Source organism: Drosophila subpulchrella, chromosome 3L (assembly GCF_014743375.2).
Source record: "Drosophila subpulchrella strain 33 F10 #4 breed RU33 chromosome 3L, RU_Dsub_v1.1 Primary Assembly, whole genome shotgun sequence".
NCBI classification, from domain to species: domain Eukaryota; kingdom Metazoa; phylum Arthropoda; class Insecta; order Diptera; family Drosophilidae; genus Drosophila; species Drosophila subpulchrella.
This window is the reverse complement of record NC_050612.1, coordinates 20,138,645-20,259,367: the sequence shown is the minus strand read 5'-3', so window position 1 is coordinate 20,259,367 and position 120,723 is coordinate 20,138,645. Positions and strand designations below refer to the sequence as shown.

Here is a 120,723-nt window from a genome sequence, read left to right as displayed (position 1 = left end):
TCGGAATTAAAAACGCTGAAAAGGCAAACACAAAAGGCAAATATAAACTCGACGGGGCTGAAAGCTAAAATTGTATAAACAACATAAAGAATAAGGAAACAAAATCCGACGGTAAATATCCCAGTTGATGGTAGCAACGTGCTGACCCACGTTGCCGAATTTGCTTTAATACGGCTGAGGATTTAAATTTATTAGATGAGCGTAGGAAACTAATTTATGCGCGAGACCGCAAGTTGATGGCAGCGGAAACGGAAGTGGCACCTACGGGGGGGGCGGATTCAGGGGGCGTGCTCATGCCGCTGGGCGGGAGTCCTCCGTTTTAGTGGCCGGGTTGTGTCAACAAATTGTGCGGAGTCCGTGGCCACTAAGGCAGAAACTTTAAGAGGAGAAGAAACAGAACGAAATGAGTCTTAGTTAATACACTTAGCAGGGTTGCTCATCTGGCTATTCTATAGCTATATGTATAAGAAAAATTATGAAAGTGTATTTTAGAAATACAAATATATAAATTGTTGTTTTACCATTTCAGTCGGTTTACATTATAATATAAATACATATTATATTATTTTCGGTCTACAACAAAATTATTCAATTTTTTTCGAAATATATAGAAAGGTCGATGTAAAATACCTAATATATGGCTATCCTAAATCCACTATTTAAGTAAAGAACTATTTATAACAACAAACAAACATGCTATATTTATAAAATTTAAATTGGAACAAAGTGAAATAAATTGGTTTTTCAATGATTGAATATGATCATAAAATGTGTAAAATGTGTGTAAAATGTATAAAGTATGGGTATACAACAATATCTTTACAATTTATGCTGGCTATGTTTGGCTCTTAAATTTATTTATTTTAAAGAAATTTAGTTGATCTATAAGTTCTTAATGGAATTTAATGCTTTGGGGAGTTATTACCCATTTATAGACATTTTTTCTAATTTGTAGATACTTTTTTAGATACTTTTCGCACTTTATCTTTGCCAGCACTGACTCTGAAATAGGTTTTTCCGTCCTTGAACAAATTTTCCGCCTTGAGTGTATCTCTTGGCTTTAAAAATCCCAAATGCAGTGCCTGAGGCTGCTGTTCACTTGGTGTAACCAACTCGGGTGCCTTTCCTGCTCCGCAATGCCCTCAAACAAAAGCTCATTAAAGGACCTCATCCTCATTTGCGTTTCTCGGCAGCTGCTTCGTTTGTCATGTTCCGCTCCTAAGTGAAATGTTGTGTCATTTGCAAGTTGAGTAAGTTAGTTTTTCCCTTCAGGCTCGAGTTTGTTTTAGAGAAAAAAAAGGTCTCTGCACGACTTGTGGCGGATGCGTAAATCGGGTCACGGACATAATAACAATAAACCCGAATTGTTCAGTTGATTAATTCAAACTGGAGCTGGTCCAAATTTGCGGTCAATTCGGTGGGAGTTCCTTCAACTCGGCTTTTGTGCGTGTCAATGACTGTGGGTCGTCGTCTGTGGAAATCAATCTGGATGGCATGCGTTCATTGAAAATGAAAGGCGTCACGTAGGCGTCAAGTAAACAACATACATTTGAAAATGTCAGCAGTTTGAGAGTGTATAAATTCCTAGTTTTACAAGTTCTGAAAAGGGTTTACTGGTGACAAATGTTAACAGCAACTGCAGGGAACCGACTACACTCCTCAGATAATTGGCAAACTGGTCAGGTGCGACTGCACCTGGAGAAAAAATGTTAAGGGATGCTATAACAATCTCAAAAAATATATTCTTTATTCATACAATATTCATACAAAATAAATATAAGCAATGTTAACATATTGGTTTCCAAATCACTTACAAATATGTAGTAAAATATGCAATACTATATTTTATTACCCGAAGTCCCAGACAAAAATGGTATTAAAATTTTGTATAGCATACTTTTAGACACATTTATAGGTGTTTTCTTCGTTTTTAATAGTTCAAGTTTTTTACTACAATTCTATAGAAGCATGCAATAATTTATGTTTATTCTAGAAGCTCCGAAAGAAAATATAAGCTGCATACTTTAAGATACCTTTATTAAATGAAAATTAAGTTACCAGTAAAGTTGATCTACCTAAATTTGACTACGATTTTTATTTCTTGATCAACCAGTATATTTTTTCAGTGCTTTTTAGCGTACATCCGCAGCAATTTGGATGCGGTCAGTTTTCGTTTCATTTTCCTGGCCTTTTCTTGATGCAGATTCCTCTGCCTGGTACCTTGGAAAAATCTGCGTAAGGGCGACGTGACGGAAAAGCCCGATCCCATTTTTCAAAAGCTTTCACTTCTGGCCAGTCCAAGTGTTTTCGTTTAATTTTCCACCCGCTGCGTGGCCGGTAATTTTTCTTAGCCTAAGTCTTGACGTCTAGGCGCGTATTAATTAAAAGCAACAGCTGCATAATTTAAGAACCCGCCCTCGAATAATTTAATCAGGGTCCTTCAGCCCTGCAGCTGGTTGTAAGCGGCGTATGAGTAATTCAGTAATTCATTTGCTAAATCAAATGATAAAAGTGTTGGATAAAAGTTACAAATTAGTCCCAAATGCAAGTTTGCTGGTTGCTCATGCAAAATTAATTACACAGCCAGCTGATTTCGTTTCGGCGAAAGTTTTTCGCTGAGAGGGAGAAGGGCCTTCTAGATTCATTAGTTTGTTAACTGCTTGTAAATTATTAAGGCAAGAGTTTTGAGCTCATAACTTAATTAAAAGAAAAATATATATTCTGAAAATTGTAAGTCCATTTTTGCCGCTCACATTCCCTAATCGGAATTAATGTAATTTCTGACACTTGAGGCAGCTGATTCATGGCTTACTTGCATTTTAAATAAGCCACGAGTATTTCGACTCGTGTGACAACAGCACGGAACCCATTCTGTGCACTGAATTATAAATAAACCGTATAAATAAGCCCTGAAGTCAGCGACAGTAACACCCACCAGAGCCACATACAAATGCCAGGCTAAAAAACAAAGAACAACATTCATTTCAATTTCAGCTAACTGCGACACTCATAAAAATTCTAAACATAAATCGAATTAGCACCTAAAAGTGTGGGTAGCTACACTTACCATTTAAAATGTGCTCTGGGGAGGTGTCACTGGGAAAACAATCGGAAATTGCTTAATAAATAATACATTTCTCGGAAGTTCAAAATAAAAGGTTATGTAAATAGGTTGGCTATAAATAATAACATACAGGTATTCTTTGAGGAGTTTATTCAAAGTTGTTTCTTAGAAATTGCTTCAGAAGTTAGAGACAAGACTAAAAGATATTTTTGTATTTTTCTCAGGAAACTATTAAATAAAACACGTTTTGTTTAGACATTATTTGGAAACTATGTCCATAAATACACAAAATAATTTCTGTTAAATAATATTTGCTTTGCATTTAGTCTCTTTTAGATTAAAGCCAAAAGTTGAGACAACTATTATGTTCAACTTAACTGAATAACTATTTTGAGTTAAATTTCGAAAGTGTTAGCCTGGCCGCTTTTAAACTTTTCCTCTTTGTGTTAGTTATGAAAAGTTTGCTTGATAGTCACGACACAAAAAGGCTGGCACGTGCCTGGGATGTGAGGGTGCATAGAAATTTGGGGCATTTAATTTGTAGCACAACTTGAATTTAGTTTACTCCAGCTAGCAGCTTCCTGCTTGCCATTCTGGCGGTCGCCCCCTTGGGTCAACAATCGAAATTACATTTTCGAAAAGCTCTCAACATCTTGGCAAGCTGTAAACAATGAGCAATCTTGCAACTGGGACAGGCAATATCTTTTGATGAAAGCGCCCGGGGATCTCGGAAGTTGTGTCAAGTGTGAAAAGCTCGGGAAATTCAGGGGGCGGGGGGTAAAAGTTGTCTAGCAGCATCCGGCACACATAAAATGCCATAAATGGAAATTAATTTCCAGTCCTTTTTATCGATCTTAGGTTCTTAGACTCACAACGTTTTCAACTGGCTGAGTCCTTTGTCCTTTGCGTTTTCCTGGGCGTTTTCGTGGCTTTCGCACCTGCGGTTAATTACCATTATCATTTTCGCCATGTCACCTGGTGAAACTTCCGGCGTGGGAGTCCACACCTGTCCTGGCCTCCTTCTTCTTTGACTGTCTGCGGTGGCTGCAAAAAGTTAATTATTCACTTAGCCGCAGAACTCAGGGGGAGCTAATTGGCCTGCTGTTGCCTTTGAGTCTTGTGTATTTGTATCTAAGACTAAAGCATACTTCCGGGATATTTTCTGGGAAAGTTTCACCGCCTTTTATTGCACATTTTTGGGTAATACCCAAAAAGAAAGTTTTTTCTGTTTATTTTCATAATTTGCCTGGCCAAGGGGCATTCTTCGCTGGATGAGCTTTTTATTATTTCTTCGTTTCCTTTTCCATTATAATAATACAAGCAAATAACAAATTCAGCGAAAGTAAAGTGAGCAAATGAAATGTTCAACTTCCGGTAACTCAATATGCATGAAAAGAAAGTCTTTTTTTGGACGAAATGAGAAAGGAAATTTTCTGAAGGTCCCTAGAAATGGAAATGAAATAAAGGAAAAATCCAATTATTTAGCCAATTGCGGCATACAATACAATATTATAAACATGCGCTGTGGAAATGTTTTCGAATGTTCGACAAAGAAAAACGTAATAAGTGGGTAGTAAGTTCTCCAATTTATATGAAATATTTCAACAAGAAAAAAAATAGTATAAATCCATAATACTTATTCAAATAGAAATGTAAATTTGTGATATTCTTTCACACTCTATATGGCCTACTATGTAAATAAAATAAATTACCAACAGAAAATAATAATAAAATTGTGCAGAGCAGATGTGACCTTAAATTTATTTGGTTTCGATATTACATTCTGCTGATTATGTCATAAAATGCGTATTAAGAGCCTCGAGCCACGACCCTGAGCCTGGGCCCCAAGTGTTCATTTTGGCAGCGGAACAATGATTCCCCTGGACCCATTTTAAAGTCAAAAGTTAGGGTGGGATCCATACTGTGGTCCCTCGTCAGTCACTGGTCGAGAGGTGGGTCGAGAAGTAAATCGAGGAGTAGGCCAGAACCGCAGAACCGAGCCCAATGAGCTGCTTTTGGCTTAATGGGCGGCATAAATCATAAGCCAATTGACTTGGCCGACTGCCCAGAGAGCCATGAATGACTCTAGTGCTGATCCCTTTTTATGGCGTGCGCAACATTTCAACATCATTTTGAGGCACCAGCCCCACAAAACATATTATATTAGTACTTTTTCTGCCTTATTTTTGCCGTAGTAGCTGCCTTTAAATATTTTATAGGATCGAATGCTCTAGGCAAGGCACGTTGTTTATTGGGGAAAAGGAAAGGCTTATGTTGACAGAATTTCTGAGTCTTTTTGGCGGGGTTTTTGTTAGCCTCAAAATTAATGAGCTTACCGCGCCTGGGGAATACTCCTGCAAAAACATCTTCGACTAATGTTTATTAATGAGTAAATCTGGCTTTGATTCCATGTTCTCTCGGGAGAGAGAGTACCGATTCTACGGAGTTGTTTGATGTATTCCTAAATACCGTGGGAGCTTTCCTCAACCAGAAATTTGGCAGAACTGAATTAACTTACCTTTTGTTATTCCCTGTCAGCGCCACACACGGCGTATGATTAATGTTTGCCGAAGACACACGCAACATCGCTCGAGATTTTAATTAACTCAAACGATTTTCTGCGGCTTAGGAAACTGCATATATGTATGTAATTATGGCCAAATACGCAAAGTACACTCAATCGAACATGCAAATATCAAGCTTAATGGATGTTTATGAAATTCCATGTGCAGTTGGTCCATTAACTCGATTAAGCTGTGCAACTGATGTGGTTCGGTTCGCTTTGGTTTTGCTTTTGGTTTGTGGTTCACGCACTCCAATTGCAGAAATCAATAACCAAATTTAATGTCAGACAACCGATTGATGACTAATTTATTCATCTTTTATTACCACTCATTCATTCAAATGGCAGCTGCAAGCCATTCCAGCGATGTAATTAACTCAACAAGTCAAGTCGAGTGGCAAGTCCCGAGCAAATAAACACAGGCCCACAAAACTGAACCTTCAGCAAATGTCGGTGGAATACGAAAAATGAAGAAAATGGGGCTACTTTAGGCATTGGATGGCCTGCAGGGAAAACAGCAAATATGTAATGAAGTCACGTAAACATTTTAATTTGGCATTAAGGCCCCTTACTCTCACGTTTCATATACAATTTCTGCCGAATGGCGAGATTCCATTGCGTAACGAAATGCGTTAACGCATTCACTTATTAATGTGCGAGGTAATTGGGGCTCATAACATTTGTCACTGGCCAGACGAATTCCAAGTGGATTTTTCTGACCGAGTTTAGTGTTGGCCTTATGGCTTTCCCACTCCATTTCATCTCTAAATATTTAATGCTCTTTTAATAAATGCGGAAGCGGATGCGCAAAGCCCTTCGATGAGCTTTATGTATTTTGGTTCGATTATATTTATACCATCTTTTCTTTTTACCGCAACAGAAAAAATCAATAGCTAGTTCGAGGTTTGATTTTCTCTGCTTCCCAAGAAGTTTGTCAAGGCAATCATAAAGCACATCCTTTGAAGTTCCTCCTGGAAAGCTTAGGAAAAGGTCAACGATTTGCTGATTGGGGCTTACGTGGAACTTGCTTTCTTTTATATTTTCCTTCCTGAAATTCAATTTAAAGACAGTATATTTTATTTTGTTGTGTAACATTGGAACCTAAATTTATTCATAATCTCATAAAACAAATACTTATACTTATAAAGCAATGTAAGCTGATATATCTGTTTTTGAAATACGTATATTTTAACAGAAAAATGTAGGAAAGCTTTAGTCTGAATTTTTGCTAATCACTATACATTTTACATTATACAATACTCAAATTCGAACACTAAAGTCAAAGCAATAAACTAATGAGGCCTCCTAACAATGAGTTTTAATTTAATTCTATATAAAATATTATACAAGGCATGTAAATATCACTTGCCTTGATCAAAAGCATTTCCAATAATTGATAAACCTTTATGAGCTGCTTTCATCTTGCTCAAAACAACATCCCGTGACATTTCCATAATTAAAAGTAATCATACGCAGTGTTGCCCTGGGATTTTCCCACCTCCTTTGTTTCATATTTCATGTGAATCAGAGGAGCTAAATCGCATCTTGACAAATGCCTCCGACGTGTTATATTTGTGGAAACAGCAGAGGATCCGGATTTCATCGAGTTGTGCTCTTTGCCTGGCTTAGATGGAATCGGAGTGGCAATTTATTCATGGTCATGCAGCACGGGGAAAATATCCCCCTCCATATACAACGAAAACAGCTTTAATGTGCATTCAATGGGTCATCAGAAATTAAAGCCCCATAAAGAGGACTTCAAACTAATTACAGAAACCCAACAATGGGCTGCTCACAATAACATTGACAAAAAGGGGAAACTTTTCGTTGGGCGAACCCTAATAAAATCAAAGGCTAAATACGCCTGTGGCCACAAATGGTGGATTCCTGTGCGTGGGTAAACTTTTGCACGACCATTAAGTGATTTAAAAGTTTGCAAAACAGTTTCGCCTGAGGGCCAAACATAAAACATCTTGGAGCTATCTGAATTTACCTTAATTGAGCGAGGGAGTTATGAAGAAAATTTTCCACAGCCAAAGGAAATTGATCGAGTTTAACATTTCCCTCTGCGATTTCCCGTGGAAAGATGACAGCTGACATCAGAAATCAGCATCAATCCTAAAAGCATCGAAGCATCAAGGGTCAATCCGGTTCTACACTCCTAGAGGCATTAGCATGTTATGCTCAATCTTCCGCAACGCAAAAACCAATACACCATAAGGTTGAAAGACGTATACACAGAGAGAAATATATAGTATACATATTAGTGAAAATACACAATATATATGAGTATAAGATAAATATGTTTTCATTAGTTCCTTAGACTGATTAAAGAGCTCGCAAAGATGCGGTACGTCTACATAAAGAAATGTCTGCAGTACTGTGTGAGTCCATCTTCATAATTTCTCATTTTATCGTTCCAAATATTGTTGCATATGCCACAAACTGATGATATTTTTTTCAGTGCGAGAATGGCACTCACCTTATATTCCTTGACGCCTTCAAAGGAGCCACCGCAGAGCTGTTAGAGCAGGAAACCGGGCTTTACCCACTGCCAGAGATTTAGATGCAGATACTGTGATGGGTGCTGGATGGTTGCCTCTGCCGCCGGCTTTGCCTGCATACTGAAAGCTCTCCGGATTCGCATTTAAATTGAAATGCAATCAAATCGAACTTGGATGAATGAAAGGGTGGTGAAAAATACAAGCGGGCTTAACAAACTACTCTCTAGAGGAGTTCAAAGACTTGGCCAGCAAGGCAGAGCAAATATATGCAAATGCCAACAGATTCCATATTCGAGAGCCCAGAACTCCAGGTTATCAACGTGGCATCCGTCGTAATGGTAAGGTCCATGGCTAAAGGATAATCAAGCACTCCATTGAACAGAACGGCGAATGTCCTTGTAACTTATGCACAGGACTTTCTGCTTTCGCCCGATTTAAATCCCTCCGCTAAGCCTCCTGTATTTGCATTAAAATATCATTTTATATGTTTTTTGTTCGGCCTTAATATAAATCGTTATATTTGACAAGGCGAAGCGATGATATGCAGCTTTGCGAGGGCTCATTAAAAGCGAAAAGGTAATCACAGAGGACAAAATTAATGAGCATCCAACTGTCAACTTTATGAATCTGTCTGTCATGGGTGGACTAAATTCTTTTGTGGCCATATATTTTTTGTCTCCTGGCGGCCAGGTTTAGGTAGCCTAAAAAAAGGAAAATCATCAAAGCAGCAACCTCTCGGCATTCAACGAATTCCATGAATTAAGATACACATTTAAGTTTCTTTTTCAGAGATAATAAAAACAAAGGCTAGCCCTTTTAGGCTAAAGTTTCATTTCAGAAATTTTAAAGGCCCTTTTGGAAGAACCTTAATGATTTGGCACTATCAAAGCAAGAAATGTTTGTACTGAAAATATTTTTACCCATTAATATATGTGGCAAGGGTACACAGAAATTTGACTAATTACTATTTCCTGGCCTAGACAAACACACCAACTGGCAGAAAAGGAAACCCAATGCGAGATATTCTCTTGCACGAGCCCAGCTGTGCTAATTATGCTAATTCCTGACATTTCCAGGACGGCCAGAATCACATTATACCGAAAAGAGGGGGCTGCAATGGAACAACATTCCATGCAATTTACTATAAATAACATTATACCTAATCAGGCTGGGATTCAGAGAGCTTCAACCCATATTAGTTGCATTCATTGACTGCAATTTGCATAATGATGCTGGCTTTTGGGCACAGACATCAAGCCAAGCTCAAGTCCCAATTATGTCTGCCACATTTTGTTTAATGCCCTCAATTTTCCAGCTTACATTTATCTCTATAAAATGGAAAACCCCCAGGCAATCTGGAGTGGATTGCAATCCGACGGTTGCCCAGGATATTTGGCCAATTAGTGTCCTTGTGTGGGCTGCCTTAGCTGTCGACTCTCCGCCCCGCCAGTCGTCACACATCACGTATGCGTAATGTAAAACAATTTACGCTCAACTGGTTGCGTTAACACCATGCAACAAGGTACTACAAAATTGGGGTTTCATTTTGGGTAATATTCATAAAATTTAAAACTTATTTAATCATTTAAAATTAAAGACTTTAATTTGAAAACAGAGATAACATATATTTTAAATGCAAGTTAATAAGTAAATTCAATAAATAGCAAATTGTATTGTTTCCAATGAAAACATATTCATGTTGCATTGTGTTAAATGACCCTTGACCGGCAAAAACCGTTGTCTGAGGTTCAAGCTTAATGGGATTTTAATGGCAAAAAAACTGCGTAAGCGAGGGATCCACAAACTGACAAATGAAGAGCATATAAAAATACTTGATTTGCAGGATAATTAAACGGATAAATTAAAATCTTGGCCTGAAGTCACAGACGTGTTTATAAAATATTTACCGGCTAATTACGAGGGTGGATACAAAATTCTTATAAAAACATGTCTCTCTTATTGGAGATACTTAGAATGCTTAGGTTTATTTAATAGGTTTAATATAAGTTGAATTTAAGCCATTGTGTTATTAACCACTTGAAACCCGTATCTGTCAGCCTTCAGCACTTTGCGAGATTGCAGATACTTCTACCTTACCCTCACTTCACAAAAACTTGTATTGTTTTCGTTTCATCTGAATTCCAAATTTCGAAAATTTATGGTCATAAAGTCGTCGTAGTGAAAGTTATGATTAATAAACTTCCAAATGCGCAATGGAAAACCAAACAAACAAAGCCTGCCATAAAACGCACATAATAAACAATAAAGTTTAGCCTTCTGCGTAGTTTCATTTAGGGAAGATACTATGAGACCTTGAACGGCCCACAAAATACGTAGTTAAGTGACGAACCAGGAAATCCATTAACGAACGAAGGGCACTTTTGCTGACAAGGATATTTCGAAGCACCTTTTTGTAAGCTGATTGAAAAGTGTGCTCATGTAAATATTTTGGCAGCCTTTTACTCGCTGATTGCTTACGTTGTTACAAGCTCATTAAGATTTAATTCGATCCCCGGATTCCAACGTAAATATGCTGAATTTTAAATCACATGCATAATGCGTGTGTCCCGAAAATCATTTTGTTTATCTGGCCCCCTTTAAAGTCTTGGCTTTTTATAATCGTTTTGTTTACAGGTTTCGGCCGAGGCAGTATCTTCTTTTAGGGTCATATCCCCAAAGTACTTGTGTATAACAAGATCGTTGCCGAAAATGCAAATTGCCTTGCATACTTTGTGGCCTGCGTAAAATTGAAATGGTTCAACAAGTGAGCTTTAAGAATATGGCTTAAAAATCGGCTTATCTGCCCCAATTCATCATATTCATATTGCCGCTTCCCTTTTTACACCCCTTATTTTTAAAACCCATGAACCTTCGTCAGGACTTTTGCTCTAGCCTTGGGGTGCGTAGCCCCAGGGTCACGCAGCCATTCAGATTCGATTGCGGCACATTCGTGTCCTACCGGATTTTGGTTTCCGATAGCGTCGATTTGTTCGCCCAGAAGTTTGCGGCCCCGCTGACCTTTTCCCCGCCGTATTTGTCGTACCTGACCGCAGGAGCGAAAACTTTCATTTCCGCCCGGAGGCGGCCATGCATGGATGTGTGTACACTAATAAAAAAAAATGTACTTAAATAATACTATTAGTTGAATGAAATCTAATTAAAAGGTATAACAGTTAAAAGTGCTTGTAAAGGTGCGTAAATATGACAGCACACACGAGGGAGGTGAAAAGAACTCAACATCCAAGCATGTTTAACCTGGTAGCCAAACAAAGAATCATCACAATAGAACAACAATTTCTTTCAGCCACAAAGTAATTTATTTATTTTTTATTTCGTCAACATTTTTTTAATTGGCTACTTGACTTGGTCTTAACTAATTTCTAACTTTTTGTGAATAGTTTGTAATTACTTTTTAAAAACAAGAAAGGAAGTTAGATTCGGCAAGCCGAAGCTTATATACCCTTGCAGCTATAATTATTAAATTTAAAAACACAAAAAATGATATTCCCAATAGTATAAGATAATATGTCAAAAAACACCGAAGCTATAATTTGTTTCATATTATTTTCCTACCATTTTTCCGATCGTTCCTATGGCAGCTATATGACATAGTCGTCCGATTTTGATAAAATTTAATTCGAAATTCAGAACTAAATAAAAAATGTTATTTCCATGCGTTAGAGGTTATATGTTGAAAAACACCGAAGCTATAATTTTTATACCCTTGCAGAGGGTATATTGATTTCAGTCAGAAGTTTGCAACGCAGTGAAGGAGACGTTTCCGACCCCATAAAGTATATATATTCTTGATCAGCATGACTAGACGAGTCGATCTAGCCATGTCCGTCTGTCCGTCTGTCCGTCTGTCCGTCTGTCCGTCTGTCCGTCTGTCCGTCTGTCCGTCCGTTTCTACGCAAACTAGTCTCTCAGTTTTAAAGCTATCGGGCTGAAACTTTCCCAAAAGTCTTATATCTTTTGCAGGTAGTATATAAGTCGGAACCAGCCGGATCGGACAACTATATCTTATAGCTCCCATAGGAATAATCGGACAAAAAAATGAAAAAAAATTATATCTTTGGTGTTTTTTAGCATAAAAACTCCTAAGCTTGGAAATAACAATTTTTAAATAATTTTGAATTTTGAATTAAATATTATCGAAATCGGACGACTATATCATATAGCTGCCATAGGAACGATCGGAAAATTTGTGGAAAAATAATATGAAAAAAATTATAGCTTCGGTGTTTTTCAACATATAACCTCCAACGCTTGGAAATAACATTTTTTAATTAGTTCTGAATTTCGAATTAAATTTTATCAAAATCGGACGACTATGTCATATAGCTGCCATAGGAACGATCGCAAAATTGGTAGAAAAATAATATGAAACAAATTATAGCTACGGTGTTTTTTAACATATAACCTCCTACGCTTGGAAATAACATTTTTTAATTAGTTCTGAATTTCGAATTTAATTTTATCAAAATCGGACGACTATATCATATAGCTGCCATAGGAACGATCGGAAAATTGCTACGAAAATAATATGAACCAAATTATAGCTTCGGTGTTTTTTGACATATTATCTTATACTATTGGGAATATCATTTTTTGTGTTTTTAAATTTAATAATTATAGCTGCAAGGGTATATAAGCTTCGGCTTGCCGAAGCTAACTTCCTTTCTTGTTTTCATATTATTTTTCCACAAATTTTCCGATCGTTCCTATGGCAGCTATCTGATATAGTCGTCCGATTTCGATAAAATTTAATTCAAAATTCAAAATTATTTAAAAATTGTTATTTCCAAGCTTAGGAGGTTATATGCTAAAAAACACCAAAGATATAATTTTTTTTCATTTATTTGTCCGATTATTCCTATGGGAGCTATAAGATATAGTTGTCCGATCCGGCTGGTTCCGACTTATATACTACCTGCAAAAGATATAAGACTTTTGGGAAAGTTTCAGCCCGATAGCTTTAAAACTGAGAGACTAGTTTGCGTAGAAACGGACGGACAGACGGACAGACGGACAGACGGACAGACGGACAGACGGACAGACGGACAGACGGACAGACGGACATGGCTAGATCGACTCGTCTAGTCATGCTGATCAAGAATATATATACTTTATGGGGTCGGAAACGTCTCCTTCACTGCGTTGCAAACTTCTGACTGAAATCAATATACCCTCTGCAAGGGTATAATAAAGGTAGTTATTGTAAAAATTTTAAATAAATATTAAAAGGATAGAAAGAAAAATCTAAAGCTTAAGTTTTGTAAACTAATCTATCATAAAAAATAAAAAATATAAGAAGAATGAGAAAAGTAACGCTTTGTTCTTTTCCAAACTATCAATTAGATTAAACTCAATTTCTCAAACATAAAAGATTTATTTTTTATATAATACACAAATTTTAGATGCTACTCTACAATTTATATGTAAGGGTACTTAATCATTTTTATAGCTACGGGAATTATCTCAGACACTACATTGTAAATAGGACTAAAAAATGTATATTATGTTATTATATTATATATATTATATATATATATATATTATATTATTATTATTATATGTTTTTTTTTATTTATATTCTATTTTATAACCATACTGTTTCTCACGGTGCATATACATTTGTGGTTCGCCCCTTTGGCATATGTCTGTCTGTGGTTGTGGGTGGTGCGACGACCAATTCGCAACTATTTCCACCATGCAATCCCCGCTGATGAGTGTGTGCGTGAGTCCGTGCATTATTTTAGAAATTTTCACTCACCCGCACACGAAGAACTGCTGGGCATTCGCAACTTTCCCCATAGATCTCTGCGATGGTATGGCGTGCCCAGGGCTTATATGTATACTAGCCAAACACCCCGACCTCGGAAAATACAAAAGTTTTTGGTATACCACCTTTATTTTCCGCCGGCACCAGCACCATGGGAATTATGAAGAAACGCAGATGGAACTGGGAGCTTCGTGATTGCTATGCAATGGCCGGCAATTTAAAATGCAAACATCTCGCGTAAATCCTTTTGGAATTGTTAGCCTCGAATGGCGATAAAGGTTGCGGGTGCAACTTTCGAATCAATTTGTAGCCGGCACTCTGTAATTAAAGTTGGGTTACTTATTTTTATACAGGGAGGGAATGGCCGAAAGGCCACAAATTTACATAAGCCACGTAGTTGATCGGATTATGATGTGGCGAAATGAGGTGGGGGACTTGCAAATGTTTCCATGTGCCAAGAGGCTCAATTAATTTAAATTAAATTACGATTAAGTTCCCTGTTTGCAATGTGGAAAGGTCAGTGAAGAGAAATGAACTTCGCCCCAAAATGTTTAATGAACTGAACCAGTAAGAAGAATTCAAATGTAAGAACAAATAGAGATGACCAGCGATATCGATTTATCAGAATATTTATTTGACTTTAAATAGATTGGTGTACTTATTTGATTAAAGAAAACTAATCATGATATTCATTCAATATTTTCTTTAACCATAGCTGCATATCTCTACTTCTAATTGCTTTTACTTTAATACAACCAAAAACTTGTACCTTTTTTGGGGAAAACAGTAAAGAGAAAAGTTACCAGATAAAAATTGTAATTTTCTGCTTGGATACGATGGGAGAATGTGGATGGGAATACATGGGTTCTTATATAAATGTATAATATACATTGTATATGGTATATATGCAGGCATGAATATTAATGCCGTATGAATAAAAGTTGCCTTTTGTGTGCTCGCATTCATTACGCAATTCTGTCTGCTCGGCAAAGAAATTCCGTGAGTTTTCCTTTTTGTCGAGCATTGTTTCCTATTAACTGCTGTTGTTTGTCTTTCGTATTAAATATTTTCCCGACTGAAGGCCATTAACTCTGATTAATCTGCACTTAAGCAAGAGAACCTACACTCAGTAGCTCTGCGACCAGAAAGCGACTTAAGAATTAAGCTGCTTAAAGATTCAGCAGGTAGAATAGATTACCGCATATGATTCATGGACCAATTTGATTTTAGCTAATTGCCCAATCAATTGCTGTAATCAAAGCTTAAGTCTTGAGTCCAAAAGGGTGTCCAAAGGTTCGTTGGTCCGAGGGTTCAATGATTTTGTCATGATAATTAAACGCAAACCCTCTATTTCGCACTTAGTACCATTGAGCATAGCAACTAATAACCTGACAACTGCCCACGCCTCAGACGGATTGAGTTTTTAATTTAATTAAATCCCGAGTCAAATGAAAAGGGCCTGAGAAAAGCCAAAACGAAACTTTCGCACCATTTGTCACAAAAGCAACGGACCATTAAAACTGAGGCACAAGTGTCAAGGGCGAGCGCTGAAAAAAACCGAGAAAGAAATAATGTATATATAAATTCGCATTTTCAAGGGCCAACAGAACTAATTCGCATCAATTTCAGGGCCATCAAGTACGCGATTGGGCACAAAGAAAATGAAAGAAAAGTCAGCTAAGATATCCGGCTTAAGCTTTGTCATCTGACAATTAGATTCGTGAACCCTTTATGACAGTTCACGAAAAGAGCTGTTGTCCAGACAATTTGAATTACTTAATTAGAATTATTACAAGAAATGCTTAAATAGTATTTTCATTATTTGAATTCTCGGGAAGCTTTAATCTGTTTTACATGTTTCTTAAGCTTTTCTTTTCTGTTTCTCGGTATCCGATTGAAAAACAAAGCCCTTATCAATGAGCATCTTTGCCCTTATCAACATTTACTCCCTATTACGTTATTGCTCATTCAATTGCTATCAATTTAAATATATTATTTACACACTCGTATTTTACGTTTCCATTTTTTAGGAGGGTATAGGGCGATTTTAGCGCAATCCAAAGAGGAATTCTATAGGGGTAAACCGAAAAGCACGAGGCGCATATAAACACCCGCATTTTGCAGCTCATATGACTTGGATGGTAGATGATGATGTGGATATGGATATGAATGGTGGGTGGTTTCCAGTGGGTCGGTGGTTTGTGGCGAAGCATTTCGCCTGCTCACGACATGAGAGCTCGAATATTTCCCAAGTGTTTTTTGGTGTTGGCGCTGCGGTTATGAGCTGTTTATGCAACATTGCGCGATTCTATATTAACAATATTAAATATGGAGGCCCTTGGATTTGACGTAGAAAGTAGGGCGTGCTTTAAAGAAAATGGGCAGATTCCGAACCCAAATTGTAAATCTAAATGTTTTTGAGGTATGATTAAAAATCGTTACATTTAAAAAAAAATGTAAAACATTTATTGTTAAGTTTTTGTACGTAAATAAAATTTTTTTTTTTAAATAAGTATGAATGTAAAACAATAACTAAAAATAATATATAATATAGTTTTATATCTGTGCTGCTTTATAAGGTCTACACAAGTTTATTTTGTAAAGAAGCTTTTTAAAATTTAATTTAACCCACGATTTCCTAGAGTAGCTAAGATTCGTAAAGGTATAGCTAATTTTCTCAATAGCTTGTTTTACCCCTCTAATTTCGACTAAGCAATGCATGTAATTCTCAGTATGCGCATAATATAAACATGTGCTCGATTTGAATTGCCTTGCTGGGATCTTGGAATAATTTATTTGCTGTGGCATGTTGCAAATATTCGCCACAACAATGTTAGATTAAATTTATATGGCTTGTAAAATTTCCATAAAAATGAGGTGTGAAACACAAATTAATATCTTTACAGCCATATTTTAAAAGACCTTTCGTTATCCTACCTGTCAGCAGTCCATTACAGTGCGTTCAAAAAGTTTGCGCCCTCTAATGTGTTAGCTGTCAGCGTGTCAACTGCGCTGGGATGTCATAACAGATATCCTTACCTTTGTTCGGCATTCTTTGCTGGCTTACAACCTGGACATCTGGATGCCACGCCCCCAAAATTTCCGGGTGCAGTTCGGGGCTGTCGTCACATAAATAAAATTAAATGCCCGGCATAAATAGAATGTCAGTTTGCTGAATTTTACTGGTGAAATATTATGGCAGCTGACCATGTTGTGGGTCTTTTTTTCTGGTAGCTGTATCTCCTGGTTTGGCGGCAAGCCTTTAAGCCTCAAAATCCTGGACGTGTCAGGCTCCAGTTTTGTACAGCATTCAGTTGAGCCATCAAATCTAATGACAGTCATCTAAAACAATAAGGCGCTCCGGCTCTCGTTCACCGAACAGTTAATTCTATTAAAATGTCAGTCGACGACAGTCGAAGAGGATCTCGTTGCCAGCTGCTTACTTTTGGCCTACTGTCGTCTTCATTTGCATGTAAATACTCGGCCATGGTACACAGAGAAAAATAGTACGTATAATAAAATCAGCAAAAATACATATAAAATAAAAACCTTTTAATACTGCCTGTTTACATTAAAATTTCTTTAATTTTATGATATTTACTCTGAAAATTAGATGTAAATACTTTAATAGAGTAAATAAAAAATAAAAAGAACCTAATAGATAAAATCTAAAAGTATTACCTTTTATTTTCGCCCAAGTTTTACATATTAAAAATTTACATATATTTACATATTAACTACTTAATTAATTTATTAATCCAACAAAAATATAACATTTTTATTATAGAGAAAAAAATCTGCTGGCCATCAAAACAAAGCATTTCAGCTGTTCATTTTATTTTCTTAAATATATAACATGACTTTTTGATTTTTTTCTTAATATACTGCATTATATAATATTCAATTATTTTTCAGTGTATGAGTTAAAGGTTCTAAGAGGTGGTGACTTGGGAGGGGAGGCCTGTCAGTATAGTAAAAGTGTTTCTCGATCTGTTCGCCACTCGAAATTCAAACATTGTGGGGGCGGACATAAAATGTTCATTGCCTAAATTATACAAAATAGTTTAAAGATGTAAATTTATTTGGCAAGCAAAGTATCTGTTATTTGGCGTGGATGTTTTCCAGAGCGGCACGTGGACAAGTTATTCTCGCCTTCCCTTTGCCAGAAAATAAACTTTAGGCCAGGCAGGCAGTTATTTTCGGGGGCTTTTCTTGGGGCTTTCCCACATGACTTTAAATTGCGTGCTGTGTGTGCTGGCGGAGGAGCGTCAAAAACTGTTTGACACAACTGGGTCGCTCCTCAGCTTTTATTTTCTGTTGTTCCGATGGCAAACTGGTTCAAGGAGACAAACAATTGCAGCGCCGCCGTCGTCACCGCAAAAATGTCGTACAAAACGGAGCAACAACTCAGTTAACGGTGCACCCACTCACAGATACACACACACACGACTTCGAGAGCCACACACAGATACACACCAATACGGCCGCAGACGACACGGCTGTAGAAATATTTTCAGAGCACACGGGACGTATGAGTGACAACATTCAGTGCAACGATTTTTTAATGAGTTTGGCAAATTGCAAAACAAAAGAGGAAACACAAGGGGAAAATAAGGAGAATATTTGATATCTTGGGTGGTAAAATATGGATAATACAAATGGTAGCTTAAACAACTTTTACAAAAATTTTTTCAGTTTAATTAAATAGGGTCTTTGACTAAGGTCTAAAAATATATTATAACTTTTTCTTATACTTAACAAGTAATAAAATAAAAAAAAATATAATATGTTTATATGGAATTTAATTTTTTATGGTTTGGGTTAATATAAGAGAGTATTAACAATATTTATAATTTAATTATAGATGCCTTCAAAAAATTTATAAAATAAAATCTTTGCGCTGTTTTTTTTTAAATTTAACAAATTTTAAAGATAACTTAATAAAATATTAGTAATAGTCTAATTAATTTATGTATTTTTGTTTACTTCAATAAATAGTAACAGCTTTATTGGACGTCTAAGGTTCCAAAACACCTGCAAAAAATGTCCTAAAAATCACCCCGCTGACAGGTACTTTCCGAGCTTACCCCCACCAAGTTTTTCCCCGCTTTCTTTGTCGCTTTTCTTACCTGTAGACACCTTCAGCCAATTGGTGGGACAACAACAACTGCACAAAAAAACAGGCCAAAAATGTATTCAACCATAAACAAGGAAAGTTTTTCCCATTTTCGCATACTCCGGAACAATTGTTGTCGAACGGTCGGTGGTCACGCCCCCTTGCCGCCCCCTTAACTGGGCCAGTGGCATCCGTTCGCAATCCAAAATGACAAATAACACGCAACAATCCATTTGTTGCAGTGTACCGTACGGTATCCTTGCTTCCGTTTGCCGGCTGTGTGTTTAATGAGATTTGGGCCCGCACCAGTTGTTTGCATTTTTTACGACGCTTTGGCTCGACATTGCGTGTTTTCAACGGATCGTCAGTACAGTCCTTTGTTTTGTTATTGAAAAGCAATTAAATCGGCTTTACTTTGTGAACCCTAAGCGGAACAATCTTGGGGTGAAACTATGTCCTTCTTTTTTTTTGGGGTCAATAACTCTTTAAAGTCTAGCTTGGTTTTCCAGTCAGTGTTTCCAAGAAATTATACTTCTAATTTATTATGCTTGCGAGATATTTAGAAAATTGTAAACCAATTTGTTTGGGGATTTTCTAGCTTGACATGGCTTGAAGAAATGGTTGAACCTTTAAAGCGCCCAGACGTACAACTTAAATTGCGTAGAAAAAACGGGCGAGAGATAAATTTGAAAATGTTACAATTCTCGGATTATGTGAGCTGACTGCTGTTTGCTTATCTTGTCAGCTGTTGCCTTGTGTTTGCTTACAATCAATCAATTACCAATGGCACGTGCACTCGTCTGGCTCCGCTGGCTCTGATTTGCCAAATAAATACCAGTATTTTGCCATTTCCATAGGCCAAAAATGCAAATGTCTAACCATACGAAAATATCAGCATAAATCAGTGCTGCTGTTGCTGTAGTCTGTAGCTGCCGGCTTATCCAACTTTTGCTGAATAATTTAGACTGTGTTCCACGTGGCAGTTGGACATTTAGACACACCAAAAGAACACAATGATATTAGACCGGGTGATAACAACAGACTCATTTAACTAATGAACCACTTCAAAGGGTTGAGTGGATTGGTACTCTCTTTTTTATTTCTAATCTCTTTAGAAAGGCATTTTAATTAAAGCCCTGGCCGTTGCTCATCCAAAGTAGCGGGAAATTCCACAAACCTTTCACCACCTGGACAGCGAAAACTTGCGCAATTGAATATTCCGTTTTTGGCCCCCAACTGAGGCGTTGGCCATAATTAAAACATTTGTCAACTTTGTTGACAAATGACTTGAGTTTGTTTGTTCTACGCGGCACACGAACTAGGAAAAAATCTATTGCGATCTGGGCTTTTTTGCGCATTTATGAAGGAACATTAGATACAGGTTGCGTGGGAGATTTAAATAAAAACATCTAAAAAAATTCCCTAAGAATTTGATTAATGGTTTAGTTTTGTAATATTATTGCGAGCTTATATTTGGCTTCTTAGCCCAATCAATCATGGTAAAGTGGCGAGAAGTTTTTTTGAATTTTAACAATTTCCCTATCCTGGATAATCGAAAATACTTCCCTGACACTCTGGCATTTGACAAGAAACCTTGTAAACCATAAGTACATGTTGCGAGGGCGTCAAATGCCGCAGCTGTCAAAGGCTCTCGGCTAACGACTTGGCATAAATATCCGCCGGCAACACTGCGTATAAGTAATATGTAATAATGGCTCTGCAGCACGAAAAAATGGGAAAAGCGTGGCCCACAAATTTCGCGGAAGCGTGTCAAGTTTTTACATAATATGAATTCCTTTCATGGAGCGTAAATTATAGAAAATTGTTCATAGTAATACTACAAATCTGGTTATTGGAAATGATGATAGATTTCAGGAAAGCCTTTCAACACCCACATTTCATACATGGTTGGCCAGAAAACAGGCCCTTGTTCAGATTTTCCAGCTGGAATCCATCAAGTTTTGACATGCAATTATTTGGCCAACACGTTCACACATTGGGAGAGCATAAATTAGCCTGTAATTAGAGTGGGGTCATAGCAAGAGTCCGTACCTTTTCGTTTTTAATTTTCTTTCGCAACCCTCCCGGGTATTATGATAATTTTTTCTGGCCTTTCTGCTTGCCCACCAACTGGCGCACACATTTTGACCATTGTTAAACAGCCGAAAATTTTCACAGCCAAGGACTTATGGGCCCTGAATTTTTTGGCCTTGATGTGCTCTTAATACAATGAAATTTGTAGCAATTGCATTTGAAATTCGCCAGGGGGATGATATTATAATTAAAGCTACTGACGATGATTTAGCGAAAATTGGTGCGGAAAATTTACATATTTTGTTGGAGGGATATTTAATTTGATTTTTCGGCCATAGAGCCCACTAGCGGTTTTATAATTAGCTTTTCCGTAGTTTTATGGCTAGTCAGGGCTTGCTCATTCACTTAAAAAGTTTTTCTTGGTTGAGTGTAAAATAAGTGGAATAGTTTTCCTATTGGTTGATTAATTGTTTTACTGGTATTTATTCAAGGGATATCTATTCTTTAACTTATTGTAAAACATTCATGGAATTTGGAAGTTGAGTTGCTTAGTTATAATATATATTCAAATGCCACACAACTTCTATATTCCGTATGTTAAACTATTCAACAAGTTACCAACACCAAAATGACCCCAAAATGACCTAAATTCATGGAAAAGTTTCTCTGTTGCCCAACCACAAACTTTCCATCGGTCAATGTGTGATGAAAAGAGGGAGTCAGGGGATTTAAGGGGCTAGTTTCATTCTCCACGTTTGTCCTTTGACCCTTGGTTACTCGTGTTCCCAAACCCTTTGATTACATTTTCGTTTATATAGCTTATCCCATCCTTTCCACACTTCCGTTCTCTTGGCGTTCTAAAAAGAGCTGCAAATTTAGTTTGCTTGTATTTTTTGTACACAGCAAAAAATAAATTGGTAATATATATTGCGAAAAACTTAATATTTATAAAATATTAAGGAAATATTTATTTATTTTGATAGCAATGAACTATTGTGAATAAATTAAACAATGGGTTTTAAATAACTGTTCATTAAACAAGTCAGAAGATAGCAGTATACTTCAATGCCAAAAATAAAGAAAATCCATATCTCTTTACTTTAAAAAAATTGTAAAGAAACTTTACATCAAATTTAAAAGGATCTGCATTTATTTTTCTAGTGCCCTCACAAATAAAGTGGGAATTGGCCCATAGCTAGTGTGGGTATGAGTAGACAACCGTATCAAATATCCATTCATACATTTTCAATGGCATTTAGCTGGCCATACCATGTAAAAGATGGACTCTATTGATTCACAGCTAGTGCTTTTATTTCATTTCATCGACTTGTGTCCGCAAATTGTAAATACAATTTGGGATTTACAGATGGCCCCCAAACTGTAATTTAAGGCAAATACCAAAGCTTCGGTGTATTGAATTGCAACCATAAATTGGTTTGTAATTGCATTTTGGGCAGACAAAATATTATTGCAAGGCCAAATCTTGCAAAATTCCATAAGCCCTCAATCGAATGCAGAAGCCCTGTTAGTTGAAGCCTTTAATCTAGTTCGATTGACTTTGCACCTTTACAAATTGTAACCTGAAAATTCTTTTATTCCTCTCCAACATGTCCAGCCTAATGTCTGAAAAATTAACTTATATATTTTAAATAATAAACAATTTCGTCATCGCCAACGTTTTTTATTATTTGCATAATTGAGTTCATAAAATATATAATCATATAATCAGCTCAATTATATGTAGATTTTTTGTAATTTTCATTGAACAGGAAAAAAGATTCAATAAAATCAAATTAAATGGACGTCAATTACGAAATTACGCATTTGTGGAGATCTTAAATTAATGCAATTTTAGGACCCCATTTCAGTACAATTAATACAAAGAAATTATGCAAGCCAATGGCTGGCTGGGAGTTTAATGCCTCGCCCACTCAGAATTCGGTGGTCCTTTATCAAAATTTATGGCAGGACCCTGGGGACAGTTGCATGAATGATGAACACTTAGCGTTTTGTAATTTTGAATTTCGCTCTGAGATCGCAATCGATTTCGCGTACTTCCGGGGTTTTAAGAACCCTCTCCCCCTTCAATCCGTGTCATATATCATATCTATAGCTCGATCTTTGTCCTTAAACTTTTGGCCATTAGCAGCTACGAATTGGGTCATCAGCTCTCGTCCTTTTTATTTGTTTCTGTGCGTGTTCCACTCCCTCTCGAACGCTGTTGACAAATTCGCTTCGCCCGTTGATTAAAATTACAATTAATCAACGCCCTTGGTGCTCTCAGCGTTGCCATTTGCTTTTTAGTCACTTTTTACTGTCATTTGTGCGTTTATTTTATTCGTCCTTATGCCAACTCGGTTGACAGAAGGACCCAGGGAAATCGAGTGCTTGATGTTTAAGTGCCAATCACTGGGTTTTTGCCAACAGTAAATGTCCCGAAAATTAAATTCAACGACGTAATGTAATAGCGATTCGAGACAGTCAAGTGCAACCGAATGCATACTTAAAGTCATCTAGAAAAGGTCTTTGATGTAAATGAATTTAAATGAAAAATCCAACGATCTCCCTAAAAGCATTTAATTTTGTATACCACAGAATTCATGTAAATGTTGAATTCCTAAAACAAATGTTTTGACAATACAATTTCAAAAATACTTTAGTTTATTTAGTTGCATATGCAAATCATTAAATATAAATTAAATTAAAGTTCCAACTAAACACATTTATGTATTTTTCAGAGTTCCCTCAGATATTTATGGGCAATGAGATTCCCCTTTCAAGAATACTTACATTAATACATTTTATAAAATTCATAAAACTCTGTTACCATCGAATAAACCATTTATTTCCATAGAAAAAGGAATCCAATCTCTTAACATCCGAAACGTTTTATAAATATTTCTTAAACAATAGTTAGACTATAGATAATTCGTTTTCTGTGTGGTATCTAAAGATGCTTAGCACTTACATAACTATTTAAGGGTCGAAACTTAGTCATGTATATCACTTATCAAGTGTGGTCACAAAATGTGGCAGGCTGCTTCCAGGGCGTCCCTATAGGGAGTACCCCTTAATTTTCCAGCAGAGCGAAGTCTCGGCAGAGGGGCTCTCGATCCACAAAGACAACGCTGGCGGGAAAATTGGGGAAACAGCGCTGGACAATTTGTTGCATTAATTGGTCTGTACATGGTTGTTAAATATTAGTGGGTAGTAGGATAATTTACAGGGTATAAAAAAGGGGTGGTTGTGAGGACCTCTCACAGCCAGAGGGCATCGATGGCGTCTTCCACATCCTCATCCGCCGGACTGGGCGGCTGTTCACTGACCAAAACAGCCTTGGCCTTAACCTCATCGGAGCTGCTAAGTAATACCATTAACAGGACACTACTGCGTCTTTTGGCCAGCTCTATATCCTGGTGATCAGAGGCGGGTTCAGTGTCCCCCCTGGTCTTTTGGTTACGCAGCTTTCGCAGCCAATCGGTGGTGGGCCAGATGCACTTGGTGCCACTGCCACTGCGACGCCTTCGATGGTGGTTAGTGGGCATGGTGGCTCCCTTTTGAACGGGCTGGTGGTGCAGCTTCTCCACCAGACTGATGTCGTTAGTGGAAACAGCAACATCGGGACATCCATCAACTTCAGGCACTGATGGTGCCAGTGGCAGTACCACCGATGCAGCTACTCCTCCTCCTACTGCTCCTCCAAAACCTCCTCCTCCGCCGGCTGCGGTTGACATGCCCGCCCGGCCGCTGCTTTCCTGCTACACATTTGTCACTTGGGTCGTCAGCCCGAGATCGATGGCCATGCTCTTGCTAACGGCATCCGTGTGCAACAGCCGCTGGCGTCCATATCCGCCCAGGCCGCCGCTTCCGCCCAGCCTCCGCCCATCGGCGTCGTGCTGCGACAGCGGCAGCCATTTGTCCAGCCAGCGCGGCCGGAAGAGCAGCGCGAACGTGCTCCGGAACTGGCGGCTCATCGAGCAGTACAGGATGAAGTTGATGCTCGAATTAATAAGCGCCAAGATGTCCATGAGGTCACCTGAAACGGGGGAAACAGAAATCGAAATGCCATAAGTGCCCGGACATCATCAACACGCCATCTGTGGGCGGGGTTGCACTGAGGGTCGGTCGAGGTTCAAGGCCAACTAGTTGTTATAGTCCCTTACACTTGGGAAAAGATTTTAATATTACCAGGTTATTTAGATTTTTTGTAAAAATAAAATTAGCAACAAGAACGTATAGACAAAATATATTGAATTTATTGTTCACGAAAGAAATTAATTGCCTTTTTCTAGAGATAACTTGTTAATATTGTCAACAATTTTACCAGACTAGATAAAATGTTTTATAAAAAAAAGGCTTACTAGAACACTTTGTAAAAAATACTATTCAAAATTGAAATATGTGTATAGGTACTACTAAATTTTTAGTATACAAATAAAATGTTTTATTTATAAAAATGTTATATTTTAGGTGTACTGGCTAAACAAAATATTCTTTACTCCTTGAACATGTCAGGGCCAGCCGAACATTGAAGCCTCAAATTTGCGGTGCAATTATGGTAGTCAGCGGTGCGTATGATTGATGGCTGTGCCAAGCGGGCCCACGAAAACACCAGCCATAAATTCAGTCAATTATCATAGCCAATAAAGCAATTACGGTTTACAGACAACCAGGAGGAGAAGGGGTCCTAATCTTGGGCTACTCACTCAGCTTTAGGTAGCACTGGATGAAGAAGGCATCGCCAAGGAGGACATTCAGCAGACCCATGATGCCCTGCGGAAATTCGGTGACCAGGAAGAGTAGCAGGACAGCCAGGAGCATCCTCGTGGTGCGATCCGTCTGCTTCTCCTTCTCCAGCAACTTGCAGCTCTTGGGTTGAGTGGGGGTCACCACCTTTCCATTGACAATTGGCTGCATATCGTTGGCCGCATGGCAGGCCAGGATTTTCCTCCGTCTCTTCGCCTCCAATAGGGCACCAATCAACCTCACAGACAGGACGGTCAGTGCAAAGCAGGGTATCAGCTTGATCAGCACACTATATATCAGGAAGGTGGCATTCCGGAACTGGCGATCATGTAGCGCCAAAGCACTGTGATACAGCTTATAGACGGTGACATTTCGCTCACCCAACGCCGCCGAGGAAGTGGTTATACCCGAACTGATGGTCGTCAGAGGTATCACTGTGGTCAGGCTGAGCAAACTAACTGCTGTGCCATTAGCCGATCCACTTGGTATCGCCCAGGAAACATCTGGCGTCGTACTGGACATAACCTGCATGGTCACCTCCTCCTCATGATTGTAGTCCAGGATGTACTGACTCAACGGAACCGAAGCAATGGTCTTGCCATCAGCATCCAAGGTTTCCAGGAACTTGGCAATGGCCGAGACCAAGTAGAGCCACGGGGATACCACCAGGACACACACCACATAGGCTGTGGCTATGGTGATCAGAGTAGTCCGCATTCCACACCAGATCCGATTCCTTTGCGGATAACTCACCGCTATATAGCGCCAAACAGCCAGGGTGACTGTCAGCCAAATGGAGATGGTGTGCAGAACTTGGGGAAACACCGAGTGGAACTTGATGAAGCAGGCCCAACTGTAGCTCAGCTGCTCCTCCCTCGGCATCCGGGCACTGAGGATATAGTCGTGCACCGTATAGGGTATGTACTCCAGCATCACGGCCAGATCGGCCACCGCCAGACCCGTGAGTATGGCATTCGTGGGGGAGCGCATCTCGCGGCGGGTTAGCACAATGATGTTCAAGGTATTCGCAATGGTGCCCAGGATGCACACAATCAGGGAGAAGTAACCATGGAAGTATTTGTAGCTGTCCGGGAGAAAGGTGAAAAAAGCAAGGCCTTAAGTCACTGGAGAAAAATAAACCATATGGTATTGTGTCAAAATAAAAAGCTTGTATTATTCCTTTTCTTGTGTTTCTTTTAAAATAAATATAAATTTCATGTGAAATTAAACTGACAAAACGTGGAGCAATAAAAATAAAATACTTTTCCTCAGACCAGTCTCACGCATATTTATAACTTGAGTTATTGAATCCCAGTTTAGACGTGGGATACCTTTTTGAGTTTGTGGTTGAATTCTCTACTATTCTACAATAAAATGTATGTATAAAATGAGGGTCCAAATTTTGACCCATTTTCATGTCTGATTTTTCCGTATTTCCAATGGGTTCCAGAATGGGAACCCAAAACTGCACTTCTAGGCTTCAAACCTCGAGTTTTTTGAGCCCGATTTAAACGTGGGATACCTCTATGAGTTTGTGGTTGAATTCTCTAAAACTCTACACTAAAATTTATGTACAGAACGAAGGTCCAAGTTTTGACCCATTTTCATGTCTGATTTTTCCGTATTTCCAATGGGTTCCAAAATAGGAACCCAAAACTGCACTTCTAGACTTCATAACTCGAGTTTTACGAGCCCGATTTAGACGTGGGATACCTCTGTGAGTTTGTGGTTAAATTCTCAAAAACTCTACACTAAAATTTATGTACAGAACGAAGGTCCAAATTTTGACCCATTTTCATGTCTGATTTTTCCGTATTTCCAATGGGTTCCAAAATGGGAACCCAAAACTGCACTTCTAGACTTCATAACTCGAGTTTTTCGAGCCCGATTTAGACGTGGGATACCTCTGTGAGTTTGTGGTTGAATTTTCTAATATTCTACATTAAAATTTATGTCTAAAACGAGGGTCCAAGTTTTGACCCATTTTCATGTCTGATTTTTCCGAATTTCCAATGGGTTCCAAAATGGGAACCCAAAACTGCACTTCTAGACTTCATAACTCGAGTTTTTCGAGCCCGATTTAGACGTGGGATACCTCTGTGAGTTTGTGGTTGAATTTTCTAATATTCTACATTAAAATTTATGTCTAAAACGAGGGTCCAAATTTTGACCCATTTTCATGTCTGATTTTTTTCGTATTTCCAATGGGTTCCAGAATGGGAACCCAAAACTGCACTTCTAGACTTCATAACTCGAGTTTTTCGAGCCCGATTTAGACGTGGGATACCTCTATGAGTTTGTGGTTGAATTCTCTAAAACTCTACACTAAAATTTATGTACAGAACGAAGGTCCAAATTTAGACCCATTTTCATGTCTGATTTTTCCGTATTTCCAATGGGTTCCAAAATGGGAACCCAAAACTGCACTTCTAGACTTCATAACTCGAGTTTTTCGAGCCCGATTTAGACGTGGGATACCTCTGTGAGTTTGTGGTTGAATTTTCTAATATTCTACATTAAAATTTATGTCTAAAACGAGGGTCCAAATTTTGACCCATTTTCATGTCTGATTTTTCCGTATTTCCAATGGGTTCCAATATAGGAACCCAAAACTGCACTTCTAGACTTCATAACTCGAGTTTTACGAGCCCGATTTAGACGTGGGATACCTCTGTGAGTTTGTGGTTGAATTCTCTAAAACTCTACACTAAAATTTATGTACAGAACGAAGGTCCAAATTTTGACCCATTTTCATGTCTGATTTTTCCGTATTTCCAATGGGTTCCAAAATAGGAACCCAAAACTGCACTTCTAGACTTCATAACTCGAGTTTTTCGAGCCCGATTTAGACGTGGGATACCTCTGTGAGTTTGTGGTTGAATTTTCTAATATTCTACATTAAAATTTATGTCTAAAACGAGGGTCCAAATTTGACCCATTTTCATGTCTGATTTTTTTCGTATTTCCAATGGGTTCCATAATGAGAACCCAAAACTGCACTTCTAGACTTCATAACTCGAGTTTTTCGAGCCCGATTTAGACGTGGGATACCTCTATGAGTTTGTGGTTGAATTCTCTAAAACTCTACACTAGAATTTATGTACAGAACGAAGGTCCAAATTTTGACCCATTTTCATGTCTGATTTTTCCGTATTTCCAATGGGTTCCAAAATGGGAACCCAAAACTGCACTTCTTGACTTCATAACTCGAGTTTTTCGAGCCCGATTTAGACGTGGGATACCTCTATGAGTTTGTGGTTGAATTCTCTAAAACTCTACACTAAAACTTATGTACAGAACGAAGGTCCAAATTTAGACCCATTTTCATGTCTGATTTTTCCGTATTTCCAATGGGTTCCAAAATGGGAACCCAAAACTGCACTTCTAGACTTCATAACTCGAGTTTTTCGAGCCCGATTTAGACGTGGGATATCTCTGTGAGTTTATGGTTGAATTTTCTAATATTCTACATTAAAATTTATGTCTAAAACGAGGGTCCAAGTTTTGAACCATTTTCATGTCTGATTTTTCCGTATTTCCAATGGGTTCCAAAATGGGAACCCAAAACTGCACTTCTAGACTTTATAACTCGAGTTTTTCGAGCCCGATTTAGACGTGGGATACCTCTGTGAGTTTGTGGTTGAATTTTCTAATATTCTACATTAAAATTTATGTCTAAAACGAGGGTCCAAATTTTGACCCATTTTCATGTCTGATTTTTTTCGTATTTCCAATGGGTTCCAGAATGGGAACCCAAAACTGCACTTCTAGACTTCATAACTCGAGTTTTTCAAGCCCGATTTAGACGTGGGATACCTCTATGAGTTTGTGGTTGAATTCTCTAAAACTCTACACTAAAATGTATGTACAGAACGAAGGTCCAAATTTTGACCCATTTTCATGTCTGATTTTTCCGTATTTCCAATGGGTTCCAAAATAGGAACCCAAAACTGCACTTCTAGACTTCATAACTCGAGTTTTTCGAGCCCGATTTAGACGTGGGATACCTCTGTGAGTTTGTGGTTGAATTTTCTAATATTCTACATTAAAATTTATGTCTAAAACGAGGGTCTAAATTTTGACCCATTTTCATATCTGATTTTTCCGTATTTCCAATGGGTTCCAAAATGGGAACCTAAAACTGCACTTCTAGACTTTATAACTCGAGTTTTTCGAGCCCGATTTAGACGTGGGATACCTCTATGAGTTTGTGGTTGAATTCTCTAAAACTCTACACTAAAATTTATGTACAGAACGAAGGTCCAAATTTTGACCCATTTTCATGTCTGATTTTTCCGTATTTCCAATGGCTTCCAGAATGGAAACCCAAAACTGCACTTCTAGACTGCAAAACTCGAGTTTTTCGAGCCCGAGCTGAGTATGAAATTAATGTGTAAGCTTTAAAACATGCAAATTAAAGAAATTCGTATGAGGAACAGCAAAAGCCTTCAAATGAAGTCATCCGTGCAAATTGCTTACTCAGATAGAAAAGACAAATTAAAGATAAATAAAGCTGGCCTCAGACAAAGTATTCCTTCCACAATTTATCTGAGATCCACGACTTGTGCAACACAAAAATATATTAATGTCTTTATTTTGCTAAATCCAAGAAAAATTATGTCAGCTTTCCACCCCCAAATACCAATATTGTGTGGATTTTTTGCCAGTACTTGGTTAAGCAAAGGTTAGGCCCTGCCTTCCCGCATTAGATGCACTTGGTTAGTCTTTTGCCACCTTGGCCGTAGGCAATTACACACATGATTTCATTATGTGCGCCCCGGATGGCTGGCAAATCATTATGCAAATTACATTTAAAAAAGTAATTAACATGCAGACATCCCCGGGGCGTAGAGCCCATGTCCTCGCTGTACTCACTTTGTGTGGAAGTCATCGATGCCTGTGCCGCAATAATGCGGCTGCGACATGTTCGTGACCATGGTGTCAATGATGAGCTGGTTCTGGTCCGGTGGTCAGATGGTCGTCGACTGGCGGGATGTTCTGGCTCCTGGACTCCGTTTGATTGACCGCCGTGTCCTCTCCGTCTGCCCAACTCACTGCCCCCCGTGGCGCCTCTGTCGTTTCATTAAAATTCCCTTTTTTCGGAAATTTCAACTCTTAAATATGCAAGCTGCGTGGCGAAAATGCTACCTGCAAATATACAAAAGGCGTTAGTTGAATAAGAAATGAATTCTCTCTCGTTTGTCGATTTGGTTTAATTTTAGCAGAATTTAAGCTTTGGAATTCCCAAAATACCAGGCATTGCATGCCACATGCAAGTGCTGAAGTTCAGGGCAGGTCAAAAGTATCATTCCAAATGAATCAACAAAGAAATGTCATTACCATTCAGGCGAAGTGGTCAGAAAACAAGGCCAGGGCTCGTAATCAATATTACGCATACGACCAGTGGCCCAGCTGAAGCAGATGATTTCAGCAATTTGTAAGCAAAACGATATGGCAGGAGCAGGCAAGAGACTAGCTTACAAGGTACACTTGTACCAAATGTAGCCATACATGTAAACATTTCAGAGCTTTTATTTTTAATTTTGTAACTTTGACCTAAACTTAGTGGTTCCAACTGTTTATTTTTTGTACCAACTTTATACAAATACATTTTATATTTCTATATATTTATATTTCCCATAAGATTTTTCGCTGAGTGTAACACTCTGGGTCCCACACGCATTCCTCGTCGACGTAATTCCATTAGACAAATGAGGAAATATGGAGAATGCCCAGCGCTTCAAAGGAAAATATCTTCATTTTTGCTCTTTGCTCGACCGCAGTTGCAGCTGCATTGTGCCTGTAACATTTAATTAAAAGTAACTTTCTCTCTGTCAGCCAACTGACAGTTTTCCGGAGCGTTCTGCTTTTATCCGGCAATAAATCTGTACAATGAAAATTGGCCCAAATGTTTTGGCAGCCTTGAGGTGATAATAAAATCTTTTCATTTCCATTCATATCTGCCCTGTTTTCGTTTTTTTTGTTTGTGTTTTCAAGCACAAATTCTGGTTCTTGGTTTTGTAAGCCGACCTAACTTCCATTACAGTGATTAAGTCTTTCGGCTGGGGATTTTGGCCTAGATTGGACTTATGCCATGTGACTTGGCAGGGCATCCCACGATGCTGACTGGCAAAAATCGGGCAGGATAAGCATTTTTGTCTGAGCCCAAGTAATTATAAATGGTATATTTGACCCTGAAATTGATAATTAATCCTTGTCATGCATATTGAATTAGCAATAAAGAAACACAATTTCGGTGTTTCGAAGAAACTACTGCCTTTAAGGCAGGTCCCCAAATGTTTGGCTTAATCCAACATGCGGTCAGGGCTTATAATTGAATTGGATTTTGTAGCAGGGTACAATGCAAACACGCAGTGGTAAAGCAATAAACAAAGGTCCCACTGTCTCATTTGGTCGCCACTAATGTAACTAATACGCACCGTATGCCGCCCATTACGGAAGTTTTTGGGAATTTCGGTGGGTTGGGTCCTATGTATCATATATGTATAGGGTGGGCTACCAGGCTACAGTGTCAAGTGCCTGCTGACCAAAGGACTAAAGGCCGTTAAAGTTGCGGCCAGTCACGTAAATGCGAGGACTTGTTGACTATGACAGAAACAGCGGCATATCTTAGGGGGTATTCGGGGTAGAGGTTGGAGGTTTGAGGACCCGTCTTAAGTGCCTGGCAATGGCAGCTGACAACAGGCGAAAAAGAGGCAGGGAGGGGTCTGTAGATGTCTTCTGACAAGGAACAACACTTGCCGCTTAATAGACAACACCACACAACAAAACATCCATTTAAACGATCTAATGATGCCATCGCCAGCTGCATTATTAATACCACCTCTCTGTTCAACGTAATGGAATCACATAATCATCCCCACTCTGCGATTCACTCTCTCCACCGCCTCATTTTAATTACAGAACCACGCCCCCTTTGACAGTTGGCCAACTGCAAATGTCCATACAAAGTGAGGTTTGATTGTGGTTTGCCCATTAACCAAACACGGTGTTATAACGACCACATCCGATTATCTGCCAATGGTATCGGTAATAATGTGTTTAAAGTGGAAACGGTTTATGAATAGGTTCAAGAGTTGTAGAAAAAGTTGTGCCAATAAAAGAAGTAGAGCCGGAAAGTTAGTGTTTTAATGGTTTTAACATTTTTTGTAACAATAGAGTTGCTGTACTGTAGAAAAAGTCAGACATAAACAGGTAAATTACAGTAAAAGGTTTTTATATAGACCATAAAAAAACCTATAAGAGTTCTATAATAATGTGCTATTTAAAGAATTAGTTTTTACATTTTTTGTAAGATCCTAAGGTATGATATAGCTTCTTATGTGTAATAATAATAGCACTAGAATTTAATGGGACATCATTATGATGTTAAGTATATAAATTCTTTGAACATATTCATATGAAATAAGCTTCACTGGTTTTAAATGTACTGATTTTTCTCTTTCCCCGATAAAACCACACTACACCCAAGTCCATTGTATTTTTTTATGTACCCAACGAGCTGGGTTCAACCATTTTCCGGCCAAGTACAATTACATCTTTGGCCTGTCCTCAAGGCAGGAGCTCACAAGCCAACAGAGCACTGAATATCCCTGTTTTCATTTTGGCTTTCGGCCATATAATGAGCATGAGAATCTAGTACTGTGGGGGTGTATGTGGTCTCTGACCCCCTCGGTGGAGGGGATTGCCATCATGTGAGCTGGCTCATTTCGCTGGCCGGAAATACTTTGCCAGGATGGAGAGACCAGAAGTGCCCGGGAAAGTCCTTCATGTGCGGTTAGAAACGCTGTGAATTTATGAAACGAAAAGCTCTGGCACACATTTCCAGCATTCCGGGCAATCACTGGGGAGGGCTGTGGAAAATTATGCCAAAAGGTAACAACGGCCACGTGCAGCTGCCCGGGCTCACTTAAAGTTTAGATTTTTTGTTTTTTTTCGGCTGCCGGAAATCCGGTTTTGTAGCTCACACGCACACATTTTAAGCATTTGATATTCCACTTTCATTTTCCCTCTGGAAAAAGGGAGAAAAAAAATGGAGGAAGCCGCAATAACGAGACCGGAAGCCAGCATCAAGGACGCTGAAGGGGCGATGGCAGCCTTAACTAACCGCGTTTAATTGAACACTTGTCATGGGCGCAGGCGGCGTATGCGCAATATACCGAAACAGGCAATCGAAATCCGGTACACCTAAACAAAACTGGTCGGTAGTCAAGAAGGGACCACAAAAATCAATTCATTTTGGAAATTACTTAAGAAAGTGTCTAAAAGTATTCAGCAAATTATTTAGTTTCCAAAAGTATTACTGCATACTTTTCGACACCTATACAATTGATCGGATTTCCTTTTAACTGAACGACTTATTATTATAGCATGAGTAGCCTTTTTTGACTGTGTAACTCCACTACAAACTACATACGTTTGAAATGGAATATTTCCACCTATCGAAACACAATCAGAAATAAAATCAAATATGACTTGCGGTTTATGCACGAACTGCAGAAAATTTGAAAAATCATTTCACTGGCAACTTTTCTTCTTGTTTAGGATGTAGCCAAGGGGCGACATTCTAATTCTCAATTTTCCATTTGCCATTTTCCCATTCCATTTTCTCCATCCGCTTGGCAATTTCATTTTGACCTCTGCATGTGGAAATTGCTTGGCTTCTCTGGCTGCCTAATTGCTGTGGCTTGTTGCAAAAACTTTTCACTTCGGCATTATTTTTGTACGATTTTTCTGTTAACTTCCTTGGCGTTTGGTGTTTGTTGCTTGTTTTCGGCACTTCTTCGATTGACCCCTCCAAAAAAGTGCTCACCACAGTTCTCCTCGGTTAAACTGTGTACTGATGAAGGTCCCCAGTAATTTGGGTAATACTTGCTGCCAAAAGTTTCCGCTCTTTAAGTTGGAGTTTTTTTCGGGGAATTAATATCTCCATTATTGAGTGGGCCCGCTTCAATTAGCCGGGTAATTCTTTCAAAGTTTGATTGACGGCTGCCGCTTATTGATTTGGGTCCCTAAGCGACTGAAGATAAGATTGAAGGGCATTAGGAAACGTCTTTGCTCTGACACATATGCTTATCTGTTGCCCGAGGTACTACTTTCCCATCCTGAGGGCTCTTAAAAGCTTTCTGTATTGCTACAATTTTGTTTGTTCTTTCATAATTTCATCCTCCTTTTTTTGATGGAACGGTTTGATTCCTACGCTTTTTTCAACGTTATTTGCTGTGCCTCTTAATGCAATGAATGTATGGTGCAGAGAAAGAAAAATCTTTATGATTCTACAGAAAAATGTTTAAAGTGGACAAGGATTTTTAAGTTGAAACAGATGTGTCTTAAGAAAGAATAGCATAATAATAAATTAAAAATTCAGTATTATAGATAAGAAAAGTTATAGTTATTTATAAAGTATAAAATATAATGAAATATAAGTAAGTTCTTGTGGAGCTGGAATATTTTATAAAAAATACAAAAAATTAAATAAGCGCCTAAAATATATTTTATTTTCCATAAACTTCTTTATTTTTGCCCGAGTGATTGTAACAATTACATGTACTCGCCTGACTTGCCATTGTGTTTGTGGCTATTTGCCCATTGATTTCACGCTGGCTTTATCGAAACCGAAACCCCGCGCTGACTCGGTCTATAAATGTGGGTTTTTGTGGGCGGAAAGTGTCAACATGACGAGTGTCAACGATTTCGCCGGCGCCTTACTCAAATATTTGCCGAGTTAAGGCGCCCCAAAAGTCTGCGACCAAACATGAGCGCATTTTGTAATTAAGCATTCACAAAACGCTTTGGCTCAGCGGGTGCAAATATAGGGGCATTTTTTGGGTTGGTAGGGACAGTAATTGTGGAGGAGGAGGTGGCCCAGGGATCATCAACAAACATGTCAACGGTTGTCCGTCACTTGACAATCAGGCAGACGCAGCGGAAAACAGAGGATACTGCTGCATATTTTAGGGCCAAGTACGGAAAATACCTTTTGTGTCAGCAGTCACGTGTAGTGCTGAAAGCACAGGTAATTTCTTCTTATATATGGTTTGTTTTAAAGGTAGAACATTTTGAACATTTTAACATTTAAATGATTTTAAAGAAGATGGAAAATAAATTATTAAATAACCTAATACATCTTGTCGGTTACAATATATTAAAAATAATAAAAAACAAATATTTAATGACAAACAAAAGCTAATCAAAATATTTCAAATATGTAGCAGAAAGTGTATAAAAAACAAAATTAACTAGAGTATAAGAATTGGTCACTTTGTTTCGAAAACCTTGAATAAGTGCAGTATTTTTTCATTATCCCGTCAGCCTTTCACTCGGGTCAAGGTAATTGCTGTTTAGGCCACAACTCGAGTTAGCAGCCAACTTTCCCGGCCATTGTTTTGTGTTATTTTGCACTGATTAGTTTCCTGCGCATTTTCCCTCGCCACCTTTTCAGGTATTTTAGATTAATTAAAACTGTTGACAATGGCGGGCCACATTACATAATTGCCTTTGGTTGGATCTCAATTATTTAGTTTCATTGACGTGAGCTTTTTAAATGGATATTATATACGTCAAATAAAATTATTATGGCCTATTTCGAGGGTCGTAAATGTCATTTATCGCTAGGAAGTGCCTAATAAAACCTAAATTGAATGCGATTGTATGATTGATAAACTATCGTGGTGCACTTAGAGAGAAACCACCGAATTGATATTCCAATCTGCGTTAATTGAAACTGCAGTGGTTATGAATACGCTGCCAAGTGTCACGCCATTTACTTCGATTATATCACCATTATCCCCGCCTCATCGGCAAGCTCCCAAACGGTGGCATATGGCATAATGCCGGCTCAGCAATTCATTTCAATTTGGCAGCCTTCTGCTACACACATAACATATTTGTGTGGGCTGGCACTTTTCCATTTTAATTTGTTTGCTCATGGCCCACGGAATATCGGAATATGATATTAATCTGGCCGGCTTATCGGACTTGTTTATTGTTGTTGCTCAGGGTGTAGGCCATCCTATCGGCGGTTTATTGCTTATCGACATGTTTATTACAGTGAAATTCTACCTGCCATTGGCAATCGGCAGTTGATTAGCAGCATAAGCCCCGGCTATCCAGCGATTATTCTCTTTGTCTGTCGCTCTATAAAATATCAATAAATTATGACACTTATTTGGGGCCAGCGAGAGAGAGAAAGTTGGACAGCGATAAATAGAATTTTTCACACCTCATTGTTATGAATGAACTGCTGACAATGGGTTTATTTCTAGAAAATATTTGGGTGGCTGGCGAATGTAGCATTTTTATTGATTGAGTGCACATGGCGATGGGGAACAAAGTGTATTGTCAGATTCTGAAACAGAATCATCTAAATTTTGGAAGTGCAAAAAAATTATTAATTAACATCATTTTAAGGTCATTTGCAATATTATTCGATTTCTGATCTTTTCAGTTTTGATTTAGCTTATAAAGTCGTCACATCATTTTCTACTGTGTATAAATTTTACTACTTTAAAGTCTGAACATTTATAGGGAATCCAAATGTATTATGTGCTTGCAATTAAAATCTGGTTTAATTACCAAGGTTATGGACAATTAATTTTTAGGGTAAATTAACTGTATAGAATGTAAATCAATTTTTTTTAATATTTTGTACCCACACAAGCAACTAAAACTAATTAAAATATTAATAAAATCCATACAAAAAGTATTAATTGGATATAGTGGCTTAGCTCGTAAGTTTAAAACATTTTTAATTATCCTAATGTTATTACGGAATAACCATAAAAGCTGAAACTAATTTTGCAGCTTATTGGCTATTAATTGTAACACTTCATTTGCGGCCATTAAAATTCTGTCGGCTAATCCAATAGCAAATATGTGGCTTGCAGTAAAAAAAAAGCAATCAACTTCCGCTTTGCCACAGCAGCTGTTTTGCCCATAAATTGGATTTAGCTTTGGCTTGAAGATAAAACCGCGTCGAACCAAAAATTTATGGGTTCTTGGGGGTGGTGGATAGTAGTCCTATTCCTTAGCATTTACCCAGCTTATCGACAGCGGAAACTCTTCTGTTCAGTCTATATTTTCCGCTTTCCAATGCTGGCTGTCAAGCGAGGAAATAATATCCGTTGCTGCCATATAAACCTAACAAGCAAACCAAATTTAGCAAAGAAAAAGTTTAAGAAAAGGGGGAAATTCGAGTGCAAGGACACCTACCCTTTAGACAGAATCTTATTTTACAAACAACATCTCCTGTTGCATCCTTACACAGAACTTTACACTTTAAAAAATCTTTATTCTAAAAGAAAAAAATGTGGAATATACTTTGGTCTTAATAATATTGTTCACATAGAGTGGACAGTTAAGAAAAATGTTGTAAGTAACGATTTGTTTTCTATAAGAAGGGGGTGGTATAATTCTTATCACATTCATGAAACAGCTTAAATTTATATTTCTCCAAAAGTGTTTTTAAATTTTCTATTTTATAGATTCATCTTTTAGGTCTTCAATATTATATTTAATGTATTTCAAAATTACTATTTTGCAATACTCTATTTTTATGAATTAAAAGAGTGTATAATTTCTTCTTTAATGTTCATTTCTTATGTAAACATTTTTTCCAGTGCTTATACTCAAGCATTCTAGCATTGATACAAATCCCTGGCACTTGTGGTGAGCACGTCCTCATGTCGCCATGGCCACGAATGCGAATTTCGATGGCGAGGACATGACAGGCAATCCCCCCAAAAGGACCAAAAGAAATCGAGAGGAGAAAAACTCGGGCAAAGTCTGCTCAATATTATTTTTCAATTTATTATCAAGTACCTGCTGCTGCCGTTGGTGGTTCGCGGTTCGACGGTTTTTATTTCCCCAAATTTTCTTTCTATTAAAGCGCCATCAATTTGGCGGACAAGCCGTCAGCTAACAACATTTAGTGTGCGTCGAAGGGCAAAAAACATAATGGCGTTAACTGAATTTCCAGACGCCTTTCGGGCGGCGACTAGACGACAGAAAAAAAAAGTTGTACCAAGCCCGAAAAAAGTACCATCAATTTTTCATAGTCAAACATTTTAACTGCTATGTCATAATAAAATTAAATGACTTGCCCGCAACCAGCAGCTGGCCATGGCCAATTGTTTGCCTTTGGCTTGGGGGGAAATGGTTGCTGAGACTGCTGCCGCATAAATTAATGCATAAATTTGGCAACATTAAAGCTGAAGTTGCTAAAAATCTAAGCGTAATTTATAATGTTGGGAGAGCCATTCAAATTTAAAGAATTTAAAGCCCAGCTGTCTGCTCAGAATGGAATGTTTCCCAGGCATTTTTCATTAATTTGCCTAAAAAGTTTCCCAGCAGAAATGTAGAACTCGCAATTAAAAAGTCCTGTGCCAAACTTTTGAGCCCTACCTTTCGGTTGGAGAAAAGAATCCCCAGGCCTCGGGCTGTTCAATACTTTTCGGAATAATATTTCCTTTCCCCATGAGCTCTGTCTGCCTGGATAACTTTTCATTCTGGCATCAGGCCCCGGGGGGGTAAGTCATAATGCCCCAGTTTACGTTCACCTTCACCTGATCCTGATCCTGATCCCCTCATCACAGTTAGGGCATGGGCATTAAAACCCGCACCACGCTCCATTTAACTCCGAGCCACTGCCGTGCCGTACATACTAATACACACTAATCAATGGCGGCATTCTCGTACTTGCATTCGCCCGCGGTATAATGTTAATTTTGTGCTGCATACCTGGGGGCTGATAGCCATCTCCATCGCGTCCCAGCGCGTGTGTGCGAATAATATTCATTAGAAAATTACACAAATTTTTAACGGTAACGCCATTTATATTTGGGACACACCAGGCGCACTGACAAAATATCTTTCAGATCTTTCATGTAAGTCAAGACAGCCGAGACAAAAAATCATTAGGATTTTTAGATCATTAGGAAATGTTTCCGAAACTATGCAGTACTATTTTTCCAAAATGTCAAAATGGCCTCAAAAGTCGCTACCATTTAAAAACCACTAAGAAAGGTGTCTAAAAATATGCAACAATTTTTATTTGAACCAAAAAGTAAAAAGCGGTTTTTCACAGCATACTTTTAGGTACTTTTTAAAAAGGTTATTTCAAATCTCTAGTGTGGGCCTATTTACAGGGCACCCCCTAAAATCTTCAAACAAATGTTATATAATAAAAAATATTATTTACAAAAAAATTAAATTATCTTATATTTTTTTGAAATTAAGGTATTTTCTCTCAATGCACCCACCACCTGACCTTGAGCCTTATTTATGTTTATTTTCATTTTCCGCCAGCCTCCAGCAACTTTTTGCCTATTTAAAACACATTTTAAATGGTATTCTCACATGATGCGTGTGATGGCAACATGTTTGGCGTATTTTATGGCCAGTTTTTATGTTCCCAGTGACTTGGGTTCGCGTCACGGCCAGAGGACGCAGCATAAATTGCATTTTTGTTAGTTTTTTCCCACGGAGACACGCACACACATAAAGCGAACGCGTGGTAGGTAGGACGACGTCGACGGTATTGGTATTAACCGGGGCTTTTATTCTGGGGAGAAGTCTGCCACCCATTCCCGGGTCCTTCCATAGGAACCCCCTGAATTCACCTCCGACTTTTTGGCTTTATATTGCTCATACGCACTGTTACCCAGGCTCAACATGCTGCAATTAAGTTTTCTCCCCAGGGCCGCTGTAGGTGTTGGTCCGCTCTTGAGGTTTTTCGCATTTTATGGCACAGGCTTTTGTAATTTCTATGGCTCCTTTTATGTGCAGCAGAACTACGAAGCATTTACATTTACCAAGAGCTGATTGGAGCTTGATTAAAGCCAGGTAGTCGAATTGAAAGTGCTCCATCAGTGATGGGAAATTTATTATTTTGGCTTATACGAGTTACGAAAAAGAGTGAATTTAACCATGGAGATAAAAATGCACCAATATTTATTGCAGATTTAACAGCAATGGAGAAAGGTGTCTAAAAGTATGCTATGATTATACGGAAGTAGCATGAAACGAAGTGCGATTTTTATTGCATACTTTTAGACACGATTAGTTTTAATAAATTGATAATGATAAATGAGATCTTTAATGGCCTTAAATTTTATTATTCCTTAAGCGTATACATACTGCATTTAGCCCATCACTAGCTCTATTGCCACTCTTATCATTCCTCTGGAAATGCATATTCAGAAGGGGAATTCAAAAGCGAGTCCCGAAATTTACACAGCTCTTGTCCTCTTCGGCCAAAAGGTAACAAATTTCGGTGCGACGACAAAGGCGAGGCAAACAAAAGACGGCTACAAAACGCTCGGTTACCTTGGAGTGACAATCCACCTGAACTGCCCAAAAGAACTCAACGCAACTACAACTAAACCGAACCGAACTGAATGCCCAGTGGCTCGAAATTTTTCCACTGCCGTTCTATTTGCTTTCCCATTTTGTCCATTTCCACTTTTCCGGTCGGACACTTGAATTGTTTCGGGGGCTTTTATGCCTTAGCCACCTACCTACCAACCAACTAAGCTAAGTCAGAATCAAAGCAAGTGTTTTAATTAAATTAAAGCGGCTCAAAGACCAAACAAAAATGAACTTAAAGACTCGACACAAATTCTTTTGAGGAAGCTCAAAAAAAAAAAAAATTGGGTCAAGTATCTTTAGGCAACTCGAGAAAATTACACTGAACCGAGTAGTTTTCTTGAATAAGAATGAATGTGGAATACTGAATAAAAGTGGCGTTGGCTGCATTGTGAGAGATTTGCTGTAAGACAAGGCCAAGTGGCCTGTAACGCACTTGAGGGTCCTCGAGACTTGAACACACAGCAGCACCACCTCCTTTCAGCACCCCATGAGTTTTCCATTGCGACTTTTCCGGTGGGGGAAAATCTCAGACTGAGTGGCTGCCCGGAGAAGTCGAATGGCAAAGTGTTTTTCGGACATGTTACTTTTTAAGGGAAAAGCCAATGCTTAAGAAAACCTGAACAGGAAAACTCTTGGCAACATCTGAGAGCCCGGGGAAAGTACTCGGCACTAAGTGAATGCCAGGGACTGTCATCTCACGCTGCCACGCCCACCGCCCACCTACCACTTGGGCCATTGACATGCATTTTCGGGGTGCACAGGCTGTAGGTAGCCAATCCGGCCATTATTCTCCGACCCAGCTACCTGTTTTTCACGTGCCAGCATCGAACTTCGGAAGAGGGATTGGGTTTTAATAAATTGCCAGGCCTCCAGCAAGAGCAACAAAGAGGTTTTACACCAAGAGTAAGGACAGACGGCTTAAATCTTTTGAGTTTTATAAGTAAAAGATTAAAAGAAATCGAAAAATGTCACGAACATAAATATAAAATAACTATTAAAGACATAGTTATATTTTAAAAAAATGTTAGGGTACCTCAGCAGTGTTTTTTCAAGCCTAATTACTATTTGAACTTATATCCAATTTATTTGGAATTCCAAAAATATTGGTTTATGACAGCCCAAATACCACTTCTTATGATTAGTTCTGATACCTATACAATATTTAGATATTTTGACTAGTTGTGGCAATATTTTCCCATAACAAAGATATAATAGAATTTATTTCGGTGACTTGCAAGTACCAAATTCCTTTGCTTTTTGCACAATGACTCACTGAATGATTTGTTGGCCCCGGTGAATTGCTGGCCAACAGAAGTTGGTCTAATGCCATTACCTTAGTGCAATTGAATCGTTTGAAGCGATCGATTACGATGCCACAGCAAAGGTGCGGGCAACCGATGAATAAATGAATGAATTAGGCGTGTTGCTGTACAATGTGGCATGTAGCTTCTAGGGTAGATTGTAGGGAGGTGGCCAAGAACCCCTGATGACTGACAATGACATGCGGGTTTGGGCCATCGAAAGGTGCTCCGTAAATGGCCAACTGAAGTGCAAGTCACTCCTCGTTAGAGCACACACAAGTGGCCTGAAACAGATGTAGCAAAGTGGGGAGATTTCCCGGGAAAGTCCTGGATCAAATCTCAGTTGAGATTTTCAAGAAACTTATAATAAGGCACAGATAAAGAAAAATATGTATACAAATTGTAAAGTTGTATGACTTATGTTTTTTTTTATAGTTTATTTTTTGGAAAACAAAGCTTTTCAGAAATGGCAACAGCTTGGGGTATTTCGCTTCGTGCATCCTTAATTAAGCCAGATATATTTTAAGTCCTCGGAGGACCAGCATGCTGCAAAAATAGCGTCAAGCAAGTGCTCAGTGGGCGAAAGGGAAGACCTTAGATCTTCTGTGAACCGAAGACCTCACGTTCCATGCCTGGCTGCTTGCGAAATGTCAACAGCAGGTAATGCGTCCTCAGTGCTTCCTGCTTATGCCGCAAAAGTATTTCGTTCCCGGGAACCCCTTCTGTCCTTTTTACCTCCTGTTTTACCTCTTGGCCCCGGCTTTTTAGCCGAAGTTTCGCCTTGCCATCTGTCTCTGCCTGGGAAGCTTGTTGATGCCCTGTCTCGATGCAATTTCCATTTCTTTTGTTGCAAAAAAGATTTCTCGAGCTGGGAAATTGGACAGTGGGAATGATATGTGGTTGGCGGGCGCCTGATAAGCATATGTAAATTAGAGACCTGACTGAAAAATCCCATTTGTCTTGTGGCAGGAGCTTAGAGCTGGGAGCTCTTTCATTTTTGTTGGGGGAAGACAGCGAGAGAACGTGTTTATGTGACAGGACAAGAAACTCATAACTCTGAAAGAGTGCTCATAAAGAGCTATCCACAAAACTGGACATAAACATAAAGGAATAATGCTGAATCGTAACTTTTTCGCTGCCTGTTAACTGTTTCTGATTCTGTATTGACAGCTATCAGGCAAACACAAAAAACCAAGAATGCTGGAAACAGAAAAAAAGCGAAATAATGAAAGCCATCCACGATACGACTTCCACTTATGCTCGATGCCATGTTTCATGGGGCATGAGCAACAGTTTGTCTGGCCATCAGACATCCACCCACGAAGCTAGCACCATGCTCCCTTTATAATCTTTTAAGGGCCGCTGTCTGTCGCGTCTTTTGTCTATTTGCCGTTGCCATTGGCTTTGTTTATTTTCACAAGCGTGTCGGTCGAAGAACAAGTCCACGTTCGAGTCCAAGTCCAAGTGAAAGTCCCTTGCCCCCAAAACAAAGCACTTGAGCTTAAAGAGCGTGGCCAAGAAATAGTTATTTTTGTGCCGGGCGCCATCAGAATAATTGCATTCGATCTATCTTGGCGTCGACTTTAAGCTTCGATTCCTGCAATCATTTGCTTGTGTTCAGATGGCAATGTTTCTCTGCCAATTGTTTAGCTATTCATCCTTGGAATCGGGAGATATACTACAAAGATATTTAAGGATGTTCAAGGATGTTCGGAAAAAACCTTCAGTGACTTTTAATCCCTAGAGTGATTATGCTGTAATGTTTTAGTATAACATTTTGCGCCACTTTCAATAGTTATCCGGTTTTCATATGTTAGGAAAAAGGGATGTTTTCATTTAATTTATAAAATAAATAAGAAGGGTCTTAAATTCATTAATAAAAGTACCCAAAAGTATGCAATAAAAAACCGAATGAATATTTTCATCTTTAAAATATATTATTGCATACTATTTGACACTTTTGTAAGCAATTCAAAGCCAAAGTGATAGTTCTTGGATAGTTCAAGATTTTTTTCATATGTATAAGTAATAAATCTCGCACTTGCAATTTATAAAAATTGTAGAGCTGTAAGTAATGCAGCTGAGCAGCACATCACGCATTTGAATTCTCGGAAATGGTTTGAGCAACTAAATAAAATGTAAGAGCTTATCCACTAATGGTTCTTCTCTGTACGACATTTTACTGCCGTCTCAAGAACTCATGCGATGCGACATCCTTGCATTTCCAGATGCATTTCATTTAATTAAACAATCTCCCCGAGGACTGCATAATTCACACTGACTTTTTGGTAGAACACATCGGCATAAATAACATTTAAATGCAATCATCATTTATGGCTGAGATTTGCAGAGCGCGCTGCACTGACAGATGGCAAGATGATATGGCGCTTGATATGGCTTTTCCGCACGATGCTGCTGCGTATGCGTAATATTTGCCCAGATTTATGCAATGCTATTTTCCTACTGAGCAAGGGGAAGACCAAGAGATGGATGGGGAAGGAAGTGATATAAATACAAGATATGGTTATGGACCGCTCATGCATGGCATATGTGGAAACTTTTGCGATTATGACGGGGCCTCCGGTTTTGACCTTGCAACGCTATGTTGCATGAAAATATTACGCCGTATCCAACCTTTCAAGTGCTCGTATATACGTATCTACGATATATGTGCCCTGTTCAACCCCCGATTCTCGAGGCTCAGCACTTGGAATGTGAATTATTGATCCCTTTAAGGGGTTTACCCATTTTCCCTTTTAGTACGCCATCACGTGCCCAGATAGCTGATGAATGGCCCGCCCGCCGGTCGTCTTATTTTTATCGGACCTTGGGCAGACTCCTAGACTCCCCAAAGAAATGAGCATAAATCTTTTGAGCCGTTCTCATTTGAATTTATTCATTCTTTCCACAAATGAACTAAATGGGCGAGCAAAACTTTTGCAGGGCTCAAAGCTTTGTAACAGGCTGTAAAATGTCCCCACTTCCTTTATCAAAAAAAAGTTGACAATTTCTGCCAGCCACACATGTGGCTTAACTGCTCAACTTTGCAACCTTCACGTCGCTTATTTGGGTTAAACAAAGGAATTATTGTTATTATTATAAGGAATTATGATTTTACGCTCTGACGCCTGGGATTTAAAGGCCCACGGCCCATATGGCATATGCGTTATGCATTCAAGTTAAATGTTATGACCTGAGGGAAAATAAATAACGAGGAAAGTTTAAGAAGCAGGCATGTTCGGAACTAATTAGATGCATGCTTTGCAGTTGTAATATTTCCCTGCAACATTAACTGAAATTAAGCAGCAGTTAAATTAAATATACAATAAAAATTTATGTACAGAAGGGAGATTTTGAGGAATGAATTTTTTTGAGGAGGAATCTCTTCTTTATAATTCTTTGATTAGTTTCCAAACTAACGTCGCTTTTAAATCTACACCAGTTTCATTTTTTATGGTAGTATTTTGAATACATTGTAGTTTGACAGATGATGGTATTAACCCATGGACAACCTGAAGTCACTTAGACTTCTCGTTTAAACTTGAGAAACAAAGGAATTTAGTATTAATTAATTGAATGCCCGACGCATTAAATGTTTCTGCATTCTTTTGCGAGCTAAACTCCGGCAATTAATTTAAATGATACTCAAAACCAAGAGCCCACCAACTATGTAACCGAAGTTTGTCTTGGCCAAAAGCCGCAGGCCATTGGTATTGGTTTGGGCCCCTGGCACGTGCCCCGTCTTGGGCCAAAACCGAACGAACCACAATGGACAATTACTGTCTCATCTGGGGGCCTGGACTCTTGGATGCTGACTTGGAATCTGGCGATGGCAGCTGGCACAAAAATTAATTAGCTGCCCAACTTAACCGAAACCGAAAAGTTCAGGTTCTGCTGTACGCACAATGGACTTGGCATTGGGATTGAGGGTTCGAGATCAGGATTGAAGTACTCGGCCACGACTCTTGACACTGACATTCCTTCGAGGGGCATGTCTGCTTACTATTTGGGGCCCCAATTGATGGGTCGGCCTTCTGTTTTGGCTAAATGTGTCAACAATTCGACTGGCAATTAAAGCCAGCGGGCAAGTGCATAAATTGAGTCGCATTACGGCCTCGGCAGCTGCGAGAATTTCGCACATGCGGCTAATTGCTGCAAGCTGTTAACCCTCCGGGCATTCATAAATTGAAATTTTTATGCATTGTGTCTCTTTTTGTGTGTATTGACATGAAAGGCTTGTATTTTTGGCATTTCCTTGAGGGAAATTAGAAAACTTTGCTCTATCTGGTGCTTTTTGTTTGCCACTCTTGCCACTGTGCAAATATTTTCGCAAGCCAACCTTTTGTTTGCCTCTGGTGGCCTTTCTTCTCTAGTTGACTTTTATTTATTGTGGGCCATAAAAAAAATACAGCAAGCCAAGTTGAAAGAAACCCAGAAAGGAAATCTAGCACAGAATGCAAAATATTTTTGTATACATTTGTTTGAGGTTTACTTTATGTTTTTTGTTTCCCTTCATGGATGCCTGTCTTCCCGTACATTTGTGCAAAATTCAAATTTTATGCTCACAACACTTTTTACGACTTTGCCGCATTTGTACAAACAATGTTTGTTGTCTCATTCCCAGTTTTATTGTTTATTTGTCCATTGACGACATGCGAGCGTACGCACATATATTTTGTATTTTGGCAAAACCTTCTCAGGTTTTCCTTGGTATCGTGGAAAGTGCTCCCCAGTCGCCAGTTGAGTCTGGCCCTTGGATTGCACTTTTGCGGCGGCATTGATCATAAAAAATGTTTAGTTAATTTATTGCCGCGTGCAGAAAAGTTTGCCGCAAAATGCAGATAAGTGGAAAAGTCTAGGAAACTTGTAAGTCACTTTTGATGGGGATTACAAAGGCCGCATAACTTCCATTAATTGCTAAAGTTTGCTAACCATTAATGTAGGGGCAAGGTTAATTTTGGAAATATTTTATAAGACCACATATGACTACATAAAAAGTAAAGTTTTGTGGAAGTTTTTTCTTCTTAAAAATAATAAGATTGAAATCAATTTTTACAAATAGTTAATTTTTTAGCACTTTTTTAACTTATTTAATGCGAATATATCATAACAATATATTTTATAGAAGTAAAGTAGTTTGAATATCGTTTGTTTTTATAATTATTGTTTAAAAATGTAGTTTTAAACGAAGCTAGTATTTTTCCGAGTACACTTAATCCCTTCTTTGTGGCACATAGATACGTATAATTACAGCTCATGTAAAGTTTCTGCAAAGATTTATATTTCTTTTTGAGGAAAGTCATTTAAAACGTATTTAAATTCCCATTGAGCATCCTTTCTTAATCTTTTGGGCAGCGTTTCTTTGTTCTTTATCCACTTATTACTGGGCTCTACCCACATCAATCAAATGGTACACACCCAGAAGATTACAGAAAATACAATTTGCAGGACATTAGGCACAGTGTCCCCATGGATGTGGCGGCCATTATGCTAATCAGATAAACCTTTTTCGGCCATAAATGAAATATAAGTTGGAAACGAGCACAGATGCCAGATACCAAATGCGAATAAAATCACCAAAAGTTCACTGACCAGCCGAAATAAAAATCCGGCAGGGGTAACTTACACAAATTGGAAAAACTGATATTACGAAAAATCCACTGCAACCGCATTTGACCGAAAATAATAATGATTTTTCATCTTAGCGGCACATTTTCCGGCGATTCGATGACAAGTTCTTTATTTGTTAACCGGGAAAAACTCCGAGACACGTGCGTGCGGCGCCGCTATGGAAAACCAACTGAAAAACTGCGAAAAACTCGGGCGGCAGCTGCTCGCGATTTTCCCCGAGCTCTCGGGAAATCGACGGTCGGCTTTTCCTGCGCGCCTGTCGAAAGTGTTGCCAGCTTTCTGGCGTCGACGCCGGCAGCGACAGCTGTTCGGAAAACTCGGGGAAACCCAGGGGAAAACGCGTTCCACCAGAAGCAACTGGTGCAGCTGGGCGTAAAACAGCTTCCACTTAGGGTCCACAGGCAACAGCTGGCTGACTTGTTGAAGTTGCAGTCTCTGTGGAAAACAGAGAGCCGGAAAAACCATTTTTTCAAAACAGAGAGAGCAAAACTCACAATTTCCCACTCTCCTTTGCAGAAGTTTTTGCCTTTGCCTTTTACTTTTCCTGCTTTTGCAGTGGATCCCATTCGATTTGTTCTTATGAATGAAAAGGTTTTTATTCGACTTTTCAGCGCGCCAAAATGTATTTATACCAAAACTTTTTGCTGGTCAAATTTATGGAACATCAGCCCGTCCATATGGCAGTTAACCCTTTTTTTCGGGCCCCCCGGCGTATGGGTAATAAATCATCGAATGAAATGATAAACAGCCATGCCTCCTGCCCCGCCCCACGAATTTTCCCACTTTTCGCAACTACAACGGGCTTTTAATAGACCGGGCTGCGAATGTGTTTAAAATCCCCTTCGAGTGCTCGTAAAACGTTCGTTTATCTTATTTGGACTGGTATTTATTTACATTTTTATTCTATCTTGCGCTTTTCCCCAACTGCTTCATTTTAGATTTATGTGCGGATCTATTTGCGAAATTTATGTTTGCATTTCAATTTATTTCCTCCAAGTGACTCACTGTCTTTTTTAGGCATATGTTGATTAACGTCAGCTATTTATGATGCCTGGATTTTGTGCGATTTTCCAAATGAAATTGGTTGTAAAAAAAATATACATATGTGAGAAGAGTTAAATAAAACGACAGATTTTCAGTAGAAATAAACCGATTTATTATATTTTCTGCATTGGAATTTAAGGAATTTTTAAAGCCCGGATTATAGAAAACATAGGAGGCGTTCAGGCGATATTTTAAATCCCACTTTTGTTATGGAAAAGCAAATTAATAACTGAGATTTGAAATTCAGGAAATGTCCCCAATATATTCCTGCCATGTTGGGCTTCATTTTGAAAAGATTTCTGATTGACAGGCCCCCGAGGGAGGCATTAACTTCCCAACCAAAAAAAAAGAAAACACAGATTTCCCTTTTCCGAATCATCCTTCAATTTATGTCACATTTCGAACAGGACTCAGGTCTCACACCTACTTGCCTTTAGGGCCAGAAGAACGGGCCAAAGGCGAGGATCTCAATTATGAGGGCCTAAGTGCCGTTAAAACCAAATCAATAATTTTTCTTTTTTCGCAGCGTGCATGTCATTTGGAATGCCGAACGTTGACAATGTCGACTGAATGCCAGCGTGGGGCGGAGATCCATTAGATATGCGAGGTCTGATTCTGGCCCGGAACCTACTCCCCCACCTACTCATCCTGTCATGGTACTCACATATCCGCATAGCCATGAATTTCCAAATGACATTCAATAAGCATTCGAGATGTTCAATTATTTTTCAATTGCATCGACTTGCCGGCAAGCCACAAAAGAAATTTGATTATACTTAAGACCTGCACAGATAAAGGTAAACAGAAAGAAATGTCTTTAAAATGTCTTAAAATGTAATAATAAATAGGTTGAAACCTATAAAATGACAATATCCAAAGGAAAAACAAATACAATATGTTGGTAATAGGGTTTTAAAAATATCCCAAAACTTTAAGTGGACAATCTCCATGGGAAAACAAAGAAAATATTTTAAGAGCTGGTCGGAATATAAGAGTTTAATATATTTTGAATTTATTATAGCCTTCCATTATAAAACACCCAATTTGAAGCAGTAACCAAATATGCAAATATGCTTTTAATAACATTTAAATTTATTTTACATTTTCCCCTGTGCATAATTTTTCCTTTCTTGTTGATTTTCCTGCCAGCACGTGACCCATTCAAAATAAGCCTGGTCGGAAGTCGTTTGGCACCCATTTTTGGCCTGTGTTTTGGCCTTTTTCCGTAACCGTCCCGCCCCCAACCACACATGCCGGGGGCGTGTCTCTAAACCAGTTAGCTACTTTGCATTAAAGCTCGCCCCAGGAGGAGCGTTGAGTGGCCCCACTATATCCGATAGCACTCAGACGTCGCCTGTCCGGTCCACTTTCTCCCAAAGGAGATGGAGATGCGTCGCCGTGCTGGTGGAAAATGGATGGGAGGCTCTGGGAAATTCGGGTAAAAATGGTAATGGATAGAAAAGGAGGTGGGCTCCAGGAAGTGCTGACTTGACAGGGACGGAACCCGAAATGCTTCCGCTGTCATGGCAGCCAAACCACAGACAGGGATTTCGTTGCGGGCAGCTCTTGGAGACCTCGTAGCGATAATCCTCTCAATCCACATGGAAATGTGGAAAGACGTGAGCACATCAGACAATGTGAGGAAACTTACACTGGAAGAAAAGCAAAACTATGAGAAACATATAAATAAATATATTATAATTACTTCATAAATTATATATATCTTTATTCTCATTCAAACTATATGTTGTATATATTTGCAAGGTTATAGAATTATATTCGTTTAAGGATATATTTTACTGAATTATAATATTAAATATCTTAATATTTATTTATATCAAATATTAATCTCACAGGTGTACCTTATTTATTTTAGTATTTATTTATTTTTAATATTACATGCGTACCTCTGATATCTTAGGCGTACCAAAACATATTGTTAATATGCTTTTAATATTTTAAGATATTACCGTTTCTAATAGAATCTTTCTACATAATAAAATTAATATTAAAATTAAAAATTATGTTTATTGAAAAGTATTTTTTTCCGTGAACATTTAAAGAAGATACAACATCACCTTGGGCAACATGAACTATCTGCTGAAAACTCTTTAAATTCTCCTTGCGATGGCTCAGCTGCCGGCGGATGTTGTTGATATTTTGTTAACAGATTTATTTGCGCTTCGTGTTCACGCTTTCATTTGCAATTTTCCACTAGAGCTCGATTTTCTGTCGATTTTCTCGCTTTTCGATTAACCGGAGAAGTGGTGCCTCGGTTGCCTGGGATGTTTTGTCCAATTCAGGGATGGGTATACAAAGGAAATCAAAGCATTTGAGGGAAGCTGCCATTTTCCCTGTCAAACCCATTTCAAGTGGGCGCCAAACAGTAGTGTCCTCCGGCTCCTCTTGCTCCTTTTGCTCCTTTGGGGGAAAGGAAGAGTAGGTCCTTTTGTGCTCGAGGTGATGGTGGTGGCATTTTGACAGTCCTGTTCCCCTAGTCACTCAGTTAGTTTTGGTTGGCGCCGAAAAGGAACTCGGCTCTGTCAATCTCAAGCGGATTGAAGTGGATTTATCCTGGAGGCGGAGGATTTAAGGTGGCTTTAGACATCGCTGAAGTGTCCGCAAAGCCCAATGAAAATTTTATTTCGGCCAGCTTAGCTTGTGATTTGCTGATACCGAAATAATTGTTGTGTGCAAACTTAATGGGCGCCCTTTAAAAGTTACGCAACTTCTGGGGCTTTCCACTTGGTTGCGCATCTCGGAAGTGCAGTTAAAATTAAAATTTTCATACGGCTTTCCAGGACATAATTAAATTATACCACAGGATTATTTTGGTGCATCTTGTGCTGTGGAAAAAGGAAAGGATGAGGAAACCTGTGCAGCGGAAAATCGTTTGTCCCTTTTGCCGGGGCTGATGCTTTCGTTCCTGACGTTCCTTTGACTTTCTGCCTCTTTGGCAACCTTCGGTTTTTGTTTTTGACACACAAGGCATCAAAAAACTGTCTGCGGGCTTCGGTTATCTTCTCTCTTTTTTTGCAAATATATTTATTACGTTTTTTGTCACTTCAAAGGGCATAATTTGAGTTGGCTCTTGGTAAGGACTTTCAATTCGTGGAACTTTGGGGTTTTCGGAGTTCTTTAAATTCAAGTTTTAACTGTCATTTCCACATCGCACATTTATTTTTCAGACCTTTGGGGGAGTATGAACTCAAATATAATCTTCCACTTCAGACCCAATTAGGACAATTTATTTTTCCTTTTATAACCGAAACCTTTGACTTATTGTTTTCCATTTCAGCTTTTAATAAATTCATGCTTTTGGGGGAGCAATTAAAAGTATAATGTTGTTTGCCAAACAAAATTAATTTTTAAATTGTATGTGAATTATTATAGCGCGGGTAAGCAACGGATGTTTTTAGCCACTGGAGCCAAGTTTCACATTTGTTTTTCTGACAGCATTTTAAATGTATAGCATTATCAAGCTAAATTCAGACGGGTAATAAATTTATGTTTCTCCTGACCTACATTTTTTTTGGCAATTATTTATATACATAATATGTTTTTCTACAGCCCCAACCGATTTTCCTTTTTTGAGGGCAATATTCCCCACTCTTTTTTTTCGAACTGCCAAGATTATTTTATCTTTTGACCAGCGCTTGCTTTTTGTTTTGTTTGGGTTATGATATAAACTTTTTGCCGGCTCTTTTGTGGGCTGACCGCCCACGTTTTAGCATTTGTAAATCAAGCGAGAGGAGACAAGTTTATCGTGGCCTTTTTCGGTGGCAGCTGCTCCCACTCCCAGGGATTCCCATCCGGAGTCCGCAAGGGATTGAAGTTTATTCGAGTGCCTTTCATTCCGTTTGGTATTTGGTGTATGGTATTTTTGCAGCACAGCTGTGTATGTGGCATTGGCACATTTATTGGGGTTCCATTTCCATACAGTGCAGCGTGATCCACAACAGACTGCGGGTGGGCGTAATTAACACGAAGCCACGAAGCCATAACGCAGACCCCGGGGCAAAGGTCACAGTCGAAGCCCATAGACAAGAGCTGCTGATTAATTGATTTTATATCGAGAACAATTTCCCGCGGCGCCTTTCGTCTGCTTTTCCTCGGATCGACTCGAATCGCGAATTGGGAATCGGAAGCCACTGCAAAGGATGCCGCGTGCAATTTATCAGCCAACTTCCAATTAACACTTCTCCTGGCCTTTTCCACACCCAACTTCTCCAGGTTGCAAAGTCGGTTGCCACTTCGCCGGGGAAAAAGGCGTTGGGATATGGAGATGGCAATGCAATCAGGACGAGTGAGTACTTTAACATGAGGACATCCAATTAGCTTAATTAAGTCTCTGTTTTTCTCAACGAACCCAAAATTGGAGGAGAAAATACATAATTTACAAAGAAGGGACCGAGTGAAGTATCAAAAGAAGAGAGTAAAAATAAACAAAATTGTAATTTCCCAGAAATCTTATTACAATATCATTGATATTTTCAATTAAAAGGGGATTTATCAATATTTATTGGTAACTTAGCAATGGATTTTTATACAATAAAACATATTTACTTTAGTTTTTTTGAAGGTAATCCTAAAGTATCAAAAAAGCCTTTGAAGTGGTAACCCTACTCTATGTCTGTAAAAAACCAACTATCCCAAACAAACTTTATCCAATATACCCATCGACAGACCCCAAATATTTACTCCTCTCGTTCGTACAAAAATGAAACGTTTATTTGCTTAGCTTAGATAACAACAAGTGCGACCAAAGTCGTTAGTTTATGTACAAAATACCAATACCAAACACGAACTGCACTCGAGGGCCCGAAAAACTAAAAAAAAAACCAACTCATTCTTGGTTATTGCCAATCTAACTGCCTGGCACTTTAGTTTTCAGTTCGGAATCTATTCCATTGGATTGTATGGGATGGGTTTTCAGGGGAGGGGTGCCAAAAAGCGGGTATTAACCTGGTTACCAACAGCCCTGCATCAGACCCAACTGCTGGATGGCCCCGCAGCCAACGCGATTCTGCATGTAATCGGGGAAATTGCTCTGCAGGACCCGCATCGTATTCCGCTTGTAATCGGGCACCGCATGGGTCACCAGCTGGCAGGTCTGGCTGCGGTAAACTGGCTTGAAGTTTGTCTCCACAAACGTGGAGTTCGTGTCCCAGCGGTAGACCTCCGCGTCGCCCTCGTTCCGGAAGAAAATCGCCGAGCCATTGTCCGTGCCAATGATGACCATGCGACTGGGCTTCTTGCCGAGATCTATAAAAAAATATGAAATTTATATACACATTAGTTGCAAATCAGTTGTATAAGAAAAAAGAAAATAACATAAAAAAATATAGGAAAAAGAACGATTTGTTTGAAATACAATATAGCATAAATTTTAAATCTGACATATTTTTAAAAATCAATTAATTAAATAGAACAATTTTTTCTATCTTACAAAAAGGTTTTATTTAGAACTAACTTCATATCTTCCGGGCTTTGGACTCTGACTCTTTTAAAATAATATTTTTATGAGACTATTTTAGGCAGCCCATATTTGGAGGGCCATTTATCATTGATATATTATGTTATCTATTAATCAGAAAGCAAACAAATCAAACTCACCCAAAATGCGTCCATCGGCCACTCCACTGCGCAGATATTCAGATTTCAGGGAGAACAGCTTGCTGGTGCTCAAATAGGTGAAGTAGAGCTCCGTGGATCCACAGTCCCGGCGGATGAGGGCTATGTAGAGGACATCCCTGGACCGACATCCTGCGGTAACTGCCTTGGGCAGCACCACCCTGAATCCCCGATCCGCCTGGAGGTTATAGACGATAATGGCCCGATTGGCGGCATCACTGACATAGACAAAACAACCGCCATCGGGGGCATAGTCCACCACCAGATATTGGAGCCTGGAACTGCTAGAGGTTAAACCCTCCAGGGAGACGGTTTTCAGCACCTTGCCCGTTTTCACCGACATGGCCACCACTTTGGGGGGACACTTGCGCACCGGGGTCTCCAGGGTGTTAACAATACCAGTGTCCAAAACCCAGAGCACCTCGTTTTGGTCCACCACCAGATCCACCACCGATTGCAGGGCCTTGCAGTTGCCCTCCTCCTGGAGATCCCAGCAGGGATAGGGCTTAAAGGTCGTAGAGCAGGTGCCCGGTTTCACATTTGTCTTCACCAGAGTGGCAGGAACTCCCTTCCTATAGCGCGGCAGGGCCAAATAGATGGTATCCCCAATGAGCTGGGCCCGTGTGGCAATCACATTCTTGGGTATAAACTTTCCGGAACTCTTGAATAGCGACTTGGTGCTGGCGCAGGGAAACTCAAACTGACCACCCGTCCACTGAATGGGCTGGGAATCCGAGTGGGCTCGATCCGGAGTCCAAAGTCCATATTTAGTGCCCTGTGAGTGGGCCAACTCCAGGCCAGCCAGCAAAAATCCCAGGATTAGGGTCAAATGCAGTCTCATCGTGGAAGCAATTGTTAATGGTCTAGTCTAGCGACGACGTGCGCGTTGTGCTCCCCAAATTGGCCAAGTGGCGTGCTTATATAACCCAAAAGCCCATCGAATCGAATGACCACAAGCCGACAACGTGCCTCGCGACCAATTCTCAATTTTCAAACTGATTTTTTGCCACTAAAATAACCTTGACCACAGCTTGCCCACAAAAAGGGGGTTAAAAGCAATTAAAGTTCAGAAATTCATTTATACAAAAGAAGTCTTTTGTAATATAGAATCAATTAATATTTTAGTAAAATATATATTTTAGGACAACAAAAAAATATTAAAACGTTATTTATGGCACAGGAGAAAAGTCGACAAGCTTTTTTGTGTTCCAAATTTGGGAAGAATAATTAAATATTTTTATTTTAATATATAATATTAATAAACTTACTTATAATAAATTTCCCAAAAAATATTATAGCGTTATTTATGTATAGCAATTAAGTGCACTATATATCTTTATAATTTATTATACAATCATTTATATATATATATATATATCTTTATAATTTATTATACAATCATTTAGGTAAAAGTAAACTCATTTCCCGGACAGAAATCCCTGAAATGTGCCATGAAAGCCAAAAGGCCAAGGAAAAGGGATACTTTCCTCTCTTCCTCCTCAATTAACCAATTGACTTACGAAATGGCATTGCAATTACTGCAATTAATTGAAAACGGAACTCCTACAAAAGTCACCAGATTGCCAAAGATATTTTTAGCAAACTAATTGCCAGTAATTAAATGACCTCAGGCAGTGATTTCGCCAGCCATAACTTGGTTGAAGGAGTGAGTGCGAGAAATGTCCCCACATCCTTGGGATTTCCCAGCAGAATTCCTTTGCCACGGCCATCAACGTAATTGCCCCTAAATAGGTTAAAGCCCTCTCGATATGGCCAGACAACCCGGAATCACCCCAAACCAAAGACCAACGTGTTTGGCATGCCAAATTGTCAGCCGAAACCCGCATTCCGGGTGGCTTTTCCCCCGCCGAATGATTTATACGATACATACCCACCCATAGAGAGCAGAAAAAATTGATGACAAGCATTTCCGGGCTACTCATCTGACATAATTTATGTAAACACTTACCTCCAACCAAAAGGGAGAAAAATGGTTGGGGTAGATAAGAGACAGCCAGGCGACTACCGACTGGCCCCCATTAACTGGGAAAACCTCACAATCCTCGGGAAACCAGTACCCTTCTTTTTCCGCAGGCCATTTTCCACACATTACATTGACAGTTTTTTTCGTTTTATGGCCCGTTTAACGAGGCGTATGCGTCATGTGGGGCAAATCTGAGCTACATGTGTGACTTCTTTAAAACGCGTTGAAAAGTTTACCTTTTTATATATGCCAATAAAAATCCAATTGAAAACGCAAATAAGCCAATAATTTGTCGGGCTTTATTTTGTCCCGCAGCGGCAGAGGCAAAAAAAAAATGTGCAGAAAGAATTGTCTGTGGTCACGTTTGATTTGGTTTGGTAAATGGGCCGACTTTTTGCCGAGAAAGCGATTTTCTTTTACCGGGAATTTCACATAAATTAAAAATAAAACTTTTCAAAATGCAATGGATATGCTGAGCAACAGGGGTTGTTAAAACATAATAAATACTCTCTAGCTTGGGACTTTAAATTTATATGCTAACATGATATGCCAACAGAATAGGTACTCTACCAACAACAAAATTAACACAGCCTACCATTTTTTAATACATGTTAAGCATTTTTAACAGGTACTTTACTATCTATATTGGTACAATTTACCCATAAAATTTCATTGTCCTCATTAAACACAATTTCCTAAATTTCCATAGTCAAAGTGTACAGACCATTTAAATCACATCACTCAAATTATAGGATTATAGTGGTTCTGCAGGGTATTAAAAAGTCATCAGCCAGCGATTAAAGCTAATCTTCCCATTTCGCCTAATTTATGTGCTTTGCTTTCACTTTGCTGGCTTTCTTTCGTCGGCCAACTTTTGTTTACGTCTGCTTAAAGTTGTCCACTGTGGTTCTTAACCTTTTGCACAGCGCAAATGGTTCGATGAAATGCCATAAATTAGTGCCTTTATCCGTTGGCTCATCTTTGTTTAATTGTTTTGCCATAATTGAATTCATTTGGCTGGTTTGGTTGGTTTCATTTCTGACTCGCCGACAAATTGCTCTTTGCCTGCTCATCGAGTGTGCATATTGAATATTCACTTTTTCACGCAAACTGCAATCAATGAACATTTTTAAATTCCGCATTTATACGCATCTGTCAAGCACAGGGCAAGAATATTTTCAAATGAGTGGAGATTGGGTCAAACATGGATATAAATACACTTTTGCCAGTTGAAATTCGTTTAAAGGTTTTCTTATGATAATAATACTATTTTGCATGCTAAGATTCTTAATTATCTTAAAAAATATTTCGTCAAATACGAATACAAATAACCTCTCTATACTTAAAATCTTTTTTATAATAATATTATTATATATGCTATGATTCCAATACTAATTGACTTTGCATAATATGGATCATTTCGCATAACAAAAAATATCAATTAAGTTATAAGCTCATTCTGTAGAGTATAAAATTCTTAGTCGTGTGCCTCGTTAAATTTCCATTTTGATATTTTTGCTTTTATTTATGTTCAAGCACATAAATATTTATCTACAGATTCAACGGAGATGTTCCCCTGACTGACAATCCCGCCCACATAATATATCATATATGCACGCATATCAGCCTTCTTTTGGGCATGTGTGTGCTATAAATTCGGGGATTACGATCGGGGGAGGGCAACTTATGGCAGTTTATTGAAACGGATTTCACAAAAATTCAATCTGCATGTAATTTGGCATTATAGACAGTCTGTTCGGGATTCATCCCAGTCCCGCCATGCGGAAGCCGAAAAGTCTGACCCCCCGAGAAAAGGGTTATCAAAATATGTATGTTGACCAGCCGCTGGTCATTTTTTGTGCAGCTCTTAGGAGATTAAACATTTTGCCATTCAATGGAAGCCAAGTGGTGGCCATATCTCGATGCACGTGCTGCTCCAGCTCCACAAAGACCAAGGGCAGACAAAGGAGCTGCTGGACACCGAATCCGTATCCGAATCCTCCCACTGCGCCCACTCAAAATATGTCAACGCATTTTTTATTTGTTATTATTCGATGCGTGGGTTCTTTACGAGGTCATTGTCCATGTCTGGCGGACGCACCTTTAATGTAATCCCCCTAAAAATCTCCTAAATCCACAAAGGGCTACAGGATGGTAATAAAAAAAAATATGGAAAAAAATTTAGTTTCAGGGGGCACCCGGATTTGAACCGGGGACCTCTCGATCTGCAGTCGAATGCTCTACCCCTGAGCTATACCCCCGACTTGATATCCCCGAACTCAGAGTGCCTTTTAAAGTTCGATGACTGAGATAAAATTTCGCATTCGCAATCATACCAAAATAGAAATGAAATAAAAATCAATTTAAGACAGAGTGTTTATGAATTGTTTAGCCAAACTCTTTGTGTCACTCACACGGGGGGTGGTTCCATCAACTCTCTGGTATATTGCAATCTTATCAGCGAATAATATACCCCCCCCCAACTTTCTCCTTTTCCACAAAACTCTTTCCCAACTGATAGCTGCCGGCGGGTTGACAGATGTTTTTGTCAGCCCCGAAATAGCTGGTAACACAAGCCAAGTAACTGAAACTTTCCCAGTCGCATTCGCAGAAAAAGAAACAGAAACAGTAACAGATTCAGATACAGGTCACAGACGTCAGCATTGATATTGAACTTTTGGGCCACTTTGGCAACTGTTTCGTATTGACCCCTGAACTTTGACTGCCAAAGGGTGAAAACTTGGGCTCCCATCGAATGCACAAGCGATCGATTGGTGACAGAAACAATTTTAACCCATTTTATTGAACGGGGTATCAGCTTACCACAGAACTTTGAATTATTTTATCTTACTAGAAGAACTATTAAAAAAATATTGACTGTAACTAAGAGAACCTATAAGTTATAAAAACATTTATTTAATTAAGATAACTTTATCCAATAGCTGTAAATATTATCGTTATAATCTTTATTTTGTTTTTAATAGAGAAATAAACATTTTCAATAGGTATTCTATTTGTATTTTTGTAAAGAATTAAATCTTAATACAATAATGCAGATATTTTATAGACTTTTTGTCCTTCCGAAATGGTCAAATCGGAAACTCTTTTCGGGATTATACAAAAAGTTTATTTTTACTATTCAGTCTTGATGGCTCTATTTATAAACCTATTTATAGCAGGTACTTCATCTTAAATTTTCTATTAACATCGTTCTGAAACGAATTAAATACCAGTAATATAATCTTTTATAATCCCAAATGGAGTGGGTTAAATTGGAAACTCTTTTCCGAACGGGCTTCCGCATTGCTTAGAAACCGAAAGCAGAAGCGGGCTTAGAGGTCTGTCCGATTTCCGGCGTAAGCCAGACGTGCTGGCTGGGTGGTAACCATTCCAATTCCATTTCCAGACAGCCGCTTGTTTCCCCCCCGTGTTAGCCATCTAACGACCTTGCTGCAACACGCTCTAAGAGCTTGCTGCACAAATCGGCGGGTTTTATATATAAATGCAAGTCTGGCTGCCGTTCAGACAGTTTTATGTTCTGGCCAAACGTGGTTAATCGAGTGTTGGATCTGTGTTTCAGGGAATCCTCGTAAGAAATCGCACCAAAAATGTCGCAGCTGCCATTGCTGCTCCTTGTAGTTTTTGCCTCCGTGGCCCTGGGAGCATATAGTTCCTCCACCGATGAGGCGGGATCCACAGATGCCTCCAATTCCATTGGGGGCACCAAGTGCGACAAGAATCCGCTGGGTGAACTGACCTTCCAGCTGAGTGGCAGTAGCCTCCACTGGCCCTGTGAATCCACCAAGAACATCTATGTCCAATCCGGAAGATATGTGCCCCGGAATGTGATTGTGACCCGGGCCCAGCTGCAGCGGGATTCGGCCTTTGTGGCCCTGCCCAGGTACAAACAGGGCGTGCCCTTCACCCTGGGGAAGGTCAACCTGAAGAAGGGCGAGTGCCTCACCAAGATCGCCCCCTATCCGTGCTGGGCCATCCAGGAGGAGGGCAACTGCCAGGCCCTCCAATCAGTCGTGGACATAGCCGTCGATCAGAATGTGAGTGCAATTAACGCTTATATTGTTTCGGGTTTTTATTCGGTGTCTCATCCGAACTGCAATTTCTGCCTTCAATTACGAGTTGTTTTTTTTGGGGGTGCAACCTCTTCTTCATGACACTTTTGACCCGCAACCTATTTGATGGCTTTTAAATGCTTTTTTCATCTTTTATAGTGGGCGGATGAAGGGATTCCAGGGGTGGTTAGGACTTTTAGATTGATAGTATTGTTATATATTAAGAAACAATATGGTTTCCCCTTTTTTTAGGTGTTTGGATAGTCTTTTATAATTTTTTTTTATTATTATTAGTTATATTCATACATTGCGGACTTACTTTAAATATACAAATATTTAATTTGAAATTTATAATTAATTTAAAGATTGTTAAATTTGAATCAAACATGAAATTATTGTTTTTAATGACGTAAAATATTTAAAGTAAACATGACTAATATCAAAACTAATATTTTATACCTTAGTTTAAATAGTTTCAAATTAAGCCGCGCAATTTATTATATTTTGTATTGAACATACTGTTTTCGTACTTAATCCAATTATTTAATACAACATTTTGAACTCAATTTATTTAGTTTTACTAATTCATTTTGTTACCAGTTTATTTAAACAGAAATATAAATACACACATATTTACAGGAAAATTTTTATAAACAAAATCTTAGACACTTGTAAGATTATATTCTCCAAAATTCTTTAAAATATAGTAGATTGAATTTCCAGGGTATCTCTTGCCCATTAACCCCTCCGCAACTACCCTTTTTAAATACCCATCCTGGCTGACGACCAAAAATTGCTTTTTTAATCAAATAAAAGGGGCGCCAAAAACGAAGAGCTTCAAATGAAATTCATGTCTGGCAATTGGCGACGGCAACTGAAGAGAAAGAATAAACGGATAATCGGGTGAAAAAGTGGTTATGTAAATGGAATATTATAAAAGGGCAAGGGCTGCAGCTGAAAAGTGCCATGAAAATGCAGTGAAAAGTTATCAGAAATAATTTGAGAGTCATACAAAATGACAGGCGGTTCCACAGTGTTCTGTGCATTTGGATTGAAATTTTAACATTTGAGGTTGTCAGCTTAAATTTAAGCGATAGATATTCTGAAATGTCAAATGATATTATAAAATATTTACACGATTATAGATGGGAAACCACACAAATGACCTAATTACGATTCCCAGCATAGCTGCAACTTAATAATTTCCTTCAATTATTGATGCCGTCAATTCGTGCTCATTTAAATGCCATTCTCGTTTAGCTGCATTTATGCAAATCATTTCTTTATTTTATTTACACAAAAGTCGACATAACAATAACAATAACAAACAGCAAACAGAAAGCGCAACTGTATTCATTTATTTGCGCAATTTTCCATTCAGTGCTTTTTGCTGATACTCATTTTATTGTCATGTATCTACGAGTGTGGAATTTTTAACGCCAACAACATTTCAATTAACAGCCAGCAAATGAAAACATTAAGAACAATGGTTATAAGCCGCAATTGATGGCAATTATTAATTGTTTTGTATCTTTTTTTTATTTTGAAGGGACTTCTATGGGCTTTGGACGTCGGCATTGTCAACACTTTGGAGCAGGTGAGTTTTTTTCGTTTGATTGTAGTAAATTAAATATTAATATATATTTGTTTAATTGAAAGCCCATCCGGAGGTGCAGCCCCAAGATCGTGGCCATAAACACCGCCAACAACAAGGTGGTCAAGAGCATCGACCTGAGTGACCTGGTCACCTCCGAGAGCCGCCTGCAGTTCATCGTGGTCGACTACTCCAAGGATAACAAGCCCTTCGTGTGAGTTTTACCACCTATTCAATTTGGTCTTTATTCTTTAGATGGTTGAAAAAGTGTCGCAGACTTTTATTCAGGGAAAAACTCATTTACTACATTTTTAATCATATAAATTTAAGCTCCATTTGACAGGCATATTATCTGTGAAATGCGTCTGAATAAATTATTTGTATAGGCTTTTGCGAGTACCTCAACTATGAAGGATTAATTACGCTTAACTTCCAGCATCAAATTAATTTCCAACAACTTATCAAAATATTAAATATTAAAATATTTCAAATATCAATTTGAAAACCAATAAGAAACTGAATTAATCAATGAAAACTTTAAATGTTACAAAGGTATTTAAAAATTTTACGTGGTGAAATTACTTTCATGATTCTTGATTAATAAAATCATATTTAGTATAGGGTTAAAAGTAATGATGATTTTATGAAAAAAGTGCAACGAATCAAGTATTACTAGAAATATGAGTTTATCTTATATAATTATAATAATCAGAGCTTAATAAGTAATTGTTAAAATTTAATTTAAATTAATTGAATTTTAAAAACAATCTTGAATTGATTTAAAAAGCAATTTAAAAGGAGTTAACCACAAAGAAACGTGTCATATCTTATCTGCATAACATGGTTGTCAGAAGTGTGCCTCACTACATACCCTTTTCCAACCAATTAAAAATGAATTAGCGGCATGATATCTTATCTGACTTGTTATTAATATTGTTTCCGATCCCATGCAGCTATGTGGCCGATGCCGGGGCACGCAGCATCCTGGTGTACGACATCACCGGCAAAAAGTCCTACCGCATTGTCCTGCCCAAGGCCACCGCCCCCAGCAGCGATGTGCTCTACGTGGCGCTCACCTCCAAGCCGGATGGCACCTCCACCCTGTTCTTCAGCTACTTGAGCTCCTCGCGTCTGTACTCCATTAAGGGAGAGTACCTCAGGGTTGGCCAGGGAGCGGGCTCCATCATCGATGTGGGTCCCAAGCCCTACGGTAAACAGGCGGTTCTCCTGGGCGCCGATGGGGGCACCTCCCTGTTCTTCCGCTACAAGGGCGAGAACGACATTTACCTATGGGACTCGGAGACCTGCTTCAAGGCCGCCAATCTGCAGGAGGTGCAGCGGGGTGGCGACTGCCGCCTGTCCACCCAGGTCCTTCCGGGTCACAAGCGCTTCATGTGGGCCCTGGAGAGCAACTTCCACGACTTCATCTCGGATCGAACCGGCTGCAACGGAGCCTCCATCGTCCTGCATCCCGTGGTGAGGGAGTGCGACGACTGATCTATGATCATTCGAATTTATTAGGTTTAAGATTCCATTGAATTGTTGTCGTTACTGGGTCTCATTAAAATTTGGTGAATGTTTAAAAATATTAACTGACTGGGGATTTATTTAACAACAAGGAATAATACCTTAGGACAGCGATAAATTCATTTATTTACGATTTCCAAGAATTTATTTGTTAGTTTATTTTATCATATAATGAGATCAATTATAACACCCCTAAATACCAAAAGTTCACTATGGGAATTTTTTTCACTTGTTTATCAATTTCAATATCTCATAATACCACAGGAACTATCTCAATGGCGTCGTATTTTATTCGATTCCTTTGCATTTAAATTATTTTTTTTTTAGAATGGAGTTATATCTATATTTAAGCACCACCCCATATTGAAATGAGCTCCAATATCCCACAATATAATGTTATTTATTACAATGTATTGTATAATGCACATTTATTTTTAATTGACTTTTCCATTCAAAACTCCTTGACACTTCGATATCTCAGCATTATAATAATGTCCCACTGGACAGTTATAGATCTGCAATTGGTTTTTGATGCACAGGCAGTACTCATCATTAGAGGTGGTATTGGGACAGCTGAGAACTTCAAAATCCTTGCACTGATGGACCCTTTCTGTCACGCAGGTCAAGATTCTGGCATCGAAATGGAAACCAGATGGGCAGGTAATGACCTCTAGTTCTCCAGCGACGCATTTGCAGTACTCAATCTCGGATGTTCGGAAGGGACATTCGTATCGTGTGTTATCCACACATTTCTTGGTCTCCCTGACTTGTAGTCCCTTACCCAAAGACCGAGAGTCAGGAACGCAACTGTAACTGTTGAAAACGAAACCCTCGCGGCACTTCATCATCAAAGGATATAGGGAATTAGGGGTATCATTTGCGCAGACATAGAAGTACCTATTGTCAGCCGGCCAGGCACCCACTTGTCCAGATCGATCGCAGGTATACTGCTGCCCAGTGCATTGTGCACTTTCCCGGGGAACGGCACAGGATTCCGCGAGAGTGGAGTAACCAGTTCCATCCGAGCACAATCGAGGGGTGTCCACACTCTGATCGCTGCACTCGTGATACTTCCTACAGTCGTAGGGATCGGGGAAAACTCCCGCCTGCTGGCAGTTGAAAGGACCTCTCTTAGGCACCCGGCACTGGGATTGCCAGGTGCATCCGAAGGTTCCCTCGTCGCTGCAGAAGAAATTGTGGTTCGACTCGCAGCCCAGCATCGATATGGTTTCCCAGCTCCCGGTGGCATCGCGAAGACAATATCCCAAAGTGGTGCAGTTCAGACAAACGAAGCCGGACAGACGCACATCCTGGCAGGGATTATCATCAGCCTTAGCTGATCCAACCACCAGAACACTTAGGAGTAGAAAAACCAGATGCAAAGACCTCATTGCGAAGACTGTTGGTCGGGTCAACTGGCTGTCTATCTTTTATAGCACCTTCTACTCAGAAAGACATATGTCTTTGACTTAATTAAATCGATAAGCACTTCAAATGTCTGTTTAATATTATCAAGTTGGTGAAGTACCGCATATTCGACGTTTGTATTATTTCAGGAAGATTGCTTATTATTACCAAGATCTGAGAAAATGTTTACAATAAGAGGGAATGAAGTAATCGATTTTATTTAAAGTTATGCCAGCTATTTACTTTTATAGAACCTTCCTATCAGACAGAATAATGTCCCTATCAAGTGAATTACTAGTTATTACATATAATAGAGAGCAATAGAATGGATCCCCGAATAAACCATATCTCGGACATTTTTCAGAAGAGGGTTCCATTTCCCTGTTTCGCTATATTATAAATATAAGGAAGTTCCAATAAAAATATCATTTTAATAAAAATATTTAATTGGTTTTATCAATGCGATATCGTTTTTCCGTTGTATCATAAATATCAAACTTAGGTCGATCATCAATCATTTTTTAGCGCATACTGGTGCGCTTCGTTACTTCTTGCACTATCGACCACATTGGTTTATATAATAATCCCTAACTTGTTCATTATATAACATAAACAACATATTTTTCTTTGTCCTTCTATCGATTTTTTTTTAAATTTATTTATAAGTTATAGGGTTTCTGTTTCGAAGAGCAAATAAAATAAAAGGTGGCATCCACTTTAGCAAGTACCCAGGACGCAGGAGGACAACTCGGGGCGGTAGTAGGTGCCCGCGGGACAGTCCATGTGCCGCAGGGTTCCATTCAGGGCCGAGCAGTAGTAGTACTTCCGGCAATCGCTTCCGTCGGCTATCAAACCCACGTGCTGGCATGTGTTGGGCAGCACGTAGAAGTCATCGTCATTGGGATCCTCGATGATCACCGAGGGATCATCCGTATTCGGTGGAAGGACATTCGATCCGCTGCGGCAGACATAGTCCACGAAGGTCTCTCCATCATTACACCGGTGCAGCGATGGGTAAATAACAATTGTGTCGTTTAAGTTCTGGTTAACCGTCGACTTGCACACGTAGAAGATATTGGGGTTAGTGGGCCAGGGGGCCACGTGGCCGGCATTGGGGCAGTAGTACTGTCGCTGCAGGCAGACGGTGTCGCTCAGGGTCAGGGTGCACTGACCCGTCCTCGCATCGAATGCCCTGTCATTCCCACAATCCACAGCAGCGGCCACCAGAGTGGCGCCCACGAAGTAGCACATGTGGTACTTCTGGCAATCGTAGGGATCGGGAAAGATGCCCTGCGAGGTGCACTGAAAGTTGCCCTCTATCCCGAACGGATGACATGGTCCTGTTTCGTTGGTGCAGCTCCCCAGTCGGGCATTGCAGTAGTAGCCATTGGCCACGTCGCAGGACTCCACCGGGATGTTCACCCATCCATTCGAGTGACGCACACAGGTGGCCAGCAGCTCGCAGGATTCGCAGATGGGTCCAGGACTCTGGCGGCCCTCGCAGGAGTTCGTCTCCCGCGGTTGAATCCGTCGAGTGGTCACAGTGGTTCCCATTAAAAGAGCCACCAAGTTGAGCAGTAGCTAAGGGGAAGGTATGAATTTAAAAGTCATCCCATAAGAACATATCAATAAAATCAATTACTATTTCTATTACTTAGTCAATATTATCTTAATTTTCTATGATCTATATTTGAGGAATATGTATACCCATAACGTTGTTAAATAATGATGGCTTAATTGATTATTGCCAAAAATCATTGTAGAATTTCAAAAAACTATCTTTCAAGATTGTGTATACCTACAGAAATCATTAAATAAATATTCCATTAATGTTTGAGTATCAAAAGGAGACTTCTTTATATAACACATGTCTCGTGGACTTATTAATCATCAATGAAGTTCCAATTAAAATTTGAAGTCCGGTTGACTTATCCTATTCGAAAATCCAGCAATACATACCAAGCTCACTAATAGTTTCTTTAAAACCATGATGACGTATTCCCTTTTCTTTATTTTCTTGTATATTTAGGTGCAGCTCCCACGAGAATCTTCGATTGTCTGGTTCCAAGTTCCTCTGGTGACAGCAATAAAAGCCCCAAAATAGCAGACTTTAGATAGCGTTTTATATCTTTCGTGTGTTTTTGTTTGCCTATCAACTTTCAAAAGTCAATGGGAGTTGGGCAAAGTGACAATCGCTGCGACGATTCTAATTACAACAACTAGGTTGGAATGCCGCAATGATGAGTGAGTAAACCATATTTACTAGAAAATGGCACATCTAGATTTGAGTGGAGTGGGTGTTTAATGAGTCAACACAGCGGGATTTGGTTTGGTCGAGATATTTAGAGCCCTTTTAAGTGATTTCGGATAAATATTTGTCTTTAATTTCTTTCAATAAAGCTGGTAAATAAACTTTAAGCGGTAAATAAACTGGCTAAATATTTAAGGTATCTTGCTTAAGTGCCAATTACATTTTCTAATACAAGTAATGAATTTGATTTGAGAACACCTTAATTTAGTGAATTTCTCTTTAATATACATTTATGAGAAACAGAAGGAATTGATAAATCCAAAACCTTTTTATATATATTCTTTCTTTATTCACAACTAAACGTTAAACAAAATTGTCTACCAAAAATAAACAAATATTAATTATTATTAATTATATTATTATTATATTCTCATTCCAATTATACTACAATTTAAATAAATGAATTTACTTCTTTAAGGTGTTTCAAAATATAACGCGATTTTGAATTACGCGGGAAAAACAAATTTTGCAGTGTAAATTCAGGGCTGGTGGAAGGCATTTTGGTGTTACACCCTTTTCGCCACCTGGTCACACTTAACACCCCCGCAAATAAAAAGGAGGAGCAGGAGCAAAAGGACAAAGGATGACCAAGATTCCAGGCAGCAATCTGGAGTTCGTCCGCGAGGAGGACTTCGTGGAGTACTACATATTCCCCAAGATTCCGGACAACCTGCAAGATGAGGGCATTCTGCGCAAACTGATGCTCCAGGTCCGCAATGAGATCTCTGCCATCGTGAAGGAAAAGTCCATGGAGCGCAGCTATCTATGGCACAAGGACGAGTTCCAGCTGCAGATCCGGATGGGCGGTGCCGAGGAGCGCATGCTGAACGAAGAGACCAACCCGGAAGAGGAGGCGGAACTGGGTATGCACGCTTTTCTATAAATAGCATTGAATTCTGCATACCAAACTATGTGCATTCCATGTCCCCGCCCAGGTGACCTCCCGCCCCATTTCCACGGCGTAACCCACTACGGCGACAACATCAGCGACGAGTGGTTCATCGTGTATCTGCTTACCGAGATCACACGTGCTCGCGGGGATTGCATTGCCCGGGTCAGCGATTCGGATGGCGAGTTTCTGCTTATCGAGGCGGCGGATGCCCTGCCCGACTGGGCTTCGCCGGAGACCTGCGAGCAGCGTGTCTACCTGGTCGGTGGCTGCCTACAGCTGCTCCAGAACTCGGCCGCCAGCAGCCAGGACAAGCCTTTGACCATGGCCACTGCTGTACAACGTATACGATTGAATCCCACCCTGTATCGCTGCTCGCGGGAGATCCAGTCCTGCATTGATTCCAGACTCAAGGAGTACCAGATCGCCCAACCGCACTTCTCCATCCACCGGCAGGTGCTGGAACTCCCGCGCAGTGCTGCACAGCTTCTGAAGCAGCAGCCCAGACTCCTCTCCTCGGCCGTGCGGGCTTTATGCGATCGGGACTCCCTGGACGTCAAGGCACTGCGCACCATGCGCTATTTCCCACCGGAGGCCGCACGCCTGCGCACCAACGTGCGCTTCACCCGCTGTCTGTACGCCATGTTGTCGCACCAGCAGTATCTCCCTGAAAAGCGTCTCGGTTGGAATCTCACAGATCCTGTGGCCCATCCGGAGCGTTACAAAGAACAACTGCTGGGCGTGAAGTTGTCCAGCGGACTGGAGATCTTGGCCACCCAGGCCAAGCGGTTGGAGGGCCAACAGTTGGAGGACATGCCTGCCTGGCGATCGTATCTGCGCAGCCTGCAGGGCAAAGGCTACTTCCGCAACAACATCGAGGGCAGTGCCGAGTACCAGGAGCTGTTGAACAAGGCCAAGGACTATTTCCGCGGCAACCAGGCGCGATTCCGTACTGCTTCGCGGGCGGGAGCAGAGATCTTGGACCTGTTGCTCCACCCAACTGAGGCCGCTTCCGAGGAACTGCGCGATGAAGAGCACAACCTTCAGCCCAGCGACTCGGATGAGTGGCTAAACATCAGCGCCGAGGACTTGGACTCCATGCTGCAGGATCGCTACGGACCCAAGAAGCTCTACAAGCCGAATGGCCAAATGAATGCCGAGGAGTTCACCAAGCAGTTGGCCGAGTTCCTTGATCGACAGTCCAACTATGAGGGCATTGAGCACCGCGGTCTCGAGGAGCCGGAGCTGGATTCCGACGATGACGAGCCTCCGCCGCAGGCCAAGACTTCCACGGGTTTGGGGGCAAAGGTGAAGAAGAATCCCTCCATGCGGAAGGCCTGCCAGCGCAACTCGCTCATCCAGCCGGAGGAGCCGGACAGCACACATGTGCGGAACTTCTTGGACTTTGTCATCCCCGAGGACAACTGGGATTCCACATCGGAGATGAGCGACTATGCGGATGAGGACGACATGGAAAAGAATCTGAATGCCCTCTCTGGTGGCGGCAGTGTTTTCCCCCTTGACCGACAGATCCAGTCGTACATGGAGCAAATGGACCGGGAGCTGGCCCAGACCAGCGTGGGCAAGTCCTTCCACGGCAAGCAGAAGAAGGCTCCTCCCCAGGCGGATGAGGACGATTTCGACGACATTGAGGACTTTGAGCCCATCAATATCAATGTGAACACGCTGCGCAACATGATGGACAGCTATCAGTCGCAGGTGGGCGGCGCCGGGCCCGTCTCCAATCTGTTTAGCGCCATGGGCGTGGGCATGTCCGCTGGCGAGGATCAGGAGCCCAAAGATATCTCCGAGTCGGCCGTGTAAACTGTTTTACAGGGATTAGTCTAGTCTTAAGTCCATCAAATAAACGTAAATGTGAATAATTGAGTGTAATGTGAAGTGTGTATTCTTAATTGCTACTTTCGATAACTAATCCTTGGAAGCAGGCACAAAGTTTCCATAGTCGCGTCTGACCTTCATGGGTGGCTCGTTGCTGGGGGGATCACTGCGCTGGCTGTGGTCATGGGAGCGCTTGTAGCCACCAGATCCGGATCCTCCGTCATAGCGATCCCGATCCCGGCGATCTCTGGGATCGTATCTGTTGTTGCGCCGGTTGTCTGCGTGGACAAGTGGGTTAGTTAGCTATAAATAGGCACCGAGCTGGTCGGAGACCTACCCCTGAAACCTCTGTCCTGGTTGTTGTGGTATCCAGCTCCTCCCCGCCGCTGCCAGCCCCTGTCGCCACCGCCTCTGCGATGTCCGTTGTAGCGATTGTTTTGGTGATGTCCATGTCCATGTCCACCTCCTCCTCCACCTCCGCCGCCCTGGAAACCTCCTCCTCCTCCACCCATCCAGTTCTCCACAATTGGCGGTTCCGGCAGAGGTTTGCTGCAGTGGGCCATAAACTCCGGATCCTCATCTGTGAAGCGGCCTGCGAACTCCAACTCACAGGATTCCAGAAAGTTGACATCCCTCTCCACCAGGCGGTTTATCTTTCGGTTTGGATCGACCATTATTCTGAGATATTTCCAAATAAAGTCCCCACGATTGTGATTTTCATATGTTTCAATGGCCACCAAACACAGCTGTTTGTGCGTTCACCAACGTTATTTCAGTCACTGTGATTGTCGTTAAGTCACGACATCGGTGTGAGAAGCAGTTATCGGTTAGGAATCACTTTTTTATTGAAATTTCAATAACATTTTTATTTTATATGGCTAAGATGTATTAGATTGTATATTACAAGTAAGTCTTTATACTACAAAATATATATAATTTAGAACATTGATATTAAAATTAAAATTCAAAATAATTCACTTAATCGAAAGCACCTGCTGAACGCGCCCACTTCAGCAATGTGTGTGCAGTATTTTCCACCCCACCACAGTGCGGTCACACTGCTCGAAACACTATTTTGAGGGGGCGAGTTTTCCGCGGAAAAATGTTATTAATTAAGCAGTCGAACAAGTCCCGATGCTTCTCCCGCCAGCAGTAGACAGCAGAACATGTCCCCGCCTCGTCGCCACAGCGAATCACGGATCACAGCCCACACACACGCCCAGAATCCGGAGGAGCAACAGGGAAGGAAGGGCAGGAGCCCCCGGAGATTCGGATTCCACCACTAGCCATGGAGCAATCGGTGTCCGCCCGCTGGCTGCGACGCTATCGCGCCTTCTTCCTCATCCTGCTGCTCATCGTGGCCATCCAGCTGTTCCTGGCCTACAAATCCCTGGACATAGTGGGCGGCGGTTCGGGCTCCGGATTCGATGCGGCTGAGACGCCAGCCAGTCCGCCCACGCCGCTGTCCCAGGAGCGAGTCCAACCACCACCCAGGACCAAACTAACTGCCCAGCAACTGGGCTTCCAGCCAGAGTGCGACATACTCGCCAGGGAAGCCATCTCCGCCCTGCAGCGCGCCAAAACGAAAGACTGTCGTGAACATATCGCGCACATTGCCTGCGCCATCCAAGCCGGGCGCTTCTATGCCCCGCAACTCCGGAGCAGCTGTCCGGCGGGCAATCACACGGCCAACGTTTCCCTGGGCTGCTACAAGGACGAGAAAGATCGTCGCCTGCTGGCCGGCTACTACAGCAGCTCAAAGACCTCCAATTCCCCCGCCAAATGCGTGGAACTGTGCCTGCAGAGCGGCTACCCATATGCAGGTGTCCAGTATGGACGCGAGTGCTTCTGCGGCTTCGATACGCCGCCGAGGGCAGCCAAAATACCCGACTCCAGCTGCAACACAAAGTGCCTGGGCAACGCCAAGGAGATCTGTGGAGGATTCTACGCCATGAACATCTACGAGACCGGTATAGCCAGTGAGTACTGTGGAGGAGTTGGTTGAATGTATTTTGAGCTGATATAATTGTGTAGTATTCTACGTGTTTTTGAAAAGAGTAATGCTCCCCCTTATCGCTAGTCAACTACAGTTGTGTACCCAACTAGAATTTATAAATCACGTTTACCGACCCATTAATATTATTTATATTCTGTTAGATTGTAATTTTTCAATGCCCAAAATACTTTCCCTTAATTGAATAGTTATGAACGCTGTTCTGTTTGCTTATCTAGTCGAAAAAAGGTAAATCTAGATATGCCTTTTATCGTTTTCTTCCCATTAAAGTTATTTGTTCTCACGCTATATGGTATAATCTTTAACCAATACCACAAAACTATAGTTATCTTTTAGATGTTTGGCTAACCTGCTTAGATAGGTGATCTTTAGATAAGAAGTTCTATAGATTTAACAAAGAAAAGCCGTAAAATAATATATTTTCCTTATAGAAACCTCTTAACCTATGCCTTCTCTTGCAGAGTTCACCGCCCAGCTGGCGGCCACCACTCCTCCGCCGGGAACGAAGCGCGTGCGGATCGCATTTCTGCTGACGCTCAATGGAAGAGCGCTGCGTCAGGTGCATCGCCTTCTGAAGGCGCTCTATGCTCCGGAGCACGTCTACTACATTCATGTGGACGAGGTAGGTCAACGGCCGGAACTCGGCAATTAAAGCGCGCTCAATTAATTGCGCTAATTTGCACAATATAACACACTGGCAGCCAAAATAGTTGATTTATTTATGGTGTGGTTTCCAGCTAACCAAGCGACTATTTATATCAGAAATGCCTTGATCTACATAGTTACTGGTTATGTAAACTGTCTTGTTTAATGCGGAAAAGTGCACAATCAGCACTGCATTTAATTCACATTGTATACTAATTGCCTGGCCCACAAACAGAATATTACGATTCAGTAGTGCCCGGTTTATTAAAGTGTCTACGTAGCTTTGATACTATATACGTATATTATTTAAGTATTCTAATTGAATGTACCTTGTTTATCCCCTTAGCGCCAGGATTACCTGTACCGGAAGCTGCTGGAGCTGGAGTCAAAGTTTCCCAACATCCGTTTGGCGCGAAAGCGTTTCTCCACCATTTGGGGAGGAGCCTCTCTGCTGACCATGTTGCTCCAGTGCATGGAGGATCTCCTGCAGTCCAACTGGCACTGGGACTTTGTGATCAACCTGAGCGAAAGTGATTTCCCCGTTAAGACGCTCGATAAGTTGGTGGATTTCCTAAGTGCCAATCCGGGGAGGAACTTTGTCAAGGGCCACGGGCGGGAGACGCAGAAGTTCATCCAGAAGCAGGGTCTGGACAAGACCTTCGTGGAGTGTGACACGCACATGTGGAGGATAGGAGATCGCAAGCTGCCAGCGGGCATCCAAGTGGACGGAGGCAGTGACTGGGTGGCGTTGTCGCGACCTTTCGTGGCCTATGTCACCCACCCCAAGGAGGAGGATGAGCTGTTGCAGGCCCTTCTCAAGCTCTTTCGGCACACCCTGCTGCCAGCGGAGTCCTTTTTCCACACGGTTCTCAGGAACACGCATCACTGCACCAGCTATGTGGACAACAACTTGCATGTGACGAACTGGAAACGAAAGCAGGGATGCAAGTGCCAGTACAAACATGTGGTGGATTGGTGCGGATGCAGCCCGAATGATTTTAAGCCGGAAGATTGGCCCAGGCTGCAGTCCACAGAGCAGAAATCCCTCTTCTTCGCTCGAAAGTTTGAGCCTGTGATTAATCAGGCTGTGCTGCTGCAGCTGGAGGAGTGGCTCTACGGGCCGTACACCAGCGAGTACGCCAATCTGCACGGCTACTGGCAGTCACTGTATCACCACGAGGATGTCCACGGATCAGGGGATGATTTGGCCAGGAGCATAGGTGACAGTGTAATGCGTCTATCTGCTCGTCAGGCCAAATTGGATCCCCTGGAGTTGATCGAACTCACTCACTACCTCCACCGGGATCAGTACAAGGGTTTCCTGGTGCGCTACAGAGCAAGAGGATCATCGGGGAAACCACTCCATTTGGAGACGCGAGTGCGTCCGATGCAGCAAGGTAAGCTGGCGAGGAATGCCCGCTTTAGCAAGAGATTACGCAATTTTGAGGTCTCCACGGACTTTGATCAAAAGGAGCAGGTGGCCCGCAACTTCGGGAAGCTCTTAGGTCCCCAAAGTGATCTGCTACTGAGCTACACACTGCAGGCCACCGCGGATTCGGGAGCAGCGTCCCACTCATACAACCTCACCCTGCTGTGGATAGATCCGCTGGGTCGCTTGCAGGATTTCAATGAACTGCATGTCGAAGACTCCACCAGCGATGTGATAAATCACTCGAAAACCCTGCTCAAACATCCAATCACGCCCGGGATCTGGACCGCCAAGTTGATAGGACGCAACTCCATCTATGCGCAGCTCAAGTTCCTAATAGCCCCAATGGCCTACTACAGAGGATATCCCTTGGAAAAATCCTCAGAGGCAGAGAAGCTAAACGCCGGCTTGTCTATGGCGCTGCCCGAGGATTTCGAGATGCCCGTCGAGTGGCAGCAGCATCTCCAAACCGACGATGAGCAGTTTACCATGCGCGAGGAGTCCCTGGCCAAGGGGCGGATGCTGGGTCAGGAGCTGCACAGCTGGATTGACGGCTTGGTCGGGCAGTTCTTTCAGCTCCGCGAGAGCTGCGTGGTGGAGACGGACACCGAGGTATCCCTGCCGCTCTGCAGCGATGTCGCCTGGAGCTCACTGGCTCCCGATCCCAAGAGCGATGTGGATGCCCTGCTCAAATGAGCCGTTGCCATTTATCAGTTTTGTTATTAATTCTCTAGTGTAAATACTCGCCAAGATTTAGAAACCGATATGCAATTAACCATTTTTTGATAGCTCCTTTTTCTCCTTAATGTTTTCGTATAGATTGTTGTGATAATTGTGAACTTTTAAGCGCCATCTTGACCGGATGCGGAACTCCGCCGCACCATTTGTAATTTGATTTTATCAATAGTAGAGCATAGAGCATTTTGAAGTAGTTAAGTTAGTTAGATTTGAACGAACGCCTTGTAAATACGCAACGCACTGGACACCAAAAGATCGCATTGCAGCCAAATATCGTGGAGGCAATCCAGAGTTAACTGTACATAAGGTTAGCTAGACGCAATTCCTTAACTAAGTCATAAGCTAGGCAGCGGCAGCACCACCAGATAGCGATTGAATCAGTTGTATTCACAATGTTTCTTCGATTTTTTGATTCACATATCAAGTTATCCAAAATAAATGAGCAATTCTACATGTACTAAAGTGGTCGTTCAAAGATTCATTCTGCTCCTCATCCGAGGTTGAACACACCCCTTGGCGGAACGCGGAACTTTGGGGCCGGAATTCCAGGTATTTGATGTATTTAGTAGGTTAGACTTAAGTAGACTTAAAGCCAAGGCTATTTGTACTGCCGTTCGCTGCTGGCGGGCAGCCTAGATGCACAGATCCTCGTCCGGATCCTCCTCATCGAAGTCGTCGTCGGCATCGGGTGTGTATATTATGTTGCCCTCGGTCGGCTCACTGGTGCTAAAATAAAGAAGATCATATCGTCATATAAGCCTCTCTTATTTTCAGATATCCACTAACCGTTCATATGGCAGGGTGAGGGCATTGCGGGCCACCATCTCATCCTCGTCAAGCTCGATTTTGAACGTGCTGCTGGCCGGCTCTGGGGTTTGCTCCGCCTCCGGGGTAGGCTGTTTGGGTGAGACACCTGCGGGCAGTCCTTCGTCCAGCGGCGTCACCTGGAACTGGGTCTTGCTGACCTGGCAGGCGAACCGCCTGTTGGTCACCCCGCCACCGGGTTTGCGCGATATCAGTGAGAGTAGCTTGTCCGTCTCCAGGCGAAGCACCAATTCCGCCAGGTACTCGCAGCCAGCCAGAATGTAGTCGGCATGGGGATGCTGCAGGTGCTGCGGGGAGGCCCAGAGGAACACACGACGCACGTGCTCCGAGCGACGCAGGCGGTTGAGGAAGCCAAAGATAAAGGCGGGCGACTGGTAGCACAGCAGGTCGGCCAGTGTGGGCAGGATGACGTTGAAGCCGGTGGGTTTCCCTGATCCTGAGCCCGGAGTGCCCGCATCCAGGTCGCCGGTCTCTCCCGCCGGCGTGTTGTTGTTGTTTTGGTTGGCGCACTCGGCGATCAGCGCCTCGAAGGTGGCCACGTGCTTCAGGCTGATGCCGGTGGGCAGGGTCTTGATGGTCTCCGCCCCCTGGCCCTGTTCGTGCAGCAGGCTGCCGATGAACTTGGGGGCAATGCGCTCCCGATTTAGCTCATCTGTGTGGCGAGGGGAAAGCAAAGGTGAGGAGGAGCACATAAGTTGGCAGGCGTTACTGGGGGCTTCCCCACCTTGGACTCACCTATTACGAGGACCACTTTTTGTTTGGTCACCAGCAGGTTGGAGAGCATTTTGCCAGCATTTATTGGGTGATTGTTTTATTACTTTAAATTGTTTTAAATTGTGCTTTTTGCTGAAGCTGTCAGTGCCATAAGGCGTTAGGGTATTTTTGAACCTATTGAGAGGGTCACATTGGAGCTGAAAGTTACGCCAGGGCTGGGTAGTATATGTTTGCCTGCTTAAATTTGCTTAAATTAAATTAAATATAATTTATGATTTTAAAATTTAATTTCAACCTTATCTGTAAGCCCTAATTATCTTTATACAAAATTATCTAATCTTTTATTTTGTTTTATCTTGAATACATATTTATTAACCTCCTTCCCTGGTTATCCCGCTTTTTCCAAATGAGTAAACAGACAAAAACAAAGCGAGTAAGCGGTTAAACAGATCGAGTTACAGTTTAAAACCCTTTGATAGTGAAAGTCTGACCTTGTCCTTGTCATGTTACCAATAAATTAAAGATCAATGAATCTGCCGCTTATAAGTTAGACTAGTTAACAAAATGCTGACGTAGTGGAATTTGTCCAGCATTCGGTTCTTTTTCTTGCTGTTGCCAAAATATCTCTTTGTGTTTGTGCCTCTTTTGTTCTTGTCTCTCCCACTGAAGACTATTTGGAATAACATATTCCAAATTAAATAAACTGGACTACTGACCAAAATAAAAACTGTAAGTTTACCTCTTTATTTAAGCCACGTCTTTAGAACTCTTCAAAACAAATAGAACTTGGTGGCGGCTTTTCATTAATATCCAACAAGTGGTTAACCAGTAGTGGTGTGTGTTTGAAAGTTTGTTGCATGTGTTATTGTTTTTACCGTTCTGAGCTTCCAATGGAAAAGCTCGTGGAAATGGATATGGAAATGCCACTTGGAAAGCCCGAAAAGTGAGGGAGTGGGCGGGGCTTTAGGGCTTTCGACGCCCACGCAGCCTTTGCAGAATTTCCACGGCTTTTCCTCCATATGGAAGGCACAGCTTCCTGCATTTAAAGCAGTTAGTTCAACAAGTAAAGTAAAGTGCGTGGCAGTTACCAGAAAATATAGAAAAATCGTGAAAATACCCAGCGTCATCGCTTTAAAGTCAGTAATTGAGTGCTGAAGATAAGAGTATTAAGACAAGCCTTATCTGAGCGGGGTGAAGCATCAATCAAGTATACGCCATGCTGTTCTCGCTGGGTGAGTCGAAATGCACATACAGTCAAACTCCCCATGAAGAGAACTTTAGCTCTTAAAGGTTCTTAAAGTCGAAAGCTGTTCTTAAAGCTATGAAGATTTCTTACTTATCCATTCATATCATACCATATAATTAAAGTTTTCTAATATAAGTACGTATTACTAATACGTAGTTGTTTGTTGATGTGAATATATCTAAAAGTTAATATGTTATAACTAAACTAAGTAAATGTATCTTTTAGATAATAATAATGTGAACTAACTAAATATGAAACCAACAAAAGAGTAGGCTTTAAAAAAACTGTTCAAAAGATTAGATCAAGTTTACCACTAAAACACACTATTAATGTTAAATCTTTATATGTAAATTGAAAAATATCACTATTAGCTCATAATAGCACCTCCCCTCTGGTAAATAAAAGTTCTTCCCTAAGAAGTCCGCCTGCACCATCCCATTATTATGCACAGAACATTAAAGTCAAAGTCGCAATTGAAATGCCGCTCAGTGACAATAGTTTGAATAGACCAGAGGAATGCAAAATGCACCCCCTTCTCGGCCAGAAGCGAGCCACCTGGTGCGGCATACTAACCAGCATTCGCTGGGACCCAACCCCACTGGAACTGAAATCCAATCCGCATCAGAAAACCAAACAAATTACCCACAGCGAACTGAGCAATATGTGGGGGGGAAAAAGCTCTATTTTTCAACCATCGCCGGGCGGCGGCTGGAAAACTTTAAATTCAGTTGCGCATTGCACGCCAAAGTGTTCGGTTGTCTTAGCCCTAGAGTGTTTCGTGTCGTGCTGACTAGTGTAGTTAGTAACTAAGTGTTTCTAGTGTGTGTTGTGTTTTGGGGCAATTAACACTGGCCATTGTTGCATGTGAACCATTGGTGAACTATTGATTAATCAGTGCCTAGAACACCATGTCGAAGGATACGGACGTGGAGCAGGCCGTAAAGCCGGAGACGGGAGTTGTCCAGGTGCAGCCAGCGATTCCGGAGGAGGAGCCACAGGTGACCACCCCCACGACGGTGTCCACAACAACGACGGTGATCGCAGTGACGAATGGCGAAAAGCCCCTGGAAGTGACACCTCCATCTGGAGCACCTGCAACACCTGCAACAGCAGAACAACCTGCAACAACCATTGCTGGCATTGAATTGGCCACTCCAACGGCAGCAATCCCATCACCATCATCAACAGGTAGCAGACAATGAATGCCAATGTGAATGGCATTGGATTTTGGCTACCAGTTTGATGAGTGCCAAGTAAAACCCACAAGTCGAGTGTTTAATACTAGTAAAAGTTAAAACTTATAGCAAAACGCATCGAAAGAGAGACTGCACTCCCCATCCATTTCCATTCACCTACCCGCCGCCCGCTTTTCACCCATACCCATCACGAACTGGCTGAATTTCACTTTGCTTTTCCAGACTTTGTTTATTTCACTTTTGCTGTCTTCGAGTCGAATTTTTACGCTTTTCCAAAGTCGTCATCTTTCTGGCCGGGTTTTACTTTCGGTGCCCATGTAGATTGTTCAAATTTCAAATTTTGCGCACGATCTGCTGCAACGCTTTGATGATTTTAGCGTCTTTGGCACGCCCACTTAACCCTAATAATTAACAATCATAATCGCAATTAATGTGCCAATTAATTTCACTACACCAAAATGGAGCACTTCGAACAGAACCCATTGAATGGGGGGACGCGTGGCTGACTTACCAGTCTTTATAATTACGATTGCCAGCTACAAATGTCTCCGGCCCACTTATCAGCCTATTTACAAGCTCACACTTGGCTGTCTGGCTTATTTGCAGTTCGCCCGAGCCTCCGGTTGAAATAAAAACATCATTTGCATACCAAACTTCAATTAGAGAAACACATAGGGGCCTTATCGAGGGCATCTGCACCGAAGGGTTTAATGCCAAAAGTGCATTGGCATAAGTTGGTCGTTATAAATATTCAAATATTAGTCATGTTTTTCGTACCTGAACATTTTGAAGTAAAAACCTATTTCATTTAGTTAAACATGAGGTATTAAGGAATTAATAATCACAATATTTTATCTAGGGCTTATTTCGGAAATAAAAAATGGTAGCAAATGGACCAGATTTAAGAAAATCACCTTTTCCTTTAAAAAAGTATACATACAAGTATAATCCATATGCCATTATTGACCATATGGAACTGCAAATCTACCCTTATTCGGTTAAAAATAAAATCAACTTTAGGATCTTCTTTTAATAACACTTGAGATAAGATACATCCACAACTATTACCCATTAAATAAATCAAATATTTGGCTACTTTCACTTCCTGAACTTTTAGTAGAATAGAAAGAATTTTTAATTTATTTAATGTGTCATGCTGCAACATCAAACGAGAGGGGGAAAGATACGATGCTATTTAAAGCGATTTAATATCAGCTGGCTAGACTATCTCGCGAACAAAGTGATAACATATTTGCGCCTGTCATAGAGATAAAGTAAGGAAATTCTATTCCCAAATGTTGGGTAAACACAGGCAAATATTTACCCATAAATTAGGAATATTAGGCAAATTAGGCCTAATGAGTGGCCGATGAAAGGGTGTGTGGGTGTGTCCGAATGCCTGGGAACAGACCTTTTCCATAAATTTCAACCCAACCGATATGATGAGATCTTGTTTATGCTATGGTATCGGATTCAGTAGGCTGGCGACAGAGGAACTGTTTGTTTTCATTACGGGTGCAGCTGCCATTAATCCGGATCAGATGTACGGGGTATATAAAAATGGGTTCAAAAAAGCTTACATATTCCGTAAACTTCTGGTCGCATGTTATGAGCAAGTGTTTGGGGGTTATTTAAATCTTTGGGCACAGACGACAGGTGAAAAAATGTAATTGAATAAGGTTTACGTAGCAGTAGCCATAAACAAAGTGTATATATATTAGAGTGCTTGAGACCCCCTCCGCCATTTCAATCCCTCAATATCTTTACCCTTGAACGAATTCCGCGATTAGATCGCCAAAAAAATGCGTGCTATGCGTAATGGGTTCTATTTATAACTCATCTTAACCAGCAAAATTTTATGGGATATTTCAGGCAGTGGCAAGGCCAACATGGATCCGGCGCTGATCAACTTCAAGGTGCTCTATGTGCTGACCCAGCTGTGTGGCCTGACGATGATCGTCTTGGTGGGCACCTGGATTGGCCAGCACTTCGGGGGCCTAGGGGGAACCTCTAATCCCGGCCTGGAGTTCAACTGGCATCCGCTGTTCATGACCATCGGCTTCATCTACTTATATGGAAATTGTGAGTATATATGCAGCGGATGAGGTGCAACTCCACTCCACTCCCAATCGATGATCTTTAAAATGCTAATTCCATCCCACAGCCATTCTGATCTATCGTGGCTTCCGCACCACGCGCAAGAAGACTCTGAAGCTCACCCACGCCGGCATCCACATTGCCGCTTTTATTCTGACGGTGATTGCACTGAAGACGGTCTTCGATTCCCACAACTTGGCCAGTCCGCCCATCCCCAATATGTACTCCCTGCACTCTTGGCTGGGTCTTTCGGCGGTGATAATCTTCTCGCTGCAGTATGTGGCCGGATTTGTGGCCTTTTTGGCACCTGGTCTAAGGGAAAACTACAGGATCGCCATGATGCCGCTGCACATCTACTTCGGTCTCTTTGGCTTTGTGCTGGCCATCGCGAGTGCCCTGATGGGTATCACCGAGAAGGCCATCTTCGCCATGTAAGTCTGGATCAGGCATATATATATCACTTGACTTATCGCTACCTCTTTCCCCAGCAAAAATCCGGCGTATTCCACTCTGCCACCGGCTGGTGTGCTGGCCAATGTGATCGGAGTGCTCTATGTGGTCTTTGGAGCCCTGGTTGTCTACCTGGCCACTGAGCCCGCCTACAAGCGTAAACCCATTCCCGAGGACACGGCCCTGCTAAACTCCAGTTCTGCCAACGAATAAGGACTCTATTCATGCCCCAAAACCAGCTGCAATGCTTACTTAAGCTCAAAACTGTGCACAAAACCAAACGAAACCGAAACCTGATCTAAAAGAGGGTGCTTTGTTGATGATGGAGGAGTTGGAGATGCGTGTATTATCTGTAGCAAGTACATAACTTAACGACTGTGTACAATTCGGAGTTGTCCACATACGTATACTTGGATCACCAGTTGTGCTAGGAGATTTCAGCGAGTGCTCAAATCGTAACGTATTTAACCTCATGAAGAACATTTGATTTGAACTGTACGAAAACATCTATCTATGTGTGTTATATATGCTTAAATAAATATATATATATTAATACAAGTCCCCGTTGACGAGGATACTGCCAGCCTTTTGGCGCTCCTCCAGCTCATCCTCATCCTCATCCTCTGAATTCTGATCCTCATCCTCCTGCTCTGCTCCATCCTCCTCTTCCCCTGAGGTGGAAGACTTGTTAGCCACGTAGCTCGGTTCGAATATCAGTGGATCGATAATCCAGCTCTTTGAGCTCTTCATGCTCATACTAGCTTGGTCGTGATCCTGGAAAGTGAGATTGGGATCTATGACTACTAGATATGTGGGCACCTTGCCCACTCCCTTGACCTCCGTGTGAGCCCGGTAATTGCAGCGGATGTTGAACTGTCGCAGCACCTTGGCCGTGTGACGGGTCACCTGGATGTTGTCCAGCAGACCAGTGGAGGTCATTCGAGAGGCCATATTGACGGTATGACCCCAGATGTCATAGTGGGGCTTCGAGAGTCCCACAACGCCGGCCATTACGGGACCATGGGAGATGCCTTACCGAGGATGTGAGTTGGTTAGGAATAGAGTAAAAGTTATACGGATGGACTGAAAGAAACCCACCGATCTTGAGGCTGCCCGACTGAAAAGAGTCGTACTCCGAAAACACATAGTTGTACCGAAGGTCGTACATAATGCGGAGTAAGTCCAAGGCGAATTCTGTCATCACCAGGACGGCAGCATCTTGAACTAAAGCAAATTGCTGGTTGACAGTATCACCACTCATCTCATCGTCCTCAGTACTACCAAAATGAACAGTCAGTACTGTGAGATAAAGGATCATAAGTGATTTATTTGATAAAATATGTAAAAACAAGATAATCACCGCTAGATCTGCGCCTCGCTTCCGAATCCGCTTCAGGTCGCTTTACTGGCATGTCAATCGAGAAGTCGGCGTAGTGGTCCACCTCGAGACCACAGGCCGCCATGTAGGTCCAACCCATGACCTTGATCTTCTCGATCTTGTACCTCATTTGGTAGTTGACCAGTAGGTCGTCGAAGCAGCAGATGATCTCGTGCAGAATCCTAAGACCCGCCGTGTCCGCATTAAAGTTCTCGATCGAGGCGAACATCACGGCCACCTTGGAGAAGGTCTCGGAGTAGAGCTTATCGTTGGGTCGCCGCACCTTGTACACCTCGGCCACGTGGGAAGGCAGGATGTTGGCCATAATGATCTTGATGGAGCGTAACTTGTCATCAGTTTGTTGGTGGGTCTCCTCATAACACACTCGCATGCTGGTAGCGAAGGGTTAGTCAGGGTTCTAATAGATCTTTTCTCACCCACAAATATGAAACCTTCTTGAGATAGTTGATGTGACGTTCCCGCAATATTAGAATAATGAAGAAGGCCACTAGGTACCAGGTGTGGGCATAGTCCGATTTCAGACCCAGATCGATAGTTTCCGAACGCTCGAATGCGAATCCATAGTAGAAGTGGACAGTTCCCAAGTGGAGCCCCACGATGATAAGGCCCACGATCATCTTTATTATAAGCGGGCAACCCAGGATGACAAATAATAGACTAAGCACAATGACCACTGAATAGGTCACCGTCTGATGGAGTCAGAATTCCAATAGGTAAGTTCCTTTGGACACTATAAAGGTACGGTTTTTATATGCAATCTTACCCAGGGTCCAAAGCATTCCGCATAGGACTTTTCGTTGTGCAGGTGGGCATCAATAATACCCAGCTCCAATTTGGCTACATCACAGGAAAACTTTATCATATCAAATATATATTATATCATAATATATATTAGATATGTAGAAAATACCCACCACAACCTGCGACGACATGACGTAGAGAAGCAGCAGTACCACAACGGTCAATGGAACCCTTACGAACAGAGAATCCTCGATGCGTTCCGAGATTCTGAGGAGCCAGCGGGTTAAGAAAAAAGATGGCTGCGTCATGGGTGTAAGTCTTTTACATTGCCGTCTGAGTTTCTTATACCCAGCAAGAAAACATAGGATAAGCAGAAAAAGGAGGATTCCAAACATTACATAGAGGTCGAAGTAGTCCGCTCTACGGGTCATAGAAAAGTCATTACTTTCCATTCCTCCTTGGGAACTACTTACCTTTCGATCCAGTTAATAGATAGTATCGCCAGTCCGGCACAGAACATGACAAGAAGGGTGTACTTCATCATCAGATCGGGCTGGTTGTGAAAAGCCCACTCCGTCTTCCAGCGGCGGAACACGACAAGAAAGAAGTGGATCCTCTTGTTGAACAGGTACTCCTCACTGGAAGCATTTTTCTTGGAGGACCTGTTTCGCTTGCAGTCGAGGAAACAGTGGCCCACCGTCATTTGCTCTACCTCCTTCATCATCTCACGCTGCGCCTTGATCTGGATCTCCTCGTAGTATCCAGAGTAGCTGAGGCGGTATGAGGATATGGAGGCGTTGCTGTAGTCATTGTCCAGCTCCCCAGGCTCCATTGTATCGGGCAGTCGGCTGCTGACCAGGTAGGTGCGGATTCCAGCTTTCTGCAGGATAGGATCATTCCTAGCCTTCTCGGTTCCATCGATGAATACGTAGTGCTCGTCCAGCATGCTTAGGGTCTGTTGGGAGACGTGCACCAGTCCCGGAAGTCCGGATGTTTCTAGGTGATTGGTAATATCCACGTCTTTAGACCAGGTGTCAAACTGCCATTTGGTGTGCCCGATGATACCCGCAAAGACTTCGCCAGAGTGGACCCCGATCCGCAGATTGATGGCCAGGTTGCGTCGATTGCTAATTTCCTGTGTGATTTGGATCATCTCCAAAGCCTGATCTACGCAGCAGGAGGCGTGGGCGGGGAAATAGTTGGGGATGCCTGCCACACAGTTGTAGGCATCCCCCAGGAACTTGATTCGCATCGCCCTGTTGCGATTGGCAGCAAGGTCAAAATTAACAAAAAGGTCGTGCAGGATCTCCACAAGCTGCGGTGCCTCCAGGGTAGTAGTCAAATGCGTGTAGTTGACCATGTCAGCCACCAAAATGGAAACCTCTGGATAGGGCTCCAAGAAGAGCTTTCTATAAGATAAAGGCTTTTAGTATCGCATTTGATAGTTATAGTTATACTTATAAGCGCACCGTGAAGTAGACATAAGGGGAGTGATATTCTTATCCTGATCCTCGATACGGTTGCAGATTTCCTCCTGCAGTGTACGAACCATTCTGCGAGGCAGGATTGACTCCAACAGAGCCTTTTCTTTTTTCATTACAGTCTAGTAAATTATTATTCGAATTAAATAGATTTTTTTCTGAGAACAAATGTACTTATAGAACTCACCTGATAGACAATGTTTTGGTATACCAACTGGTAGCGACTCAGTACCGAGCGTCGAATACCATAGTCCCGAATCACAGTAAAATACGAAAATATTAAATTAAGAATAAAGAGATATATAGCATAGGAGCCGAGCAGGGCAAACGAAATTCGATCGTTGAGGTACTGCATATATAAAACGAAGCAGATATAAACTACGGAAACCGACAAGCCCAGGATATATGCTGAGTAGCCCTTAAAAAATGCTATCGGTAGAGCCATGTAGATATAGAGCAGCACCAAGTGATCATAGCTGGGCACTATGGGGTAGGCTGCTCCACGGTGGATCGCTCCCAGGACGTCCGAAAAAATGTCTGCGGAAAAAAAAACTTTGAGGATTACCTAGAAACTGTCACCAATAAGACTCCAACCCATAAAAGTTAGAAAGAAAGCCATAAGCCATGAGATGACCTTATGGACGGTCGACGAAACGTCATCCTGCATGCTGCCTATCATTATAAATGGAGTAAATATCATTACTACAAAATAGGGGACCAATGAGACTAGTACAACATCCTGAAGGAAGAAAGGAAGTTAATTTTTAAAGGGGGAGAATTATAAAGATATACCCTTAGTAACGAGAGCAACAGAATAATGTGAATGATCATCAGCAGTTCTATGTGCCACATTATTCGACCCACATTCGATATCATTGCCATCTCTCGAAGACGAGAACATGCCGTTTCCAAGCGGAGACTTCGACACTTTTTCTGCACTTGGAGAAATGTTAAGAAATTAGTGGTGGGTTCATGCAAAGAGGGACAATATTTACTTTCAGGTGCCGCCATTCCAATCCCTTAATGGTGCTCAAAGAGCGGTAGGCCACCACGTCCTCTTGGTAATACGGGGAACTCATTTAGAGGGAGAGAATATAACTTACGGGAAGCAATTGGTAGTTAGATACTATTTTATTAAATACTGATTACGCTGCTATTCTGACTTATGAAGCAAAGGACAGATCAATACTTAGAATGGTAAACCTCAAGATAATAAAATGTTTAAATTATACCACGGATGCTGACTAAAGCAAATAATACAAATAAGTTTTAATTTCAAATTAAGTATTAATAATCAAATTTCTTAGCCTCTTTTTCATCCATCCATTCCACGGAGATTAGGCTAGATTTGCTTTTTGAATCGTCGCTTTTGTGGTGGGGCTGGAACTGTAGGTTCTGACCGAGGGCCACCAGGTAAGTGGGCACTTCGCCCACGCCCTTCACAAACGTCTGTCCCCGATAATTGCACCGGATGTTCAGATCTCGCAGGATGTTGGAGGTGCTCTGGGTCACGTGGATGCCATCCAGCACACCCGTGGAGCTCATTCGGGAGGCCATGTTGACGGTGTGACCCCAGATGTCATAGTGCGGTTTCGAAAGTCCCACAACGCCAGCCATCACGGGACCATGGGCAATACCTGTAATCTAGGAGTTATATAAAAATTCATTTCAAGCATGGGTGAAACTTATACCTATCTTAAGGCTGCCAGTCAATATGGAGTCCTTCTCAAAGATCACACCCTTTGTCCGAATCTCCTGCATTACCCTTAGCATATTTAAAGCGAATTCAGTCATGACCAGGACTGTTTTATCGACCTGGTTTACTGATGCCAAGGATGGGTTCCAGGGGGTCTCAATCTCATCATCATCCTCATCCAGAGGGGCAAAACGAACGGAAGCTAAGAATGAGACCAAGAAGGTCTACAAAAAAATACGTCTAACAGATAATGACACTTACCGGATTTTTGTGCATTTTCCATATCCAGATTTGTTGAGCCTGGGACACTGATCGAAAAGTCATCGTAGTGGTCAAGGCCACAGGCAGCAAAGTAGGTCCAACCCATGACCTTGATCTTCTCAATCTTGTTTCTGCTCTGGTAATTCATCAAAATGTCGTCGAAGTAGCAAATAATCTCATGGAGAGCCCTCAGTCCGTATTTATCCGCCTGGTAATTCTCAATGGTAGCGAACATCACTGCCACCTCGGGGAAGTTCTCGTAATACAGCTGATCGCTTCGCCGACGAGTCTTAAATACCTCGGCCACATGGGAAGGCAGGATGTTGGCCATGATGATCTTAATGGACCGTGTTATAACTTTGGTCTCCTCGTGCTTCTTCTCGAAACACATGCCCATGCTAAAAGGGTGGGTTACCTCAAATTGTAACTAGTATTCGCCTACTTACAAGTAGGACGCCTTCTGGATGTAGTTGATGTAACCTTCGCGGACCAACACCACGATGAAGAATGTCACCAGGTACCAGGTGTGAGCTAAGCTCGATACCACGCCCACATTGGTGGTCTCCGCCCTCTCGAAGGCGAATCCATAGTAGGCGTTGACAGTAAACACGTGGCAGGTGAGAATGGCGAGGCCCACAAGCATCTTGATGATCAGCGGTACCCCAACGATGACAAGCAAGAGACTGAGAACAATGATCACTGCATAAGTCACTACCTAAGGAGATAATGCAAAATGTATTCTGAAAAATGGCATCTTCTGAAGAATTCGCGATTCGGTTTTTTCAGGACCAACGAGCTTAAAATTAAAATTATCTTTCCGGAAGATACCTACCCAGGGCAGGAAGCAAAACAACTTGGGTGTAAAGTTGTGCAGCTCCGAGTCTATAATCTCCAGCTCGAGTCTGGCTATGTCACAAGAAAACTAAAGTGAAGAAATCAGTGATTTAAGAACGTTAGGGAATTCAAGAGCTACACACCACTGCCTCCGAGGACATGGCATATAAAATGGACAGCGCAGCGATGGCCAGTGGAACTCGGACGAATATGGACTGCTCGATGAGATCGGAGAGCTTGAACATCCAGCGACTCAGAAAAAAGGAGGGCCGTGTTAAGGGAGTGAGTCGACGGCCTCTTAGCCAGAGCTTCTTATAGACTGCCACGACAAGGGCCAACAGTATGACAAGAAACAAACAAAACAGTACGGTGTAGTCATAATCATCAATCCTAAGGACCAACCACGATAAATCTCAAGACACTGTCAGTTATGCAGACTCACTGTTCGATTAGATCCATGGATATGATCGTAAATCCAGCAAGGACCACCATTATTAGGCTGTACTTCATCAAGAGATCCGGTCGTTTGTTGAAAGCCCATTCCGTTCTCCAGTTTCGAAAAGTGGTGAAGGGGTAGAACGACTCGAGATTGAACCGGTACTCCTCGTTGATGTTCTGTTTAGCTTTTTCTTCTTTAGGTCTAAACCTGCACGACTGGACTCGATTTACTGGCATGTGCTCCACCTCGAGGATCATCTCCCGCTGGGCCCTAATCTGTATGTCCTCGTAATCCTCCCGGAAAGTGAAACGGTAGTCATCGCTCAAAGAGAAATTGTCGTCTTCAAAATCATCGGACTCTTCGTAATCAGGCAGACGACTTTTGATCAGGTAGGTACTCAGGTTGGCCTTTTGCAGGAGAGGATCATCTTTGGCCGTATCGGTACCCTCCTCGAAAACATAGTGATTGTCGAGCAAACTGAGTGTCCTGCTGGAAATGTGCACCATTCCCGGTAGTCCAAACGTCTCCAGACGAGTGGCGATGTTCACGTCTTTCGACCAGATGTCAAACTGCCACTTGGTGTGTCCAATAATGCCCGCCAATATTTCCCCGGAGTGCACCCCGATCCTGAGTTCAATCTTCCGACTGCGGCGCAGACTCACCTCCCGGCTTATATCAATCATGTCCAGAGCCTGGTTAACGCAGGCATTGGCGTGGGTGGGGAAGTAGTCCGGAATCCCAGTGACACAGGTGTAGGAATCCCCCAGGAACTTGATGCGTGTCGCCCTATTTCGATTGGCAGCCAGGTCAAAACTGACGAACAATTCGTGCAGAATGGACACCAGTTCGGGTACTTCCATTGTGGTGGTCAGGAGCGTAAAGTTGACCATATCCGCTTCTAGAATAGACACTTCCGAATGCGGTTCCACGAACAAATGGCTATGGGAAATAGTCTACTATTATCCCATTTACACATAGCTCTGCATAGCGCAGTACTCACCGAGTTCTTGAGAAGGGGACTAGACCATTTGGATTTTCCTCGATGTGACTTGTGATGGCATCTTGCAAGACGCGTGCCAGCGTCAGAGGCATAATGGAGTCCAGCAAGGCCTTTTCCTTTTTCATGGCTATCTGAAATATCATGTTCTGGTAAACCAACTGATAGCGACTGAGAACCCCACGCCGCATGTAGTACTCCCGAAATCCCGAGCAGAACATGCAGATCAGGTTGAGGAAGAGGATGTACGTCGCATAAATGATCAGCTCCCAAATTTTGTAATCTTCTCCATGTGTCTTCATCTCCATCCACACCATGTAGGCAAAGTACACCAGCGAAACGGACAATCCCAACAGGTAAACTCTTCCGTTTTCCACAAAGGCAATGGGAAACATTAGATAAATCATAACAATCACCACATGATCGTAACTTGGCACCAGCGAATGAGAGGTGAAGTAACAAATGGGCAATATCAAATCTGGTGGATAGGGTGATAGGTATTTATGGGGTATACATATGATCACAAACCCATTAAAGTTAGGAGAAGGGCCATCAGACAGCTTGTCAAAATGGCTGTACGATCGTGGTGCTCGGCATTGGGCTCGCTGCTGGCCATCAAAATGGGAGGGGTGATCAACATCACCGCGAAATAGGGGAGAACAGTGATCAAATCGATGTCCTGCAAGGAATCTTTTAGGAAAATCACCTTTTCAGGGGAGTACAACCCACCTTAACCACGCTGAACAGCAAAATCACGTGAACAAGCATCAGTATTTCGACGACAATTAAAACCTGGCTCGCAAAGGCCACCGAAATCAAAAGGCGGTGACGTTGGTAAATGCCTTCCAGTCGTAATTCGCGACACTTGTACTGAAATGTTATTAGGAAATAATAGAATAGATTATAACATGGTTAATATACCCGCAGGAGTTTCCACTCCAAGCCCGGCATGTTGCCCAGGGAACGATAGTCAACCTCATTTTCGGTGTAGCCTGGATCCATTTCAAAAGTGTTTATAGCAAAGTTTAGTTTCAGACGTAAAAGTAAAAACAACCTTTTGAACTGTTTGAAAGATTTCGTTAAAAAAAAATACACTACCTAATTATATTATTCTACTTTTGTATAAATTTAAAAAAGATTATGTTTGAATTTGAAAATTTAAAGTTTTACAAAGAGTTATAACCAAATGTAGCATACTTGTGGACTGAAAGTATACGATTTTGCAAGCGAATGTGCTGCGTTCGCTTAGGATGAATATATAACTCTGGTCACACTTCTTTTAATTTTAAATAGTTGCAGCCCAGAAGTATGCCACAAAAAGTAGAAACTTTTCCCGCTCTTAAACGGAATTTCAAAATGCGTTTTGAATCAAAGCAAATAATTAGGCAACCAAATACTGTTTTAAACTACATTTAATAGTAACTTTAATGATTTGAATTGTGCAAAAGGGATTTAAATTAGTAATTGGCACACATACAAGCTACAAAATACGGAAAAGTGGATATCTTAAGCCTATGGTATTTATATACACTGGTTTGCTTTAGAACTAATCTCTGGTAAATTCAGCTAGTCTTCTTTGTTTGCCGCGGGCGATGGGCGGTGCGGCAGGAACTGGTATTCGCTGTCGGTGCCGATGATGTAGGTGGGTATGTTGCCACGCCCCTTGACGTAGGTCATGCCCCTGTAGTTGCACTGGATGTTGAACTCGCGCAGCTTGAGGGCCGTGTTCTCGGTGACCTGGATCTGTCCCGGGACTCCGGTGGAGTCCATGCGGGAGGCCATGTTCACAGGATTGCCCCAAATGTCATAGTGGGGCTTCGAGTTGCCCACCACTCCCGCCATCGCCCTGCCATGAGATATTCCGATCCTCAGCATCCCATAATCCGTGCTGCCCTCGTACTCTGTCTGCATATTCTCCGTATTAAAACGCCTCATGGTCCTCATCAGATCCAGGGCAAATTCGGCCATTACCCGCACCACCTCGTTGCTGCTGCTCCCATTTTGGGTGGTGCTTATCCGTGGTCCATTACTCGTTATCACATTGCCCTCGTACTGACCCCGCTCCAGGTCAAGATCCAGGGCTATGTTACTACCATTCCCATAGGGAACCCGCTGAACTCCATCTGTATTTGAGGTGCGGGCTCCATCGTAGCGACTCCTTCTTCCATTTGGCATCAGCGACACATTGCGGAACTTCATCTGGGGGGCATTCACCTGCTCCGAGCGAGAAACATCCAGGCCACAGGCCGCCATGTACGTCCAGTTGGCCACCTTGATCTTCTCCACGCGCAGGCTCTGCGAGTACTTGTTTAACTGAAGAAGAAAAATAAATATATTAGCTTAATCTTAAAGGAATCCTTAAGGTCTATTCTAAAAATGATTCCATTTGCATTTTGAACATAAATATTTGCTTGGTATTTCTTATCAATTTTTATAAGTGGCTAAATTCTTTTGGTTAAAATATCAAAGCTTAAAAGCCAATCGATTGGAATTTATATTACGAGCTCAACGAGGTATAACATTCCTTAGAAAGAAGTTTTTTCACCATGGTCTTTAAGGACAGACATTCAAATAACTCTCTTATGCCAAAAACTTTAATCAAGCTAAAGACTCTTTATTTAATGATAGTATTATCTATAAGTACTATTATTGCAGTACTATTTATAAGTATTTTTCTTTCCTTCGATTGAAAATAGGTACCATTTATCTCCAAATACTGCAGATAAAAAGTTACTATTATCTAATACAACTCATACTTTGGATATAGAGCACTTATTTATACTACGTTTTGATAAGATTGCCTTGCTGTAGTAACTCAGTGACTAAATTTAGGCTTTTAGTATTTGAACACTTGACAGACTACTCACCACATCGTCAAAGTCGCAGATAATCTCGTTCAGCACTCGCAAACCTATTTTGTCGGTGTCGAAGTTTTTAATGGAGGCAAACATTACCGCCACATTGTCGTACTCCTCGTAGTAGAGCTCATTTTGGAGTTGGTTGGACAGATAAAAGTCGGCTGGAGGGATTGGATGGGGTTATATTAGTATGGAACACATTGTTAAGTATTTTAAGCAGTGGTCACTAGCAGCGGCAGCGTAGAAAATTTCTATCCCAGGGGCCGCTTCAGCTGGTGACCACTGATTTGGACGAAGACCTACCAACATGAGTGGGCAAAATATTGGTAAGTAGCACTTTAATGGTATCATTGGTGATTAAGGCATCCTCCTGCTTTTTAAGCAGTTGCCTTTTCCAGCTGTAAAATAAGAATTAGATCAATACTCCTTCTCATAACCCATAGATTTACTGCACTTACTTGTAGTCCACTTTGGCAATGAACTCCGTTTGTCGCTCCATCAGGTGGAAAATGCCAAAGGTGATGATCATCAAGAGAATATGCGAGTACTTGGCATTAAAGTTGACATTGGTGGATGGACTACTGGCGTAAATATAGTTAAATTCGGACACCACGAGTACTGCATAACCAATCATTATTAGCGCTGAGAAACAGGACTTGATGATGAAGGGTATCCGGGTGAACAGAAAAGACATGCCAATCACCAAGGTCATGCAGTTGGTTAGGATCTGCAGATAAATTAAACAATGTAATCGAGGTGTTAGTTATTAACTTATGGGGCTTTCCCCACCCAAGGATGAAAGCACTGCACCCGCTCGTCGTAACTGGGCTCCAGATCCCCGTAATCCTCATCGCTGCTGCAGCCAACCACTTGCATGATGGCCACCGCACAGTAGGAGAAAATGATCAGAAAGTACATCACTATCCGGATAACCACATTCCGCTGCATTTCATCTGAAAGCCGGAAGAAGAATCCACTTAGCCTGCCATTTGGGGAAGAGACATCCGCATCGGACATGTACATGATCCAGAGTTTCTTGTACCAGGATATGATCAGAAGCATGGTGAGCAGGATGATTGTGGTGCCATCTATGAACCAGTAGTGATAGCGGGCACTGGGGGGATTTGTTTTTATATTGTGATCTTTCTTTTATGGTTCAGTTTAACTTACTCCTTGCTCAGCAGCTGGATGCTCAGCAGACCCATGTAGATGGCCCAGGACAGGGCGATGCTGTACTTGAGCATCACATCCGGCTCCTTCATGTACTGGAACTCCCAGTTGCGGATGCGGAAGAACAGGCAGCAGGAGCTGATGTTGCGCCGGAAGGTCTCCTCCTCGATCTCATCCTGGGTGAGGCGAGTGCTTCGCCGAAAGACTTTGGTGAGTCTGGAAAGGGGATAACTATTAGTCTTGCTTCTTATGGCAGTGGTCATCAGAATGTTACTGCCGCCGCTCTGTCAACAACTCACTGTATCCTGCCGATGGGCATCTTGTCCAGCTCCCGGCACATCTCCAGCTTGGCCTGGTTGCGCACCTGGTTGTACTGGTGGAGCGTCGAGTTGTGCATGAAGTTGGCCTTGCTGGCCTCGCTGAGCTTCTTGGCCTGCCGCTCCCTCATCCTGCGACGCGGGTCGTGCATGGGGGCCTACAACTTTCGGTTCGATGTAATGGTGCTGGCGAGGATCGCAGGATCGTTCTCCGGGGAATACTCACGCGCAGTGACTTGATCAGGAAGGTGCGAATGCCATGCTTCTGGAGCACCGGATCCTCTCGAGCCTTTTCGGTGCCGTCCTCGTAGAAGTACTCGCCATCCAGCAGGGAGAGGGTCTTCTGGCTCACATGCACCCTTCCGGTGGCTCCTGTGGCCTCCAGTCTATTGGCGATATCCACATCCTTTGACCAGATGTCAAACTGCCACTTGGCGGCGCCAATGACGCCGGACAGGACATCTCCAGAGTGGACTCCAATCCTCATATCGATGTTTAGATGACGCTTCTCCCTGGAATTTTAAATAATTTCATAATCTATTAGTATGAAACCATTTTATAGAATCCTAAAATTTTGTAGAGTTTTGTAAATCAACATTTTACTCTAATCCAGAATATCTATTGAACTATCGAACTATTAAAAAGGTTTCCTGGAAATGCTAAGAATTTATATACCTACAATGTACAATTTATTTTTCTCAAGAATTTCCTTTTATACCGATCTACTTTATAGGATTTCCCAAAAAATGTTAAACTCGCTGTTCGGCAAACTCAAATTTTCGTGGCATTTATAAGTCTATTTTATAGGTTTACCTTAGGCACAGCCATAAAATATTCATTTGAATTTCTATGTCTTATCAAATTTGGTTAAGTACTTGAAATAATTATGACCTGACACGTAATTTCTTTTAAACTGGTTAAAAGCAAAACGAGGAACAAGCCACTTATAATTTATTAGTTGCATTTCATACTCTCTAATATACAGAGCTAGCATTCCTTTAATTTCACTATGCTACATTTTATTAATCTACCCTCTAATCGGTATCAATAATCACAGCGTACATCCGGTCAAATAAAAAACCGATTAATCAGTAATGCCTATTCACAACCTGGCTAATGACTTTTATAATTGATTAGGCCTGGAGTAAACTGTACCCACCTGACATCGCGAATGTCCTTGATCATCCTTAAGCCCAGGTCCACGCAGCACTTGGCGTGATCCGCATTGGGATTGGCCAATCCAGCCACGCAGTAGTAGCAATCGCCCAGGAACTTGATCCTCAGCACGTTGTAATCCTCGCTGGCGCTGTCGAAACGCACGAAGAGATCATGCAGAGCCTCCACTAACTTTTTGACGTCCAAAGTGGTGGTCAGGTGGGTGTAGTTGACCACATCTGCGTAGAGAACAGTGACGTCCTCGTGGGGCTCTATAAAGAGGGTGCTGCAAATAGACAGAACAGTAGAGATATAGGAAAGATAAAAGTATGCAGTTATAAAGTAATTTCGCTATTTTAAAAGAATCCATTGAATATTCGGAATTTAAATACATTGTTAGATAAGATATAGGTAACTGATTAAAAGTATGAAGTGGGGAAATAACATCACTTTAAAAATCCGTTGGGTTTTTAGACCTCCACGATAGGAATAGATTCCACTCACCCATGATCAGGTTGCCTCCACCTCTTCAGAGTCTGACTATCCGCACTCCTTCGCATATCCACTTGGGATCGTTGCTGGTGCTGCTGCTTGGATCTCTCGATGCGGTTCTTCACATCCTCCTGCAATCTATCCGCAATCTGGGCGGGCAGGATGCTCAGCAAGAGACTCCGCTCCTGATCTCTGGCATAGCGCAACAGGAGATTCTCCTCCACATATTGCCGACGATCCAGGAAGGTTGTCCTTAGCGCAATATCCCGCATCAGGCGAAAGAAAATCCCCAGGAGATTGACGCAACTCAGGTAGATGGCCTCATTCAGGATGCTGTGCATCTGGTTGTCATCCTTGGCGGTGATCACGAAACTATAGTTTATAATGTAGCACAGGGTGACTGCTGAACCCAAAACAAATGGTTGCAGTAGATAGGGAACCGGCATGAACATGTATATGGCATACAGGGTGTAAGCATCGTAGATGGGATTAAGGATGTCATTATGGCTGGTGGCATGGTACACATTCAGGCCGATGTCCATCAGGACCATAACGCAAACCGCCAGCCAGGAGGTGGCATAGACCACCCAGCTGTGCTTGCTCACTAGATCACTGCGGAAGTTGACGGAGAGCACCATCCAGATGACCAAGCCGGAGCAAATGTAGGCCACCATGTCCACATACACATATCTGATCTCCGGCGTGGTCAGCAGGAGGAGTGTGTGGATCACTGTCACCGCCACATGGATGAAGATGAACAGGGATAGATAGCCAACACGCAGGCGCCGCATGTACATGTCGTACGAGTCCTCCAGCTCCAGGTTGCGACATTTTCTCTATGAGATTGGGGTTTTCAGAGGAGGATCAGTAGAGAAGGAGGGAAGATATCGTATAGCTTATGATTAGGAGATCCAACTTATAGCTAGGGAGAGTTGCCCTATAAAAAATCTCTAGAAGATTGGGAACGGGATAAGATCGGACTTATTCAAGAAGAGATCTTCTTGAAATCAAGACGAAAAAGCTCTTAAATCTGTTTTAAATAGATTTTAAAATATCCATCTTGTTTTTCAAGAAGAAAAAAGTCTCGCAAACTAAGAAGACTTTATTGAGAATTTGAGATTTAGTCGAACGAACGGAGTTCGACCTTTGGTCGAAATAACTATTGTAAGAAGGTTTTTTTCTAAGTGTGTACGTTTTAGATATTTGTATATATTTAGTGCCCTTCTCTCATACTTAGATTAAGTTTATTGTTAACGTCGCACCTAGAAGTGCTGGTACTTTACTAATATAGTTGTCATCATTCACCTTAATAGGAATATGAGCGAATGGGCCTTTGGGATTTTCTTATCGCTCAAAAAAATCCATAAGTACAAAAAATAAACGTTTAAGTCTTTGGGCATGTTTTTTAAAAAGGTAAAGTAAAGTTGTTATACGTTTGATTTCATCGGGAGGTAATTAGCTAATTTATTATTATTGGTACTTATTAGAGATGTAAAGATAAAGGTGATTTAGAAACATATTTCCCTATTACAGCAATATATGGTCTGTAATGTTTAGGAACTTTGCATTCGGTTGCAATTTGGTTAATTGAGATTTGAGTGTTGGCTTATAAAGATTGGCGCTGCATATAAAGATAAAGCATGGCCCGAATAAAACTTTCCACCCCTGCTAGATGTTTTTGTTTTCATAGCTAAAGATAGATATAGATCCATTCAGAAATGTGAACCACTCACCACTAGATACGACCATTCCCAGTTCTTTTCGTTCTGCACCGTTTGGGACTGTTCACTGGTCCTGGCCAAAGTGATGGGATTGGTGCGGTTGTACTCGATGGCCGAGTCGAAGTACGAGTCCATGGTGGCTCCAGATCGGATGGGTTAGGATTGGCTTGGATCAGAGTAACTGCAGCGGGATCATTTTCGGGGGCAACTATCCGCAATCAGGGGAATCAGAGGTATCACCTATTATCGGATCAAACAATTAGCCACAATGCTATTTATCAGCCATACAGTTCCAGCAACAAAGTGAGCTCCAATAAGCATTGAATCAGTCGCTTATCGGCAACCAAAAAAAAAGAGGGGAGAGTACGGAAACCCTCTGTGGATTTCAGATTTCGTGCTTCCCTGGGCTGCAAAAACAGCAGCTAATTTAGCAATTTGTCTGATGTTCCCTCGATAGTGAGTGGTAATAGCTAATAGCTAATGGTCTGTAAATCACACTCACCCGCACTGGCACTCCAAATCGAAATATAATCAGGCGGAGTCCGTTTGCATTATCAGGTGCAATTCGATGCCAGAATGGAAGTGCGGAAAAGAGTGAAGGATCACGGCTATATGGCTGTGTAATTTATTTATGGGCTTTGCACGTATGGCCGGGCACTTGAGGCGACCGATTTCGCACTTCACTTTCGTTGAGTAATAAATACGATAATAATTAATAAAAAATTAACACCACTTAAGCGCGTAGCGCTCCGAACAAGCCAATACACGGCGGACAGGTATCACAAATTACTCTTTTTCTTTTTACCGCGATAAGGCGTTCGCCCCGATTTCGATTTCAGGCGACTTAATTGCCTGCGGGAGCCGATATCTATATGCACGACCGATGCCAACCAACTGCTGCGACCAACTGAGGAAACACACCTGTCGTTGAATCGACGAATCGCATTGTTGATGGCCGAGTGTTGAATGTCGAGTGCGGAATGGAGCGTTCGCGGCTTATCAGTGTGAAAAGTGTTTGGGGCTGGTGGCGCTTGATTGATGACACAGCTGTAGAGTGGTTAGTTAAAGAGGAAATCTATTGAATAATTCATTTTTCCGTAACTTTGATTTATTAGAAGTAATTTAATTGTAATAACATCTTTTTTTCCCTACATTTGAATTCAAATTTGAATTTTGGGCGCCCATAAAGTGCTCCCTCTAGTGGTTAACGTATGTAACTAGGCTTTTCACCCCTGGTTTCTGAACTTTGTACGGTTTATAAACGGTCACACTATTTGCACGGCCTGGAAAATTAGTTTTGTTTTCCTGACAAAAAAACAGTTTTCCAGTAGTTTTGAGTGATTTTCGAGTAATATGTAAATATTTTGTAATATTTATTTGTATTTGTATTTGTAAATTAGCTTTGAAAGGCATAGTTTATCGGAATAAAATGGTGTATGGTGTGCACAACGAAAATAACAAAGATGACTTATTTTCTAATTAATCAATTCATGTCTTTACAAGTAAAAGTACTTATTTAAATTAAAAACTATTAAATCTTTTCTCGCACCAACAGAAATATTATTGAAAATTTGACTTCCCGCCAGTGGGATGTGACCAGTTGTCAGAGTTTCGAAAATACCAACCCTTCATCCGTCGCCTTGGTATTCTGGTCGGCAAAGGTCACACCACCAGTCCAAGCTGTTTATTTTCTCACAGGTCGAAGAAAATTAATTGTAATTATTCGACAAGATATAAGATAAAGTCGGTGAAAGCGGTGGAAAATCACAGGCAGCCATGTCGGCCTTCACGGAGTCGGCGCTCCTCAAGAAACTGGCGGAGCTGAACAGCAGCCAGCAGAGCATCCAGACGCTATCCTTGTGGCTGATTCACCACCGCAAGCACAGTGCGGCGATTGTGAAGACCTGGCAGCGGGAGCTGGAGAACGGTGGGTAGTCCTGGGCAGGATCAGCATCCCATACCATCACATATCATGCTATATACCACCCCCCCCACAGTTCCCGAGCCCAAGAAGCTGACCTTCATGTACCTGGCCAACGATGTCATCCAGAACAGCAAGAAGAAGGGTCCCGAGTACGGCAAGGAGTTCAACCACGTGCTGGGCAAGGTGTTCGCCCACATTGGCGAGAAGTGCGGCTCGGACAAGCTACTGGGCAGCCTGGGGCGCATCCTGAACATCTGGCTGGAGCGGGGCGTCTACGATCCCAAGGTTATTGCCGATTGGCGGTCACGATTGCACCGGGAATCGACCGCCGCTGGCAGTGCCTCCTCCAGCAGCAATGGCAAGTCCAACGGCAGCAGTGAAAAGCCGGAAAAGGAGCGGGAAAAGGATAAGGATCATGCCAGCAGCAAGTCGGAGAAATCCGAGCGGCGGGAGAAGCGCAAGCACGAGGATCGTCACTCCAAGTCCAAGCGCCCGCGGCAACATGCCCAGACCAGCAGCACCAGTAGTTCCAATTATGCCCCTCCAGCCGAAGAGGTAGTAGCTGTGGAGCCGGAGAACGGCCACACACCACCATACTTGCCTTTGGGGGAGCCCCCGGAGCCCGAGGAGCTGATCAAGGCTCTGACCAGCATCGAGAACTCCGCTTCCAGTGATGCGGTGGTGCGTGAGAGAATCGCCAAGCTGCCGCAGGAAATATCCGAGATCAGTTGCATTAGCAAGCTGGAGGATAAGGACAAGGCCAAGGCTTTGGCCGTGCAGGTGGGTCCCAGTCACTTATGTATGCAGATGTTGCTAAAAAAAAGTAGCTGATTGTATTTAAACTACAGATACTATTTTGGTCACATCTGTTTAATCATGTCGTCCAAATCAATTAAGACTCGAATTCATATATCCACCTTTATTGCAGGTCAACGAAGCTGTGGATCTGTTGAACGATTACAACGCTCGACTGGCGGCGGAGATGGAGGAGCGCGCCAAGCTGGCCACCATGCTGCGAGATTTTCAAGTGGAGCAGAAGGAACTTCTCTCCCAGGCGGAGCTACGTCTCGATGTACGTTCAGCGCCATGTTTTAAGCACTGCATGCCTCTTGGGGTTGCTAGATAAATTTCCTTGTATAAAAAAATGGGTGGTTTTCCATCACAGAACTGATTAAAAATAGTTTACCTACTGTAAATTGAAACCTTTGCAAACCTTTGGCCTAGCTATTTGTTTATTTATATATTTAATTAAAAAACCCGAATCAAATTTAATGTAGTCCCCCTTTTATTACCCGTGCTTAAACATCGTCGCCTAATTCCGTGTGTCTCTTTGCAGGAACACAAGAAGAAGCTGGCCAAGATGTTGGGCCTGCAGAAGGAGATCCACGACCACCTCTCCAACCTGCCCGACCTGACCCAATTGCCGGACGTGACCGGCGGACTGGCGCCCCTGCCCTCCGCAGGCGATCTCTTCAACGCCCTGCATTGAATCAGATCGAGACCCAGATTCAGATCCTGATCCGTAAGGAGCCACAATAAGTCAAGCCTAAAGTTTATACATATATTTGCAATTGTCCCCCTTATTCGCATCCCCAGACACAAGTCCAAAAATCCCCTGATTGTAATCCAAACACACCCCCTAATGACGTTTAATTATAGCATCTATTTGCAAGCAACTTACACTCTCAGATTTCTCAATCTCCTTAGTTAGTGCATTACGTAGTTGGCTGCTCCCTGCCACTTTTCGGTGAAGGAAATAATGTCGGCAATACCACTGCCTGGGGACATCTTCAAAGCCACCGAGAACTTGCTCCAGACATCGCGATTCACTTGGTTGCTGGATCCCTGAAAGGTCACCGGCTGCCGACCCCTCACGGGAAAACCACTAAGCATGCAGGGCAAATCATTGGGCCCCAAACTGGATTCGTACAGCCCACGATCATCGGTGGGCAGCTGCTGGTCCACCTGTTGATCCATGCTCACGGCGAGAACCCATTCGCGCACCTCCTCGTGCAGATTGGGATCATTCTTCAGGTGAATATCCTCCGGCAAGGGAACGGAGCTGGGAAAATCGGTGCAAAGCAGATCGGTATGGTCCACCAACTGCCCGGAACCCTCTTCAATGGCCTCGCACACGTCCAGATAGTGATTGAGCATCACAAAGGCCTCGGACTCGCGACCTGCCTGGCGGAGATCCATCCCAGCTTCGTAGAAACCCTTGTCCACCGGCAGGAGATCCGTGTGACGGAGTAAGGCCAAGGATAAACGAAGAGCCACCGGCTGGAGTGCCTGTACCTCCTTACATGCTGCTCGGGTGGCATAATAATGGGCTATCAACAGGAACTGTTCCATGCTGACTGTGAATTGTGATTGTGCCTGCTCTGGATTTCCCTTAAGGGATTGCAGCAAGCGGGAGAGAAAGTCCCTCAACTGACGCCACAGGGATCCTCCCTCTGTTTGCTCCTCCCGCAAGGCCAGGCAATCCAAGGCGATCCTGGTGTAGATATTGAAATGAGCTTCGATCGGAGGAGCCCCATAGCTCAAGTAGAGTCCCAGGGCAGTAGTGCAGTTGCCCTCGCGAATCAGCTGGGCAGCATAGACGGCCACGTACTTCTGCAGCAGGGAAGGATTCAACTGCTTGGCCTTCTCCAGACAACGCTGCCACTGACCCTGTTCCGCGAGAAGATCCAGAGCGGATACTATGTCGATATCCGCCAGCTGCTCGATGTTGCCCTCGTGCTTCAGGCTGGCCTTCTGCTGCTGCTCCACATAGGCCAAGAGCTGCAGGTCCGCGTCGATCTCCTTGGCCAGCCGACGAGCCTTGCTCCACTGCTCCGTTTTGATGAACACATCCACCGCCTGCTTGGGCAGATCAGCAGCCAAATAGAGTTGAGCGGCGGGTCCTATCTGCTTGATGGCAAGCAATCTCGGTCCCAGAGACTGAGCCAACTCCTGGGCATCTGTGCCCTCCAGGAACTGATTGCAGATCTCAGCGGCTCTTAGGAGAGCTCTTTCCAGAGTGGCTGCATCCTCGGCATTGGAGGAATCTATCTGCATCAGACACTCGGCTGCCTTGCGGAATTGCTCCTTCTTGGCAAACTCGGCTGCCTTCTGCAGATAAGCACGGGAAATGGAGGCGGCATCCTCGCCAGCTTGCGCCTGAGCCTGACCACGTTGCAGTTGAGCCTGGAGACGCCGCAGATCATTCAAAGCCGCCGGATAGTGCTCCTCGGCGATGCGAAGGGCATCTTCGTAAAGGGATTCCTGCTTGTAGTGCTCCACAATCAAGTCCGCACGATGCGCTCTCAGAAGAAGAGCTTCGTAGTCCTTGTAGTTGCGGGTTTCCAAGGCAGCCGAGGCTTGTCCAATGAGAACCTCTCCCACTGCATCGGGTAGATGGGATTCGGCCACGTTTAGGGCCGCCTGCCAATCTCCCGCATGTTGGTACATCAATATGGCCTCCTTGGGTTTGTTGGCCTTCAGGAATTCCGCCTCCGCCGCTTCGAACTTGCCCTCATCCTCCAGAGACATGGCTATCTTAAGATGAACCTCATCGGTGGGTCTTCCAGCGAATCTACACAGCTCCATGGCGAACTCAAACTGTCCGGAGTCGCAGGCGAATCCCACTGCGGTGTCCAAAAGACCCAGTTTGCTCAGCAATCTTACAGCACTCTCTGTCGGCATGGACTTGGCCCACATGTAGGCCACCTGCTGGCTGGCTCCCTCGGTGCCCTTCTGCTTGGCCACCCGGTAGCCATCCTCCCAGCGACCCGAGGAGCAGTACATGTGCACGGCGGACTTCCAGTCCCCAGAGGCTACGAAATGCATCTCGGCATTTTTGAGCTTGCCGCGGGATTCCAGTTGGCGTGCCAGGTGCAAGTGGGTGCTGTCCAGCAGATCCTTGTGATGACGTTCCACCAGACGAATCATGGAGTCATATAGCTCCCTCCGCTTGTACATAGCTATGGCCAGATCGGGTTCATTAACCGCCACAAGGACCTTTTCGGCATCTCTATACTTTCCCTGATCCTCCAGAGTTCCAGCGAGTTGGACAAAAAGCTCCCGGAGCTCATCCGCCTTCAGATACTTTTCACCAATCACATAGGCCCGCTCCCATTTGCCATGGCGATTCAGGAGTTCTATGGCCTCCTTGTGCAAATTGGCCCTCACCAACATGTCCTCTGCTCCATCCAGATCTCCGGCAAAGGCCAGATGCTTGGCCAGATCCACGGCATACCGCTGTATGAGCTCGGGTTCATCCAGAACCTTGGCTATTTGGACTGCCTTGCGCCATTGCTTGGCGCCCACTGCTGCCTCCAGGGCTTTTTGGGTGGCTCCCGCCTCTATGTAGTGGTTAATGGAGGCATCCAGCTGTTTGCGGCTCACCAACCAATCGCCCCATTCTTCCTCTAAAGAAGTAACCTCCTGTGGCGCCACCACACGTCCCAGTTCCAAGGCTCTGGCATATGCTCCTCCCTTCCTGTAGAGAGCCAGGGCTGCCTCAGGGCGGGACAAGCGATGGGCTATATCCCCAGCCAATTCATAGAGCTCCGATCGCACTAATCCCTCCGTGACCTGCAGCATCACCTGCTCATCCTGCAGGATGTGGGGTGTCTTCAGGGCCAAGCGAGCAGCCCTCGCTGGTTTGTTGGCCTTGAGATACAGGGACATGGCCTGCTGGAGCTCGCCCTGATCCTCGAGCACCTGGCCCGCCTTCTCCTGCTGTTCGCTACTGAGTAGGTAATCCATGTGTTGTTGCTTCAGCTCGGAGATCCTATTGTATACCCTTCTCTCCGCCAGAGAAACTGCCTCATCCCACATGCCCAGCTGTTGGTACATCTTCAGGGCGGCCTCAATATCCCCTTGCTCCAGATAAATCCTCTCCGCAGTGCGCAAATCCGATCCTAAGAGGGCCATCTTGGCACGAACTTCGGGACATAGGATGCCAGGAGAGCCAGAGGACTCCTCGAACTCATCCGCCTGCTGGATCATCTCGGCCAGATAGTAGGCCTTGGATACGTTACCCAAGGCAGCATAGCATCGCTGGGCCACTCGTAGGTTTCCATCCTCCAGGGAGATCAGGGCCAGATTGTGCCACATGGCCTTGGCGGCGGGTTTGTCTCCCAGGGATTCCAGAAAATGGACGGCTCTGCCAAAATCGCTGTCATTCACCGCAGTGCCAAACTCCACCAGTCCCTCATCCAACTGGTAATTGTGCTCACTGGGTCCATCCTGCGAACGAACCACTGTGCGGCCCTATAGAAATTATCCAGAATATATTAAGGGAAAAGGATTTGGATCATCCAAGGAGTTACTTACATTTTCCCGGAGCACCTCGATGGCTTCACCGCGGACACTTTGCATAGTCACGTGCTCGGGCAAATCGATGTTGTACCAAATGGCCAAATTGGAGTTGCTCTGGGCCACCACCACATCGCTCTGGGGAACCCACTGGACAAAGGATATATTGCTGAGCAGGGTCTGCTTCTTGCCCGTGTAGTTATCTACCAAGATCAATCGCAGTTTCTTGTCCCGAAAGAGGAGCTTATGGGCAGTCTCACTGAGTTCCAGCCAGTCGATCTTGGTCTCATGATTGATCTGACCACTGGTCATTCTGCTAACCAGATCCACCACACAAATGGTTTTGGCATCCAGGAGAAAGGCCAGCTTTTTGTTTTCCCTGCCGTTTCCTCGCTCATTTAGACGCACGGAGATCACATGGGGATTCACGAATTCCGTTCGAACAGATCCTAGGATGGAGTTCTCACCATATTCAACCAAACTTAGTTCGCCCACATTGAAAACCAGGCAAACGGTGGGGTTCTCAAAGTAGAAACGCTCGTGGTGACCAGAGGCTGTCCAGGGAACCTCGCTGCTTAAGTTTCTGGTCAAATCACAAAGTATTAGGGATTCCTCGGTGCGGGCCACCAGATAGTTATCCCTGCCCATAATCCTAACATCATCGACCTCCAGACCCAACTGCGATTCAATGGTGAGCTGTTGCGAGGGTTCTGTGAGGGATCTCACAAGAAGTTGACTGGGTGCCACGAAGATTAGCTCGAACTTGTCCTGCCACACGGTGCGTCGAAGTACGGACTCGAAGAGGAGCACTGCTCCACTCACGGAGCCCAGAGCGAGTCGGGCTCCATCCCTACGCCAGAGGAGGCTGCTCAGGGTGTACAGACAGGCCACCTCCTTGCTGGCACTCTCGCTCCAAGCTCCTTGTCGAGGACTCCAGGCGAAGATCCGTATCCTGTCGAAGCTGCCAAAGGCCACCGCCTGTCCATTGGGACTACAGGCGGCTACGGTGAACTCTCTTTCGCCCTCTGTCCTGGAATGATCGAAGGTGCGTAGCTGGCGACCCTGGAAGGAAGGAGATTTATTCAGTATAAAATGAACTAACTCTGTTATTATGAGTACCAATGGAGATCCAAACTACTTAGGAAACAGCGTTCAAATTTTTCTTTGATATTCTTCGATATTATAACTGATAGCTAGGTGTCATATAAATCTTCCTACTTACCATACTGTCGTAAAACACAATCCTCTGATCACAGCCACCCACGCAAAAGCCACCCTGTGGCCAGGCCAAGGCAAAAGGTGGCACCGAATGCTGCACCACCCTGCCCAGTGGTTCCGTGGCCTCATCCGTCATGAAATATCGGATAATGGTTCCATCGTTATGGCCACTCAGGAATCCAGTTCCCTTGGTATTGGCAGCCAAGGAAATGCAAATACTATCACCGCCATAGAGACTTTGGGATTTATTGCTCTTGCTGTGTAAAGCACGGACCTTACCATCCTCAAGTCCTTATAGGTATAAAGATTTAGTAAAATAATTATATTATATCAGGTAAAATAGATTTACCTGCAATTATGGAACCCGAAGTGAGCCAAATCAGGGCAGTAACAGCACTGGCCTGAGGGAACTTGTTACATATCACCTTCTTGTCGTTCCAGGATTCCCCCAGTTTGTATACATAGACAATGCTATCGCTTTGTCCAACCGCCAGTTTGGTGGAATCCGGACTGAAGCCCAGTCCCCGAATCACATAGGAGTTCTTTCCATTTGAGGGATTCGCCGGCTTGGTGCTGAACTTATCGCGTCTTTCTCCTGCATCATCATATAGTAGTATATGACGATCCGCAGTGGCGATGGCCAGCTTTTGCTGGTTTGGAGACCAGGCTAATCCCGCTATCCTTTGAATTTGCTCCTGAAAGAAATATATTAGAAGTTTTTAATATTTTGAAATTAAATAATAATATGATACTATCGTTTTTCACAATTCTGTTACAATAAGAAGAAGTCTTTATATAAAATAAAGTTATTTTAATGATTTCTTATATATAATGATGAAATAGGACTATAAAATAAAGTTGTTTTAATGATTTTTTATATATAATGATGAAATAGGACTTGAGAAAGTAACAGAACGATGGAAATTCATTTACCAAGTATTCATGATATTACCATTATGATTTTTTCAATTTATTATTTACCTGACCCTCTAGCAATGTTCGCAGATATTTCAACTGCATTTTTCTAAGGATTTTCTTAGGATTTTCAGTATTTCTCTTAAATTAATATTCCGATTATAAATTTGTTAATTTTTCTGGGAAGGTTTTCTCGTTGTTGTGGTCCGTGTCAGTTGTTGTGGCAACCGGGAGCTCGGCAACCACCCACTGCCACCCTCTGCCACCCACTTCCACCCCTTTGTGGTGTCGCTGTGTTGTTGTGTTGTCTATTTTCTTGGCGCTTCCGCTTTGCGCTGCCATTCTAAATAAATGGCCTTTGTTTGGAGATGCAGCAGGTGCCGGGCCTGCCACAGGATGGGCTAGGATGTGGATCTGCGCGTGGTTGGTTGGGAGGGTGGTGGGTGGCTCCTCGGGGGTGGGTGGGCGTCCCACCCACAGGCACAAAGCTGTTGCTTTCTCTGCAGACAGCGCTGTCTGCTGTGAGTTGTCCTAGTCCTTTCAGCGGAGAAAGAGAGCGCAAAGAGTCCTGGCCACTGCGCATGTCCTGCGGAGAGAGAGAGAGAGAGAGGCAGTCTCAGGTGAGAGGTCAACTCATACAGGTGTGCTGTGGCGAGAGCGCATGACCTTGGGAGTGGGTTTGGGGGAGGGTTCCCAACATTGTTCTAAATCAGCCCTCTATCGGGGATTTTTCTGCCCTATGGTTTCACGTGATATAAGAGTTTTATGGCAAAAATGATTCAGTATAAGATGCAAATACACCCACGATTTTAAGATATAAAATATCCTTACTGTCTTTATCACTGCAAGCAGTTAAAGCAGCATAGATGGACAGAAAAATAGCATATGACATGATTGAACTATTGAACTGCTCTACTACTACGCTTTTGAGTGGTATAATAGATTTATGGCAAAAATGATTCAGTATAAGATGCAAACACACCCCCGATTTTATGATATAAAATATCCTTGCAGTCCTTATCACTGCAAGCAGTTAAAGCAGTATAGAAGGACAGAAAAATATCATATGATATTATTGAACTACTGTACTGCTCTACTACTACTACTAATACTGCTACTACTCTTGAGCGGTATAATAGATTTATGGCAAAAATGATTCAGTATAAGTTGCAAATACACCCCCGATTTTATGGTATAAAATATCCTTGCAGTCCTTATCACTGCAAGCAGTTAAAGCAGCATAGATGGACAGACAAATAGCATATTATATGATTGAACTACTGTACTGCTCTACTACTACTATTACTACACTCTTGAGTGGTCAAATTGTATTGTTTATTTTGATCAATAACTATTAACTAATAGAGATGAGTAAGAACTGACTTTGGCTGCTAAAAATGTACATATATCACAAACAATGTTGTTAAAAATATATTTATATATTCACAAATATAATTGACTAGGCTTACACTCTGCCTTTGTTAGATTTTCACGTGATACAATAGATTTATGGCAAAAATGATTCAGTATAAGATGAAAACACACCCCCGATTTTATGATATAAAATATCCTTACTGTCCTTATCGCTGCAAGCAGTTAAAGCAGTATAGATGGACAGAAAAATAGCATATGACATGATTGAACAATTGTACTGCTCTACTACTACTACTTCTTAAAAATATATTTATTTATTTTATAGCTTACAAAAATAATTGACTCGGCTTACACTCCCTAAAAGCAGTTGTCTTTTTATTTCACTTCTTGCTTAAACTGCTTGATTATCCTTCCGCGTGCTGCTGCTTCCATATCCTTTTGAAGTTAACTGCATGTTTTTAGATGCACTGCTTGTCACCCCCTTATAAACACGATTTTCGGAGTGCCAGCCAAACTTTCACCACCATTTCCCCAGGAGGATGCTCAGCAAAGCAACTTCTCTCTCTGTAATCTCTGCATTATCAAACTCTCTCTTCGGTTTCACTCGGCTCTGCTCTCGTCCTGTCGGCATCTCGGGAGTCTCTCGTTTGCGGCCAACATCGTTTGCCTTGGCCAAGTCAAAAGGACTTACGGAGGCAGCTGGATAAGGCGGCTGCTGATTATTTCATTCAATGGCGGAGGCCAAGTCACAGCGCCAACGTGGCTAATGTATGGCCCAACGCATTGTGGCAGGTCAAAGCGGGCAATTCAGTCTGGTTTTCGGTTCTGGTTGGTCCTTTGGTCCTTGGTCCTTTTTCGGCCGAGCCTTTCGCCTTTTCCTGGGCAATCCTGAGCCACTCTGCTTTGTACCAGTGCCTGGTTGGCATCCCTTTAATGAGTTTCATTAATTAAAGCTACTTTGTTGGCCCTGCTTGTTCTTTCCGCTCTGTGATCTATGTGTGAGGGGGGGGGGGGGGATTGTGGGTGTGTGTGGGTAAGCAGGATGGGTGTGTGAGTGTGCATGAGTAAACATGCAACATGAATTTTGTCCTTGACTTTTAATGGGTTTATGACAAAAGCGCTGCCACCGCCCCTCACAAAAAAAAAAGAATAGATCCCCCCGTGGAAACGTTGCTAATGTGCAGGACGTTCTCAGATGTGTTCCTATATAGGAATATATATGTAATATATATACGTAGAGTGCGGGTAAAAGAGTTGTTAAAGCGGACGTCTGCCGGAAGCTCTTGTGGGTGCCATTTTGGTTCATGTTCCATGCGACGCACGCCATTTTTATCTCGCTTCCTTTTGCCCTGCCTTAAACCATTCGCATTCGCCAGACTTTTGTCTCTAAAACTTGGCTGCTTCCCTTGGCTTTGCTCCCCTGATCTGTCATCCCTTTTCCCTTTGATATTGCTCCCTTGGTCCTGTGGCGTTTTTGGCTGTCGCTGCATTTTTTAGCCATTTCAGCCATCTTAGCCATCGCAGCCATCTTAGCCACATCCACATCCGTTTGACGGCGGCGTCTTTCGCTTTCGGGCCCAGCTTAATTTGTCGTCTTACAATTTTTATCTCCTCGAGCAGGCGAAGATGCGCTCAAGATGCTATCAATTAGGAGGATGCCACTAGAGAGGAAGCTCCTGGCTTTCCTTTAACCCATTTAAAATCCGTGTGTCTTCAATTGAAAATTACAAAAAGAGATAGCTGCCCTTTAAACGGAAATGTTTATTAAAGCTAAAAAATATTGGTCGCTAAAAATGTATACCTAATATAAAATATAGGAAGATGTATAAGATACAATCCTGTAGGTAAACATTGCATTTGTTAAACTCTAAGCACATAAAAGGTTTAACATTCATTTGAAGTACTTTAAGGTTATTGCGTAAAAGTTTTCATATTGTATTTGTACTCCTTTGACCACTAAAAATAGTGTTTATTACAAATTAAAGCAAACAACTTTTTTTTCCAGCTCCCTTTCATAGCTGTGATTAAACTACCTTTAAAGAACCCGTCAACATTTCGTTCCAATTTAATTTGGCTGTAAGCACTCCTGACCAAAATGGGTTAAGCCAACTTTGGCAGCCGCAAGAGCTGCGCTAATTCAGCTTTAAGGCAACAATCTGGTTAAAACTCTCATAGCCGCAACTCAAATCTGGGCATTAGTGGCTCGCGTACTTTTTCGCAGCGCCAGGCGAAAGCGAAAACGTAAACTTTTCCTCAACTTTCGGTTATACAGTATACCCCCACACACACACTCACAATGGGGCAGTCTCCCAGGGATTTCCCAGACCGTGCGTAGAAAGGAAAGTGCAACTGCAACAAACTCGAAAAGTGCGGCAGGAAGTGCGCGAAATAACAGTAGAACACCAGAACAGCAGAACAGCGTCAGCCGAGTGCAACTTTGAGTGGCGAGAGGGGCAAGTGCCATGCATAATGAATAACATTTTCAAATTAGTTTCCGGTCAGCGGAGATTTTTACGCAGTTTGTCAAGCGCATGAAGGAAAGTCCACGGGGTGCATTCACTGAAAACAAAAGAAAGCCACTGCTAAGACAAAGAAAAGCTGGAAAAAGCGCAATTCGGGAGAGTTTAATGACGAATTTGTGCCACGAAATGGCAACAGTTTTGGCAAGTTGGATTTTTAAATTACACAATTTAATTTCAGTAATTTGGAATTATTTTAAAAGCACTTTGAGGTAAGTGCATAATTCTATTTAAGTGCTACAGTTAGTTTTTTTGGTAAGAACTAAAATGGTTTTCTGTACTTTGTAATATTTAAAATAGAATTTTAAGTTTATTGAATTTAATTTATAAATTTTTGGAGAATTTTAAATGTTATTGGTATATGTAAAATAATTTAGGGTAAGTAAGTAATCAATTTTAGAGAATTTTAAATGCAAAGGCTTTACCTAAAGTACTTCAAGGTAAGTAAACCATTTATTAAAATGTTTAGTGCTTCACAAATGCCGTTGTACAACTAGTCTAAATTGCTCTCCATCTTGTGATATTTACAATAAATTACCATATTCCTGAAATATGACCCGTTCCAAATGGCAATGTCCTTTATTAAACACCAACACATGGCCAGAACAGATAGCAATTCTGCTGAATAATACCGAAACTCCAATCTATTTCCATCAACTGCCATTTAAACTCAGAGACCGCTCGCTCTGGCTCTGAAATTATAGTCCCCCTGTCAGGATATATAATTATATGCTGCTAACGTGCAATCAAAGCGATTGCCATAACAATAATAGCAGCGACAGGAGGAGGTAAATGAGGAGCCTAGGTCAATCATTTAACAAGCCCCCATGGAGGGCTGGAAATGGAGTGGGACTGGGAATACGAGGTGGCTGGGTGTAAGCAAGCAGAACGTAAAAATACAGAAAGGAGAGGCATAATAATGTACATAAATGTCTACATCTGGCCATTATAATGGGGAATAGCAACGGGGCCCTGAACTGGAAACATTCTGCCGTTCTGCCGGCATAATGAAATCAAAATATGCCTCATGCCTCCGCTTTTTTTGGCCTTGGCTATATGGTATATGGTACATGGGGAATGTGTACGGCAACAATTTGCGTTAAAAATTGGCACAACAATTGCAAAATAATCACCTTGGAGAGCTGGAGGATTGGATGTGGCCGACTAGTTTGCCCAGTTCCACTTGGCTAGCTCCTAGTTTGGATGCAGCCAGCTGGACTCCCCACTGACCAGAGCAGCCAGTTAAAAGTATTAAAACCGGACCCTAGCTCCATCCAACCGACCAACTGCATCCATTCAATCGAAAAATTGAAGCCATCGTTGTGATAGCTCACGGGCATCATTTGCGAGGACCACCACAAGCACTTTTAGCCAAATGAAATGTGGCACAATGAACTTTGCCGGCCAAGTCCTTTGGCCTTTTTGGCTCCCGGCTCAAGTCATAATTTCCGAGATTCCCAGATGCGGAAGATGGATGGCTGGCCAAACAGCAAAAGCGTTGTTTGTACTTGTATTTTATATTATCTCGGGATGAGCTGAAAATTTTCACGAGTCCAAGTCAAAAGTTTTGCGAGAGGCAAGAGGCAAAAAGTTTTGCCAATTAGATGATTAGCAATTGCCGCCGGGGTATTATTTTTTGGCCAGGCAATTAAAGCTAAAATTAAAACACTCCGAATCGTTTAGCCCACTGACATTTGCAGTCCATTCGATTGGGCCAATAAAATTTCTCGATATTCATGACCGCATATTGTGGCCGGACTGTTTTGTTGGACGCAAACACGAGCCGAACAATCGGCCCAGAAGAAACATAAAACCGAACCAATGTCTACAAATGGAGTCCTTTTAGATTGCTATTGGCAAGAGCACCCTTTTTTTAAGAGAAGGAGATGGATTGCACAGGAAAAAAGTTTGATTTGTATTTATTTTAAGGTCAACTGTTAAAAGTTTTCAAGGTAAATCAATCCTTGTTTGATGGAAGTGGTATATCTAGATTGGGGTTTATTATCATAGAGGATAGTCCAATTTTTAGGGGATTTCTGTGGCGTATATTGTAAAATCTTTTCTTGGTTTGGACCTACGAAATTTAACAGAACTATGGTTTTTTAATTTAGATTTTTAGGGCAAACCGTATTCTTTGTGTTAAGAACCTCCAGAAAAAAGGCTCAACTTTGTAGTTATTTTAAGGTCAAATCAAGCACCTATGGTGGAAGTAATTTTTTTTTAATTCTTGCTTGTACAAAACTATTTGTTTGGGTCAAGATAAACACAGAATCGCTCCCAAAACATATCTAGAAAATTTGCCCTGTGCACATACACGCCATGCATGACTAGTGTTTGTGCGCTTTATTGTCGAACTGGCGTTTCTGCTCTGCTGCTTTTGGCCAAACAGTGGGCCAGTGTGAGCGCTATTAGCCGAAAGGCCTGCCAAATAAAGGCGAAACATTTGTACCGACACATGTGTGTGTGTTTTATGTCGCGATGTCAGCATGAACACTTTACGTTTCATATTTGCCACGCCACTGAGCATACATATAGAGAATATACATATATATATATACGCCCACATTGGATTCCTGGGCGTTACATTCGAGCCGAGTTTCGTTTCGTTTGCCGTTTTCTTTATGCAAATTAGCCTTCAGTCAGTTGGATTTTTTCCACGTCTTCCACTGTTGCTTTTTGCATAAATTTTAAATTTCCTCCTTTATGCCTGGCTGGGCTTCTCATCCCTTCGTATTTACTTGGAAGCATACTTTTATGGGCGCTGGCTGTGACAAGTCCTGATACGTCTGGCCCTGTCTCAGGCTTATTTATGCACTAACATTAAGAATTATTAACTTTGATAACTTATTGCACTACGACCTCGTCCGCCGACCCGATTTCTTTTCATTTTGATTCCGTACATGTGCGGAAATTTTATGTGACACTTGAGAGATTTATGTTTCGGGGCCCCCAAAACTGAAATGTTGGAATTTGTGGGCGTGGCGCATTGTTGAGTTTGAAAAGTGCCGCCGGAAAAATGCCAAACACGTGCGACGACCTCTAAGAAATCCTTGAGAATGCTGGGCGCCACTGGGCCATATTAATCATACGCACCGTTGGCCAAAACACTGCACGATGGCGTTAATTAATTCCCGCTCCATATCTGCAATATCCGACATTTAATTCGAGTGCCAGCTCGGCAAACAGACGGAAACTTGGCAATGAAATGAAACGAAATTAATTTCTAGATTTGTTTGTCTCGTCAGCTGTCCGTCTGTTTTGGTCCTTTGACATTTATTTGAAATAAAAAACACCTTGACGACAGACCAACAATTTTACATGGCTTCCAATTTAAGGCAATTTGCCGGGTGAAATTAGTTTTGCGTGCTGGTTATTAATTAATCCCCGGGAACAATCAATCTAAATCGCTTGTCAGCGCATGTCATAAATTAAATGTCCGACTATACTGTAGATTTGCTACTATTTCATTCCCACTTCCGCGGAAATATCAAAAAGGGATGTCCGCTCCGCATTTCAATTAAATTCCTATTGACATTGACTGACGGGGGGGGGGTCTAAAATTGTATGGGGTTTCGGGTTAATTAATAAATAATTGTGTTTATGGAAATGTAGCGCAGCTAGGTGATAATTATCATGGCAGGCAGCAGTCTTCTATTTTTGGTTTTGTGATGTGGCCACATCACGCATACGCCGTGTGGCCAGCATTGGAACAAAGGCACTTCTGTCGCAGTCGGAGGCGAGCAATTTGGGCACGCCCATTGTCAGTGGAGTATAGTCGACGTTTTGATTGATGGTTGGTTATGTCGGTTTGTCCAGCTAACCCTCCAATTTCCCCCAGAAGGTCGACAGCAGGCAGCTAACTCCCAGCGGCTGCTGCATATTGTTTTTCCCCTTTTTTTTTCTGGTTTGGGGATCTCCTGCTGGTGGTTTTGTTTTCTGGTTATTTGGCCGAAGGGTCATGAATTCGTGATGCGGTCGCCGGGCCAACAAATTGAAGTGATCCGGGCACAGCTGATGGCCTTGATGCAGTTGCGGTTTTTTGGGGGAACAAAAAATTGGAACCCCCTTTGGAGTTCCATTTGGCAGCTCAATAGCCCACTGCCCACTCTGATTTGACGGATTCTATTAGGCTTTGAGGTGATTACGGCGCCTTTGTGCTGACCCGGCTGATTGATAAGGTCGCCAGTGTCAAAGGCCAGGGCTGCAGACACAAAAAGTGCCTGCCTCGTTGTGCACATCAACAATAACACGAATCCCATTAATCATACGTATGCATAATGGCTCGTGTCCTACAAGGATGATCAGGGGATGGGAATGGGCGGATTTGAGCCACCAGCCAAGACTAATGTAATGTGCCACAATATGTTACCAACCAAGGGTGGTGGCTGGATTTTGGCCAGGTCAAAGGTAGCTGCGGTGTCCCCTGCTCCCGCCTGTCCACTGCTGTCCCACCTGCTGGCTAAACATAATCATGTGTCATTGTCGCTGTCGCTGTCCCAGCCAATTCCCTCCCTCTTTGCACTCGGAAATAAATTGGACTGGCTATAAAGTGACACTTTTAGTGGCTAATTTATATTTAAGATGCAACTTTATAAAAAAATTGCAGGTAATTTATTTACTTAAATACCAAAATCTTAAGATACAATGACCAAATCTTGAAAAGCCATATCTGTTGTTTTACATAACAAAATAAACAATTAGGTGTCATTCTAATCTCTTTCACTTTTAAAAATTAAAATCCTTGACTTTTGTTTACTAACAAATTGGTTTTCAGCAAAACTATATGATTTATCACACATTTTCAAAGCGTTTGCTCTTAAAAATAGCTACAAAATAAGTATAGATTTTTAGATTGTGAATTTTCTCCTAAAACCGTATTATATTTATATATATTTATAAATTAATTAATATTCTGTGAGCTATTTGCATTGATTTCTCCCAGTGCAGCGTTCACCTTGGCTCGGTTTTTGTACCAGCTCTGGCTCTGCTTACATTCAATTTATCCCCGCCCTTTGCAGATGCCTAACAACCATATCGTGTTCCCATTCCACGCGTGTGTCGGGATAATTAAAGGGGATGTCAGCTGCGGCCTCTCTGTCCACTTCATCAGGATCATCCGGGAACCAGAGTGTCCTGCAGCCCGCTTTTAGAGCTACAGCTACAGCCACCAATTAGTTTTGGGTTAGCAAATTTAATTATACTCGTGGCGCACACCTTTTTTGCTCTTCGTTTTCGTTTTTCGGGGGGGCCATCAGTCCGGATTCATTGGGGCATGAATTATGCGTTTTTAATTGCTGACCCCCACGGAGGAGCCTGCCGGCTTGACCCGACAATTCATCTTGCAAGGAAGGCCTGGGATCGGGACATGACTTCATTAAAAGCCGCTCAGCTCGAGTGGCATGGAGCACTTTAAAATTCCCCGCATCGCCATAAATTCACACTGCAATTGCTGCTCGACATTTTAGTTTTGTGCATTTCAAGGCATTTCTGGTGCATTTTTGGGGCATTTCTGGCCACTGCGCGAAATCAGCATCCATCATTCAGACACTTCCGCTTGGCTGAAAAATGAAAATAGAAAAAAACCAAATAAAATAGAGGGAGAGTGGGGCAAACATTGACATTCTCGCTGTCGATTTTTGTTTGCCATCTCGCAATGTCAATTTATTCGGACTGCAGTCGGCGATAGAAATTTAAATGTTCAAATGGCAGGTTTAGCCACTATTTTCCTTTTTCGTCGATTTCGTTTGTTTGCGGTCTTTTGGGGATTTGCAGCTGGGGAATCGAATGCAAAACCCCGAGTAAAACAGAGCAAAACACAGTGAGTTAATCGTGCAGGAATCCAAATAGAGATGCTGAAATATATCGCTGCAATGGAATTATGTGGATTAGCTTCTGTGTTCGGTTGGCAATTTAAATATTAAATGGCAGCGATTCAAAGATTAAAGCCATGGGCCAACATAAATTTAGTTTAATTGAATTCAACTTGATATTCAATATTCTGCTCCTGCATCTGCAGTTTATCTTCTCGCCGGACCAGTGCACATTGCTCATACGCCGTGTGTGCGCCCAGAATGAAAACTATCAAGAGCCGAAAAAGATGTACAATAGCTGTCTAATAAAGCAGAATATAACCCATCCTGGAATACACATAAATAACCAAAGTGCTTAAGCATTTTTGAGCAGCAAGCTTAATAACTTTGAGAGGGGTAAGTAGGTGTTTAGTGGCTATTATCATCCGTCCGGGGGTATGGCATGTGTGTGTGTGTTTTGAACTCTTTAGCATCAATATTTTATGTATTATGCCAGCAGATTATGATTTATGGCCTGGTGCTGAAACGATGGCTCTGCTCCCCCGGGGTGATTGCGAAGGCGAAATCATTGTCTTGGCCCGCTTAGAATTCCATATTTCACGCCCTGAGCTCCGAAATCGCATTGCCGCTTCCTTTCGACGGTGCTGGAATTACGTTTAAAAGTGTTTAAGTGGCGCTCGCGCTAAGTAACAAGTTGAAAAATTGCGATGCTCGCTCGTAAATTTGCTCGCCAAAGTGAAAAGTAATAATATACAGGCATTATAAATGGCTGTGCGTCCTTGAAGCCCTGCGAAAGTCGAGGGGCAGACAGGTGGACAGGAGATGTTTATATATACATTAAGGTGGCACTATGGAGCTATGGAGCGTGCACAGTCAATGGCCGTCGCCACCGCAACTCCTTGTGCTCCTCCTTTTTTGTCGGTTTGAGACTCTACAAGACAACATCAAAGGAGCAGACGGAGAAAATATCACTGAGCAGATCGGTTATCCTGAATTCGCATCTTTTGTGCTCTATTATGTTTTATTTTAGTTTTCTTTTACCCAAATTAAGTGTGACCAAGGTCTAAAGTAAAACACTTACCTTTACTACTTTGGTCACACTAATTTAAGTAGAATGGATGTAAATTTCCCTTTTTCTTTACTTTTTTATGTATCTTATTGTTCTGGTTTTTATTATTAATGACAAAGTTTCCATTTGTTTTAACAAATATTTTAAAATGTATGTTTTCTTTTAAATCTATAAATATTATAAATTTTATTCACCTAATACATATTTTAAAAGCATTTTTTTCTGTGCATATCTATGCGAGAATCAGTGAAGCAAACAAAACAACTACAAGCACGACGACAGAACACGGATACATTTACCCTCACATATGCATATGTCCTGCTTTTCTATGTAGTGGTGTATTTTGTGTGTGTATGAGCAAAGCATTTCAAAAGTAATTCAAGCAAGAAAAAAGTTGGGTAATTGAAAGTTTGCCCATAAAAATTTGTCGCTCTGCGTTTTGCCCGTTTGAGTGAAGGGCAGACCGCCCCCACAGCCCCGATTTTCCAGCCACTCCGATAACTGGTAACTTTTCATTATGCATCCCCGCCCATTCCCACCGCCCCCTCAGAACCTTTAGTCTCATGCCATTATCTGGAGCACTATCGAGGCGCCCAAAACTAGTTGAAGTGCTTGAATTGTTTACGTTGATAACTTTCTTTTTTTTATTGAACCTACCCTAAGTTGTGGAGGGTATTTTAGTTTGCAGCAGCACTAGATAACAGCAATGGTATTTTATTTTTTTTACAGATTTGGGAATATAAATCTATTTTTACTTAGCTATTAAAAGGTCACGAAAATATCTTTCCTACAAAATGTAGTTGTTACTTGAAAAATTTTTTAAATAATTTGTATACTAAGCTTATACATCTAATTATTTTTCGATGATCTTAGTATACTTATTTAGATATATTTTACATATTAGGGTACCCACCTGGTCTAGTTAACATCGCAATTATTGGCAAGACAAAACAAAGTTTGCCTTTGGCATCAGCCGCTACTTTTACTTTGTTCGAAGGATCGCCATTTTTATGGGGCCGCATAATGAAAACGCAAACGCGATTGCAGTTTAACTGCACTTTCAATGACAACCCGCCTGCTGCCACGCCCTCTTCTTAACCCCATCCGCCTATTCTTAACCCCCTTCATTAGACAGGCACTTGAAGTAACAATAACGAATGGCTGGCTGTGATAAATGGCAAGCGTGTGCTCAGTTGAGATGTATCTGTATCTTTGGTTTAGTATCTGAGTATATGTAGCTTTTGGCTTCAAGGCCAGGGACAGGCCACAAAATAAGCGTAAATGGTATAAAGACATAAAAGTAGCAAATTGGCAAGTAAAACAGAAAATCCCAATACCCTGGATGCACTGAAAAAATTAAGTATAACTTATTATAAAATTAATCAAAGGTGTAGGCATTTTATTAAATTTTGAACATTTTATGCACATATTTTTTTTTAAAGGAACTTGGTTTTTAATTTATTTTAGAAAGATTTTTTTACACTCTTTTTTTTTTAAGTGTACATCCCCCTAATGGAAAGGGAGTCACATGAGAATTCGTTTTGTGCTGGGACTTAACACCAAAACCACATCCACCCACTCGAACTGAGCTGCTGATGGATTTAAACTTGACCGCACAAAGTAATAAATTAGATTTACCGAACTTGATGCGAGAATGCCGCCAAATATTTAACACCAATCAACATGAGCACGAAAAAAAGTTTACGCCAGCAACAAGAGGCTAAAACAGAGGGCCTGGGAAAATGAAGTGAGAGAAGGGAAAAAACTTTGCCCTTTCTGGTGGATTTCGTCGGGCTCATTGTCTCGAGTTTTCCAAGTCGCGTTTGCTGGCAAGACGAAAGGTGTCAACAATGACAAACACTTTTAACTAACCAACTTTTGCCGGCTTGTTTCGTTGGCTCTTCGGCTGTCTGGATGTCTGGCTGATTGTGTTGGCCCGATAGCGGACGACAGTTTAACCCATGCAAACAAACTTCGGAGACATTTGACACAGGCCAGCGAATACAGTCCCAGATTTCCGACGGGGATAAGAATCCTGACTTAGGATGCTGTTAGAGAGGAGAAGGTCTAATGAACTTCTCTTATTAATATGAAGAACAAGTTAAATTTTTTAAACTACCAAAACTAAAAATATCTATCAGAATTATAACTATCCACAGATGGTATACAATATTGCGTTTTTTTTTTATTTTTTAAACTCACTATTTTTTGAACTCATTATTCTTGAAAATTATTTAAGAAAAAAAGTGTCTGAAAGTATGCAACAATTAAGATTTTTGAAGTACAGAGAATTTATTACTAAAGACTTTTTATTGCCTACTTTTAGACACTTTCATAAGGATTTCAATATTATAAACATTTTATTAAAGGAACAAGGTGGTGTTGTTAAAGGAAGTCGTTCTATATTTATAAGTATACATTTGCTAACATATTGAGTAATAAGGTAAGCAATAATGATCTAAATGTATCGAACTTCAATCAGAGAACGCGTGGGCTTTGTGCCTTCCCAAATCCTGGCCATCGGCGAATTCGCCCACCTAATCATCTCAATGGCAATGACTTCAATCTCTTTGCCCGCTGCCAAATGGGAGCCATCAATTTTACAACAGCTGGGTCGAGAGGTGGAAACAGGTAAATCAATCACACGCATTATGCGATGGCTTTGCGCCGTGAAATATGCCCAAGAATCTGGGCCTTAGAGAGGGTTTGGTATTGGGTTTGGTTTTGGGTTTTGGGTTTGGACTGGGGTTTATTTGGGGTTCGGCTTGCCATATACTTTTTATGGCTCACATGGTGCTTGGCCTGCTCCGTTGATTTTATGCCGCGGGCTCTTATTACTTGTAAGTGGGCGAATGGAACGACGTTGCTCATACGCCCCGTACGCCAGCGGAATTGCAGCCATTTTACGGCCAGCTCTTCCTCTTTATGTATATTTCACGTCATTTGCCTTGGCTTTGTCATTCCCACGAAATGGGTAGGGAGAAAAAAAGAACCAGCGAGTGCTTAGGCATATTTATTAGAAGGACTCTTCAAGAGCTTCTTGTTAGCCTGAATGAGATGAAGGTAATTGATAGTAACTTCTTGTCGAGCATCTTTATAAACGTGAAGGAGTAGCAATAAATTATTGTGCTTTAATGGCTTTTCTTATATGACTTTCTTTTATTGGAAACTCTTTATTTGCTTTGAAACAATGTTATCATGGCCATTTCTGTGTGCGAGTAATTGCTTCAAACAAGAAATCTACCAGC

The 120,723-nt window shown here is 41.8% G+C and overlaps 15 protein-coding genes and 1 non-coding gene across 21 annotated transcripts; 5 read left to right on the top strand and 11 right to left on the bottom strand.

The window, feature by feature from the left end:
* Positions 1-23,885: 23,885 nt before the first annotated feature.
* LOC119554508 lies at positions 23,886-48,302 on the bottom strand. Its single transcript, XM_037865446.1, is given in 4 exon segments — positions 23,886-25,102; positions 25,773-26,896; positions 30,688-30,960; positions 48,127-48,302. Coding segments are annotated over 3 exon segments (1,965 nt in total). The 5' UTR covers positions 30,750-30,960; positions 48,127-48,302; the 3' UTR covers positions 23,886-24,323.
* A 5,582-nt stretch (positions 48,303-53,884) lies between these two features.
* On the bottom strand, positions 53,885-55,693 carry LOC119553398 (protein yellow). The gene is made up of 2 exons (XM_037863762.1): positions 54,792-55,693; positions 53,885-54,440 (listed from the first exon to the last, which is right to left on the bottom strand). The coding sequence occupies exons 1-2, from the start codon at positions 55,648-55,650 to the stop codon at positions 54,145-54,147; spliced, it is 1,155 nt and encodes a 384-aa protein (XP_037719690.1). The 5' UTR covers positions 55,651-55,693; the 3' UTR covers positions 53,885-54,144.
* Positions 55,694-58,982: 3,289 nt separating this feature from the next.
* On the bottom strand, positions 58,983-59,054 carry Trnac-gca. The gene has a single exon. It is a non-coding gene; the product is annotated as a tRNA-Cys (tRNA).
* Positions 59,055-60,334: 1,280 nt separating this feature from the next.
* On the top strand, positions 60,335-64,049 carry LOC119553351 (major royal jelly protein 1). Its single transcript, XM_037863689.1, has 4 exons — positions 60,335-60,848; positions 62,413-62,460; positions 62,523-62,671; positions 63,411-64,049. The coding sequence occupies exons 1-4, from the start codon at positions 60,402-60,404 to the stop codon at positions 63,952-63,954; spliced, it is 1,188 nt and encodes a 395-aa protein (XP_037719617.1). The 5' UTR covers positions 60,335-60,401; the 3' UTR covers positions 63,955-64,049.
* A 369-nt stretch (positions 64,050-64,418) lies between these two features.
* LOC119555544 lies at positions 64,419-65,381 on the bottom strand. The gene has a single exon (XM_037866977.1). It carries the CDS (start codon positions 65,373-65,375, stop codon positions 64,419-64,421), a length of 957 nt encoding a protein of 318 aa, XP_037722905.1. The 5' UTR covers positions 65,376-65,381.
* A 688-nt stretch (positions 65,382-66,069) lies between these two features.
* LOC119554369 lies at positions 66,070-67,445 on the bottom strand. The gene is made up of 2 exons (XM_037865249.1): positions 67,351-67,445; positions 66,070-66,972 (listed from the first exon to the last, which is right to left on the bottom strand). The coding sequence occupies exons 1-2, from the start codon at positions 67,378-67,380 to the stop codon at positions 66,109-66,111; spliced, it is 894 nt and encodes a 297-aa protein (XP_037721177.1). The 5' UTR covers positions 67,381-67,445; the 3' UTR covers positions 66,070-66,108.
* Positions 67,446-68,221: 776 nt separating this feature from the next.
* On the top strand, positions 68,222-70,484 carry LOC119554308 (protein ecdysoneless). Its single transcript, XM_037865169.1, has 2 exons — positions 68,222-68,565; positions 68,638-70,484. Exons 1-2 carry the CDS (start codon positions 68,286-68,288, stop codon positions 70,413-70,415), a joined length of 2,058 nt encoding a protein of 685 aa, XP_037721097.1. The 5' UTR covers positions 68,222-68,285; the 3' UTR covers positions 70,416-70,484.
* LOC119554310 (RNA guanine-N7 methyltransferase activating subunit) lies at positions 70,466-71,187 on the bottom strand. The gene is made up of 2 exons (XM_037865170.1): positions 70,768-71,187; positions 70,466-70,708 (listed from the first exon to the last, which is right to left on the bottom strand). The coding sequence occupies exons 1-2, from the start codon at positions 71,102-71,104 to the stop codon at positions 70,521-70,523; spliced, it is 525 nt and encodes a 174-aa protein (XP_037721098.1). The 5' UTR covers positions 71,105-71,187; the 3' UTR covers positions 70,466-70,520.
* Positions 71,188-71,467: 280 nt separating this feature from the next.
* LOC119555721 (xylosyltransferase oxt) lies at positions 71,468-75,718 on the top strand. Its single transcript, XM_037867415.1, has 3 exons — positions 71,468-72,409; positions 72,906-73,066; positions 73,436-75,718. Exons 1-3 carry the CDS (start codon positions 71,719-71,721, stop codon positions 75,212-75,214), a joined length of 2,631 nt encoding a protein of 876 aa, XP_037723343.1. The 5' UTR covers positions 71,468-71,718; the 3' UTR covers positions 75,215-75,718.
* Positions 75,623-76,973, bottom strand: LOC119555723 (elongator complex protein 5). Its single transcript, XM_037867419.1, has 3 exons — positions 76,817-76,973; positions 76,043-76,733; positions 75,623-75,982 (listed from the first exon to the last, which is right to left on the bottom strand). The coding sequence occupies exons 1-3, from the start codon at positions 76,863-76,865 to the stop codon at positions 75,889-75,891; spliced, it is 834 nt and encodes a 277-aa protein (XP_037723347.1). The 5' UTR covers positions 76,866-76,973; the 3' UTR covers positions 75,623-75,888.
* A 254-nt stretch (positions 76,974-77,227) lies between these two features.
* LOC119555722 (cytochrome b reductase 1) lies at positions 77,228-82,342 on the top strand. 3 transcript variants are annotated; one of them, XM_037867418.1, is made up of 4 exons: positions 77,228-77,524; positions 81,110-81,319; positions 81,402-81,765; positions 81,823-82,342. In XM_037867418.1, exons 2-4 carry the CDS (start codon positions 81,127-81,129, stop codon positions 81,995-81,997), a joined length of 732 nt encoding a protein of 243 aa, XP_037723346.1. In that variant the 5' UTR covers positions 77,228-77,524; positions 81,110-81,126; the 3' UTR covers positions 81,998-82,342. The 3 variants fall into 3 exon arrangements, with proteins under 3 accessions (XP_037723346.1, XP_037723345.1, XP_037723344.1); XM_037867417.1 differs by lacking the exon at positions 77,228-77,524 and adding an exon at positions 77,835-78,027; XM_037867416.1 differs by lacking the exon at positions 77,228-77,524 and adding an exon at positions 78,772-79,229.
* On the bottom strand, positions 82,306-86,556 carry LOC119555720 (adenylyl cyclase X E). Of its 2 annotated transcripts, XM_037867413.1 has the most exons (12): positions 86,401-86,556; positions 86,198-86,338; positions 86,000-86,144; positions 85,593-85,942; positions 85,394-85,527; positions 84,398-85,333; positions 84,098-84,344; positions 83,947-84,036; positions 83,604-83,872; positions 83,145-83,554; positions 82,883-83,083; positions 82,306-82,815 (listed from the first exon to the last, which is right to left on the bottom strand). In XM_037867413.1, exons 1-12 carry the CDS (start codon positions 86,482-86,484, stop codon positions 82,334-82,336), a joined length of 3,489 nt encoding a protein of 1,162 aa, XP_037723341.1. In that variant the 5' UTR covers positions 86,485-86,556; the 3' UTR covers positions 82,306-82,333. The 2 variants fall into 2 exon arrangements, with proteins under 2 accessions (XP_037723341.1, XP_037723342.1); XM_037867414.1 differs by lacking the exons at positions 82,306-82,815; positions 82,883-83,083; positions 83,145-83,554 and having other exon boundaries at positions 83,736-83,872; positions 83,947-84,020.
* A 136-nt stretch (positions 86,557-86,692) lies between these two features.
* LOC119555536 (adenylyl cyclase X E) lies at positions 86,693-90,662 on the bottom strand. The gene is made up of 11 exons (XM_037866968.1): positions 90,554-90,662; positions 90,362-90,502; positions 90,161-90,311; positions 89,636-90,110; positions 88,639-89,574; positions 88,340-88,586; positions 88,195-88,284; positions 87,809-88,077; positions 87,363-87,760; positions 87,097-87,303; positions 86,693-87,042 (listed from the first exon to the last, which is right to left on the bottom strand). Exons 1-11 carry the CDS (start codon positions 90,632-90,634, stop codon positions 86,693-86,695), a joined length of 3,345 nt encoding a protein of 1,114 aa, XP_037722896.1. The 5' UTR covers positions 90,635-90,662.
* Positions 90,663-91,078: 416 nt separating this feature from the next.
* On the bottom strand, positions 91,079-98,217 carry LOC119553188 (adenylyl cyclase X E). Of its 3 annotated transcripts, XM_037863435.1 has the most exons (12): positions 97,848-98,209; positions 97,358-97,585; positions 95,637-96,460; positions 95,137-95,418; positions 94,204-94,489; positions 93,960-94,135; positions 93,661-93,876; positions 93,280-93,604; positions 92,949-93,217; positions 92,794-92,888; positions 92,500-92,651; positions 91,079-91,945 (listed from the first exon to the last, which is right to left on the bottom strand). In XM_037863435.1, the coding sequence occupies exons 2-12, from the start codon at positions 97,478-97,480 to the stop codon at positions 91,199-91,201; spliced, it is 3,495 nt and encodes a 1,164-aa protein (XP_037719363.1). In that variant the 5' UTR covers positions 97,481-97,585; positions 97,848-98,209; the 3' UTR covers positions 91,079-91,198. The 3 variants fall into 3 exon arrangements, with proteins under 3 accessions (XP_037719363.1, XP_037719364.1, XP_037719366.1); XM_037863436.1 differs by lacking the exons at positions 95,137-95,418; positions 95,637-96,460; positions 97,358-97,585; positions 97,848-98,209 and having other exon boundaries at positions 93,960-94,141; positions 94,204-94,344; XM_037863438.1 differs by lacking the exons at positions 91,079-91,945; positions 92,500-92,651; positions 92,794-92,888; ... (1 more) ...; positions 93,280-93,604; positions 93,661-93,876 and having other exon boundaries at positions 94,056-94,141; positions 97,848-98,217.
* A 779-nt stretch (positions 98,218-98,996) lies between these two features.
* On the top strand, positions 98,997-100,949 carry LOC119554706 (regulation of nuclear pre-mRNA domain-containing protein 1A). Its single transcript, XM_037865710.1, has 4 exons — positions 98,997-99,272; positions 99,343-100,049; positions 100,198-100,341; positions 100,606-100,949. The coding sequence occupies exons 1-4, from the start codon at positions 99,122-99,124 to the stop codon at positions 100,756-100,758; spliced, it is 1,155 nt and encodes a 384-aa protein (XP_037721638.1). The 5' UTR covers positions 98,997-99,121; the 3' UTR covers positions 100,759-100,949.
* LOC119554705 (intraflagellar transport protein 172 homolog) lies at positions 100,921-106,905 on the bottom strand. Its single transcript, XM_037865709.1, has 5 exons — positions 106,770-106,905; positions 106,138-106,483; positions 105,793-106,079; positions 104,589-105,632; positions 100,921-104,525 (listed from the first exon to the last, which is right to left on the bottom strand). Exons 1-5 carry the CDS (start codon positions 106,806-106,808, stop codon positions 100,977-100,979), a joined length of 5,265 nt encoding a protein of 1,754 aa, XP_037721637.1. The 5' UTR covers positions 106,809-106,905; the 3' UTR covers positions 100,921-100,976.
* Positions 106,906-120,723: the final 13,818 nt, after the last annotated feature.

Bases quoted from the DNA above. Each gene is read 5' to 3' on its own strand.
- LOC119555720 (XM_037867413.1), bottom strand. From the start codon at position 86,484: ATGAGTTCCCCGTATTACCAAGAGGACGTGGTGGCCTACCGCTCTTTG. The intron at 85,334-85,393 runs GTGCGCTTATAA...TTTATCTTATAG, and splicing joins CCCCTTATGTCTACTTCACG to AAAGCTCTTCTTGGAGCCCT. The intron at 84,037-84,097 runs GTGGGTATTTTC...GATATGATAAAG, and splicing joins TCATGTCGTCGCAGGTTGTG to TTTTCCTGTGATGTAGCCAA.
- LOC119554310 (XM_037865170.1), bottom strand. From the start codon at position 71,104: ATGGTCGATCCAAACCGAAAGATAAACCGCCTGGTGGAGAGGGATGTC. The intron at 70,709-70,767 runs GTAGGTCTCCGA...TTGTCCACGCAG, and splicing joins CCAGGACAGAGGTTTCAGGG to ACAACCGGCGCAACAACAGA.
- LOC119555721 (XM_037867415.1), top strand. From the start codon at position 71,719: ATGGAGCAATCGGTGTCCGCCCGCTGGCTGCGACGCTATCGCGCCTTC. The intron at 72,410-72,905 runs GTGAGTACTGTG...CTTCTCTTGCAG, and splicing joins CTACGAGACCGGTATAGCCA to AGTTCACCGCCCAGCTGGCG. The intron at 73,067-73,435 runs GTAGGTCAACGG...TTATCCCCTTAG, and splicing joins ACTACATTCATGTGGACGAG to CGCCAGGATTACCTGTACCG.
- LOC119554706 (XM_037865710.1), top strand. From the start codon at position 99,122: ATGTCGGCCTTCACGGAGTCGGCGCTCCTCAAGAAACTGGCGGAGCTG. The intron at 99,273-99,342 runs GTGGGTAGTCCT...CCCCCCCCACAG, and splicing joins GCAGCGGGAGCTGGAGAACG to TTCCCGAGCCCAAGAAGCTG. The intron at 100,050-100,197 runs GTGGGTCCCAGT...CCTTTATTGCAG, and splicing joins CCAAGGCTTTGGCCGTGCAG to GTCAACGAAGCTGTGGATCT.
- LOC119553398 (XM_037863762.1), bottom strand. From the start codon at position 55,650: ATGAGACTGCATTTGACCCTAATCCTGGGATTTTTGCTGGCTGGCCTG. The intron at 54,441-54,791 runs GTGAGTTTGATT...ATTTTTTTATAG, and splicing joins GGCCGATGGACGCATTTTGG to ATCTCGGCAAGAAGCCCAGT.
- LOC119554369 (XM_037865249.1), bottom strand. From the start codon at position 67,380: ATGGTTTTAAAGAAACTATTAGTGAGCTTG. The intron at 66,973-67,350 runs GTATGTATTGCT...CCTTCCCCTTAG, and splicing joins AGAAACTATTAGTGAGCTTG to CTACTGCTCAACTTGGTGGC.
- LOC119555536 (XM_037866968.1), bottom strand. From the start codon at position 90,634: ATGGATCCAGGCTACACCGAAAATGAGGTTGACTATCGTTCCCTGGGC. The intron at 88,587-88,638 runs GTGAGTCTGCAT...GTTGGTCCTTAG, and splicing joins TCCATGGATCTAATCGAACA to GATTGATGATTATGACTACA. The intron at 87,304-87,362 runs GTAAGTGTCATT...TCTCATTCTTAG, and splicing joins GGAAAATGCACAAAAATCCG to CTTCCGTTCGTTTTGCCCCT.
- LOC119553188 (XM_037863435.1), bottom strand. From the start codon at position 97,480: ATGGACTCGTACTTCGACTCGGCCATCGAGTACAACCGCACCAATCCC. The intron at 94,490-95,136 runs GTGGGTACAGTT...TTAAAATTCCAG, and splicing joins AAGGACATTCGCGATGTCAG to GGAGAAGCGTCATCTAAACA. The intron at 92,652-92,793 runs GTAGGTCTTCGT...CAATCCCTCCAG, and splicing joins TATTTTGCCCACTCATGTTG to CCGACTTTTATCTGTCCAAC.
- LOC119555544 (XM_037866977.1), bottom strand. From the start codon at position 65,375: ATGAGGTCTTTGCATCTGGTTTTTCTACTCCTAAGTGTTCTGGTGGTT.
- LOC119554705 (XM_037865709.1), bottom strand. From the start codon at position 106,808: ATGCAGTTGAAATATCTGCGAACATTGCTAGAGGGTCAG. The intron at 106,080-106,137 runs GTAAATCTATTT...TATACCTATAAG, and splicing joins TTCGGGTTCCATAATTGCAG to GACTTGAGGATGGTAAGGTC. The intron at 105,633-105,792 runs GTAAGTAGGAAG...CCTTCCTTCCAG, and splicing joins TTGTGTTTTACGACAGTATG to GGTCGCCAGCTACGCACCTT.
- LOC119553351 (XM_037863689.1), top strand. From the start codon at position 60,402: ATGTCGCAGCTGCCATTGCTGCTCCTTGTAGTTTTTGCCTCCGTGGCC. The intron at 62,461-62,522 runs GTGAGTTTTTTT...TTTAATTGAAAG, and splicing joins TTGTCAACACTTTGGAGCAG to CCCATCCGGAGGTGCAGCCC. The intron at 62,672-63,410 runs GTGAGTTTTACC...GATCCCATGCAG, and splicing joins AAGGATAACAAGCCCTTCGT to CTATGTGGCCGATGCCGGGG.
- LOC119555722 (XM_037867416.1), top strand. From the start codon at position 78,950: ATGTCGAAGGATACGGACGTGGAGCAGGCCGTAAAGCCGGAGACGGGA. The intron at 81,320-81,401 runs GTGAGTATATAT...TCCATCCCACAG, and splicing joins CATCTACTTATATGGAAATT to CCATTCTGATCTATCGTGGC. The intron at 81,766-81,822 runs GTAAGTCTGGAT...CTCTTTCCCCAG, and splicing joins GAGAAGGCCATCTTCGCCAT to CAAAAATCCGGCGTATTCCA.
- LOC119554308 (XM_037865169.1), top strand. From the start codon at position 68,286: ATGACCAAGATTCCAGGCAGCAATCTGGAGTTCGTCCGCGAGGAGGAC. The intron at 68,566-68,637 runs GTATGCACGCTT...GTCCCCGCCCAG, and splicing joins GGAAGAGGAGGCGGAACTGG to GTGACCTCCCGCCCCATTTC.
- LOC119555723 (XM_037867419.1), bottom strand. From the start codon at position 76,865: ATGCTCTCCAACCTGCTGGTGACCAAACAAAAAGTGGTCCTCGTAATA. The intron at 76,734-76,816 runs GTGAGTCCAAGG...CTCGCCACACAG, and splicing joins AAAAGTGGTCCTCGTAATAG to ATGAGCTAAATCGGGAGCGC. The intron at 75,983-76,042 runs GTTAGTGGATAT...TCTTTATTTTAG, and splicing joins CTCACCCTGCCATATGAACG to CACCAGTGAGCCGACCGAGG.